General features: G+C 43.1%; 2 protein-coding genes across 2 annotated transcripts; one reads left to right on the top strand and one right to left on the bottom strand.

The window, feature by feature from the left end:
- Positions 1-1528: 1528 nt before the first annotated feature.
- On the bottom strand, positions 1529-33964 carry phkg2 (phosphorylase kinase, gamma 2 (testis)). Its single transcript, XM_084322440.1, has 10 exons — positions 33797-33964; positions 21912-22023; positions 20684-20859; positions 19704-19758; positions 19506-19571; positions 8897-9060; positions 8634-8724; positions 7452-7605; positions 4618-4743; positions 1529-4214 (listed from the first exon to the last, which is right to left on the bottom strand). The coding sequence occupies exons 2-10, from the start codon at positions 22004-22006 to the stop codon at positions 3969-3971; spliced, it is 1173 nt and encodes a 390-aa protein (XP_084178566.1). The 5' UTR covers positions 22007-22023; positions 33797-33964; the 3' UTR covers positions 1529-3968.
- Positions 33965-36678: 2714 nt separating this feature from the next.
- Positions 36679-95000, top strand: rnf40 (ring finger protein 40). Its single transcript, XM_084322449.1, has 20 exons — positions 36679-36715; positions 37348-37499; positions 37857-38024; positions 39151-39400; positions 48710-48904; positions 56321-56445; positions 57376-57522; positions 63531-63605; positions 68445-68564; positions 70568-70747; positions 71396-71531; positions 74601-74722; positions 76683-76942; positions 80066-80183; positions 82908-83057; positions 89887-90099; positions 90462-90587; positions 90775-90915; positions 92126-92227; positions 93232-95000. Exons 2-20 carry the CDS (start codon positions 37353-37355, stop codon positions 93406-93408), a joined length of 2952 nt encoding a protein of 983 aa, XP_084178575.1. The 5' UTR covers positions 36679-36715; positions 37348-37352; the 3' UTR covers positions 93409-95000.
- The last annotated feature ends 14698 nt before the right edge of the window (positions 95001-109698 follow it).

Genomic DNA, 109698 nt, shown 5'->3' with positions numbered 1-109698 from the left:
TCTCTGAATGGTGAAGAATGTATTACCGTACGCCCTTAGTATCAGTGAGATTAGTGACATCCTTATCAATATAGTGTGGCAGATATCACCCCCTCTCATGGATATGTGAAGGATGGGAGATATTATTGCCATGGAAGGAGTGGAAACAATTAGGTAGCTGATTAGTACTGATAGAACACACCTGTGCTGTGCATCATTAGTTCACCCACATCTCATGTGCACACACCCCAGGCACACACACTATAAAGTAAAGACACTAGGTTAGTCAGGAGTAAGTTGAGTGGAGGTGAGGTTGGAGTTGTGACAGAGAGAGAGATTGAGATATTGGGAGTTGTGTAAGGTGAGTTTTGTGTTTTTGACCATCGGACTGTATTACGACCATTCTCTTGCCTATCGAACTGAATTCTGCCCTTATTCAATACATATTCTTATTGATTGATATTGCTCTTGTGTGGACATTCGAATTTGTTTGTATTTGAACCGTGGCGAGTCTGAACCCCACCAGGCTCGTCACATTAGAATGTATTTTTGAACATGGAAAACATTTGTCAGTAGATATCATTTCTATTTTCTCCTAGATGAGACTTGATCTCTCTCTGGATTACTCTGGGATGCACGAGGAGGATGGGACGGACGTAGAGGACTCCGCCTCTACAGGTACTGACAGTGGCCCGCCGTCTGCATTGCAGTGCTAAAAAATAATCCTTATTTTATTTCTCTACATTGTAAGAGTGAACAGAGATGACCTCGGCCTTGTGACGCTTTTGAGAAACTGGGGCCACATTCTAAATACAGAATCTTTACAGGTAGAAATACAATGACTTTTATCTGTGCTTGCAGCAGATGAAGAAAAGGAAACGGTGATAGAATCAGGTGCACAAGAACAAGACCAGCCTGAAACACAGGAACCACTGAACACAGTGTTAGAAGTGCTCAACGACAATAACACTATGTAACACACCATCAACTACACTCACAGCACACATCCAACACGCACACACTCACTTTAAATAAACACTCACCGTAGCACTATACACACTATATTGATTGGTAAAGAGATTTGCACTACAATTCATACTTCATTGCACCTTACCCAAGTTGTACCTCAACCAATTTCTGCATTGTACTGTGACTCACTGTTACTCTTTTTTACTCTGTATTGTATATACCGTATGTATATTGACTGAACACTTTTTGCTTACGTACTTTTGACTTTCTATTTTATACTTCTTATCTATTTCTATCTAGCTAGCACACTCCCAGGAGCTCATAACAGAAAAAAGCATTTAATAGAAAATGATTCTGTATTTTTTTATGACAACTAATAAACTTGAACTTGCTAGAAGTAGCCACGCCCACACCAGGTATAAGTCGTAACTCTTTTGGGCCAATAACTACACAGGGAGAACTCTTTCCTAACCAGGAGCCTTGTCTCGTCTGTCGGGACCCAAATAGGAGCCGAGGAGAGCAATGACGGAGGAGGAAGTGAGAGGAGATGCCGCTGGTGTGTGACCAACAACAGCAGCGACTGAAACAGACTGGAGATCAGCTCAACAGCACTCTGGCTTCGCTACAGCATGGCAACAAGCAATAGCAAAAAAACATTATCGTCCAGACTTATTCAAAGCATTGTTTGATCGTTTTTCTCCCCCATTTATTATCTGTAACAAGGCTTATTTACTGCAGTATTATAAGCCACTCTGTCAATACTATACCAATATCACAGAAGAACGTGAGTCAGCTATATTAGCTTTATTGTCAATTAATAAAACATATATTCATATTGTTAGTATGCGTACCTGTATTGTACAGTTCTGGGGCATAGAGGCAGGTTTGTTAGGGAACAGGAGCGCATGGGAGGGGCACTCAACATTACTGTTCATTACAACATTAACTGGGTTCTAAATCCCTCCTACAACAAACTTGGGTCATAAAGGAAAACAGTCATTTTTTCTTCTTACTTCACAGTCGGTTCCCAAGTCAGGAATGTTAGCTGTCACACAACATACCATAAACAACAGCTGAGTAAAACAAACGGTAACAGGGGGAGCTCCCATAGCTCACCGCATATCTCGGCGCTATTTCTGCGTCGGGGAAAACCGTGCTCGTCACGGATCTGGGGGACACGAGTTTGATTCCCGGACCCGCCGTCATTTCTCAGAATGTCTTCCCCTGCTCTACATCCCATTTCAACCTGTTTCTGTCGGTCATGCTTGACCAGAAAAGCGATAAACGCTAAAAAATAAAGTTAAAAAAAAAAAACGGTAACAGGAAGATTCAGTCCACTCATACATTTCTTACCCATTACATAACAAGACTGTTCTCTCTCTCTCGACTTTAAGGAGGACGCAAATCTGTGTCTGAAACATAATTATCTAATATGTGACCCTATGTACTGTAATCAGTTGAACGTTTTCTGAAATGCATGGCATGTTGAAATACAAATTACAATAAAGTATAAAAAAGAAAAATTACACACTTTTTTGATCAGACATCTTTCTCATTTTGATTAATTCCACCGATTGATGGTACAGTAGCACTTAGTACACTAGCATGTAGTACAGTAGCATGTAGTACAGTAGTACTTAATACAGTAGTACTTAGTACAGCAGTACTTCACATTTGGTACAGAAAATATTCACCAACAGCACCTCAATAAAATCAACCGATAAAAAAAGAATTATTAGTGCTCGAGTGCATCGATAGTGATTGCAGCCACGCCATGCTTCTAGAGATCCACCTCAATAATAAATTATCTTGTTAATAAAATCCTGTGCCTTAAAATAAAGTGCCTTAATGCCTTGTGTTAGCAGCTGATTGTGCAATGCGCTCTGTACTGCGTTTAAGTGCATTGAATTATGTTTTCCTAAAAGACCACTATGTTTGCAGTCTCGACTAGCACCCCTCTTGGACCCACAGAGTCGCATGATCAAAAGGCAGATGTGGAATATTAAGATATGCGCACAACCCTCGTCTATAAATAACTGAGCTAGTGTGCGCATTAAAAGGGCACTTCGCCAAAAAAAAAAAACGCCGGTTTATTTTGCACGTAGTCACACACACGTCCAAAAACAGTTTCACACATTCATTTAGTTTGGCAGTTATTGAGAGTGAACGAGTTTGTCGACTATGGCCACTAGTGATGTCATCTGGGACATTGAATCCTTATGTTGTGTTTAATTACATTTCCATGAAATGATAAGGTAGCAGTCCCTATAAGACGAGGCATTGCTATTTTCTCATCTACACCATTTCACGGAGCTGTAATTAACACACAACACGAGGATTCCACGTCCCAGATGACATCACTGGTGGCCACATTCAAACTCAAATCTCAATCAACTGTCAAACTAAATGAATGTGGGCAGAACTGTGTGTGTGGGATTATGTGCAAAGTAAATAATAAATCGTTGTTTTTTTGGTGCCCCTCTAAGACATACAAGGGAGCGGCTACGTTGATTCATCGAGCCTGTCTGTCCACATCTGTTTTTAATGATTCCTTAACGAGGAGCATCCGTCGGTTGGACAGGGCTGACGCCGAGTCCGTCTCCAACGGGGACTTGTCTCCGCCTTGACGGACAGAGACGCTCAGAGAGGATGAACTGTTGGAACCGACTCATATGTCACCATCTGCTAGCGAAGTGGTATTTTTTTCCGCAAACACGCCATTACGTCAGGTTCCTACGTTACAAACAAACAAACCAGCGGACAGCGCTGCCCTCCGTCTGTTTCCTCTCTCCGCTTTGCGATGAATCAACGTAGCACGCGCCCCCTAAACGTCTACGGTCCCCGACTTCGCCGCCATGTGCATCGTCAGCAGTGAACACAAACACAGGACTCGACAAGACACGCACTACATTCATGTGGAACAATAAAACATGTTATTAACTGTAACACTAATTACACTAACAACAACGTAAAAACCACTGCAGTTATAAAAGAGGGTGACCTTTTTTCTTTTCTTTTTTTCAAGTCTCAAAGTCCTCCAGATCCAGAAGCATGATCTTAGCCGTGTTCTGGAAGAGGGCGGCCCGGTTCTGCTGCTCGCCCTTCTTCACCCAGTGCCCGTAGATGCGGAAGGCGCAGCCGTCGATCAGCTTGCGGACGCCGCGGATGGAATACGGGTCTCTGGTCAGGACGTCCCGGGTCAGCGGTCGGGTCCGACGGTAACGACTGTACATCCTGATGCAGGCCATTACAGTTACTATCAGGACCTGACGACATGAGATGAGATGAGATAAGATAAGCATTTAACTCACAACACACAGGTGACCCTATAAACCGATTGCATGTATGTACCAAGATAAGATACAATAAGATAAGATATTCCTTTATTGATCCCCTTGGGGAAATTCAGGCACCATAGCAGCATGTGGGGAGGGGAGGTACAGGTATGGGCAGGGTAATAGTAGAAAGACATAAATATAGGCAATAAAGTTAGATCAGAATATAAAAATATGAGAAGAAAACAAACGGTAAACAACATAATTAAATCAGGCAGATCCAGGACGTCTTGCCTCGCGAAAACACATGCTTTGAATGGAGCTGGTTAGAGCTTCCGCGGAGTACAGTCACACAGACCAGTGGGCCGAGAGAGAGACGCTGTGGCTGACTCACTCTGAAGCTCCTGCGGGGGCTAAAGACGTGCGCGTCCTCCTTCTGGTACAGCCTGAAGAAGGAGTGGGCCAGGGCCTGCTCAGCGGTCAGGCGGAGAGCCGGGTCCACCACCAGCAGCCTGGAGATCTGGACGGCAAAACACAAGATGCTAAAAATGGTGCATTTATAAATGTTACTTGTCCTTTCGGACAAGTTATGTTTTTGGAGGTTTTTATTGATTTTTGCTACCGGGCAGTCCGGTAGAGAGAGAGAGAGAGAGAGAGAGAGAGAAAGAGAGAGAGAGATAGAGAGGAGGAATGGGAGATAGACCGGGGAAGACATTTGGCAAAGATCTCCGGGTCCGGGAGTCGAACCCGGGTCGGCCGTGTTGCACCGTAGTGCTGTATGCGGTGCGCCACTCGGGCGCCCCTAAATGGTGCATTTATATAAACAGCTTTTATTCAAAGCGCTTTACAATTTTTGTATATATATATATATATATTTTTTTAAACCTTTATTTATAGCATTTTCAGCTTCTTCTGGCCATGCAGGACCGATAGAGGGAGAGAGGGAGAACGGGAGGAGAGGTAGGGAAGACATGCGGCAAACGGTCGCCGGGACTGGGAAACGAACCCAGGACGACCGCTTGGCGACTCAGCGCGCTATGTGGTGTGCTACTGGAGCGCCCCCTGTTCCTCACATTTTTAACCGTTCACTCACACGTTCACAGGACCGTGCAAGGAGCCGACCTGCTTGTCGTGGAACAGTTAGGGGTCAAGTGTCTTGCTCAAGGACACTTCCAGCCGGTACATGTATATGTAGATGACAGATGTAAATATAGGCAATGAAATTAACGTTAGATTTGGATATAAAGTTTTATGAGAAAGATAAACAGTGTAAAGTAAACAAAGGTGCAGATGAGGGTCTGTGTGCCCTATCGGTTCTATTATACAGTGCAATAAATATAGGCAATAAAGAATTTTTATCTGCGTATATACTATGAGTAAAGATTAAACAGTATACACAAGGTGCAGTATACACAAGGTACAGTATACACAAGGTACCCTAACTGGCATTATATACGTCATACGATGGAACGACAGGATTCAAGTAAAGAAAATCTGCAAAATTCACCTTTGAGTCCATCTTTTGTTTGGTGTCAACTAGGGTCAATATTAACACTTTCTCTGCCAGAGACGCCTAAACTCGTCATTCCCCGCCATGCTAATTCTGCCAATGACGCCGTAACACGTCATTGAGATCAATATTTCAAAAATCTGTGATCGCAATCATATTTCTCCCCCGAAGACTTGAGATCTACTGTTGATCCCCTCTCAACTCTCCAACGGTTCAAGAGCGCCATCTGGTGGCCGATCGGCGGATCGCCCAAACCGGAAACAGGAAACTGAAGCTGGTGCTCATTCCAATTCGGTCCGATCACTCGCTAATAGTCCCGGGACTCGAGCTAGACACAATGGATAGCAATCCGTTACCAATAACTTGATAAACAACATGATTTGGACGTATATACTATTATACAACCTGGAGATGGATCGCATATTTCTACATCCCATAATAGGAATATTTTTGCTCCACGCTCATCGCCCAACGGCCCGAGGAGACTGGGGTAAGATTCAGCGTTTTTTTTTACCGTGTTCGATATAAACTGCTCTAATGATCATATCACCCACACTACATGAATCATCTAACGTTGGCCACGGAATTATAAACGACCCCCCCCCCCATCCGGTCAACATCAGATGATAAGTAGTAACTTCTAGAAGCACGTCCATTTGAATTTTTTTATCTCGCGCAGATCGCTATCAAACTATTTGATCATCAATATAATGCATTTAGGGCTATAAATCACGTTCTGGAGAAAGCTGCAGAAAACAATAAAAATATATTTATACTTTAGACCGTATTTTAGTATGAATATGTGAATGAAAAAGTATAACGTTCCTACGCCCTGAACGATAGATAATTGACGTTGAATGGGCCATAGTAATGTCAATTTAGCAATACAATTTAAAAAGTTACAGCCCTGCAAAGAAGGGGAACTTCTCCATAGACAAATAGAGCTGGCAGAGAGGGGTATAATGATGTACATAAGCCTGGCGAAGAAAGTGTTAACATGTTCATTGTTTTGATTAATTTCAAAACCTATAAAGTAAACAGTATACACAAGTTGCAGGCGAGTCTGTGCCCTAACTGGCATGATATACTTCATATGTTGTAGTCCCAGGTTTTGGTGGTTAAGAGTCAGACACACTTAGTGGTCAGACATTCCTAGTAGTTCTCGAGTTCTGCAGCTGTTAGTTCTCCAGCTGCTGGTAACAGTCCATGCCCACGGTTGTGGACTAGGAACACTAGGAGCACTAGGAACACTAGGAGCACTAGGAACACTACCCTGTTAATTCTCCCAGTACAATAAACAGTAGAAGGAATGGTCCCAGTCAGTGGTGCGTCGGTGATCTCATACCTGGTTGCACTGTTTTAATGACGTTGCGTGCACGCGCGCATGTGCATAAATGTTCCCTTGCATGCGCACAGAATAAAGACGATGCCTACCTCTAGGAATGGAATGTAACACATTTCATTCACAAGTTGTGTGTGAATGTATCCGAGGGCGTATTTGAACACACCTGACGACCTGAGCTAGTGTTATGCAAAGTAGCCAGGTGTGTACTTGGCGAGTTGGCGCATGAGTTGAGTGCAGCGCATTCTTGTGTGCACGCGCGTGCACATCCGTGCATGTGTGTGCGCGTGCTCCTGCTCACAGACCTGGTTGAACGGCGTGCAACCCTGTCCCATGACCAACGCACCACTGGTCCCAGTGGAGCCTGTGAACTCACCAGGTCCTTGACGGTGTCGGAGCGGTCGTCCCACTCCGGGGAGCTGAGGTGGTAGCGACCCTCCATGATCATCCTCAGCATCAGCATCTGCTTGCGGTGCCAGAAGGGCGGGGAGCCGGCCAGCAGCGTGAAGAGGATGACGCCACACGACCAGCTGGGGAGAGGAGGGAACCATGAGGGAAGGACCGGGAACAGGTTGATTACACTAAGGCTATGTTTGCTATGTGTACTACTACTAGGGTCCGATCCGACTTTTTCAGTCCCGATACCGATACCTGGGTTTGAGTATCGGCCAATACCGATCCGATACCCAGTCAATTTTTTTCTTTTTTTTTTTTACAAAAAAGTAAAAAAAATCTTTTATTTAATCCACATATTTTTTTTTTACATTTTTTATTAAAATATATTTTGTTTTTAAGAATTGTAAAGGATCACAAGTGTGTTTTTGATTTGTTGTAAACAAAGACAGAAAATAAACTTCATTCATTCAATTAATAAACTGTATGCCTCACTGTCACTGTGTGGAAGAGACTGGGATCATTCTTTTGTGAAAGGCAACATCAGGCTTGACTTAAAACATTACTTTCCTAGGCGGTTAGGTGGCCGAGCGGAGATTGCGTTCGTCACCAGCCCCGGAGCTGAGCTGGATTTGCCTGTTCGAATCCAGCTCACAGCTCCGGGGTTGTCACCAGCTTGGCTGGCCGTCTGCACTGATACAATTGGCTGTATCAGAGGGTGGGAGAAGCTATATATATACAGATATAGATATAGTATCTACAGATATGTAGATATATAGTATCTACAGATATATAGTATGTACAGATATAGATATAGTATCTACAGATATGTAGATATATAGTATCTACAGATATATAGTACCTACAGATTATGTACAGATATAGATATAGTATCTACAGATATAGATAGATATGTACAGATATATAGTATCTAGATATGTACAGATATAGATATAGTATCTACAAATATGTATAGATATAGTATCTACAGATATAGATATAGTATCTACAGATATAGTATATAGTATCTACAGATATGTATAGATATAGTATCTACAGATATAGTATCTACAGATATAGTATATAGTATCTACAGATATGTAGAGACAGATTCTATTGACAAAAGGATCTCCAGCCGTAATGATTGACACAAAATAGAACTCACAGGTCGACTTCTTTCCCGTAGCCCGCGTGCAGCTCATCCATAGAACATCTCAGTATTTCAGGGGCCAGATATCCAGGCGTCCCACAAAGCTCTGATTTAATTTAAAAAAAAGAAGGGACAAATCAAAAGAGCTCATGACTTTCTTCTACAAAAGCAAGAAGCCACATGCTTTGCCCAATTAAATGGATTCAGAAAATGGCCATAAAAAAAGAAATTCTTTGTCTAAATATTGATTTACTGCGGTGGTCTCTGTGTGGAGTTACCTCGGAGGCTCTCTCCCGGCTGCAGCTGGACGGAGAAGCCAAAGTCGGACAGCTTGATGTGTCCCTGGTCGTCCAGGAGCACGTTCTCCGGCTTCAGGTCCCGGTGGACGATGTGCAGGGAGTGGAGGTACTGGACGGCCTCCAGGAGCGCTCGCATCATGTACCTGGAGGACGACAACAAGGGCTCAGTGAGAACCTGACGCTACCGTGTTCTGCACAGAGGAGAGCTCCCCGAGAAGTGTGGGATATAGTGGATATCCTGAAGAACGTTCTCAGTCAACCGAGATCCAGTTAATAACAAGGTTTATCAGGATATGGAAAGGATAACACACATGCTGAGGTTACAGGAAGAGAAATTTGGGGAAAGATGGGGAAAGTGGGAGGATTATAAAAGGAACGAGAACGACATCACAGAGGAAGAACCAAATGCAACACAAGAGAGCGAAGGGTAAAGGAGGAAAGATGTTCAAGCAGGGTCTATGAACCCATGTCACACACCTGTACTTTAGTTAATATTATCTATTTTGTTTTTGGGATATTACAAGTGCTGAATGCTTTTATACCTTATTATTTATGTCTGTTTAACGGTGTGATATTAAATATTCAGGGATGATGTGGTTTGTGTATGGGTGAAACAAAAGGCAAAGTGAAAGTTAATAAACAAGAGAAAAAAAAAGAAAGGAAGAAGGAGAAGGGAAGTAAGAAACTCAAGGAGGGTCTCTGGACCCAGATCACACATACAAACCTTAGTCAGCATTTATTGTCTTTGAGTAGGAATTACCTGTTTATGCCTGTTTAAGGGAGATACACAATCAGCCTTTGTATCAAATACCTAGAAAACAACAGTAGGGGAACCAGACAACTAACCATGTGATACCCATGTAAATATTTATGTGCACTGTTTTTTCTTTTTGTTTTTATTGTGATACTAGTCTCTTCATTTTTTATTATTTATTTTTTGTAAGTGCTGTCTGTCTAAATAAATGTTAATAAAAAATTTAAGTTTAAAAAAAATAAAAATAACAAGGTTTATTAGTCAGACAGATATAAATAGTATTTAGAGAGAATGGCTGAGGCTCTCGCCCAAGGTGATCAGCTGAAATTGCCCAGATAGAGAACCTAGATGGTTGTCGGGAGGAGCCCTATATAGTGAAACGGGGGGGGGGGGGGGGGGGGGGGCAGAACACTCACATGATAGGTCAAACGAGTTAGGGGGGACGGGACAGGATAGGGGACAAAGGAGAAGGGAGGGGGGTGTCTTTACATGAGAGTTGGGGAATCAATATATTATTCCACAGAAGCTACCGTACCACAGTCTTTACCCTACGACCTTACACCACATTCAGATGCCTTTATTGTCACGTCATTCAGTACCTTTTACAGCAAAAAAATTTTTTAAATAAAGAGTGAAATTCACTTTCTCTGGTGGTTTCTCGACCAAAGCAGCATCCGATATAATATAAATAAGATAAGATAACAGCAAGATGACTATATACAGTTCAAAAAAAATTGTGCAGTGTGCAGATAACAGGATGCAGATATTACACTATAATATATGACATTTTTTTGTCTACGTACTTCGACTTCTATTTTATACTTGCTATACTTATTTTATTATCTATTTTTGCCTAGCACAGTCTCTGGAGCGAAACAGAAAGAAGCATTTTGTATAAAAGTATTCTGTCCTTCTGTATGACAACTAATAACGAAACTTCAACTTGAAACTTGATAATATAAAATATAAATAACTAAATACACCACAACAAGGGCTTTGTGAAAATCAAACAAATTCTGCACCATACCAAGGAGAGCTCCGTGAGAGCACTAGTGTTGTTCCTACGTTACCACAACCTTTACCCTACGATCTTACACAAGACAAAAGCATCACAATACCCAGTAGTAGGGACGTCAAACTTTTTCTGGTAAAAATGTTTGGTGAAGGTGCCAGGTCATACATTTTTCTTTAAACCACATCAGTGTTAGAATACTATTATTTATGAGTATTGGAATCTTTCTTTTGGTGTTTTATTTAGATGCTTAAAATAAATCTATAATTTAATTCATAATACCTTGGATCTCGTTTTGGATTTTTTGGAATGTGCGTGTTAAAGACACTACCTGGTTGACCTACAAGAAGCCATTACATTAAAGTTTAAAGAAAAATTCTACCATGAATGGAATTCCACACAATGGAGTTGAACTTGGAACAATACAGACAACAATGAAAACAGTGAGTAAATCAAGGACAACAATGAAAACAGTGAGTAAATCAAGTTAATGAAGAACCAAAGATGCTCATCTACTGTCTACCATTCATCTGTTGTTGGAAGCAAGTGTTTTGAAGCTCAATGGAGATCATGATGTCACAACTGTGAATTAATTTACAAGTAAATCAAGTTAATGAAGAACCAAAGATGCTCATCTACTGTCTACCATTCATCTGTTGTTGGAAGCAAGTGTTTGAAGCTCAATGGAAATCATGATGTAATGAATTTACAAGTAAATCAAGTTAATGAAGAACCAAAGATGCTCATCTACTGTCTACAAGTAATCTGTTGTTGGAAGCAAATGTCACAAATGTCACAGAATCATGATGTCACAACTGTGAATGGATTTACAAGTAAAGCCTCACTGGAAATTAGGGATGCACCGAATGGAAAATTCTTGGCCGAAACAGATACCGAAAATAGGAAACAGTTGGCCGAAAACCGAATGCCGAAAGGCCGAAAATGATTAATATAAATATATATATAATGTTTTTTTTTTTTTTTTTTAGCTACCTGATTATGGCAAAAGACATGATTATGGCTAAACTTAACTTAAATAATATTAATAATCACTATTATGGGCCCATAAAACATTTATTCAGCACTTTTGAATGCATACATTAATTCCAGACTGTTAAGACTAAAAGACTACAACGATTGATGACGACTTCCTGTCCTCGCATTTCCATTTCCGGTTTAACGATATATTTTCAACAACAGATTGCTGCTAATTAAACACTTCATTTAAACGGAGTAACGTTAACGTTATGTCGAGTTCATACGTGTAGTGTAGTATGAACTTGTCATAATGTTAACATTACTCAGTGTCCACTGTTGCTGCCACCGTTGCGTCGCAGATGGATGGTACACTGTTAGCTCCGTAGCTAATCCGCTCCTAGACTACTGATAGCAGTACCGTTAACGTCGGAGCTGATCAATACTCCGGTTTTTTCTAATTTAGTTTAGAACCGGGTTTCGGGGGGCATCCCTACTCCCAAGAGAATAAGAACACCACTGGATGGCAAAGCAAGTTGGAATGGAAGTGAGCAAAATAATTTTCATGAATACAAACCATCGTTAACACAGAAACATCCTCCAGCATTACAGGATGTATCCAATGCCACTGAATACATGATTCCAAAAGGGAGACCAAGTCTTTGCAAATCAAGGCCCCATTCTCCTGCTCTGCATACAAGCTTGAGACAAACACCATTGACCAATACAGCAGGTGCCAATGTATTTGACTCTCAAAGAGCAGGTTACAGACAGGATGATGTGAACAATAACCAGAATGCTCTTGCTAATGCTATCCAAAGACAAAATGACATCACTCAATTCCTGATAAAGCAACAGCAGAGCTCTCTACTGCCAACAAGAGACATACCAGTGTTTAGTGGTGACCCACTTCATTATAGGTCATTCATTAAAGCCTTCCAACATGGGATTGAGAGTAAAACCGATAACATGCAAGACAGACTTTACTATTTGGAGCAGTACACAACAGGCCAACCGAGAGAACTCATTCGCAGCTGTTTACACATGGATCCTACAAGAGGATACAACAAAGCAAGACAACAGCTTCAGTTAAACTTTGGCAATGAGATGAAAATAACAACTGCCTATATGGATAAAGCCCTGAGCTGGCCAGTCCTTAGAGCAGAAGATGGTAATGGTTTGCGTTCCTATGCACTGTTTTTGAGAGGCTGTTGTAATACAATGCAGGATATGGAGCACATGATGGAGTTGGAAAATCCAACGCATCTCAGAACCATCGTCTCAAAGTTACCATTCAAGCTCTGTGATAAATGGAGATCAGCCGTGTGTGACTTTCAGGAAAGATACGAAAGAAGAGCCAGGTTTGGAGATCTAGTAAAGTTTGTGGAGAAGCAAGCCAGAATAGCATTGGACCCAGTCTTCGGGGACATTCAAGACTTTGCAACTCAAAAACCAGGTACAAAGCCTAAGTACCGTAATTCCTCTAATAGTAACCGGGTCTCAAATACAAGCCGGGTCTCTATTAATGGCCGGGTGCGCTCTTGAGCTAAGCAATTATAAGCCGGCCTCCTAATACAAGCCGGGTTACTAATATACTGAGCTGCATACTGAGCTAGTTACTTGATTTCACTTTGAAAACGTTGAAATGACCAGTGACCACCTGTAATTGCACTGTTTACTATTTCATACAGTACTTGGTTTCAATAAATGAACCCAGTACATTTTACTGGGTTCAAACTGACACAAAATGTTGATTTATTCATTATGATCCGTTTGAAAATTTGAAATATAGGCCTCCCTCTTATACAGGCCTCCTCCTAATACAAGCCTGGTACCCGCTACAGTTGAAACAAATACAAGCCGGGGTTACTATTAGAGGAATTACGGTATACAGACTCAACGCAAAAAGCTAAACCGTCCAGCAGAGGGAGCAGTTTTGCAACAAAGATAACTGCTATACCAGAAAAAGTTGTGGAGTCAAGCCTGACTAGAAACAAAGAACAGGACAACATAGTGGATGCTTCTAAAAAACGCTGCACTTTTTGTGATAATGGGCATGCATTGGAATTCTGTCAGAAGTTGAAACACAGACCAAACGAGGAGAAAGTTAAGTTTCTCAGAAGCAAAGGACTGTGTTTTGGAAGTCTCACAAGGGGACATATGAGCAAGAACTGTCAGAAGCGCATGACCTGTCAACAATGCCAGCGAAACCACCCCACTCTGTTGCACAGAGAAGTTGAAAATAAAGGAAGCATGCAAGCAGAGGTAAATGTTTCCAAAGAAGCCACCAAAGACAAAGCTCCAGTAACCAGTGCAATGGTCTCTCTAGATCTCAGCGGCTCTACTGGGGCCGGTAACAAAGAATGTGCGCTTGCCATTGTACCAGTTCAGGTAAAGCTCTCGAAAGGAAGCAAGATTGTGCACACATATGCCTTTCTGGACAATGGAAGCACCGGTACATTTTGTACTGAAAAGTTGATGACGAAGCTAAATGCTACAGGAAAAAAGGTGGAGATACTTCTGACAACAATGGGCCAAGATACCAGGCAGTCGAGGCTTGTTCCCAGTTTTAAAGTTTCTGGACTAGAAGTGGCTGCTCTTGAGAGTGATTCTTTCCTGCAATTGCCAGACTGCTATACTCAACAAAGCATTCCTGTCACAAAGGACAACATTCCTACAGAAGACGATATCCGACAGTGGCCATATCTAATGGATGTTGAGTTAATGCAAATTGATGCCGACGTTGAGCTACTGATTGGTGTCAACACACCTAAGGCTTTGGAACCATGGAGAATCGTCAGCAGTGAAGGTAATGGGCCTTACGCTATAAAGACTCTCCTTGGATGGGTGGTCAATGGACCACTCCATGATAACATCGGCCTGGATGAATGTGGTCATCCTAGCATTAGTGTCAACCGTATATCCATTGAAGGAGTGGAGGAACTGCTAATCAAGCAGTATAATCAAGACTTTCTAGAGCAGCATGATACAGACAAAAGCGAGATGTCCATGGAAGACCAAGAGTTCATGCAGATTGTGTCCAGGTCTGCTATGCTAAAAGATGGGCACTATCATTTGAAACTACCCTTTCGGAAGAAGGATGTAAAGATGCCTAATAATCGCCCATTGGCGGAGCAGCGAGCACTGCACCCCCTGAAAAAGTTCAAAAAGAATAACACATTCTTTGAGGAGTACAAAGGCTTTCTTCAGGATGTTATCGACAAAGGATATGCTGAAATGGTTCCCCAAGAGCAAGTAAAACGCGACGACGGGAAAGTGTGGTACATTCCACATCACAGAGTTTACCATCCAAGAAAGAAAATAATTCGTGTTGTGTTTGATTGTGCCTCATCTTTCCGGGGTGCATCCCTGAATCAAGAGCTTCTCCAAGGACCTGATTTAACAAACTCCCTCATCGTCGTGCTCCTCCGTTTTCGCCAGAGTCAAATTGCCCTCATGGCTGACGTGGAAGGAATGTTCCACCAGGTAAAGGTAGCAGATGAAGATGTTGACCTGCTGCGTTTCCTCTGGTGGCCTAATGGTGACATCAGCCAAGAGCTTGTTGAGTACAGAATGACTGTGCACCCGTTCGGTGCCGTATCATTTCCAAACTGTGCCACCTTCGCACTGAGGAAGACTGCGGATGACAATCAGGATGACTTTCCACAGGAGGTAATCAATACCATCAAAGAGAACTTTTATGTGGATGACTGTTTTTGGTAATTGCTGCTTATATTATATGGGCTCCATTTCTATTGATAATTGCCTTGCTTGGCAATTAGGGGCCGGTGTGTTGGAGCCATTCTATTATGTTCTTAGTGTATCTATCATTTGTTTACATTTTGTTTCTGCCCCTCTGTAGTCATCTACCCCACCTAGTATCCAAAGGCCGGTAGTGCATGTTGAGAGTGGGGGGCGGGGACTCTTGGAATCTCAGGTGGTTTAATGAGCAGGAAGAGAAGGCCTAGGCATGGTAAAAATGTTTGGTGAAGGTGCCAGGTCATACATTTTTCTTTAAACCACATCAGTGTTAGAATACTATTATTTATGAGTATTGGAATCTTTCTTTTGGTGTTTTATTTAGATGCTTAAAGGGGAACTATTTTACTATTTCTTTCACTATTTGGGCACTTTTACACAATTCCTGTGAGTCTATGGAACACCTCTGTAATATATATATTTTTTTTATTCATTGTTTTGTATTTCTAATCAAGTCCTCAAAAACAGCATTTTTCTACCTCAAGATCTTAAGCCGTTTTGAGCCTGGGCTCCAACCACAATGGTAATGGTTCTGGTTCGCCTGAACATTAACATGCAGCGGTGTCTCTCTGACATCACAAATCGCGCACATTTTCAAATGACTCAGTTCAGTGAGGGTGAATATTGTGAGAGGAGAATTGGAAGAATGCGCCAATATGAGAATTTTGAGACATAGATCATATTAATATAAGTTCACATAGCTAGGAAACAATGCTAAACACTCAAAAAGGCCATTTATAAGATAGTTCCCCTTTAAAATAAATCTATAATTTAATTCATAATACCTTGGATCTCGTTTTGGATTTTTTTGGAATGTGCGTGTTAAAGACACTACCTGGTTGACCTACAAGAAGCCATTAATTACAATACAAAACATGAAATATGACATATACCGTACATACACAACAACATGTGCTCCCGCTTTTCTATGCTAATGACCCTTTATAGGGGAACGTTTTCTAAAAGACCAGCTTTTATCTGCTGCTTAAAATACCTCAGATTGGTTGTCAGTTTGACACTGATGTCGAGATCGTTCCACTGTGTGGCACCTATATATGTAAATTAACCTTTTCCCACTTTACTGTTAAAAGCAGGATGGCTCACATCTGCTAGAATGGTTCTGGTGAAAAAATGGTGCACTTCGCTTACCTGAACATAAAACATCTCTTTAAAAATATGGGGACCACGCCATATCTGATTTTATGAACCATGGTCAATCTGGCCATGGTAACCCTGGATTCCACTGGTAGCCAGTTGATTTCTTTAAGTTGGTTCCTACCTATATGGTCTCTGGGCCCCAACCCTAATATGACCCTGATCAGTCTGTTCTGTGTCGACTGTAGTTTGTTTTTTTGGGACTTGATTAGGCCCTCGTACCAAGATGTACAATGCAAAATGGCACAAAATAAGCGAGTTGGCCACCACTATTTTTGTGTCCTTATCTAAATACCTTGCTGTCCGTGCCAAAAATGTTGTTAGTCCAGAGACCTTGTTCAGTACCTGACTGGCCATGTTTCGGCCATCTAAGTTACCTTTCAAGATACAACCTAGATATTTCACTGATGATTTTGCTGCTATGTAGTCAGAATTTAATTTGACCTTGAATTCCGTGCTCTTTCCTAATTTGTATTTGGAGCCAAACAGAATTTATTCTGTCTTCCCAGAGTGTAAAGATAGCTATCTATAAGCCAAGAATTAACATTTGCCAATTCCTCGCTCAGTGACAGATCTACAGAAACAAACAAACAAGAGTGGCTTGATCCTTATGTGCCATTAGCAGAGCAGAATCATCAGTGTACAGCAGTGGTGCCCAACCAGTCGATCGTGATCGACAGGTAGATCGCGGGCTGATTTCAAGTAGATCTTGATTAATAAAATTAGATAAAAAAATATATATTTTTTTTTTTGCAAAATCAACTCTGCCTCTCCTTGTTAACTACAACAAGCAATGCTGTTTGTTATTTAAGATGAGGTCGGACTCGGCACTGACAGATTTGTGTTCATTATGCTGCTTTTATAAAGCCTCAAATGACGGCTTACAATATACAATTTTGGCTGGTAGCTCTCGGCTAGGTGATAAATTAAAAAGTAGATCTTGGTTCAAAAAAGGTTGGGCACCCCTGGTGTACAGGAATAATTCACAGTTACAGGCATCCGTGTAACTGTGTATACTGTATACTAAAAATAGGGATAGACCTAGAATGCTTCCTTGAGGAACTCCACATTCCATGATGTTAGGGTCGGACAAAACACCATTTACCTCTACCCTCTGTTCGCGCCCTGACAGGTAGGATTCAAACCACTTGCATGATGCCATGTCTGCCCCCAGGGCCTCAAGCTTGCTCAGTAACCTATTTTGGTTCACTGTGTCGAATGCTCGCCGTAGATCGAGCAGCACCATACCACAGAGTTTCCCCATTGTCAACCTCTTTCCTTATTTGTTCTCTTAAATATAATAAACATGTGTCGGTTGAGTATGATTTTCTAAAACCTGATAGGAGTTTGTACATTAGATTGTTCCTATTAAAGTACTCGTTTAGTTGCTCATTAATTACTTTCTCAAAAACCTTTGACACAGAACCCAAAATTGACACTGGTCGATAATTACCAGGGTAATTTTTGGCTCCTTTTTTATACAGGGGGAGTATTTTGGCCTTTTTTAGGTCTTGGGGAAAAACACCCTGTTCAATGGATAGGTTGACGATGTGAGTGATACTGGGAGCTATCTGCATTGCAGCATCCCTTAAAAAGAGAGGAGCTATACCCTCCAGGCCTGTGGCCTTAGCGCAACTTATATCAGAAAGCATCTGGGAGACCACCCCCACCTCAACCCTCTGCAGGGAGAATGAGTTGGAACACACCCCCACCTCAACCCTCTGCAGGGAGAATGAGTTGGAACACACTCCTTGTTTCCCATACAAATCCCTGACCCTGGTGAGGTTGGCAATTTGGAGACCAGTTCTGCTGCCACATTTGTGAAGTAACTATTGAATTGGTTTGCCACCAATCAGACCATCTCTTCATTAATCCTAAGGCCTATCAAGTTTCAAGTTTCTTTATTAGTTGTCATACAGAAGTACAGAATACTTGTATACAAAATGCTTCTTTCTGTTACGCTCCAGAGACTGTGCTAGACAAAAATAGATAAGTATAAAATAAGTATAGCAAGTATAAAATAGAAGTCAAGTACGTAGACACAAGTGTTCAGTATGTACATATATACAATGTTCAATGCAGAGTAGAAGTAACTGAGTTACTTCTTGCTGCCTTTATTATTATTATTGACTTTATTGCCTGTGGCTAGTTCTTTTAATGTCTTCCAGAGCTTCTGTGTGTTGCTTTTATTCTCCATTATTTGATTTTTATAATGGGTCTGTTTTGTACTTATAATGAGCCTCTGAGTCTTGTTCCTCAGCTCCTTAAAAAGATCAAAATCTTCTACAGAGTCCGTTTTGCGATACTTCTGATGGGCTTTCTCTCTGAACCTGATTGACTCGAATATTTCGCTGTTAAACCAGCGGCTAGACTCCTTTTTTTTTTATCCACTTTTTCTCCCATTTTCTATATTTTCTCCCATCCCAATTTCGTATCATCCAATTCAACCCTCCCCTGTCACGGACACTGTTTCTTGCCTCCCACAAGCCGGCTGCAATGTGGACTAAGTCATACATAGCACAAGTCCCCTCCGGTACTTGAGGTAACAGCAGTCGCATCTTTTCACCTGCGCAGCTCGATCTCTCAGTGGCGAGGAGTAACGCGTGGGAGGCTCACGCTGCCCCCGACACTTCCTGATTCTACTGCGCAGGCGCACCAACCGACCTGTAAGAGTCGCTGTCCACAACGCCCGATCCCCACCCATCAGTTTCCCACCCCCTAATACGGCCAATGTGTATTAGTACGGACGACCAGCTAAACTGAAAGCAAATGTGGAGCGCTGGGCTCGAACTGATGAGCCCAGCGTCTCCAGCATTTCGTGGCGAGCGCCTTGCCCACTACGCCACGTAGCCGCCCACCAGCGGCTAGACTCCTAAACATTTTCTCTTCTGCCGCTGTGATTCGTTTGACCAGTTTGGCGTGTTGAAACTCACCTGGTTTCCTTCTCGCTCAGAGTGACCTTCTCTGTGAGGTAGTCGAACAGCTCTCCTCTTTTCATGCTAAAACGGAGGAGAACGAATGTGAATCACGACAAAGACTTCGCTGCCGACATTTCCTTTATCGGGGAAACGGGGGGGAAAGATTGACTCATTGTATTTCTGCATAATGTCGATTAGTATATTCATACTCACAGGTCAAACACTAAAAATATGAAGGTCGCGGACTCGTAGGAATCGATAAGAGTGACTGGAGGATAAAAGAGAGAAAACAGCTCTGTTAAAATACTGAATCCTCAGAGAGATTACGAAGAGTCTTGCCGTCCAACAGAGAGGAGTACAAACAAACACTTTCTCTTCTTTTTGTGTGTGTTCTTTCTATCTTTTCTCCCATCCCCCAATTTAGTCGTTATGACAAATGACCTGGACGTTACGCTGCCCTACTGTTAGTTTGGGGAGGGTATGTAGACTATCATATGCTGCCATACTGTCAGTCTGGGGAGGGTGTGTAGACTACCACATGCTGCCCTGTCGGTCTGGGGAGGGTGTAGACTACCACATGCTGCCCTACAGTCAGTCTGGGGAGGGTGTTGTAGACTATCACATGCTTCCCTACTGTCGGTCTGGGGAGGGTGTAGACTACCACATGCTGCCCTACAGTCAGTCTGGGGAGGGTGTTGTAGACTATCACATGCTGCCCTACTGTCGGTCTGGGGAGGGTGTAGACTACCACATGCTGCCCTACTGTCGGTCTAGGGAGGGTGTAGAGTAGACTATTACATGCTGCCCTACTGTCGGTCTGGGGAGGGTGTAGACTACCACATGCTGCCCTACAGTCAGTCTGGGGAGGGTGTAGACTACCAGATGCTGCCCTACAGTCAGTCTGGAGAGGGTGTAGTCTACCACATGCTGCCCTGTCGGTCTGGGGAGGGTGTAGACTACCACATGCTGCCCTACAGTCAGTCTGGGGAGGGTGTAGACTACCACATGCTGCCCTACTGTCGGTCTGGGGAGGGTATAGACTATGACATGCTGCCCTACTGTTGGTCTGGGGAGGGTGTAGACTACCACATGCTGCCCTACTGTCGGTCTGGGGAGGGTATAGACTATGACATGCTGCCCTACTGTTGGTCTGGGGAGGGTGTAGACTACCACATGCTGCCCTACAAACTCACTGATGGAGGGGTGTCCCTTCACCATGTTGAGGACCTGGATCTCCTTCAGGGTGGACGTCTTCACCTCGTCCAGCTGCTGGATGGTCATCTTCTCGGCTGCGATCTCGATGATTTTCACGGCCAGCTCCTGGCCCGTGTTCTTGCGCACACACCTGCGCACCACACTGCTCACACCCCTGCAAAGAGAACACTTGTTGGGATACAGAACGTAATATGAACGCGGTACATAGTACACACACCTAGCCTTGCACACTATGTACAGTACATAGTACACACACCTAGCCTTGCACACTATGTACATAGTACACACACCTAGCCTTGCACACTATGTACAGTACATAGTACACACACCTAGCCTTGCACACTATGTACATAGTACACACACCTAGCCTTGCACACTATGTACATACTATTACTACACACACCTAGCCTTGCACACTATGTACATACTACACACCTAGCCTTGCACACCATGTACATAGTACACACACCTACTGTAGCCTTGCACACTATGTACATTGTACACACACCTAGCCTTGCACACTATGTACACCATATGTGTAAATTTAGGGGGAGTTGCAGGGGACATGTCCCCCTCAATATTGAAAAAAGGTAAATTTGTCACTCTCAAAATATAGCTAATATGAAAGACACCCCCCCCCCCCCCCCCCCCCCCCCCCCCAAAAAAGAGATAGAAAATAAGGTAAAAACAATTATATATCCTTCTTAAAAGTTACTTGTCCTTTTGGACAAGTTATGTTTTTGTAGGTTTTTATTGATTTTTGCTACCGGGCAGTCCGGTAGAGAGAGAGAAAGAGAGGAGGAAATGGGAGATAGACCGGGGAAGACATTCGGCAAGGATCACCGGGTCCGAGAGTCGAACCCGGGTCGGCCGTGTTGCACCGTAGTGCTGTATGCGGTGCGCCACTCGGGCGCCCCTATATATATATCCTTCTTGTAACTATATATAACCGGCTGTAACTAATAACTATATATAATAATACAGGAGAATAAATATTTTAAAGTGATACAGAACGCCTGAGAGCCTTACTTCGTTATATTCCATTATATTTGTGTCAGCAGGGACCTGAATGTTGTCTTTTCCTTTACATAAAGAAAGACATTTCCACCATGCACTTAAAGTCCCCCCCCCCCCCCCCCCAATGTGGAAACCAAACCTACGCCCAAAGTGTATGATTATATCCAGGCGTCTTTAAAATAGACTCACCTTCCTATGACCTCCTTGGGGTCATACTTCTGGTAGAATTCCTTGGCCCCCACCCAGTCAGGCAGTTCATCTCCAACGATTATGTCTTTGGTCATGATGACGAACTAAAAACCTGGGGCAACAGACGGTGAGGACAGTCAATCACAAGCCAATCTCAGAAGATTTTTTTTTTTCGTTCTCAGAATATTACATTTATATTTCATGGTTTTCAGAGATTGATCACAGACATGTGTTCATAACAATATAATGATTTTTATTCTAGTCAGCATGAAGCCATGCGGATAACATTCTTGGATTTGCCGAGTTGTGTCACAATACCAAAACTTTGACTTTGATACCAGCCTAAGTATCACGATACCGGGTCTAAAAACATAAAACATCAGGAAAAGTAATGGAATATATATATACACAGTATACAGTATATAAGAGAGAGAGGGGGGAAATTTTACTTAACTCGGCCTAGACTCTGCTATGAGCAGCATATTCTAAAAGTATTGATACTAATGGAGTATTGGACTGCTTTCAACGGCTGGGTATTGCGATATTTTTCTAGTATCTGTGTATCATGCAACCCCATTTGCTGTTGATCTACATAGTAGACTACGGTCAGGTGCAGACACTGATCCACATCTGTTGCATGTGTGTAGCAAATGAAAAAAAAAATATATAATAATAAAATTATAAATAAATAAATATATATATTTTTTTAAATAAACACTAACCTTCTTAGTTCTTACTGTCTTATACTATCATGCACTCTTCCTACTATACTAATATGTCTCTACTACTATGCACTCAACACTGCAGCACCCAAGTTTCAGCACTGTTTGATGATAATTGCTACTCAACTGAAAGAGTTCCTTCGTGCTGACTTGTGACAGTGGCATTGTTCGTCAAAGTCCTGAAAATTAGCCCAGGACTCAGACTCGAGTCCGAGTCCTGGACTTGAGTACTACAACACACTGGTATAGACATATTAGCATGATAAGGAGTAGTATAAGTAAGTATAGTAGAAAGATAATAAGGTGCATAATAGTACAGACAGTAAGAAGGTTTGTTTTTAGTCGACAGTGGAAGAAAATAGAAAATACTAACCTTCTTACTGTCGTATACTACCATGCACTCCTACTATACTAATATGTCTTATGTCTATGCACTCAATACTGCAGCACCCAAGTTCCAACACTGTTTGAACATTGTTACTCAGCTAAAAGAGTTGTACCCTTCCTGCTGACTTGTCGTACAGAACTTGTAAGTCGCTTTGGATAAAGGCGTCAGCTAAATGACTAAATGTAAAAATTGGGTGGGTTTCAGCTGTCCCGACTGTGGTGGGGAGTTCATTATTCCACCATTGTGGAGCGAGGAACAAGAATAACCTGCTTCTCTTTGATGACTCCCCCCAGGAGCTTGGATAGGAGTGGGTCTCTGAGGCGGCCAGAAGATGTAGAACTTGAGGGTCTCTAGGGAGGGGTCAATAACCTGCTCATGGTGTTAGGGGTGGGGGGGGAAATCGATACGTAGTAGTATCGCGATACATGAGCTTCGAACATTAAAAAAAATCGAAGTGTAAAAAAAAAATATATATATTTTTTTTTCTCAAATGTATACACGACGGCGACGCCACACAAAACATTAATAAGGCTATGCCTATGCTGCTATGACTAATGTGTTACCAAGTTGGCTAATTTAATTGTAATCATCTGCTTTTGTAGCTGCATTGTCTGATATAATTATAAATTATAAATTAAATATAATATAATTGTTTGCTTGATAGACGAAGGTTGCAACATAATTTTTAGGGGTGGGACGATACATCGATCCAGATCGATATATCGATCTATTATCAATTATCAAATAGGATCGATGCAACGTAAAAAGATCGATTCATATTGCGATACTCTTATTTTGAAAATCCCCTGGTGAGCATATCTGCCCGGCCGCAACAACAACAGTAGCTCAGCGCAGCTCAGAGTGTGTGTAGACGTTAGACAGCATTGCTTCAGAGTCCGCCTATTTTGTGACCCGAAATAAGTGCCTGTTGTTTTTTTCCCCACAGCGGGACAAATGCATCTAACATGCTTTGCATCCTCGCCATTCCTTTATGCCCACGTCACGTTAAATACCTAAATTAACGTTGCGTTAGCGCAAGCTAACTAAGCTAAGCTGATCAGAGCCATATAGAGAGAACAGCAGAGGTCCATTAGGGACTGGGGAAGGGGGGGCATTCTCCCTGTGTGTGTCTGCGTTTGGAAAGAAGGGTTTTAGGTTGCTCAATTTATCAAAAACTTGGCACTTTACAGTGAACAGGTCTATTTGTATTAAAAAAACAATAAATCGTTTTTCATTTAAATGTCTGTAAGAGCTCAAAAATAAAAATGTCAAATGATATTTCCGTTGCCTTTTTTGAGTTGATCTAAATGTTACTGAATGGGCATATAATATCATCTCATATCGATCGCAGGAACCCGAATCGTATCGTGGCACACTTTGTGATATCGGCAAATATCGTATCGTTGTCCAAATAATCGATATTGTATCGTATCGTGATGAAACTGGTGATTCCCACCCCTAATAATTATGTAATGTCATGTCGTTGGCTGTGAGAGCAGCCCCACTGCACCCAGGCAGCGCAGCAGAGTGAAACCCTGTTGGCTGCGTCACAGTCACGAAAGGGGCTACTTAATTAATTAATCCAATCCACTTTATTTATAGAGCACATTTAAAAACAACAAAGTTTACAAGCCCCAAAAAAAATATTATAATTAGTATTTATTTATTTTTCCGAAGCTTCGAATTAAAATCGAAGCTCGGCCCCGAAGCTTCGATTGCCAAAAAAAGCTTTGAAGGTCAGCCCTACTGGCAGGTTGAATAAACTCGTCAGAAGGCCCAGCTCTGTTATCATGGCGGAGGAAAGGATGGTGACCAAGATTACTTCCAAAACTAAACAGAGCAATAACATTACACAGGTCAAAAATAGATGATATAGCACTGATAGTCAAATACAGAACTGAGGAACTATAGACTGTTGCTCTCAGGGAATGTTTTGATTTATTCAAAACAAAGAATAATGGGTGTCTTGTTGTTTATTTATATAAAAATATGTTTTTCTCTCTGTAGTAAGACAGTTTTATTTTAAATGTTATTGATATTGAGATTATTGATGATATTGTAAGAAAGGGGCAGGACTAGATAAGCTGTGCTTCCTTCTGCCTCTTTCTTTTCCAACTCATCCTTGTTTGTTTTTCTATGGACAAAGACGGACTCATTTGTTTATGTTTACATTTAGTCTTTACTGTGATTTGTATGTTTGCTCCGTTCAAGATAAATGAAGATCAAATCAAATCCATCACGAACAATGTCTCACACCCTTGTGTGTTGTTTACAAATAATTACCTGCACATATCGTTTGAATATTCGGTGCACCATGAGCGCCTTCTACACCAGAGTACACTTTGCTGCTCCCCGTGTTTACGTGTGTTCGACTGGCTTCCCCTTTTAGCGAACATGTACTTACTTAGTTTCCCCGATACGTAATCTCAACCTGTTTACATATTAATACTACAGCTCTGTACATACACCTGATTCTGGTTTCTGACAAGAACAAGTTACAGGTTGAAAAAACCCTCAGCTCAGAACTCGGCAGAATCTGCACCTGGCTCGCTGATAACAAACTATACAAACTATTACACCTGGGTAAAACAGAGTCCATTCTCTTCGGATCAAACAACAAACTCAGCAAAACCAACAGCTTCTCAGTTACAGTGGCTGTGGGTGACAATATTGTCACAAGGAAAGATGAAATTACATACCTGGGTTCCTTCCTAGAGGCAAACCTTTCCTGTGACAAAATGGCATCCAATGTAATCAGAAAAGTCAACCAACAAACTAGATTCTTGTACCGGATCTCCTCTGGTAAACAAGAATACCCTGAAGACTCTGGCAGGAGCACTCATTCAAGGGTACTACGACTATGCTTGCACCTCATGGTACTACCTCAAAGGCACTAAAAACAAGATTACAAACATCACAAAACAAACTGGTCAGACTACTGCTTGACCTTACTCCTAAAACCCACCCCACCCCCGCCCATTTTGACAACCTAGGGTGGCTTAGAGTAGACGACAGAGTACAGCAACTTGCAATGGGCCTGGTCTACAAGATACACTACACCACTAAGGTACCCATGTACATGTCGAAATACATCCCAAAGGTCAGTGAATACCATGACCACAACACCAGAGGGAGTTCCACGAATCATGTTCAAGTTCAACCCAGATTCGGCACAAACAAGGGTCTAAACACGTTTCGCAATTATGCCACATCAATGTGGAACGCCCTACCCACAGCCGTAAAAAAATGTGAATCCCTACCACCTTCAAAAAAGCTCTCAAAGAGCACCTATGGGAAGCTGCAATTCGAAACTGGCCTCCATAAATGTACAAACCCCCCCTCCTAATGTACAGTTTCCTCCCCCTCGTATGTATATTATCTGTTTAACAGTACTGTATATTTATTTGCATATCTTGTATGTCACAAATATAACAGTACTGTATACCTGTATGTCATGTAATGTCATAAATGTCATGATGATATATATCTGTATATCTGTATGGCCCCCGTAAATGTCCAAACCCCCCCTCCCACCCCCTCCTAATGTAGTTTCCTCCCCCTCGTATGTATATATTATCTGTTAGGATCTCTGTTTAACAGTACTGTATATTTATTTGCATATCTTGTATGTCACAAATATAACAGTACTGTATACCTGTATGTCATGTAATGTCATAAATGTCATGATGATATATATCTGTATGGCCCCCGTAAATGTCCAAACCCCCCCTCCCTCCCACCCACCCCCTCCTAATGTAGTTTCCTCCCCATCATCGTATGTTATAGTTTCTGTTTAGGATCTCTGTTTAACACATTCGGGACGGGCCGCGTATATATCCGTTATCCATGTTTCGAATCCATGCTTAACACTTTGAGTGCCACTCACAGCTTTTCTCGGGTTTACGCCCCGACCGTTGAATGCCACGGTCACGAGTATTCTCTGGTATTTTATTTTTTATTAGCGATCTGAAATCATATTGCATCACGCGAGCCTACCGTTGGAGATCCAGGGACCGCCGGCGCTCAGATGTGAAAAAAGCGCCCCCTATCGTCTCCCAGATGGTAAATCAACCTTTTGGAATGGACTCAATCAAAGTGAATGGGAGAACGGATTTTTGACTCCACATTTTACTTCTCACTGATGCAGCCGGGGTCTACCAGAGTTCATTCTGGAGCCTCTGAGCCGCGGATCATGTGTTATACTGTACACACGATGGATCAATACATTTATCGATTTTTTTCGAATGGCGATCGGAAATTGGAATAAACCATTTGGATACCATCTGACCTCAGGTAAGGAATCTATGTTATCAGTGTTAGGATAATCAGACTCGTTTTCACGGATATATAAGAGTTTATGTGATATGTGATATGGCTGTTTTGACTGTAAAAGCCATGAGGAAATAAGAGCAGTGATTATCAGCGCACGGCACGAGCGTGCGTGCGCACACATATACTATCGATCATCTAGCGTTTATTTGAAAACGATTCATAAATAGGCAGACAAATGACAACGTTCTGGAATATTCCAGTAAAAGGCGATTATCATAGGCATGGGTTATTTTTCCCCGGAAAACGGGTGATTTTCAAAATGCTATCAAACGGAAATGAAGCGATAAAAATACAATCTGCCTTGCCAATGTTGACTGGAAAATGAGTCTTTGATAAGCGACGGGCAGATTAGACACATAGCCATAATTTAAAACATAGATTAGGCAATATTAAAGTTAACATTGGCCGTGGATGGTGGCATTCAACGGGGTAAAAAGGAAAACACGGCCGGCACTGAAAGTGTTAAGGGACCAACCACGGATATCTCCGTGGCAAGGTTGTTTTGGCTTTTATTCCATTTTAATAACCTATTCAAGGTCGCCGAGCTGCACTGCAAATGTACCCTACTCTTTGAATTCGAAAAAGTGCATTACCGGCCAGATCCTCTTAGGGGCGCTGTAATGCAGTGTTCCCTGTGGCAGAAGTTGTCTTTTTTTTCTGGATTTCCAATGTAGTTTTCTACTCACCTGAAGCGATCGCTATTGCCTGTTGCACGGAATATGTTTTGGATCGCGGATTTCACGATGCAGTAAAGGAATTTATCATCAGCCAATGGACATATCGATCTACCAGATGGCGATAGATAACTGGGAAATGGTGTGGGGGATCCAACCGGCTCATGGTAAGATCTTTTTCACGTAAATTACATGCTGATCAGAGCTTGTTATGATACTCAACCAGCTGATCAGCGTATGTAGCTACTGAGACGAACACGGTTATTGGTAATCAATAATCAGAAACGACGTCCCCCGCCCCCCCCTTCCATGCATTCATGCTTGAGGATCGTACAGATCATATGCAGTTTGAGTTTTAACTGTAGCTTCTGTATAACCGAAATGCCATTGGAGTAGCTATTAGCCCTTTATCCAGCCTTCCAGGAAATATACTAGACCAAATCCCGTATAACGCTTATATTCACGGCGCTATAAAATGAGAACGTATTGATGAAAATTTTTTTTCTTTAAGCCATTTTGAAGGGACGGTTTATGGACTCAATTGACAATGAGAATGGACAGATAGCAATACTATAAAGTATAGATTTAGCTCTACAAACAGCCCCACGGACTGTGCAAGTCTGTTTACATATGCTGGCCGTCTACAGTGATTTTAGACGCATCCAAATGGCCGCCAATGTGTTAACACTAACAGTACTGTATATTTGCATATCTTGTATGTTACAAATGTAACAGTACTGTATACCTGTATGTATGTCAGAAATGTCATGATATATATCTGTATGTTGCGTCTTTATGTCTTTAATGTCATTATGAATTGAAAATGGGGGACCCTGATGTAAACAAGACGAAAGTCTTTCTCTGGGCCCTATTCCCTGTACCTGGTTCAACTAAGTCGATCAAAAGTCCCATTATCCAGATTCAATCAATCCGGGATTTTCCTGTTCCTCGAACGCTGATTCAGTCTCGTTCATTCGAACCAGACTTGAGATTCAGGATAATTGCGTGCGGCCGCCTCAGCTGAAAAGACAGGTGTCGATCGCAGAAATCCTGATTTTCTAACGGCATTGATTGATTGATTTAAAACTTTATTAACAGATTGCAGAATGGGTACAATGCAGTACGGCTCAATAGCCTCGCCGACAAGTTAAACGCATAATCTATAGGCTAATTTTAAGTCCCTCATTACCCCAATCAATCAGATTATATTTCTTTAAACGTGCCTGCTGGCAGTAGGCTTATGGAATGAATAATCAAATGAGATCTTGCTAGCGAAAATAATTAGTTCAACTCTTTCAGAATAAGGATAAAAACAAGCCCAAATAGTATATCTAATTGATACGAATTATATTATGAGGATATCTGTACTGTATGTGCTTAGGTATTATGTACTATATAAATACATGGTTTCCAAAGAGAGGCTTGGAGGGAGGCTTGCAGTTACACTATTAATCAGGTTTTAATCTGTTTCAGACCTAATCCATACATGCATTGAATTGATGATTACCCTTTGGTTTATACCAGTGACACCTCATGTTCATCATCAGATAACAGTGCTTGAAAAGATAAATGCATTTTCTCAAATTCATTCATCAAAAACATCAAAGGCTCATTCAATTTATCAAGTCACGTCACAAGAAAGGGGCAGGACTAGATAAGCTGTGCTTCCTTCTGCCTTTATCTTTTCCAACTCATCCTTGTTTGTTTTTCTATGGACAAAGACGGACTCATTTGTTTATGTTTACATTTAGTCTTTACTGTGATTTGTATGTTTGCTCCGTTCAAGATAAATTAAGATCAAATCAAATCCATCACGAACAATGTCTCACACCCTTGTGTGTGGTTTACAAATAATTACCTGCACATATTGTTTGAATATTCGGTGCATGAGCGCCTTCTACACCAGAGTACACTTTGCTGCTCCCCGTGTTTACGTGTGTTCGACTGGCTTCCCCTTTTAGCGAACATGTACTTACTTTCCCCGATACGTAATCTCAACCTGTTTACATATTAATACTACAGCTCTGTACATACACCTGATTCTGGTTTCTGACAAGAACAAGTTACAGGTTGAAAAAACCCTCAGCTCAGAACTCGGCAGAATCTGCACCTGGCTCGCTGATAAACTATCATTACACATGGGCAAAACAGAGTCCATTCTCTTCGGTTCAAATAACAAACTCAGCAAGACCGACGGCTTCTCAGTTACAGTGGGTGACAACTGACAATATTGTCACAAGAAAAGATGAAATTACCTACCTGGGTTCCATCCTAGAGGCTAATCTCTCCTGTGACAAAATGGCATCCAATGTAATAAAAAAAAGTCAACCAACGAACTCGATTCTTGTACCGGATCTCCTCTCTGGTAAACAAGAATACCCTGAAGACTCTGGCAGGAGCACTCATTCAGGGGTACTACGACTATGCTTGCACCTCATGGTACCAAAGCACCTCAAAGGCGCTAAAAACAAAATTACAAACATCTCAAAACAAACTGGTCAGACTACTGCTTGACCTTACTCCTAGAACCCACCTCACCCCTGCCCACTTTGACAACCTAGGATGGCTTAGAGTAGACGACAGAGTACAGCAACTTGCAATGGGCCTGGTCTACAAGATACACTACACGACCAAGGTACCCATGTACATGTCAAAATACTTCCCAAAGGTCAGTGAATACCACGATCACAACACCAGAGGGAGCTCCACAAATCATGTTAAACCCAGATTCGGCTCAAATAAGGGACTAAACACGTTTCGCAATTATGCCACATCAATGTGGAACGCCCTACCCAAAGCTGTAAAGGAATGTGGATCACTACCCACTTTCAAAACCTCTCTCAAGGGACACCTACGGGAGACTGCAATTCAACACTGGCCCCTGTAAATATCCTAACCCAACCCCCTCCAATGTACAGTCATTTACCTAGTATGGTTGTCAATAGTCCAATGTACAATTTTGTTTGTTTGTACAGTGTCTCCCCCCCCCCCTCAATGTACAGTTTTGCTTGTTTATACAGTGTGCCCCCCCCCCCCCCCAACCACCTCCAATGTAGTCATTAGTAGGGGTGGGAATCACCAGTTTCACCACGATACGATACGATATCAATTCTTTGGACAACGATACGATATTATCCGATATCACACAGTCTGCCACGATACGATACGATTCGATTCAGGTGCCTGCGATCGATATGAGCCGATATTATATGCCCATTTAACACAATCAGTAACATTTAAATCAACAAAAAAAAGGCAATGGAAATATCATTTGACATTTTTATTTTTGAGCTCTTCCAGACATTTAAATGAAAAACAATATTGTTTTTAATACAAATAGACCTCCTGTTCACTGTTTTTAGTTCGTTTTTTTTTTTTTTTTCTTCGATATTAATATCCTATTCACTGTCAGAGCTGTATTAAGGTGCAGTACCGGCCAGATCCTGTTAGTGGGGCTATCCCGAGAATGCACCCTCCTTCCCAATCCCCACTTCTCTCTGCCTATGGCTCTGGGTTAGCTTGTTAGCTTACGCTAACGTAACGTTATCTTCGATCTTTAACGCGACGTGGGCATAATGGAGTGGCGAGGATTACTAGTCTTGCTATAGTGACGCTCTAGACGCTACTGCTGTGTGCTGTTGATGTTAAACGGAGTTTCACAACACTGGGCGTGGGGCGATGACGTCGCCGGATTTTCAAAATAAGAGTATCGCAATATGAATCGATCTTTTTACGTTGCATCGATCCTATTTGATTATTGATAATAGATCGATATATCGATCTGGATCGATGTATTGTCCCACCCCTAGTCATTAGGGTGGACGGTATGGGCTAAAATTTATATCACGGTATAATTTGAAGCATAGACGGTAACGGTATATATCACGGTATCATCGTTTTTGATAAAAAAAAATTTTTATTTTATATATATTTTTTTTTTTTTTTATAAAATATATATATTATATAATTAGACTTGTACTTGTATTATCTGCGAGACATCGCCACCACGCAACAAGCTCCACTGTCTGTGTGTACTCTAGTAGCCTCCAGCTACGGCCAGGATTCTCCAGAGCTGCACCTGGACCTATACTCTAGTAGCCTCGAGCAGAGCTACGGCCAGGATTCTCCGGCGCTGCACCTGGACCCTATTGTATTGGTACTATAACGTTAGCAAGCCCTCAGCTCGAATACGCATAGAATCAGTGTTATAAGACATTGATATCAGGAGCTATCTGTAGCTACTGCTAGCCGGATATATAACGTTAATACAACGCCTCAGTGAATTATTTAGTTCAATGGGACATTTCGTTTTGAACGGTGAACTAATTTGCGTTAACGTGAGCTAACGGCTAACGGAGCTATCATACACGTCTACTCTACTAGACTTGATGGAGCGTTTGTTGATGTCAGGAGCTATCGGTAGCTGGCCGACTAGATACCGTTCGGTTAGACAATGCCTCATCATGTATTAAACTAAAAGTGAATAGTTGACTGGGTCATTTTGTAACGGTAGCTAAGCTAACGTTAGCTCAGGGAGACGTCCCGTCCCACTAGACTACTAGTAGACCCGTGTTTACATGCGTGCGGGAGGGGCTGGCACGCCCACTGCGCGAAGCCTCCTAAATAACTTTTTCTAGTTCGCACATATCTATTATCTATGACTAATTCTATCTATTTTTAGGGGCAAATGCGAGTGAAATAGTCGCGCTGTGGTTACATGACGTCATTGCTATTTTAGAGCTGCACTACCGGTTATACGGTATAGTCAAAATCCATACCGTAGAGCAAATTCATACCGTTTATACCGTATACCGTTTATACCGTCCACCCCGTATGGTTGTCAATATCCCAGTGTACCCAACCCCCCCCCCACCCAACCTCCTCCAATGTACAGTTTCTACGTCAAATGTATATACTCCCTTTTCCTGACTCCTTCTGGTATGTCATAAATGTATAGATGTAGCAGTACTGACTATCTGTATGTCATGTATGTCATATATGTCCTGATGAATTGAAAATGGGGTACCCTGATGTAAACAAGACGAAAGTCTTTCTCTGGTCTGCATCCCATTAACAATTGTGTGTATTGAGCTGTACTGTACTGTACCCATTCTGCAATCTGTTAATAAAGTTTTCAATCAATCAATCAATCAGGTACGGGGAATAGGGCCCTGGTCTGCACCTTGTGTGTATTGAGCAGTACTGTATTGTACCCATTCTGCAATCTGTTAATAAAGTTTTCAATCAATCAAGCACTATTACTCAGTAGTACTAATGTACCCGGTTTAATCACCAGTACCTACATTGTATATTACTATTATTGCACTTAACTGTTACATTTGCACTCTGGTTGGATGCCAAACCTATTTTCGTCGTACTGTATGATGACAATACATTTTAATTGAATTGATTAAAAATGTTTATTAACAGATTGCAGAATGGGTACAATACATTACAGCTCAATACACACATTGTTAAGGGGATGCAGACCAGAGAAAGACTTTCGTCTTGTTTACATCAGGGTCCCCCATTTTCAATTCATCATAGTTGAATCTAATCTAATGTCATCTAATCCTCCTCTCTCTTCTGGTCTCTAATTTACTTTATTATGTATTATATGAATTAATACTGTATTTAGCTTCCCTCTCTCCACTGACAAGTCAACAAAGTTGTAATTATTCCACTGTCTGACAAAGTTAGCTAGAGATGTCCTCTACTGTGGGGCCTTGACTCGTCGGGTTTGCGGTGTTCGTGTCGGAAATTACTCACCATTTGCAGTTATTAAATGATAAAAGTCACAAGAAAAGAAAGAAAATATCAAAAGAACCATCAGGCTGCCGATGCCGCGATGGAATCGTGTGGAAGCTGAGCCATAATTGCAGCTGCAGGAGTTAATAATATCTAATGTTGATGATAGCTCGCTGATACTAGCAGCAGTAATAACAACACCCGGAATGTTTACATTCTGCGCATATCCTGGATTCTTCTTGTCCCCGGTGCCCCCAGGCAGGCAGGCCCTGCAGCGCCACCGTGAGGACGGAGTGAAGCATACATGCACGCGGGATGCGTCTATTCGTTTCCTAACGCATTTATGCTTCCGCGTTCGCGTTTTGCGCTCTGATTGGCCACTGATGTTTCTGGTCGCACCAATCGTGTGACGGCAAGTTCTTTCGCCGGTTAAGCTAAGGCACTCTTTCGAAGTTGGTTACGGTTAGAGTTTGTCTTAGAGAATGGCGATAGAACACCAGCCCTGATTCCAAACTCTAACCTTAACCAACTTCGAAAGAGTCGCCTAAGCTTAACCAGGGGCGTCCATTTGGTATGGCAAGGTATGGCACTCGCCATACCTTGGCAAATAAAAATGTAAAAAAAAAAATAAAATAAAAAAAAAATTTACAATTTTTTATGTTGATTTAGAATTCGAATGTCAACATTATGAACGAAGCTTCGAACTATTCGGTACAGCCCTAGCATGTTTTGATATTGTCAATTATCTCACTTTTACTAGGTGACTTTTACTGTGACTAACTGAAATATGCAAAAAAAAAAAGGAAAATGGACATAGGGACGTTTTTTTTATCAAAGCCAAGGGCAGCAGAGACAAGTGATACAGGGACACAGGTAAGGTCTGGCTTAGTGATTATACTAGTGCAGTTCAGCATTCAGTAACCCATACTTTTTGTGAATGTGTTTTTGATACTACATTCTGTTGAACACACACCTCAAAACCGTACCTAAGGAAAATTGGCTCAATTGCAAGAAAAGTAATAGACAGTTATGATATTACATTCTGCATAATTCGTATACAAAATATTGTGGTTCCCTGCTTTAGTCTGTTGACACATTTCTATACTAAAAATGCTTGTGTAGTCCTGTGTCATACCTAAATGTCATATAACTGAATTGTATAGAAACAACTCACCAAAAGTGACTATTGCACAACTGATTTGACAAAAAAAAATCTACCAAGGGGGGAAACCCCCCCTTCACCCCCCCCCCCGCCCCCCCCCCCCCTCCTCGCCATACCTTGCCTTTTACTGAAAGGACGCCACTGAGCTTCACCAGTGATAAACTAGGCGTTAGGTAGTTTGCTGCTGGTCGAGGCGGAAATGGGCGCGTCACGTGATTGGGCGCACATGTCACATGACCAGAAACGTCAGTGGCCAATCAGATCGCACCAGAAACGGCAGTGGCCAATCAGATTCGCAAAACGCGAACGCGGAAGCATAAATGCGTTAGGAAACGAATACACGCATACATTTGTATATTGCATTTGTATATTAAAAAAATAATGATATATTCTTTTGCTGTTTTTTTTTCTTTTGTCTGATTGATTGAATTGATTGATTGATTGAAAATTGTATTAACAGATTGCAGAATGGGTACAATACAGTACAGCTCAATACACACAATTGTTAAGGGGATGCAGACCAGAGAAAGACTTTCGTCTTGTTTTTTACATCAGGGTCCCCCATTTTCAATTCATCATAACATATATGGCACACACGACATACAGATAGACAGTACTGCTACATCTATACATTTATGACATACCAGATTTGCAAATACATCATATGAATTGAATTGAAACTCATTGAATTGTCAATGAGTTTATGTCAGAAAAACACACACATATATATATATATATATATATATATATATATATATATATATATATATATATATATATATATATATATATATATATATATTAGGGCTGTCAAAATTAATGCTTTAACTCTGGAGATAAATTTAAATTTATTAAAGCATTAAAATAAATTAATCTAGATTAATCTATGGAGTGAAAAATCTTCAATTATAGCGCCGCTGATATAAGAAAGAGGTCTAGCTCAGTCAATGTTGATGGTTTTGTTGAACATTTGTAATAATTAATTTAGGACCTGCTCAGAGGTCATCAATCGGCACACATGCGATGCATGCATGCAATTCGTATCTGCGATTAACCCATCCCGTCGTCCTTCCCCCCCAAGGGCAGCCGGGAGCAGACAGGCGTCAACGTGAGCCACACCAGGGGACCAATCAAAGTGCTCCTGTCCGTCTTCGTCAAGGACGCCACAGCGTTAGAGATCTATTGTTGTGCATGTTTTTCCATTGGGTTTATCTTATCAGGGGGGAAACCCTTGCGAGCACGGGGAGAACATGCAAACTCCACACAGAAAGGCCTGGGAGATACCCCACCTGAGTACCTGGCATCATGGAAACCTGGTCCCCAAGCGGGAATCGAACCTGGCCTGGACCTTCTTGCTGTGAGGCGACAGTGTTAACCACTACACCACCGTGCCGCTGTATTTCACAGGAGAGAAACTGTATTCAAAGAAAGCTATTAAAATAGTCTTTGAATCTAAATATACTTTCTTTGTGTTGATTTTACATTAATTCCATGATTTTACTCAAGTAAATATCTGTTACAAGCTTCGGTCTTATGTAGAAAAATGCTATTTTTTATCTAGATTAATCTAGATTAATTACAGAAAATTGTGAGATTAATTAGTAAAAAAAATAATGTAATCAATTGACAGCACTAATATATAATATATAAATTGAACTGTTTATTGGAATGAAAAAGTATTGTACCGTGGAGTAATAGCCACCGGAAATAGAATGTCGTCACTTCCTGTAGCTTCTGCTACAGCTATGCCGTTACGAGTTCTGTAGCTGCCCGTGAAGGTTTGTGATATTTGTCAGAAAATACAGGGTTATTAACTTAATGCATGTACAGATCGACTTATTATATAACCATTTACGTTAAGCACGCATTTTTAGTGCCACTATATGAAATTGGCCAGCCTGTAATTCAACGCAACAATTCTGGAGCGATGTTTAGCTAGCAGCAGAATTAGCAGAGCTAGTTTAGCTTAGCATGCGGGCTAACGTTAAGCTCCAGATACCGAATGAAAGGTGATCGTTAGCTTCACTTGCCACATATATCGCCCCATCAAATGATCTCACCCCCAAAATCCAGCAGCAAATAACCACATATCGGCAAGAAGAAAATAGCATTTTGAGCCACCCAGAGAGCCTCTATTGATCAAAGTTGATTATTAGCCGAGGTTGCTTGGGTATAACTGTCACGATCAAACGAATAGATTCTCTGCAGGATCTCTCCACGGACGTTAAATGGGGGGACCCTGATGTAAACAAGACGAAAGTCTTTCTCTGGTCTGCGTCCCCTTAACAATTGTGTGTATTGAGCTGTACTGTATTGTACCAATTCTGCAATCTGTTAATAAAGTTTTCAATCAATCAATCAGACTTAACTCAATCATGTTAAACTGCCGTTGTTGCTCTTTTCATTGCAGAAGTAATGATGTCGAGTGCCGGGGGCGGGAAGCGGCCCTCAGGTGGGGGGGACAGCCCCCCTGGTCCACCTGAGAAGAAGGGCAAGAAGGAAGAGAACAAGACCACCACCACCCTGATCGAGCCCATACGCATCGGAGGAGTGTCCTCCACGGTTAGTTCCTCCAAGATACTCTGCCTGGATCTTCTCTCCAAGTCAACTTCAGTGGCACAACCACAGTTGTGCTCTCTTTTATCCCCCTACCTACTCTTACTAGTTATACTGCTGGCCAGTATGACTTACTACCATAGTGCCTTTACACCTGTATCACTGTACAATATTATTAATACTACAACTCTGTACATACAGCGGATTAGCACTGTTACTCAGCAGTACTCATTTATATATTTTATACCCAGTTTAATCACCTGTACATTGTATATTACTATTGCACACTTTACTGTTACATTCACACTCTGGTTTGATGCCAAACTAGTTATTTCCGTCCCCCGTCCTGTGTGTTTCCTGCAGGAGGAGATGGACATGAAGGTGATCCAGTTCAAGAACAAGAAGCTGTGCGAGAGGATGGAGCAGCGGCAGACGATGGAGGACGAGCTGCGGGAGAAGATCGAGAAGCTGGAGAAGAGACAGGCCACCGACGACACCACGCTGCTGATAGTCAACCGCTACTGGACCCAGGTACTGCTGATGGGCAACCGATAGTCGACCGACGATAGTTGTGGAGCCTGATGGCCGCTGGTACAATGGACTGGCCAAGGCGGCTAGTGTTGTGTCGGGGGGGGGGGGGGGGGGGGACTGAACGGGCTTCTCGTCTTGACCAGCTCATCGTAGAGGGGGTGGGAGGGATTCTCCAGGATAGCAGCCAGCTTCCTTCTCATCCTCCTCTCCGCCACCACCTCTAGTCTGACCAGCTCGACTCTCACCACGGAGCAAGCCTTGCTCACCAGCTTGTTCAGTTTGTTGGTGTCCCTTGAGTAACTTAATGTAGCGCCCCCCCCACCCCCCAGCATACCATTACCACAGCATAGAAGAGGGTGCTGGCTACTACAGGCTGGTAGAACGACTGCAGCAGTCTATTGCACACATTGAAGGACCGAAGTCTCCTCAGGAAGAACAGCCTGCTCTGTCTCTTCCTGAAGTGGGCTTCTGTGTTGTCCGACCAGTCAAATTTATTGTTTAGGTGTACTCCAAGGAACTTGTATGTCTCCAACATCTCCAACTCATCCCCTCGGATGGTGATGGGAATTGGGGGGGGGGGGGCTCTTCTTGCCTCTCCGGAAGTCCACCACCCATTCTTGGTCTTGCTGATGTTGAGTTGGAGGTTTTTGCTGTCGCTCCCTCCACCCCACAAAGCTCTCCACCAGGGCTCTATACTCGTCCTGTGCCTGTTGAGGTCTTGGTATTCAGTTTATAACATCCTGTAGGAAGAATTGCACAATCTTGAGTTAACACAGGCTGTACAAACAATACATTCAATAAATGCATTGTCCAAATATTATGCTGCTGGCCAGTATGACTTACTAACATAGTGTCTTTATACCTGTATCACTGTGTACATATTAATACTACAACTCTGTACATGCATCTGATTAGCACTAGTACTCAGTAGTACACTACACATTTATATATTTTATACCCAGTTTAATCACCTGTACATTGTCTATTCCTATTGCACTTTACTGTTACATTTGCACTCTGGTTGGATGCCAAACCTCTGTTTGTTGTACTTGTGCTGTATGATGACCATACGTTTTAATGTAATGTAATGTAATCTAATCCTCCTCTTCTGGTCTCTAATTTACAGTTGGATGAGAATGTTCACATCCTGCGTCAACGCATTGAGCCTAAAGATGCTCCAAAACCTGCCTCGTCCCACGCCCTCCTCCCTGACCCCACCCCGATGGAGCAGGACAGGATGCTGTCGCCTCCGCCAGTGCCTGGCGCGCCTCCTCCGCTCCCAGAGGAGGAGCAGTCGGGTCAGCAGCAGCCACGTCCTCCTGGCGGCCTGGAAGAAACGCCAACACCCAAAGAGCCTCCACACGTGTCGGCAACAGGTAAAACACTCACAGAGAGCCTCCACACACATCAGCACCAGGTAAAACACTCGCAGAGAGCCTCCACACACATCAGCACCAGGTAAAACACTCACAGAGAGCCTCCACACACATCAGCACCAGGTAAAACACTCACAGAGAGCCTCCACACACAACAGCACCAGGTAAAACACACACAGAGAGCCTCCACACACATCAGCACCAGGTAAAACACTCACAGAGAGCCTCCACACACATCAGCACCAGGTAAAACACTCACAGAGAGCCTTCACACACATCAGCACCAGGTAAAACACACACAGAGAGCCTCCACACACATCAGCACCAGGTAAAACACACACAGAGAGCCTCCACACACATCAGCACCAGGTAAAACACACACAGAGAGCCTCCACACACATCAGCACCAGGTAAAACACACACAGAGAGCCTCCACACACATCAGCACCAGGTAAAACACACACAGAGAGCCTCCACACACATCAGCACCAGGTAAAACACTCGCAGAGAGCCTCCACACACATCAGCACCAGGTAAAACACACACAGAGAGCCTCCACACACATCAGCACCAGGTAAAACACACACAGAGAGCCTCCACACACATCAGCACCAGGTAAAACACTCACAGAGAGCCTTCACACACATCAGCACCAGGTAAAACACTCACAGAGAGCCTTCACACACATCAGCACCAGGTAAAACACTCGCAGAGAGCCTCCACACACATCAGCACCAGGTAAAACACTCACAGAGAGCCTTCACACACATCAGCACCAGGTAAAACACTCACAGAGAGCCTTCACACACATCAGCACCAGGTAAAACACTCGCAGAGAGCCTCCACACACATCAGCACCAGGTAAAACACACACAGAGAGCCTCCACACACATCAGCACCAGGTAAAACACACACAGAGAGCCTCCACTCTTAACCCCTAATTGCTCCTGATGAGCAGGTTGGCACCTAGCATGGTTGCCTCTTCTGTCGGTGAATGGGTAAAATGTGAGGAACAAATTGTAAAGCGCTTTGGATAAAATCGCTATATAAATGCACCATTTACATCTCTGGCAGCTAAGGGTAAGTGGTATTGTCATCAAACCGTGTCGATCTTGAGTGTTACACTCTTGAGTGCATAGTAGTACAGACATATTGGCATGATGGGTAGTAGTATGAGTATAGTAGTAAGGTACCTAATAGTACAGACGGTAAGAAGATCTAGTTACTTTGAAGACGTGTGTCTTTCTCAGAGTGACTGGATTAATCCGTCTTGTTCTTGGAAGAGGTAGTTAGCGGCTGGCCACCCGTAGCTCGTCTGTTTTTAGCCCGGCTGCTAGGTGCCAGCGCTGCCACGAGTAACGTACCCGGACTGGCGGCTAGGTGCCAGCACTGCCACGAGTAACGTACCCGGACTGGCGGCTAGGTGCCAGCGCTGCCACGAGTAACATACCCGGACTGGCGGCTAGGTGCCAGCGCTGCCACAAGTAACGTACCCGGACTGGCGGCTAGGTGCCAGCGCTGCCACAAGTAACGTACCCGGACTGGCGGCTAGGTGCCAGCGCTGCCACAAGTAACGTACCCGGACTGGCGGCTAGGTGCCAGCGCTGCCACAAGTAACGTACCCGGACTGGCGGCTAGGTGCCAGCGCTGCCACAAGTAACGTACCCGGACTGGCGGCTAGCACGTCTGACTAAGAGACCCGTGAGGTTCCCCACAGGTTGTTAACACTTTCACTACCACACTACCAAAATGGTTAACCCTTTCACTGCGAGAATACAGAAGGTTAACCCTTTCACTGCCACGCGACAAAGGCTTAACCCTTTCACAACCACACTACAGAAGGTTAACCCTTCCTGGTAGTGAAAGGGTTAAGGGTATTTGTGGAGAGTGTTGAGGAGTAGCAGCATCTATCCTGTAATACGATAAGAACTTCTTGGGCGTGAACTCGCAAACCTCTCGTGAACCTCTACGCTGAGCACAAATTACACAAGATTCTTCGTGTTAAAGATTTAGCGGTTTATAGTTTTATTACTTGTTAAATGTGTTCGTTCTTAATTTCTTTTTCTTTTTCTAGGCTCTATTAAACCAGCACTGTAAGTTACTGTAACCTTTTCATGAACAAATCTTTTGTATACTTATTTGGCTAACGCTAACTCATGGAGACACTTGCTGTCTTTTACTATTATGTACTTTGCAACTATGTCTATACTACTATTTTACTATGTTTATACTACCGACTACTATGTACTATGCTACTATGCCTATACTACTACCTACTATGCTAATATGTCTACACACTACTATGCACTCAGTTCAAGTTCGACACTGTTTGATGAACAATATCACTGACCCTTAGCTGCCAGTTGTTCCCTTCCTGCTGACCTGTTGTACACAACTTGTAAGTCGCTTTGGATAAAAGCGTTCAGCTAAATGACTAAATGTAAACATGAGGATGTCACACTTTCAACCAGTCGTGCTGCCTCTGTTCTGTCTGTTCTATTAATACCTCCACGTTCTGTCCTTTATTTAATTTTTTCATATTTTTATTAGAAGTTAGGCACAATATCAGTGTCAGTTCACATCTGTATGTAGATCTCTAGCTTATTCAGGTGCCCAGCTGCCCCGCTTCCCACTCCGCCCCTCAGATTGTCCTCGCCTCCAAAATATTCACTGGCCTCTCATTGAAAATTAATTACCGCTCCCCGTGTGAAACGGCTGTTACATTTTTCAAACAGTCCAAGGTATTGAATAGCCCACTCTCACTGCCAAAAATAAACCCAGCGGAGTTGCGGAGTTATGCCTGTCGAGCACACCCTTCTCATTGATCTGGTGAGTCAATCGCACATTGTGTGAGCTGATGTGCAAATAACATATGCGAGAGGACTTTTACAAGGCTAAATAAAGAGCAAATGTATTGACAACTCTTGTTATATAATATATGCCTCTTTATTTATATATATGTAGCAGGCTTACAAACATGGCAAAACAAATGTGAGAGCGCGCTGTCCCTGGTGCTAGAGGGGGTACTCAGCTGTCCCTGGTGCTAGAGGGGGTACTCGGCTGTCCCTGGTGCTAGAGGGGGTACTCGGCTGTCCCTGGTGCTAGAGGGGGTACTCGGCTGTCCCTGGTGCTAGAGGGGGTACTCGGCTGGTCCTGGTGCTAGAGGGGGTACTCGGCTGGTCCTGGTGCTAGAGGGGGTACTCGGCTGGTCCTGGTGCTAGAGGGGGTACGGGACTTTAAAACGTTTGGGAACCACTGGTCTATAGATAGGAGACCATCGTATATCCTAGCTATTTGTGTTCTTTGGAATGGGTCATACTGGAGGAACCTCTCCCATATTTGAGTTGGAGGTAGCTGGGGAAAGTTTGAAAATAGTGATTGAACACAAATGTCTGACTTGGAAATACCGGAAGAGATGGGAGGTGGGGAGATTAAATGTAGCTGACAGATCGGCAAAACTACAGACGATATCATCGTGCCAGATTGAAAAACCTGATTCCGAGAGTGACGGTTTAAATAGGTGGTGGTTCCTCAATAACGGACTTGAGGTGGATGGAAGGGTACATTTAAAGTGACTTCTGAATTGGTACCAGATCTTTTGAGAGTGGAATGAACCACCGGGTTCCGTGTAAAGCCAGAGGGGTTGGTTGGCAATAGTGAAGGTAAGTAGAGCTGGCAGTGAAGATGGAAGTACAGGATTTTGATTCAAACTCACACCAAAGTGGAATTGCTGATGCATACCATACCAGTTAGGGGTGGGAATCACCAGAGGCCTCACGATACGATACTATCACACGATACTTGAGTCACGATACGATAGTATTGCGATACTAAATATATTGCGATATGCTGAGTATTGCGATATTAATATTGCGATTTATTACCTTTTTTCAACTACAAAGTAAAACTTTGTCAACATGTTTTATCTAATCAAATAAAGTTCAGTCTGTTCATCTCACTTCAATAATTTTTTATTTAAATTCTTTCTATTTCTAATTTCTCTGTTTTTCTCCCCGTCCCAATTTAGTCGTTGTGCCAATTCCCCCCCTCCCCTACCTGGCTGCTGTATGCATGTTCTCCTACGAGTCGGTACAAGGGCGTCCCGAGTCGATCGTACGCTTTCTCCGATACGTGCGGCGACAGCCAGTGACGTCTTTTTCACTTGGCAGCGAGGACTCTCATTTGGTGAAGTGTAACGCGTGGGAGGGCACGCTATCTCCACCAAGTCCTGCCCCCGCTGAGCAAGCGCCGAGACCTGACCTGTAGGCGTCGCTGTCCACAACGCCAGATTCCCACCCACCAGCTTCCCACCCCCTAATACTGCCAATTGTATTAGTATGAACGACCAGCCAAGCTGGTAGCAACGCCGAGAGCTGGGCTCGAACCCAGCATCTCCTGCGTTGGTGACGAGCGCAATCTCCGCTACGCCACCTGACCGCCCACTTCAATCATTTTTATTGCACAACATGGCATTTTCTCAAGCAGACAGATGTCAACACTGTAATCCGTGTTGCATGTACCTGACAAACTGAACTGTTTGTATTACAGTCATATTCCAACTTAACTGAATGCACACGTGTGTGAGGACTACTGTACTATTACAGGTATTGAAATGAACAATGCAACTTCCTTATACAAAAAAAATAAAAATACAAAAAACTTTTTTTTTAAATATATATTAAATAAACAAATAAATAATTAAATATCGATACTTGGCGTCCCTGTATCGATACAGTATCGCCACGCAAAGTATCGTGATACTACTACGTATAGATATTTCCCCCCACCACTGATACCAGTAGGACATCTTATGAATATGTGCAGCTCAATTATACCATTGAAAATATGGTAAGGACAACCCTCCACTTAACTTGCACCTTTGAGGTACAGATGTACGGACCCTGGGTGCTTGACCACTCCAAAGGAAAGCCAGAGATTGTTTGATAAATATTTTTGAAGAATCTTTTGGTCCGAAAAATGGGAAGACATTGAAATAGAAATAAAAACGTTCATTTTAATCGCGTTGATTCTTCCAAATTAATGATGAGGGTAAAACGTTCCCGTCTCTGAAGGTCAGCTTTAAGATTAGATACTAAGGGGGAGACATTGGCAGAAAAAATAGATGAGATAGTTGTGGTTACATTTATCCCTAGATATTTAAAGCCAGAACAGAAGGACTCATTTTAAAGGGAATATCAGATTGTGTCAATTTTAGTCCTGACTGATCGATAGGATAACATTTGCTCTTGGAGATATTCACTTTGTAGCCTGAAAATGAGCCAAATCATTTAAGGGAGGCTAGAATAAGAAGGAATCGATGTGCTTGGGTCGGAGACATGCAACAATATATCAAAGTGACCATTTAAATTCCATTCTGACCTCGTTATCCCGTTATATGTCGGGGAAGACCTCTGGTATATTGATAATGGCTCGATTGCGTGCAGACAGCGGACAGCCTTGACGATTACCACGCGACAATGAGAAGACATTTTATTGTATGACGTTGGTGCGAATACTAGCTTGTGGTGAAGTATAAAGAAGGCGTATCCATGAAATAAAAACGTTTCCTAGTCCAAATCTGCCCAACACCTCAAAACAAATAGTTAAACTCCACGTCCTTTCTCTCTGTGTCAGTGGTGGAGCTCATGCAGCTCTACAAACACGCACACACACACAATAGGGCTGCTCGATTATTATATAATCATGATTTCTTTTATTGATATTGACATCACGATTATTAAAGACGATTACTCACTGATTTGAGAACATCACACGATGACGACAGAATTAGTTTGACCATGCCTTCTTGACCAAAGGCTTCTACAAGTTACCAAAGATGTTTCAAAATAACTGGAGAAACGTGTCGTGGTTCCCCCCTCCCTCTCTGAAACTACTGTTAGAGGGTGGGGGGCAGCTGTGAAGGAAGGGTGCGCTGCGTTTACAACAAGACAAAAACGAGATGCGTCACAATAGTCGTTTTATTTTCTCGATTAATCTTGTTTTCATGATCGTGGGAAGACGACATCATAATTGAAATCGAAACTTGATTAATCGCCCAGACCACACACAGACAGACACACACACACACACAGTGATTGGGGGAGATAACGTGTGTTACTCCAGGGAGGCTGTTTTTCCCAAACGACTGCAGGATTCCAGCCAGAGAGTTTGGAAGAATAAATGGGACTTGGTTTCAAAGCCACATTCCGCAGCTCTGGTGTGGGAACATATTTGGGTTTGAGCTGAATGAGAGAGAGGAGGAGAGCCCGTTAACGTGGAGGAGAGCCGCTCCTCCTCCTCCATCATCATCATCCTTCAGTGGCTTCTCCCTCTGCTCCCCTCCTTCTGCTCTTCAAAATAATCCACTGTAGACTGTTGTAGACTGTGGTGTAGACCGTGGTGTAGACCAGGGGTTCTCGAGCTTTTTTATACCGCGACCCCATTTTATTTAGGATTGTTTTTGGGGACCCCAAATTTCAACATGGAAATGAACGCGTAATTTCAACATGGAATTAAGGAATATCAAAATAAAAGCACACGTTGTTGAACTCGATCATGTATATTTATTAGAAAAATGTATTACAGCACTGTTATCAATACACATTTATAAAACAAGGCATATTTAGCCAGAATTTGTTGCCAGAACATTAAAAAAAAAAAAAAAAATTACTTGCCGATGCATGGCCCCACTGTCACCTACCCACGACCCCAATTTGGGTCGCAACCCGTAGTTTGAGAACCACTGGTGTAGACCATGGTGTAGACTGTGGTGTGTAGACTGCTGTAGACTGCTGTATATATCCTCGACTGAGGATAACTCTTTTCTTAGACTACAAAGTTACCAGTTGCCTTCCAGTCGGAGAGGAACATTATTACATTAAATGGGGAATGGTGCATTTATAGAGCTTTTTATCCAAAGCGCTTTACAACTCATTCACTCACACATTCACACACAGACTGTGGAGGCGATCATGCAAGGTGCCAACCTGCATCGTGTCAAAGTGTCCTTGAGCGAGACACTTAATCCCTAATTGCTCCCGATGAGCAGGTTGGCACCTCGCATGGTCGCCGTCGGTGTGTGAACGTGTGAGTGAATGTGAGGCACAAGTTGTAAAGCGCTTTGGATACAAATAAAAGCTGTTAATATAATAAATGCAGTCCATTTACCATCCCGTCAGGGAGGCACAGAACATTATTAAATTAGTACAGTAGCATAGGGCTGGGCGATATGACCAAAAACGTTATCGCGATAAAATTATAAAATTATTTTCATATAATTCGATATCGATAATTATCGTCGATATAATGTCCGTCAAGTTTAATTAACTTCTTATGCTGCTGCGAATGTCTCAAGTCGAGTTGATGTCGTCATCAGTCTGCGCACGTTAGCCGACAAGCGGAGTATCTCATGACAATAAATATGACACTAAAATACTCTCTTCCGCCACAATATATTGAAACGACGTCCACTGTATATCCCACACTACCATAAACGTGGCCTCAGAATTCAAAACACACACATACTCGGCACGTAAATATATAAAACAGTGCCGTGCAAGCTAGTTATCCTAGCCAGCCTGTTGGTTCTAAGCGGAGTATTCCATGACAATGTGCTAAATATGACACTAAAATACTCTCTTCCGCCACAATATATTGAAACGACGTCCACTGTATATCCCACACTACCATAAACGTGGCCTCAGAATTCAAAACACACACATACTCGGCACGTAAATATATAAAACAATGCCGTGCAAGCTAATTAGCCTAGCAAGCCTTGTTGTTGAGTGAGTCCTACCTCCTTCCGGGTCTCGGCCATCTCCTTCACTGATTGGTTGTTAGCTGTTGTGCGTAAGCACGTCATCACGTAACGCTGGTTGTTGTTAGCGAGTGTGCTGAGCCGAGGCTGAACGGAGCCAAGCTTGGAAAATCGATATATCGAAACTTTGCGACCACGTTTCATGTTTATTTCGAGGAAATAATTTATCGCGATAGTTATCGTTATCGTTTTATCGCCCAGCCCTACAGTAGCATGTAGATATATGCCTGGCATGTTGGATGAACGATACCCCAATATGTCAAAATATTATTTTTTTTAAATAAATTACATGACTGCATCTTTGTTTTAATGAACCATTTGATTTCACGCCCACACTCACAAGTGCTGCTATGTCAGATATGAACTTCCTTTGGAGCTAAATGAAGTATGATGCTCACATTATAATTATGAGTGGCATACAAGGGTTTTACAATAACAATTATTTCATTTATTGCGATTATTTCCGGGACAATATATCGTCCAGACAAAATTAGTTATCAGTAGGGATGTTCGATATAGGCTTTTTTACCGATATCCGATATACCGATATTGTCCAACTCTTAATTCCCCCCCCCCCAAAACATTATGCATACTTTTCACAATAAATAAAATAAGAATTTGTTCTTACTTGCTTGCCTGGGTAAATAGAGGTTAAATAAATGTAAAAAAATATATATATATATATTTTTTGAAAACCGCTACAGATATTTTCCGATATTACATTTTAATGCCAATATCGGCCGATAATATCGGACATCCCTAGTTATCAGCACTTCTGATGAGGCATTTCAGGAAATATAATTGCGGTGCGACTATCTGATAGTGCAGTGGCCCCCCCACAAATAAACCTATTGGAAACCTATGGGAAACTAGACGTGGGATGTAAAATGTGCTGTATTCTCTCATTGGTGCTGATCAGGAAGAGTTCGTTGACGTTTTAATCGGCTCAAAATGCAAAGAAATCTCTCAGCTGGAACTGAAACTAGTTGAATTTCAGGGCTTTTCTCCAGGATTTACAAACACAATGCTGCTGAGTTGGTAGGAGGTGGTTTGATCGTTTGGAGGCAAAAAGATTTGCAATAAAGAAGCCGTTTACTGTAATTTCCTGCAATTTATAACATAATTTCGATAAAATATCAAACACAAGGGTACGTTCCGAACAAGTTATTTAAGTAAAGTGTGTATAAATTACATGCTTTTGTAGGGATTCATACAGAAGCTGGTGAAGTATAAACAGGTTGTCATAAACGGGTTGTTATAAATGGGTGATTATAAACAGGTGATTATAAACAGGTTATTAGAAACGGGTTATTATTAATGGTTTATTAGAAACAGGTTATTATTAATGGGTTATTAGAAACAGGTTATTATTAATGGGTTATTAGAAAACAGGTTATTATTAATGGTTTATTAGAAAACAGGTCTTATTAAGATCTTATCTCTTACCTTGTTTTTATCTCCATGGTAACCTGATCTCCCGCCCCCTGCAGGTGCCTCGCCCCCTCCGGCCAGCGACAACACCAAGGCCTTCCTGGCCACGCTGGACCACAGCAGCGAGGAGGAGCTCAGCCTGCAGCTGCAGGACCGCATGCTGTTCAGCAAGGAGGCCGTGGCGCGCATGGTGTGTGTGTTCGACCGGCTGCACGGACACATCCAGCACCTCTGCAGCCAGGTGCAGGCAGCAGGTAACCATGGAGACGCACGCTTCTCACTTCAAACCTTTATTTAACACATTGGGGCGCCAGAGGTCGCTGTGGGCGTATGGCCGTGTGTGCCAGCGCTGTAATGAACGGGGGGTACATGCCGGCGTTTGCAGTGCTAAAACTATATTATAGCTATGGATCTAATAATATAGTCGATTGTCATTGAGTTTCTTCCGGTCAACATGCAAAAAAACAGATCATTCTTTCATCAATACATTCCCGTTTTATACCGTGGTGAATATGAGTATAGTTTTAGAGTAATTCTGTGTAATCCCAGGAAACGCTGCTAAACAGCGTTTTTTTTATTTCATTTCATTAGGAAGCGTGCCATTCCTCGGTTGGATCAACAATCGATCTGAAATAAACGCTAGATTATCGGTATTATGTTTCATCATGCATGCATGAAATGGTGGGGGTGTGGGGGGGTTTAATGCTTCGATCTTCACCAACGGCATACGTTGTGGAGTAACGTTACAGGACACACGGATCACAGTAAAGGCATGCTCGGATCAACGCAAGATTGATAACATATAGCACTTACCTTGACTAGGATGTACTGCAAAAAGAATAATCCAATTATCTGATCGCCATTCCAAGTATTGATCTCGATCGTGTTGCCAAGATAATCCACGAAAATACATGAATCCACGGTGCTTGATTCTCCCCAATCCATGTGTTATAAAGGTTGCTACTGCCCGAGTAGGAAAACCCGGACTGGATTTGTTAGATCAACATACAGGCTGAGCCAGAGAGAATCCAATGATGTGCAATAGCGGCCGCAAGGCGTTAGGCGGCGGTATTGGACGTTTGCGATCTCAGACCCATTCAGGACAGCCTGCACAGGCCGCCCCAATGAATTATCAATGGCAATAGCTAATAAAAGAAATAACGATTCAGAAGCTGGTTAATCAGTGATTGGCACTCAACCGTCGGGCGCCAGAAACGTGTTTATCCGTGAACGGCACTGAAAGTGTTAAACTCCCTCGTTTACGGTCACGCTTGTTTTTCTCGGCTCCTCAACCATAGTAGATTTGTAAACATAATACACAACGTATATTCTTATACAAACTATAAACTAACTATAAACTAAACTATAAACTAGATATAATACACAACATATATTCTATATACAAACTATAACTATAGCTATAAATATAAACTAACTATAAACTAGATTAGCTATAAATAAACTATAAACTAGACATAATACACAACGTATATTCTTTCTATACAAACTATAACTTTAAACTATGACTATAAATATAAACTAACTATAAACTAGATGAGCTATAAATAAACTAAACGATAAATTAGACTTAATACAGAACGTATAGTCTTTCTATACAAACTATAACTATAAACTGACTATAAATATAAACTAACTATAAACTAGATTAGCTATAAATAAACTAAACTAGAAACTAGACATAATACACAACGTATATTATTTCTATACAAACTATAACTATAAACTATGACTATAAATATAAACTATAACTATAAACTAGATTAGCTATAAATAAACTATAAACTAGACATAAAACACAATGTATATTCTTCCTATACAAACTATAAACTATGACTATAAATATAAACTACTATAACTAGCTATAATATATGCTAAACTTGATTAGCTATAAATAAACGAGACATAATACACAATGTATTTTCTATTACAAACTATACAATACAAGGTAGGTATATGTTTTTTTTACAAGGTAAAAAAAACAGCGGATAAATAAAATGTATTCTACTGTGTGTGTGTGTGTGTGTGTAAAATAAGTGTGCTTGTGTGATGTTTAAGTCACTTAAGAGTCTGGCCGTCAGTAGTCTGTTTGCCCCGGTGGAAGTAGCTGTTCAGTGTCCTCTTGGATGTGGACCTGAGACTGTGGTACCGTCTGCCAGACGGCATGAGCTCAAACTGTTTGTGGTTTGGGTGGCTGGGGTCTTGCAGGATTCTGTGTGCCTTGCTGACGCACCGCTCTGAATTTATGGTCTTCTATGGTGGGTAGCTTGCACCCGCTGATTTTTTCGGCAGTCTGTACTACTCTCTCCAGTTGTTCGGCAGTTGTTCTGGTTGGCGTTTCCAAACCATGCGGTAGTGCATACAAAGATTAGCCAAATAAATATAATAAAATATATATATGTGTATGTATGTACAGTATATATAAAATGTAATGACCAGTATCATATATTTGCAAAGGTAATGAGCAATAGAGTTTACAGAATGAGACTAAACAAACGACACCCAAGCTTGACATGGAGCAGGCCAAAGTTAGATGTGATCTTGTCTGGCAGCTCTTATCAGGCCAGTATGTAACGGAGTGCAGGTTTCTGTTTTGCATTTGAATGGCTCCTTCTCTGCAGCAGGTTCCAGCGCGTACAGAACATGCATAAAAACTGACTTTTTCAAACCTTTTACAGTATTTAGACTCTAAAGGCAACTGAGACGCCGGTTCTTCACACATATCCGTGCCATGTTCTCCCACACCGCCTCACTGGAGACGGGAGAGGAAGGTGACATTCGCTTGAGTGTTCCGTTCAGCTCGCTGCGTCTGTGTGTTCATTTAATTTCATTATACATTATACATTTCAAACCTTTATTTAAACCTGAAAGGCAATTGAGGTTTCCCTCATTTACAGTCACGCACGTCGAGTGTACAAATGAGAGTTAAGCATATATATAAAATCACACAGCATATACAATCATAACAATAAAACAACAAGACGAGGCAAAGAGCAAGGATAACAATCAATTAAAACACGTACAACTTGATTATGGAGATCAAGGTTTTAAACTCTGCAACAGAGGGGAGAATCTCAAGCTTTAAGGACTGTTGGAGTTCATTCCATGAGCTAGAGGCATCATAGCAAAATGCAGATTTACCCTGTTCTGAGCAAAATCAGGGGACCTTAATGACACACACAATCATATATACGTGCGCAAATAAACTGGAAGGGAGAATGATGAGACCATAGTTGAGTCGTCAGCATAAAGGGATTCCGCTGCGTTATAGGAAGATAAGTGTCAGAAGTAATAATAATAATAAACTTTATTTGTATAGCACCTTTCATACAAGAAACGCAGCTCAAAGCGCTTCACAGCAGCAAAAAAAAGACATAAAGGCATAAAATGAGCAAAACAGACAAAGTCAAGGTGAGACATGGAACACCATGTCACAGTTCCCCACATTAGGATCCAACATCCCAACAGACCCTGTTCACGGCTTGATCATCACACATAAAACAGACCATTTTAAAACGATAAAAGGGTAGCAGAACCATGCAATAAAAGGGTTAGTCAAATAGAATAGACGGAGTAAAAGGTTCCGACCCGTTGTCTCGCTATCGTCATCCCGCTAGGACAACCCCAATAATATCTGGAGTCAAATTATGCAATTGTGCAGTTCTGAATTACAAAACCTGCCCATTTACAATCTGTAATAAAAGAGTAGAATAGACAATCAAGCAGCGGAGTGTATTAAAAGGCTACGGTGAAGAGGTCTTTAGCTTATTTCTTTTTTTATATATTTAGAGATCTAACCTCCCTAATGTCCATAGGTTAGGGGTTCCATATGACAGGAGTAGTGTTGGTCTCCTGGTGTCAAACAACTTCATTGAGAACGTTGGCACTGCGGCCCGTGGTCAGCTCACCATTCCTGGCTCAAAGCGGAGTCGCTGGCAGCGGCCTGCGAGGTTGGAGCGATGCGGAACACATGGCAGATTTATAGCTGCAGGGTGAGAGAATTGTGAAATCTGTCCATTGGGCCAAGGCATTAACACAATGCTACAATCTGACCATTAGGCCAAGGCATTAACACAATGCTACAATCTGACCATTAGGCCAAGGCATTAACACAATGCTACATTCTGTCCATTGGGCCAAGGCATTAACACAATGCTACATTCTGTCCATTGGGCCAAGGCATTAACACAATGCTACAATCTGTCCATTGGGCCAAGGCATTAACACAATGCTACAATCTGTCCATTGGGCCAAGGCATTAACACAATGCTACAATCTGTCCATTGGGCCAAGGCATTAACACAATGCTACAATCTGACCATTATGCCAAGGCATTAACACAATGCTACAATCTGACCATTAGGCCAAGGCATTAACACAATGCTACAATCTGTCCATTGGGCCAAGGCATTAACACAATGCTACATTCTGTCCATTGGGCCAAGGCATTAACACAATGCTACATTCTGTCCATTAGGCCAAAGCATTAACACAATGCTACAATCTGTCCATTGGGCCAAGGCATTAACACAATGCTACATTCTGTCCATTGGGCCAAGGCATTAACACAATGCTACAATCTGTCCATTAGGGCAAGGCATTAACACAATGCTACAATCTGTCCATTAGGCCAAGGCATTAGCACAATGCTACAATCTGTCCATTATGACTACATTAACACAATGCTACAATCTGTCCATTAGGCATTAAGGGCTGTTAGTGGTATTTCTTTTGTTAAAGTGTTATGTGTTAAAGTTAAATAGCTCTACATTCTGACAGCCATCACTGATATATAGTGTCTGGCCAGTAACATGGGTCTCCCAGTCCCTCCTGCTCTGCTGTAAACAGAACATACATTTTCTGGTATCACGTTCCCACTTTATCCAAATATTTTTACTTATTTCAAGAGGTCTTGCCAAGCCTAATTTGCTTACTGCACTGGCAGATTATTGTACATATAAGGAACATAATTGCTTAAAACTAGTTTTTTATTTCTTATTTTTGCAGTGTGGAGTTCTCTGTCCTGATTGGATAAAGTGGGAACAGGATACCAGAACATGTATTCTGTTTACTGCAGAGTGGAGGGACTGGGAGACCCATGTTACTGACCAAACACTCTATATCAGTGATGGCTGTCAGAGTGTAAAGCTATTATTTTAACATGTAGACCACTTCTTTTAACATGTAGCGCACTTATTTTAACAAAGGAAAAATACCACTTACAGCATCTTTAACACAATGCTACAATCTGAAAGTGAATTAAAAAACATGACCATATAATAAGAAAGCGAAGAAGGCGAAAGCTCGACTGGAGAGGAGCTCAGATGACCAGTCCAGACCAGCAGCAGTATGTTTGACTGGAGAGGAGCTCAGAGGACCAGTCCAGACCAGCAGCAGTATGTTTGACTGGAGAGGAGCTCAGAGGACCAGTCCAGACCAGCAACAGTATGTTTGACTGGAGAGGAGCTCAGAGGACCAGTCCAGACCAGCAACAGTATGTTTGACTGGAGAGGAGCTCTGAGGACCAGTCCAGACCAGCAGCAGTGTGTTTGACTGGAGAGGAGCTCTGAGGACCAGTCCAGACCAGCAACAGTATGTTTGACTGGAGAGGAGCTCAGAGGACCAGTCCAGACCAGCAACAGTATGTTTGACTGGAGAGGAGCTCAGAGGACCAGTCCAGACCAGCAGCAGTGTGTTTGACTGGAGAGGAGCTCAGAGGACCAGTCCAGACCAGCAGCAGTATGTTTGACTGGAGAGGAGCTCAGATGACCAGTCCAGATCAGCAACAGTATGTTTGACTGGAGAGGAGCTCAGAGGACCAGTCCAGACCAGCAGCAGTATGTTTGACTGGAGAGGAGCTCGGAGGACCAGTCCAGATCAGCAACAGTATGTTTGACTGGAGAGGAGCTCAGAGGACCAGTCCAGACCAGCAGCAGTATGTTTGACTGGAGAGGAGCTCGGAGGACCAGTCCAGACCAGCAACAGTATGTTTGACTGGAGAGGAGCTCAGATGACCAGACCAGACCAGCAACAGTATGTTTGACTGGAGAGGAGCTCAGAGGACCAGTCCAGACCAGCAGCAGTATGTTTGACTGGAGAGGAGCTCAGAGGACCAGTCCAGACCAGCAGCAGTGTGTTTGACTGGAGAGGAGCTCAGAGGACCAGTCCAGACCAGCAACAGTATGTTTGACTGGAGAGGAGCTCAGAGGACCAGTCCAGACCAGCAGCAGTATGTTTGACTGGAGAGGAGCTCAGAGGACCAGTCCAGACCAGCAGCAGTGTGTTTGACTGGAGAGGAGCTCAGAGGACCAGTCCAGACCAGCAGCAGTATGTTTGTGTGATGCGCTAAATAAGGCTGCAGCTACATTGATCCGTCAATGAACAGATGGAAGAGCTACGGAAGGTATTACTGTCCTTTGGTTTATTTTTTAATTAGAACATAACATCAACTCTGTCCAACAAATGGATGCTAATCTTTGAAAATGTATTAACAACAGACGTAGACGGACAGACACAGCGGATCAATGTAGCCGCATAACGTTAAATATCAACGTAAGCGTTAGGGGTGGGACGATACATCGATCCAGATCGATACATCGATGTAATTATCAACAATCGAATCGGATCGATGCGATGTAATAAGATCGATTCATATCGATACTCTTATTTTGAAAATCCTGTGGCGAGTCTCATATCCGCCCAAGAACAACAGCAGTAGCTCCGTGTGTGTAGATGTTACAGCATTCTCCCTTTCTGTGTGTGTGTGCGCGCGTCTTTGGAAAGACCAGATGAGGTCAGAGGAGTTTGATGTTTAAATGTTATTTAAACATAAACAATATAATACATAATAAATGTAGGCCTATACATGATCATGCAACATCAACAAATTGTTGTAGGAACGGTTTGGGAGAGGGAGGTTGTGAGTTTTGAGTTCCAAAAAATGTAGCTTAAAGTTTAAAGCTCAATATATAAAAACGTGGCACTTTACAGTGAACAGGAGGTCTATTTGTATTAAAAACAATAGATTGATTTTCCTTTAAATGTCTGGAAGAGCTCAAAAATACAAATGTCAAATGATATTTTCATTACCTTTTTTTTGTTGATCTAAATGTTACTGATTGTGTTAAATGGGCATATGATATCATCTCATATCGATCGCAGGCACCTGAATCTAATCGTATCGTATTGTATCGTGAGAGACTTTGTGATATCGGCAAATATCGTATCGTTGTCCAAAGAATCGATATCGTATCGTATCATGATGAAACTGGTGATTCCCACCCCTAGTAAGCGTAACGATATCCAGCGTCATTTTGTAAAATGTCCGGTGTCCAGGCCTCATCCGCTACCTGCTATTTATTTGACCACCGTCTGGGTCAGATAGGGGAGGATGGTGCACCAGGTGGCCCACCTGGCCTGCAGCGCACTGGGGGGGAAACCCTGCGTCGAGTCGGGGGCTGCGAGGGGAACGTTGCGGCCGCATCGCGTTGTTGTTTATCCCTCATTTTACACAACGCTTGACAGCTGTTTATACGCGGCATATTGGGTTTCACATGTGAATGTTGACGCGTCGGTGCCGGTGTACAGCAGGGGCTTTGAGAGACGCCTGTCAGTTAACCTTGCTGTTTGAATCTCTCCCTCCGCCTCGCCAGCGTGTGACGACGACGACAGCCGGGCAGACATCGTTAGTCTGAACCGGACGCTGCTGGAGGAGAACGGTCGGCTGCAGGACATGGCCTCCTTCCTGCAGGGCAGACACCACAAGATGTCCATGGAGGTAGGATGGGCCTCAGCGGTGGGCGCCGTGCCTCCACATGCTTTATAGATCGCTGTGAGAATGACTGAGAGAGGGACGGAGAGAGAGCAAATGAGAAACAAAAACGAACCTTCTTACCTTCTGTACCATTATGTAGATTACTACTATACTTATACTACTACCTATCATGCTAATATTTCTATGCTACTATACTTATACTACTACCTATCATGCTAATATTTCTATACTACTATGCTACTATACTTATACTACTACCTATCATGCTAGTATGTCTATACTACTATGCTACTATACTTATACCACTACCTATCATGCTAATATTTCTATACTACTATGCTACTATACTTGTACTACTACCTATCATGCTAGTATGTCTATACTACTATGCACTCAAGTTCAACACTATTTGACGAACAATGCCACTGACCCTTAGCTGCCAGTAGAGGTAGAGCGGTAATCGGAAGGTTCCCGGTTCGATTCCCGCTCCTCCCGGACAGCGCGTCGGGAGTGTCCTTGACCAAGACACTTAACCCCCAATTGCTCCCGATGAGCAGGTTGGCACCTTGCATGGTTGCCTCCGCCGTCGGTGTGTGAATGGGTGAGTGAATGAATGGGTAAAATGTGAGGAACAACATTGTAAAGCGCTTTGGATAAATGCACCATTTACCGTTTTTAGATGCTCCTACTGACTTGTTGTTCACCATTTAATAAGTCGCTTTGGATAAGAGCGTTCAGCCAGATGACTAAATATAAATGTTTTCCCTGTTCGCACTTCTTCCACACCGACCCAGCCGTCTGTCTGGCAGACTTCCTTGTTGTCTCATGTAGACGTGCTTGTGACCTACGCGTCAGTCTTTCTCCACTTGACTCTCGTCTCACCCCTCCTCCTCCTCCTCCTCCTCCTCCTCCTCCTCCTCCTTCTCCTCCCAGTACAACGAGCTGGTGGACAAGGTGACGAGCTCCGAGACCAAGGTGGTGGAGATGGAGACGACGGTGGAGGACCTCCAGTGGGACATCGAGAAGCTCCGCACCAGGGAACAGAAGCTCAACAAGCACCTGGCCGAGGCCCTGGAACAGGTGTGTGTGTGTGTGTGTGTATGTATGTATATGTGTGTATATGTATATGTGTGTGTGTCTGTGTTGAAAATTGGCTCCCTGTACAGAAATGGATCCAGCATTCCCTTGCACTTTTGGTGAATGTATTTGGTGGTAAACGAATAAAAGAAATTGTAATAAATAAGTAAAAATCTAGCACCCTTAAAATCCACTCTAGTTTAGTGAAAAACGGTGTAACTAATCGATTCCTCGCGCCCATCCCTAGTGTGTGTGTGTTTCTGCGCGTGCTGCTGATGCGTGCGCTGCTGATGCGTGCAGGAATGGGCCTTTAGTAGAAAGAGGATCGTTGAAGCTGTTTTCAATTTTGGACTATGGTGATGTGATTTATAGGCATGCAACACTTCAACACTTAAACCACTGGACTCTGTCTATCATTCTGCTCTCAGATTTATTGCTGGTGAGTGGTGACAGATATGAGATATATTTATTTAATATTATAATTGTAATTTTAATATAATTTTATATAGTATTCATGTATATGTAGGGTTGGGATTTCCCAGATCGAGCACTTGCATGAATTACTCGAGGAGGACTCTGGTAATTGTCTAGGGAAATCTATTTTTAGAACACATCTTAAAGCGCAGCAGCAATAATAAGATATTGTGAGGAGTCACACACCGATTTTTTTATGTCTCGCTCTGCGGACAGAACAACGCACAGCAATATAATATTAATGCGTATTGTTAGTTAAAACTTTATTGTTTCATTGACCATTTGTAATAATGACCTCCACTCTGTCTGCGGCAGGTCTCTACGCTCACGGAGCGGCATGTCTGTATCAATACTCTATGATCGCGACATGTTGGCACAATTTGGAAATGCACAAACCTAATGTTTTGGATAACGCTAAGCTAACAAAACATTTTGCGATAATGCATGTACTATCCATGCTCCAGCTTCCTGCAACGACTCGAGCCTTGCGGGATTTCATAGCGAGATTTTCAACGAGTTTTCTGTTTCAGTGGCACAAATCTTTCGGTGAACGTGGTAACCGGTGGTCAGGGGCGGACCTTCCTACAGGCGATATAGGCGGTCGCCTAGAGCGCCAACCAGAGGGGGGCGCAAAAAAAAAAAAAAAAAAAGTTTTAATTTTTTTTTAATCTTTTTTTTAATCTTTTTTTTTTTTTTTTTTAATTTTTTTTTCTCTGTGCAGTTTTGGCGCCCCCCTCTATATCTGCAACCATTATTTTTACATAAAAAAAATTCTAACATAAGGGAAAATGAGCCAAAAATCTAAAACGGTCGGTCGGTCTGAGCCTCAGCTTTAGGTGTTCACAGTCAGAACATGCTAGAGCGCTGTGCATTGATGGGTATCGGTCAAGTGTTTATAGAATTGATCGTTGAGGAAAGAAAGACTAACGTTAGAGAACTATGAAGAGGCAAAAGCCATAAAAAAAAAATACAAAAAAAAAAAATTACAAAAAAAAAAAAGAAATTTTTTCATATTTATTATGAATAAATATATCGAACACCCTCCAAATCCACTGGAGTTCAGTTGATACGGCGTCAGTAATGGATTCCTCACGCCCCTCCCGCGTGTGTGTGTGTGTGCGTGCATGCTCCTGAGGCGTGCAGGAACGCTCCTCTGTGGGCGGTGAGGCAGCTGAAAGGCATGTTTCTGTGTGGGCCGCCCTGTCGAATTCAGTTTTATTGTTGCCTCTTGTCACATTTACGTACGAAAAGAGCAAAGTTCTTGGGTCTTGCCCCCTCGACCTACAGCAGTCACTGAAATACACAATAGAATACATACGAAGGAAAACACAATAAAAACCAGCATAAAAATAATTTAAGAAAAAGTGAGTGCTGAGAGTGGTGATATAAAAAGTGCAACAGTAGAATAAAATGTACATACAGTACTAAAAAAGACTTAAAATACTATATATATATTTTTTTTAATCCTCTTTCTCCAATTTTTCTGTTTTCTCCCCGTCCCGATTTAGTCGTTGTGCCAATTCCCCCCCCTCCCCTACCTGGTTGTTGTGCGCATGTTCTCCTACTGGTCGGTACAAGGGAACCCTGAAGTCATCCGCACGCTTCCTCCGACACGTGCGGCGACAGCCAGTGACTCTCTTTTCACCTGGCGGCGAGGACTCTCATTGGTGAAGCGTAACGCGTGGGAGGTCACGCTGCCTTCATCAAGTCCTGCCTCCGCTGAGCAGGCGCCCAGACCTGACCTGTAGGCGTCGCTGTCCACAACGCCAGATTCCCACCCATGACTTGCCCTCCCCCCTAACTCAGCCAAACGGGTTAGTATAGCGATCAGCCCAAGCCTCGAGCAATGCTGACTCCGGGAGTCGAGACCGCAGCCTCTTGCATTGGTGACGAGCGCAATCTCCGCTACGCCACCTGACCGCCCAGGGTAAAATCATAATTGTTTAGGTATTGTTCATGAGTCTGATGGCTGGGGTCCTTTATAATCCTCCCGGCCTTGCTGATGCACCGGCCCTGCAGCTGTGTGTACGATGCTGCTCGTCTTCCTCAGTGTTGTCTGTTCTGTTGTGACTGTGTTCTGGAATTTGGATACCATTTTCGATACCACAGGGAAATTTTTTCAATCTTAACACTTTGATTACCAGCCATGCGTTGCGTTTTACCCCTGTTGAATGCCACCACCCACTTCAATGATAGCGTTGTGAACGCATAAACTATGTCTTAAATCATGTGTCTAATCTGGCCGTCGCTTATCAATGACTTGTTTGCAGTCAACATTGTCGAAACGGATTGTTTTTTTAATCGGTTCATTTCCGTTTTATACCATTTTGAAAAACCCTCGTTTTCTTGAAAGTTTCAGGAAAATATAAAGATTCTGTGATAAACACCCTTTACTGGAATATTCTGGAATGCACAAAAAAACGTTGTAATTTTTCTGCCTATTTATGAATCGTTTTCAAATAAACGCTAGATTATCGATAGTATGTGTACTTATGCACGCTAGAGAAGCGAGCATCTCATTTCCTGATCAGCGCACACACACACACACACATATGGCACACGCTGATATCTCTGTGAAAACAGCTCTGATTATCCTAAGACTGGTAAAATAGATTCCTTACCTCAGATCAGATGTTCTCCAAAAAGATTATTCCAATTCCTGATCGCCATTCCAAATATCGATCGCGTTTATTGATTCAGCGCTGGGTACTGGAAATATGTATTCCACGCTGTTTTGCGGCTCTGCAATGACTTGGATCTCTTCGGATGGCTTGCCGGAGAAGTAAAATGAGGAAACTGGATTCCCCCCCCCCCCCCATGTGTTTCATTCAGTCTAATCCAATGGGGTGCAGTACAACAGGGAGTGACGATAGGGGGCGGTATTTTCCCAATGGAGCTTAGAGAGAGTTTGCAGCACTAACGTGAGACTAGATTGATGAAATATGAATTCAATTCGCAACAAAAAAAACGACAAAACGCTATTTGTCGTCGCTGGCACTCGACGGTCGGTCGGCATGAACTAACGACATATAGCGTCGTTGGCACTCAAAGTGTTCAAATGTAAAAAAAAAATAATAATAATAATAATAAATAAACTAGATTTAGCTTTTGTTGCTGGTCGATTCTCCTCAGCTTCTCTCTGGTACTATAAGATAAAAGAAATATAACACTTTTAAAACTAGGGATGCTCGATGTTGGCTTTTTTACCGTTATACCGATATTGTCCAACTCTTAATTTCCGATACCGATATCAACCGATACCGATGTATGCAGGGTTCCCTCCCCCCCCAAAAACTGAATAATTTCAGGTGATTAACATTACATATCTCTTGTCGTGTAATTAACACAACATTATGCATACTTTGACAATACATAAAATAATAATTTGTTCTTACTTGCTTGCCTGGATAAATGAAGGTTAAATAAATGTAAAAATAAAATAAAAATGTATTTTTATTTTTTGAAACCCGATACAGATATTTTCCGATATCACATTTTTATGCCAATATCGGCCGATAATATTGGACATCCCTATTTAAAACCCTTTGTTTCTCTTTAGATCAGACATTTAAAAATAACTAAATTATCTAATCTAATCTTAGAAATTAAGTAAAGTGAATACTACTGGGTGTGGGTGTTAAGCATAACAGCATCTAAGTTCATTTACTTCTGACCATTATAGTCAAAGTATTTTCCTATGAACTGAAACTGATAAGATCACATAAGGCTAGCATCATTGGCGTTCAGTTACAGCTATATTGGCCAACGTTAGCCAGCTATCTAGCCAGCTACTGCACCACAAACTGCCAGCCAGCTAGCTGGCTACCCTTAACTCACAATACAACAGCTATCCAGCCAGCTACTGCACTATGAACTGCCAACTAGCCAGCTGGCCACCCCCAATCTACAACACAACAGTCAGCCAGCCAGTACACAATACGGTCTCAGCCAATCACATCGATTTGTACAGTTAGTCAGCTAGCCACTCCATTGCGAATTAAAAGGTAGCCAGCACAGCCCGTATTAGCTAGCTACAGTAGCTAGGTAGCTAACTATAACCAACGGAAGAACGATAGCTAGTTAGCCAACGCTAGCCAACAGCTGCGACAACGAATGCCAATGATGTTACTTATCACAGGGGTTCCCAAACTTTTCAGGCCGGGGCCCAGAAAATAAGGCGTCAGAGAGCCGCGGCCCAATGCACATCGTCTGGCTTTTTTTTTTTTTTGCTTTTTTGCCAGGCGACCGATTTTTTAAGCCAAATATCACTTCAATCCTATTAAGTTAGTTCAAGTTAGTTATTCATTTATATGTGCTATTTATGAGAGGGCTAACTTGTTGCAAAATAATAATGATAATAATAATAGCCTCATTAAAATACTATTGTTGCTTCGGTTGTTTTCAGCGTTTTATGTGCATAATCTGTTATTTAGTTTGAAATGTTCGTTGAAATAAGTAGATTTTTCGTTTTTGTTTATTTATTAAGTTAATATAAAACTATATAGTCACATTTTAGAATACAATAGAATAGAATTTTAGAATACAACTAGAAACACTGTCCTGGCCTGCTTCTAAGTTCAGTGGCCTGACAAAAAAAAGTAAAATAATTTTTTTTTTTTTTTTTTTTTTTTTTAAATCATCTCGCGGCCCATCCGTGGCTGCTCGCGGCCCACCTTTGGGTCGCGACCCCGACTTTGGGAACCACTGACTTATCAGACGTTGATATTATGAGCTATCAGTAGCTAGCCAGCTAGGTAACGTTAGACAACGCCTCATGTATTAAACTAAAGTGAATAATAATAATAATAATAATAATGCATTTTATTTATAAGGCGCCTTTCAAGGCACTCAAGGTCGCCGTACAACAATTTAAAAACAGTTAATTTACAATCACAATAGTTTACTGGGCCATTTTGTTTAATGCTTCAGTGATGTCGAAAGAGAAGCTGTCACGACAAGTTGCGGAGGCTCTTGCACTCTTGCTATCTTCGAAGCAAATGAGAGGATTTGTTGACAAGACAGGTCTGTGAGGGGGAGGGGCAATGCGTGCACTGCAGCGGCGTGTGTGTGTGTGTCAACAACTTTCTGTAGGAGAGAAGACGGTGAGAAAGTGCAAAAAATGGTATCGATAGTGCAGAAAATATCGATATTGCAGGAAATTAGTATTGAAACTGTTTTAAATATTCAGAATCGATATGTATCGAAAAATCGATATTTTTGACAACACTACTGTGTTCTAACTGTTGTCTTCAGTGTTGTCAAGATACAATACAAGATACAAGCGTTTTATTTGTCACGGCATACAGGTATACAGTGAAATGCGGGGGGTCTGTTGTGACTGTGTTCTAACTTGTCTTCTGTGTTGTCTGTTCTGTTGTGATTGTGTTCTAACTGTTGTCTTCAGTGTTGTCTGTTGTGACTGTGTTCTAACTTGTCTTCTGTGTTGTCTGTTCTGTTGTGACTGTGTTCTAACTGTTGTCTTCAGTGTGGTCTGTTGTGACTGTGTTCTAACTGTTGTCTTCTGTGTTGTCTTCCAGTTGAACTCTGGGTACAGCAGCAGTGGCAGCTCGGGGGCGCTGGCTGGAGGCCAGATCACACTCAATATCCAGAAGGTGAGTGTTCATTACCCATGTGACCTTCTTAACTCAATCAGCGCCGGACCCGATGATAGTCGGGTTAACTCGCCAACCGTTCAGCGCCAGACCAGAGTATAGTCAGGTTTTCGTCGTTATTTCTTTTATTTGATATTTCCATTCATTACAGGCACACGAACATCTGGGTTAACATGGGGAATCATCCTGAGAATGCCAAAGTGCAATACCGGCCGCATCCACCCAGGTGGCAGTATCGAGCACCCTTTGAAACATTATATCTTTGCCTGTGCGTCGATCAAAAGTCTCCGGTCAGATTTCTATTGGTCGGGCAAGGGGGGCGGTTATAACGGTCGGATTGAGAAGCGTGAATTGCTCCCGGTGCATGATGTGTGTCAGATTATGTTGGCGACACGATCAACACCAATACTGGGACTCGTGATCAGATAATATTGGAATATTCTTTTTGGGGTACATCCTAGTGAAGGTAAGGCCTATATGGTATCAATCCTGCTGTGATCCAAGCATGATTTCACTTCGATCACAATATGTGTGTAACGCTACTCCACAACGTGTGCCGTTGGTGACGATCAAAGCATCAAAAAACTACCCCCCCCCCCCCCCCACCCTTTCATGCATTCATGATGAAACATAATACCGATAATATAGATGTGATTTTGAAATAGTAGCGTGTACAGGCGAGAAACGGCAACGTTTCTAGTGAATTGCACGTATTGCTGAATAGCCTCGTTTTCTGGGATTAGACAGGATGTCTCTAAAACTATAGTCATATTCATCACGGTATAAAACGGGAATGTATGGATGAAAAAATTATTTCTTTAACTTTAGTTATAGCCCTTCAAACACTGCCACATATTCCTATATTTTAGAGTGTCTGCCTTTTAACAACACATCACACATATCGCTGTGGCGTCCATTGAGTTAACACATTCCCTGCCACGCAATTTGAGCATCTTATACCATTCTCTGCCAGCACTGTAAGTCTATGGAGATGTTCACCTTCTTTGCAGGGCTATAACTTTTTAAATTGTATTGCTAAATTGACATTACTATGGCCCATTCAACATCGATTATCTATCGTTCAGGATGTAGGAACGTTTTACTTTTTCATTCATACGAAAATACCGTCTAGAATATAAATATGTTTTTATCGTTTTCTGCAGTAATTCCTAGAACATGAGATATAGGCATAAACGCATATATAGATTATCAAATGCCGTTTGTTGCCGATCCACGCTATATAAAAAATTTCAACTGTACATGATCCTAAACGTTATGACTGATCATGCGTGGATGAACGGAGGGGGGGGGGGGGGGGGGGGGTGTTTATAATTCCGTGATCGTCGTTAAATGCTTTATGTAGTCTGGGTGATATATTGATCAGAGCAGTTTGCATGGATAATAATAAACAAACAGGCTGAAAGTAACGTCAGCGTCCTCTTACCGTTGGCCGGTGAGACTGGAGAAAAAATATCCCACTTATTTGACGGCGATCGCCTAAATCCATTTCCGGTTTGTATAATCATAATACACGGCCAAATCGTATAGATTATTGTGTTATGGCAGCGATCGCTACACACGGACGTGTGTCTACAGTCCCGCAACAATATGCGAGTGGCCGGACGCATTTCGGAGACGCACCGAGATCGACTCGGCCATTTCCGGTTTGGCAACTCGCCTATCATCCACCAGGGGGCAGTATTGAAGCGTTGCAGAGTTGTGCCGGCTCACACTGCATCAGACCAGGCTCCGTGAGGGAAATATGAATAACATGGCGAAAAAATGAAATATGATCTCAATAACGTCGTACGCCGTGGATTGGCAGAATTAGCATGAACTTGAAACACGTCGTACAACGTGAATGGCGCAGGATGTGTTAATGATGGAATCGTTTATTATGAACAACAATACAAATAATCAAGAGATAACAAATGATGATAATGAAAGAATTATAATAATAATTAAAGAAATACATGGATAATTTGCTGTGAAAAGAAGTAAGATAAAATAATAAACAAAACCGTATATTTTGTCCAAAAAGGAACAGGGAGAAGCAACATGCTGATCAGGTCCTGCCCCTTATTGCAATAAACCCTTAACAAGTTTTTCAAACGGCGTTTAATTGTTTTCCAACAGAATCATCTGCAAACTAAATCACTTGTCCATCAATCAAGTTTAATATAATCATTACTGTTTAATAAATAATAAGTTATTTTACAATCAATAGGCTACTGTCCATCCAGTATCTTTTAGAAAGCAAAAGGTCTCTGCTGACTAGATCAGAACAGGATCTGTAGCAAACAATACTGTCTTTAATGTCGATGTGTCTTTTCTAAGCATGCAATGTTTAGTTCTGCTCCTTTTTTTCTTCTCATCATGACTAGATTATATTCAAATGACGTTGGATGTATTGAGTCGTTTATACCTGTTGTGGTTCTGTGCAGAGTACATAACTGGGTGCATGTGTTGGTGGAGAGCTTTGAGTGCTTAATTGGAGCGAGTCCACGGTAGGTTTACAGTAGAGGCTTTTCCTCCTTCTATACCTGGAGATAAAAATCACACCAATTATGAGAGTTTCTGACTCTGGGGTCGGTTTTGAGAAACATGATTCTGGCTTCGGTGCCGCAGTTCAAAACATTTTTTTTTTTTTTTTTTTTGTCTTTTTCCCCCTCCATTTTCCTCCGATTTTCTCCCATCCCAATGTTAGTCGTATGCCAATTCCCAGTCCCTTCCTGGTCGCTGCGCACTTACCCCCCACAGTCAGATCATCTGGGAGAGTGGAGGCTACCACGTGCTTCCTCCGACACACGTCCAGCCAATCACCGCTTCTTTTCACCTGGCAGCACGGATTCTCATCGAGAGGGCGTAGCGTGTGGGAGGATCACACTATCCCCCTCAAGTCCTATCCGCGCTTAGCAGGCGCCCCGACCGAACTGTAGGAGTCGCTGTTTACAACGACCCGGACCCACCCCGCCAGCTTCTCCCACCCTCTAATACAGCCAATTGTATTAGTGCAGACGGCCAGCCAAGCTGGTGACAACCCCGGAGCTGTGAGCTGGATTCGAACAGGCGAATCCAGCTCACAGCTCCGGGGTTGGTGACGAACGCAATCTCCGCTCGGCCACCTAACCGCCCAGTTCAAAACATTCTTAAAAAAAATATATATATATTATGTTTGTAATTGTAGAGTACATGATACAACAAGATCTATACATCAAGGATAAAAACAGGATAATAAATAAAGTCCTGATTCCTTGAAGATTATTATTGCCACGCGAACTAGAACTAAACTGAACACTATTTTATCCTTTGAAGGCCACCCACTGTTCATTCTTTTTGATGCTCTGCGAAGCTCATTCAGTGATAGGTTGTTGATTCCTCAATGCTCTACTGATCGATTGAGAAGGTCCTTTGTTCCTGCTGCGGTTACATTTTTTAACGAACACCGTTAGCACTGTGTTGTATTGTATCATGTAATTGTTTCTTTCATGTTTGTATATTTGTATTCGCTTTGGTGGCAAACCGTGTTTCCCCTCTGGGATTAAGAAATAAACCATACAAGGGCGGCTACGTGGCGTAGTGGGCAAGGCGCTTGCCACGAAATCTGGAGACGCTGGGCTCGCCTGTTCGAGCCCAGCGCTCCACATTTGCTTTCAGTTTAGCTGGTCGTCCACAGTAATACACATTGGCCGTATTACGGGGAGGGAAACTGAAGGGTGGGGATCGGGCGTTGTGGACAGCGACTCCTACAGGTCGGTTGGTGCGCCTGCGCAGTAGAATCAGGAAGTGTCGGGGGCAGCGTGAGCCTCCCACGCGTTACTCCTCGACACTGAGAGATCGAGCTGCCTTAAAAGGTAAGGCCTTAAAAGGTATTTCATTTGCATAGGTATTATCAAGAAAATATTTTGATGTGCGGCGCTCGCCACTAACGCAGGAGATGCTGGGTCCGAGCCGGCGTTGCTTCCGGCATGGCTGGTCGTTCATACTAATACAATTGGCAGTATTAGGGGGTGGGAAAGCCGGTGGGTGGGGATCGGAACGTTGTGGACAGCGACTCCTACAGGTCGGTTGGTGCGCCTGTACAGCAGAATCAGGAAGCAACGGGGGCGGCGCGAGCCTCCCACGCGTTACTCCTCGCCACTGAGAGATCGAGCTGTACATGTGAAAAGATGCGACGGCTGCCTCCTCGTGTACCGGAGGGGACTTGTGCTATGTATGACTTAGTCCACATTGCAGCCGGCTTGTGGGAAGCAAGAAACAGCGTTCGTGACAGGGGAGGGTTGAATTGGATGATACGAAATTGGGATGGGAGAAAATATAGAAAATGGGAGAAAAAGTGGATAAAAAAAAAAGAAAAAAAAAACCATACAAGCGTACAAAATACAAATCTAAAGGAATTACTGAAACTGTTTTTAAAGAATTATAAAACAAACTTATTACCATAAATCGATATACAATTTGATAAAAGAACCAATCCTAAAAGATAATGAATAAAAGAAACAATCCTCAAAGAACTAAAACATTTGAAGTACTTTAAAAACAGAATCCTGCTTTACACAAATTCCCCCCGTCCTCCGCTGCCTCTGCCGCCCGCGCGCCGTGACGGCCGAGACCCGTCTTAATCTTTCGCCGTTGACTAAAGATCAATATCAATCAATATCTGAAATGAAAGAACCTTCTTACTGTCACACACCTAATTATACTAACCTACACTGTAGCACTCAACACTTTGATGAACACTGTTATTCAGCTGAGAGAGTTGTACCCTTCCTGCTGACCTGTCGTGCAAAACTTGTAAGTGGCTTTGGATGACCAAAATGTAAATGTGGTGTCCTCCAGTTCGAGAGTCTGAACGCGGAGCTGGAGCAGAACCAGGAGCTGGCGAACAGCCGCATGGCGGAGCTGGAGAAGCTGCAGCTTGAGCTCCAGGAGGCCGTGAGGGAGAGCGAGAAGCTCAAGGTAACCATTATTATTCTGATTGACATTGAAATCGCGATTATTAAACATGATTTCATTCATTCATTTGACAGGGCATCGGCGGGGTATTAAAAAGTGTTACATTTGTAATAGTCAATTTAAGGCCTTAAAAGGTATTTCATTTGCATAGGTATTATCAAGAAAATATTTTGATGTGCGGCGCTCGCCACTAACGCAGGAGATGCTGGGTCCGAGCCGGCGTTGCTTCCGGCATGGCTGGTCGTTCATACTAATACAATTGGCAGTATTAGGGGGTGGGAAAGCCGGTGGGTGGGGATCGGAACGTTGTGGACAGCGACTCCTACAGGTCGGTTGGTGCGCCTGTACAGCAGAATCAGGAAGCAACGGGGGCGGCGCGAGCCTCCCACGCGTTACTCCTCGCCACTGAGAGATCGAGCTGTACATGTGAAAAGATGCGACGGCTGCCTCCTCGTGTACCGGAGGGGACACGTGATGCAAGGCTTCGTCCACATTGCAGCCGACCAGTGGGAGGCATGGTCTAACAACGTTCGAAACGGGAGGGTAGAATTGGATAATACGAAAATTGGGATGGGAGAAAAATAGAAAAAATGGGGAGAAAAAGTAGATAAAAAAAAAATATATATAATTCGATATAGCAATTAGGGGTTAAGTGTCTTGCTCAAGGACACTTCGACACGCTGCTTATAGTCCCATTTCAAAGATTAAACCGTGATCAAAGCCTTCGTTTTTAATTGGACGCCTCCTATATTTTCGTCGTCTGCCAACAAAAATGAGATCCCTCGTTGCTTGGCAACAGAGACCTCCCTGCTTTGCCTTCATCCAAAACCCATCCAGCGGCGCAAGTGACCGTTTATTCCCGGCTTGCCAATGAAACGTAAACAAGCCGGGATGATACGGTTCGTGTTGCGAGGTAGAGGTTCCTATATACGGGGAGTTCTATAGAAACTCCTTCATTACGGTGCTGCTGTGTAGCAGCGATGCAGCGACTTCCTCCCAGGGATATCAGATTTCTGTTTCGTCTCATCGGCGCTCACAGGAAGGATGCCTCTCGTGCCCGTCATCACAACCCGTGTTTGGATAGAAACGCTGTGTAATTTCCATTCAGAATTGATTGATTGAAAATTATTTCAACCCCAGACTCCGCTTTAAAAGGCGTCATTTGTGCTTTTAAAAATTTATAACTTTTTTTGAAAAAGAGGTTTCCCTTTTCCGATTTTATTTTTTTATTTCTTTTTATTTCCCCTTTTCATCCACATGTACACACTCACTTTAAACAAACACTCACCTTACCACTCACTTTATTCACTTTTTGACACTTTAACACACTTTATATTTATCTATTATTAAAGAGATTTGCACCACATTCATACCTCATTTGCGCCCTACCCCACGTTTTGTACCTCTGCATTCTACCTCACTGTTACTCATTTTACTCTGTACTGTCTATTGTATGTGTATTGACTTTACCTACCGTACTTTTTACTTCTTAATTTTTTTTACTTACTTTCTTTTTACTGTATGTAGCACACTCAGGGGCTCATACAGAAACAAGCATTTCATCTTAAAGTATTCTTTATTTTGTTCTGACGAATAATAATAAAAAGTTAAACTTGAAACCTGAACTGTAGGGCTGCACGATTCTTGCTAAAATGTGAATCACGATTTTTCTCTAAGAATTGAGATCACAATTCTCACACGATTCTTATTTATTCAATAAAATCATTTATTGCACTCTTTCTTAAACAGACAACATAACATATATCAAAGTGCTTGCCTTAAACTTAAACATAACATATGAAAGTGTTTGACTTAAACTTAAAAGTCTCTTGTAACATACAAAATAACTCAAGTCAGAATCGTCATCATTTAAAAAAGTGAAGTACTATTATTATTTTTTGCCATCATTTAGAAATGAGATCGCATAGGTCTATGAATCGAGATCGCAAATGTTTTCCCGATTAATCGTGCAGCCCTACTGAACCGTCTGTCCCCCGTCCCCTCAGATGGACCTGCGGAACATCCCAGAGGATGTGGTGAAGGAGACCCCGGAGTACAAGTGCCTCCAGTCCCAGTTCTCCCTGCTCTACAACGAGTCGCTGGGGGTGAAGACCCAGCTGGACGAGGCGCGCGCCCTGCTGCTCACCGCCAAGAACGCCCACCTCCGGCAGATCGAGCACATGGAGGTGATTTTCTCCCCCCCGCCCCGCCGCGGCGCATCTGTGTACAGTACGCACGCACGGGCACACGCGTAAACAAATGCAAACACTCTGTGATTATGATTATTTCTGCTCCGAAAGGAGTTTCATCGTTCATCGGAGTCGCCATGCCGACGGGGTGTTTAGCTGCCAAAATAGACCGGGGGGGGGGGGGCTCGTTACGTTTGTTGTTATGGCGGGACTAATTAGAGAAAGATGTTTGGCGAGAGGTTTGGTGAACAGGGTGCACACACACACACACACATGTGCACACACCAGGGTTCGCACAACGTCCTTGAAGTGCTTAAAGTGCTTGATAAAAGAAAAAAAAGTCCTGGATTTCCTTGAAAACCGCAAAACATTTTTTAACAAGGGGCTTAAAAAGTCCTTGAAATTCAAATCAACCATTCGCATTGAGCCATGATCAAATTGTTCTGAATCAAGAAATAGTTTTTTTTTATTCCGTTTTAATCAAATCTGACGAGTCACTCCCAACGAGTGACATCCTTGAAAATGAAAAATAGTGCTTGGAAAAGTACTTAGAAGTCCTTGAATTTCATTTTGCAATGTCTGTGGGAACCCTGACACACGTGCACACACACAAACGTTTCCGCTTCTCCTCTGGTCTGGTGGCAGAGCGACGAGCTGTCCCTGCAGAAGAAGCTGAGGACGGAGGTGATCCAGCTGGAGGACACGCTGGCCCAGGTGCGCAAGGAGTACGAGATGCTGCGCATCGAGTTCGAGCAGAACCTGGCGGCCAACGAGCAAGCAGGTAGCGTCCTCGTGCCCCTCCCCCCACGGGGTAGATTTATCGTTCAAGTTATGTTTTATTTGTCACATGTAAGGTACATGTACATTACAGTGACATGCTTGGTTCTGTATGAGCCTCCTGGGATTGTGCTTCATACAGTAAAAAATAAATAAATAAAGACCAAACACTATGCAACATATACAATATACAAAACTAAAGTAAAAAATTCAACAAAACACAGAAATGAGGTAGTGCAAATCATTTATAATTTAGATAAAAACTTGTATTGTTAAAAAACGTGTTTAACACATTGTCCACCATGCATTGTACCCATCGTTGGGCCCAGTCTGCCAGTTCTGTAACCCTATGGAGATGTTTACCTTCTTTGCAGGGCTATAACTTTTTAAATATTATAGCTATATCGACATTACTATGGCCCATTCAACATCGGATATCTATCGTTCCGGATGTGGGAACGTTATTTTTTTTCATTCATACGTGTTAATACCGTCGTGAATATAAGTATGTTTTTAAGGTTTTCTGCAGTAATTCCTTTTTTTTTAATCTACTTTTTCTCCCCATTTTTCAATTTTTCTCCCATCCCAATTTCGTATTATCCAATTCTTCCCTCCCCTGTCTCGAACGTTGCTAGACCATGCCTCCCACTGGTCGGCTGCAATGTGGACGAAGCCTTGCATCACGTGTCCCCTCCGGTACACGAGGAGGCAGCCGTTGCATCTTTTCACCTGTACAGCGCGATCTCTCAGTGGCGAGGAGTAACGCGTGGGAGGCTCACGCTGCCCCCGATACTTCTTGATTCTGCTGTACAGGCGCACCAACCGACCTGTAGGAGTCGCTGTCCACAACGTCCGATCCCTACCCACCGGCTTTCCCACCCCCTAATACTGCCAATTGTATTAGTATGAACGACCAGCCAAGCCGGAAGCAACGCCAAGAGCTGGGCTCGAACCCAGCATCTCCTGCATTAGTGGCGAGCGCCTTGCCCACTGCGCCCCTTAGCCGCCTTTCTGCAGTAATTCCTAAAACGCGAGTTATAGGCCCTGACGCATATGATAGATTATCGATTGGCGTTTCTTTCCTATACACGCTATATTAAAAAAATTCAAATGTATATGATTGGTATACATTATGCTTCATCATGTGTGAAGGAAAGAGGGGGGGGGGTCGTTTATAATTCCTTGCTCGTCAGTAGCGTATTTTTTTTTTTACTATGGCTTGATACGTTGATCAGATGGATTGCCGTGAAATTAATAATCGGGCTGAAAATAACGTTAGATTCCTCTTACCGTTCGCCGATGAGACTGGAGGAAAAATATTCCAATTATTTGACGTCGATCTGCTAGATCCATTTCCCGTTTGTATGACGCAATAAACGGCGAAATCATATTGATTATTGCGTTTTGAAAGCGATCCCAATGCACTCAAGTGTGTATCTAGAATAGTGTAACTCGCCCGACATCCACCAGGCGACGGTATTGAGGCGTTGCAATCAGGGTTTCTGTTAGAATTTTCTTTTGCAGGTCTGAGTGTCCGGTAGATTTCAATCTACCGGACAAATGGGATAAATTCCGGTCAGAGTTTATTGAGCTTAAAAACAATTGATAGGCCTATATAAAGAATGACATCATCAAGGCATTTATAATATTTTAACTTAAAACTAGGCTACTTTTGCGTATATAGTCATTAATATATTCCAAATAAAATAAGTCCCTCGAGACTTGAGGTGTCTGTGGGCAGTCTGCCCGACCTTAATAAACAGCAGTCTGTTATAATCACATTTTTATGAGCTAACGAATTCCGTTATATTGGACATTTGTATTAATTATATCAAGCGAAGAACTGAGAAATTTGGCAGAGAGAGACGGCAACATTATCGTGGGTTTGCGCCGTGATGTATATCTCCACCTCCCAACGACTTGGTGCTGCTCATAATGTCCGGTGAAAATAAGTCCCTCTAAGCACAATTAGATTTGAATTGTATTAAAATAGGCTAAAATTAAATAGCCTATGCGATGAACGAAACAATCATTACATTTGTCGTTGCTTCACCAAGCAGCCGGTCTAATAATGACATCTGGCTGTTGTCAGCGCGAGCTGGCTGCTGATATAATGGAGCAGGCAGAGTGGTGTTTTTAGGTCCGGTCTGGAAACCGCTCAACAGCGCCCCCACCCAACAGCTGAATTGCCAATGGCTGAATTGGAGTACTGCACCCTGCCAAGCCATGCTTCACGTAAATATATCAGCAGCCAGCTCGCGCTGACAACAGCCAGATGTCATTATTAGACCGGCTGCTTGGTGAAGCAACGACAAATGTAATGATTGTTTCGTTCATCGCATAGGCTATTTAATTTTAGCCTATTTTAATACAATTAAAATAATCTAATTGTGTTTAGAGGGAATTATTTTCACCGGACATTATGACCGGAGAGATTAAATATGTCGGACTTCAACAGATTTTGCCGGTCAAATACCGGTAATTACCGGCTAACGGAAACGCTGGTTGCAATATCAGACAGGGTCCAGCTGCAGCAGCGGAGGGAGGCTGGATGAATTATGAATGCCATGGCGAAAAAATGAAATATTGATCCCAAAAACTAGTTAACTCGTTTCTGGCGCACAACGCATGGCGGGCAATAACGAGTATACTCGTTTTTGGCGCACAATGTGTTAAAGGTGAATGTTTAAAGTGTGTGCAATGAGTGTAGATGGATGGGTTAGTGTTTCATAGAGTCATTGAGCCTCCTGATGGCCTGGGGGGATAGAAGCTCCTTTTGAGTACCTCTGTACCGGCCATGAGACTCCGGTAGCTCTTGCAAAGAGGCAACCTTTCGCGTAAGAGAGAATCCCCCCCCCCCCCCCCCCAATCCAGGATGCAGTTGGGTTTCCAATATTCAATGCGCCAGTACACCATGAGCAATTGATTTTGATTTGATTTTATCTTTATTTATCTCAAACCCAACAAACACACAGATCACAGTAAAGACTAAATGTAAACATAAACAAACAAATCCGTCTTCATCCATAGAAAAACAAACAGACTCCTCTCTGTGTCCTCTGTTCGTCCTCAGGGCCCATTAACAGAGAGATGAGACATTTAATCAGCAGCCTTCAGAACCACAACCACCAGCTGAAGGGAGACGTGCAGCGATACAAGAGGAAGCTGAGGGAGACGCAGATGGAGATCAACAAGGTAGAGTGTGCGTGTGTCTGTGTGTGTCACTTGGGCTTTACATGAGTGTGTTAAATGGAGTGTTTGGACGAATGGAGTCTGGTATTACAGCTGAGTTGAAGTGAAGTTGAACCTCCTATTAGGAACGTCTGACCACTAAGTGTGTCTGACTCTAACCACCAAAACCTGCACGGACTACAACGTATGACGTGTATCGTGTCAGTCAGGGTATACTGCACCTTGTGTATACCGTTTACTCTTACTCTTTAGTATATATTCAGATGCCTATATTTATTGTAACTGATGGGGCATACAGACCCTCATCTGCACCTTTGTTTATCTTTCTCATATTTTTTATATTCAGATTTTATTATGTTGTTTACACTGTTTATTTTTCTCGTTTTTATATTCAGATCAAATTGTATTTTTATATATTTATGTCTTTCTACTATTACCCTGCCCATACCTGTACCCCCCCCTCCCCCATGCTGCTATGATGTCCGAGTTTCAATAAAGGAAAGTCTCATCTTTATCCCCTTGGGGGGGAAATCGGTCCTCTGCATGTGACCCATCCTAACTGGTTAGGAGCAGTGGTTCAGCCACACAGCGCCGGGAGACCAACTGCAGTTTGCAATAATGCCAGTAACTCGGTCGAGGACAATGGCAGGAAATCTTGCATGTCTTTCGGTGTGGGAGGAAACCAGAGCACCCGGAGGAAACCCACATGCAAACACAGGGGGGAGAACATGCAAAACTCTACACAGAAAGGCCCCCTGCTGGGGTTTGAACCCAGGACCTCCTCGCTGTGAGGCAACAGTGTTAACCACGGCGCCGCCCTGCCGCCCAGAGTAACGTGCCAGAGAGATTGGCAGCAAATGCTTTCAAATAGTGAACAGATTTAGACCTTGTTTCACATACGTTGTGCCAGTGTTGTAGTACTCGAGCCCAGGACTGATTCTCAGGACTCGTGACTTGACTTGGACTTGAGCATTGACTGCATTCGGACTCTTTGATAAATAGTTCTAAAAAAAACATTAAAAATAAAATAAAATAAAACTCCCTTTGAAAAGGTGACCGCTGTGTCATTTACCGGTAGGTTTAATGTAGACCTTTTTTTATTTGTATGTCAGCTCAGACTCAACCTTGATGACTAGGACTTGGACTCAGACTCGGACTAGGGTAATGGGGACTCGACTCGGGCTCTTCTTTGATCACTTGGACTTGGACTCGGACTCGAACACTGGGGATTCAAGACTCGACTCGGACATGAGATTTAGTGACTGGACTACAACACATACGTTGTGGCGTTGTGCAGAATAATCCTCAGCTGTAGAGCGATGTGGCCCAGTCCTCTGTTGCTCCGTCACTGTCGGCATAATCTGTCCGATCCAGACAAAAAGTGAAAGTCTAGGAAAAAGTCTGGATTTTTAAACTGGAAAATGGTGAAGCAACCCTGTTAGAATAATAGTGAACATGATCTGGCGTGTCCGTCGAGCCAGGGGAAAGATCAGTGGAGCACGTGGTTGTTGGTATGGGCAGGGTAATAGTGGAAAGACATATATATATATATATATAGGCAATAAAGTGTAAATCTGAATATGAAGATATGAGAACAGTGTAAACAATATAATTAACTGAATATAAAAATATGAAAAAAATATGGTGTAAACATAACCAACTCTGAATATAAAAGTATGAAGAATAAATAGTGTAAACAACATAATTAACTCTAAATAGAAACATATGCGAAGAATAAATAGTGTAAACAACATACCGGTAATTAACTCTTTAAAAAAATATGAGAAACAGTGTAAACAATGTAATTCACCCTGAATATATAAATAAACCGTGTAAACAACATAATTAACTTTAAATGTAAAAATATGAGAAATTATAAACGGTATATTTAAAGATCAGGAGTGTCGGATGCAGAGAGACTTGGTCTCAACTCCGTCTTTCTGTTTGTCGCCCCCCTCGACAGCTGCGGTGCCAGAGTGGAGACACCGGCGTCCTGCCCCTGGAGGACACGACGAGCGACGGCATGGACGTCAAGAAGGAGGAGGACGAGGACCAGGAGGAGGAGGAGGAGCGGCGGAAGGAGCTGGAGAGGCAGCGGGCGCGGGAGAGGGAGCGCGAGGCGGAGAGGGAGCGCGAGAGGGAGCGCGAGAGGGAGCGGCAGCGCAGCGAGGAGCTGAAGAGGAAGGACTCCGACACGCTGAAGCTGCTGAGGGCAGAACTCAAGTAGGGTCAAGGGTCATCTTAATTATTAACCCTTTCACTGTCACATTACCAAATTGTTAACCCTTTCACTGCGACAATACAGAAGGTTAACCCGTTCACTGCCACATGCCAAAGGGTTAACCCTTTCACTACCACACTACATAAGGTTAACCCTTTACTATCATACTACAGACTGTTAACCGTCTATAGTGTGATAGTAAAGGGTTAACCTAACAGTCTGTAGTGTGATAGTAAAGGGTTAACCTTCTGTAGTGTGGCAGTGAAAGGGTTAATAATAATACACTTTATTTGTATAGCAACTTTCATACAAGAATTGCAGCTCAAAGTGCTTCACAGCAGCAAGAAAGACGGGTATAAAATGAGCACAAAATTGGCCTAAAATGTGCACAACATTTACAAAAAAGTGCAGACATAAAATAAATATAAAATAGACGGGCAGCAAAACAGACGGAGTCAAGGTTAGGTAGAGCACATTAAATCACATAATTTTTCATACCAGGATCTAACATTCCAATAGGCCTCTTTGTTTACGGTTTGATTAATTCCCCGTTTTGTTCCAATTGCATGTTGGAGACTCGAGATTCAAGATGTTTATTTGTCATATTATGCACAGTTAAGACAGTTCCACGTACAATGAAAATCATACTTTGCTAGTCCCCCCCCTTCACACAGAATCACAAAATATAGACTTAAACTAAAATGTTAATATTAAGAAAATGTTTAATGCTAAAAAATATAAAGTAGAAAAATAAGTAAGTAACAGTATTGCACCTTCAGTTCACAGTTTAAGAATGAGTTATTTGCTTTTGGGTTTCCAAATAAATGGTTTGTATAGCTATTTCTGTTGGTTACAAATGTGAATAATTCTTTGTTTCTTTTTTGAAGGCTTCATTTGTTAAGAATATAGGACAGGCATGTATAAGCATTATGCTTCAGCCTGTACCTTTTCAGTCACTGCCAGAATCAAAGACCGTTGACAGGCTGGAATTATTCTGCATTATTGTGTGATGACTTAATAAAAAACTATTACTACTAGTAGAGCGACAGTGTTGACCACTATACCACTGTGCCTCTAAATTCTTATTCGCATTCCTAACAAAAGAACAAACAACTTATTTATTTATTTAACCAGGCAGGTCAATTAAGAACAAATTCGTGTTTGCAACGACGGCCTGGCGAGAGGACAGAAGGGCCTCTCGAAGGGTAACTGGGAAAGGGGACAAAAATATATAATTAAATAGAGAAGAGACAAATACATCACAGAGGTAAGGGGAAATAATCAAAACACACATCAAACAAACGACAAAATAAAATGATAGGGCTAGGGCTGACCTTTTTGGAATTCGAAGCTTCGGGGCCGAGATTCGATTTTAATTCGAAGCTTAGAGGGAAAAAAAATGTAAAAAAAAAAAAAAAAATGTATGTTGTGGGACTTGTACAGCACTTTGTTCAACTTTGTCAGTGCTGTAAAGTTTAAACCTTTTTAAATCTTAGACAAACTAAACACTTTGCTTTCATGAAATATTGTAAGCCGTCATTTGAGGCTTTATAAAAGCAGCACAATGAACACAAATCTGTCAGTGCCGAGTCCGACCTCATCTTAAATAATAAACAGCATTGCTTGTTGTAATTAACACTTTTGACTGCCGGGACCCGTCTTTAGACGTCTTTCCTGGCCATGCTAAAGTTGCCGGGGGACGCTGTACAGCGTCCTTATATCAATATTTCAAAAATCTGCGATCGGATTTATAATGTCCCTCCGCTGGCCTGAGATCCACCAGCAGGACCCACTGAGCTCTCTGGCGGTTCAGGAGCGCCATCTGGTGGCCGATCGGCGCAACCGCTTAACAGGAAGCGCAGTAGAGGTTTTGCTGGTCGGCCATATTACTTCCGGGCACTCGGTATAGGTTCCGGCACTCTAGCTTGTCACACTACATAGCGATCGATTGCCAATAACTCGATAAACAACATGATTTGGACGTATATACCATTATACAAGCTGGAGATGGACCGGGTAAAAATATATCCCATAATGATAAAATTTCTACTCGACGATGATCGCCCAACGGCGCGCGGAGACTGGGGTGAGTTTCAGCGTGTAACGTTACCATCTTCGATACTAACTGCTTTTATCAACATTTGACCCACATTAGATGATTGGTATAACGCTGCCCACGGAATTATAAACGCCCCCTCGCCCATCCGGTCAACATCAGATGACGTGTAGTAACTTCTAGAAGTACGTCTAGTTGGAATTTTTTATATCGCGCTGATTGCCATCAAACTGTATTTCATCATCAATATAATGCATTTGGGGCTATATATCACGTTCTGGAGAAAGCTGCAGAAAGAGATGAAAACATACTTATACATTAGACCATACTTTACTATGAATATGTGAATGAAAAAGTTTAACGTTGCTACACAATGAACAATACATATAGGACTTTGAATGGGCCCTAATAATGGCAATGTAGCAATAGAATTTAAAAAGTTATAGCCATGCAAAGAAGGGGACTTTCTCCATAGACAAATAGCGCTGGCAATCTATGGTATATCATTAATTTAACCCAAGGCAACCAAAGTGTTAACAAAGAGAGGCAGAGTTGATTTTACCAACAACAACAAAAAATCATATATATATATATTTTTTTTACATAATCGAATTTTATTTTCATATTCGATGCCCATCGAACGAAGCTTCGAAGTATTTAAGACAGCCCTACATGATACATACATAATAGTCAATTTACAGTTAAAAGGCTCGGTGACAGTGTGTAAACAATTCTATGATGGAGTCCTTAAAAGTAATGAGGGGGATCCATTTGTCTTTTGCATCTCGTTCCAACTGCTGGGAGCAGCATATTGGAAGGGGGATCGACTGAAGGACGTGTGAACACGGGGAACATCTAGCCAGAGATTCATTGAGAATTGCATTAATGACTGTCTTCTCGGCGTTACTTTTCTGCCATCATTACTGACTGGTCTCTCCTCCTCCTCCTGCTCCTTCTCTTCCTGCTCCTCCTCTTCCTCCTGCTCCTCCTCTTCCTGCTCCTCCTCTTCCTCCTCCACCTCCTCCTTTTCCTCTTCCTCCTCTTCTTCCTCCTCCTCTTCCTCCTCCAGGAAAGCCCAGGAGTCTCAGAAAGAGATGAAGCTGCTGCTGGACATGTACAAGTCCGCCCCCAAGGAGCAGCGGGACAAGGTCCAGCTCATGGCAGCCGAACGCAAATCCAAGGCAGAGGTCTGTCTGCTGTCCATCCTCACTCCTTGTGGCCTTTCATAGAATGTAACCCTAACCCTTTCATAGAATGCTTACAGATGCATCAGGTGCGACAGTGGCTCAGGAGGTAAAGCAGTCGTCTGGTAATCGGAAGGTTCCCGGTTCGATTAGTAATGAAAGTGTTAACCTTCTGTAGTGTGGTAGTGAAAGGGTTAACCTTCTGCAGTGTGGTAGTGAAAGGGTTAACCTTCTGTAGTGTGGTAGTGAAAGGGTTAACCGCCTGTAGTGTGGTAGTGAAAGGGTTAACCTTCTGTAGTGTGGTAGTGAACGGGTTAATCTTCTGTAGTGTGGTAGTGAAAGGTTAACCTGTAGTGGTAGTGGTAGTGAAAGGGTTAACCTTCTGTAGTGTGGTAGTGAAAGGTTAACCGTCTGTAGTGAAAGGGTTAACCTTCTGTAGTGTGGTAGTGAAAGGTTAACCTATAGTGTGGTAGTGAAAGGTTAACCTTCTGTAGTGTGGTAGTGAAAGGGTTAACCTTCTGTAGTGTGGTAGTGAAAGGGTTAACCTTCTGTAGTGTGGTATTTTTATTTTATTTAGCCTTTATTTAACCAGGTTTGTCCCAATTGAGATCCAAGATCTCTTTTACAAGGGAGACCTCAGTGGCCAAGAATAGCAGCAACACAAAGTTTCAACAAACACACATAGACATTACAGATAAAAGTAACGTTACAAAATGGTCAGATAAAACATTTTCACACAGAAAACATGGTTACAATAGGCTTCACCATAGCCTTAAATACATTCAGTTTTACCAAGCTTTGAATCTTCAGATCGGACTGGAGATTGTTCCATGCAGTAGGTGCGGAAAACCTAAAGGCTTTCTTTCCCATTTCTGTTCGGACATTGGGAACAGCAAAGTGCATAAAATCCTTCGAACGGAGATTGTAATTTCCACCATTCAACTTTAAAAGAGACGATAAATAAATCGGAACCATACCAAGAATGGCCTTGTAAATCAAAACATACCAATGACTGAGCCGACGTGCATATATACGTCCAGTTCACTTTTGAATATAATGCACAATGGCGAGTACGAGATCCACAGTTTGTAATAAATCTCAGAGAGAGCCCCATGATACACGCTATCCAGCATGTGGAGACGGACCTTCTGTAGTGTGGTAATGAAAGGTTTAACTTTCTGTAGTGTGGTAATGAAAGGTTTAACGTTCTGTAGTGTGGTAGTGAAAGGGTTAACCTGTAGTGTGGTAGTGAAAGGGTTAACCTTATGTAGTATGGTAGTGAAAGGGTTAACCTGTAGAGTGGTAGTGAAAGGGTTAACCTGTAGTGTGGTAGTGAAAGGGTTAACCTGTAGAGTGGTAGTGAAAGGGTTAACCTTCTGTAGTGTGGTAGTGAAAGGGCTAATGATGATGGGTTACAGTTACAGGGCTCTAGACTAACTTTTCCATTAGTGCCACCTCTGCGACCCACTTTCCCAGTAGCACCAGTTCAAGATCTGGTCGCTATTTCTCTCTGTTATGTTCTTTTCCGTTTCCGCAGCGGGAACTCATTTAGAAAAACAAATATACTGATGGATAAATAATACATGGGAGTTCCTCTCTCCGCGTTGAACTGGATGACGGTTACATTCTCCTCCATTGAGGCGTCATGATCCTCACACTGGTGCTGAGCGCCGGCCCGGGAGAGGTTCTGTGTTTGTGACCGCCGGGCTGCGTCACATCTCGGGTTAGTTGCCTAGTGACCGTCGCTACTATCTGTACAGCTGGTCCCTGGAGGAGGGGGAGGGGGAGGGATGAGGGGGACATCTGAATGGGAGTCCTGTGGCTTTTTGAGTTTTGTCTCGTGTGTGTTTGTTTAGACGTACGGACGGGAAAGGAGAGACACTTAATTCATTTTTGAGGATCGAGGCGAAGAGCCAGTATTAGTCACAGGACTGGGACCAGACAGGGGAGAATGACTCAGAGACTCATGAGGGAACGTGTGTATGTTCTCTCCCTCTCTATCTCTATCCCTATCCCTCCCTCCCTCTCTCCCTCTCTATCTCTATCCCTCCCTCTCTCTCTCCCTCTCTCTCTATCCCTCCCTCTCTCCCTCTCTATCTCTATCCCTCCCTCTCTCTCTCCCTCTCTCTCTATCCCCCCTCTCTTTCGCCATCTTTCTCTCCCTCTCGCCATCTCTCCCCCTCTTTCTCTCTCTCTCCATCTCTCTCTTCTCTCTCTACCTCTACCTCTCTCTCTCTCCCTCCATCTCTCTCTCTCCCTCTCCTCCCTCTCTCTCTCCCTCTCCTCCCTCTCTCTCTCTTCTCCTTATTTAGCTTTTTGCATTGATTGCTAGAATGGGTTAAGTAGGCCAAGTGAAGTCAATAGACTTTAATCCCAAAGTGCTTTACAGTGTATTCACTCACACATTCACACACCGATGGCAAAGGTGACCATGCGAGGTGCCGACCTGCTCATCGGGAGCAGTTGGGGGGTCAAGTGTCTTGCTCAAGGACACCTCAACACGCTGCCGGGGTGACCCGGAATCGAACCGGGAACCTTTTGATTACCAGGCCACTGCTCTACCTCCTGAGCCACTGTCACCTCCAGTTGTTTCAGCTCTGATCCACGCATTCTGTTTCCTCCAGATGACTGTTGTTATATTGCCCCAGCCCTATATAAGAAGTCTTTCAAACTCTAAATAGATTCCTCAAATTCAGTTTGTTACATATTGTGTGTGTGTGTGTCCAGGTGGAAGAGTTGAGGGTACGGGTTCGAGAGCTGGAGGAGAGGGAGAGGAAGGAGAGCAAGAAGCTGGCCGATGAAGATGCCCTGAGGAAGATCAGGGTGGCGGAGGAGACCATCGACCATCTACAGAAGAAGCTCACTGCCACGAAGCAGGTATGTGACCTGGCCGTCTAACTTGACAACATAAACATGCTAAACGCATTTCCTGTTTGCAATGTTTGTTAATACAGTTACTGACCGGAAACGACGGCAGCCAAAGCTGTTCAATGGAATAGCAACAGGCTACTCTATGACTCCTTCACACCAAGAGCCACGCAAGTCTGTTTTCTTATAGTTACTACTACTTTTATAGTTAAGACAATACTTTTATAGTTTAAGACGGTACTTTTATAGTACCTTTATGGTTAAAGACAGTACTTTTGTAGTTTACAATAGTACTTTCTTAGTTTCATATAGTACTTTCATAGTTTGGTACTTTTATGGTTTCAGCCAGTACTTTCATAGTTTCAGATAGTACTTTCATAGTTTGGGACATTACTTTTATGGTTTCAGCCAGTACTTTCATCGTTTGGGACAGTACTTTTATTGTTTCAGCCAGTACTTTCATAGTTTCATATAGTACTTTCATAGTTTGGTACTTTTATGGTTTCAGCCAGTACTTTCATCGTTTGGGACAGTACTTTTATGGTTTCAGCCAGTACTTTCATAGTTTCATATAGTACTTTCATAGTTTGGGACAGTACTTTTATGGTTTCAGCCAGTACTTTCATCGTTTGGGACAGTACTTTTATTGTTTCAGCCAGTACTTTCATAGTTTCATATAGTACTTTCATAGTTTGGGACAGTACTTTTATGGTTTCAGCCAGTACTTTCATAGTTTCATATAGTACTTTCATAGTTTGGGACAGTACTTTTATGGTTTCATATAGTACTTTTATGGTTTGAGACCTTACTTTTATAGTTTGAGACGGTGCTTTTATAGTTTAAGGCAGTGCTTTTATAGCTTATGATAGTACTTTTATAGTTTACGGCAGTACTTTTGTAGTTTCAGACAGTACTTTTATCATTTGCGACAGTACTTCTATAGTTTGAGACAATACTTTTATAGTTTAAGACTTATCTTTGCATACTCCCACGTGTTTTGTGTTGTTCAGAAAATACTGATATCTGTCATTATCATCACTGTTATCATATCATTATCATCACTGTTATCATGTCATTATCAAGTCATTATCACTGTTATCAAGTCATTATCACTGTTATCAAGTCATTATCACTGTTATCAAGTCATTATCACTGTTATCAAGTCATTATCATCACTGTTATGTCATTATCATCACTGTTATGTCATTATCATCACTGTTATGTCATTATCATCACTGTTATCATGTCATTATCACTGTTAGGTCATTATCATCACTGTTATCAAGTCATTATCACTGTTATCAAGTCATTATCATCACTGTTATGTCATTATCATCACTGGTATCATGTCATTATCACTGTTGGGTCATTATCATCACTGTTATCAAGTCATTATCATCACTGTTATCCTGTCATGATCATCACCCTTATGTCATTATCATCACTGTTATGATAACTGTTATGTCATTATCATCACTGTTATGTCATTATCATCTCTGTTATGATAACTGTTATGTCATTATCATCACTGTTATGTCATTATCATCACTGTTATGTCATTATCATCACTGTTATGTCATTATCATCTCTGTTATGATAACTGTTATGTCATTATCATCACTGTTATGTCATTATCATAACTGTTATGTCATTATCATCACTGTCATTGTAAAAGGAGACACCAGGTCTCAATCCGTTAATCCCATGATGTGCTTGCGTCACGTTAACACGTTAAAAGATACGTAGCAAAATGCGTCTGTAGGGGCTGCAGTCGTGAATAAACGCACGGGGAAATAATCACAAGTCCTTATTGGTCACAGGTGTCTCAAGTAACGTCGAATGGCGATCTAGTTTGTGAAGACATTTGTACTTTGATGTAACAACATCTTTGTTGGCAGACGACTCCTCCAGAGACGACCTCTGTTAACATCACTGCTACCAAACCTAATCAGCGAGCGTAGCTCCACCTGTGTGGCGTTACTTGCTGCTCCGCTGGGAAAGAGGTTTAATCAAAACTTGGGAGAGTTTGTTTAATGAAATAAGACGGGAGGGGACGTCTGGTCGTTCGTTGTCCTCCTGCACGTCGGAGCGACGCGGCACGGCAACACAAGCAGCCTCCGCGGCCGGGTGTTGTCCAAGCTATGGGCGGCGTCGGGGTCACAAAGGGTAATCCAATCAATTGACCTGTCTCAAAACCTGCCCTCTTTTCTTGATCCTCCAATCACAACTGTCGCTTACCTCGGACAAACTTGGTTTGTCCGAGGTAAGCGACAGTTGTGATTGGAGGATCAAGAAAAGAGGGCAGGGTTTGAGACAGGTCCATTGCGTAAAAAATATTTTCATAGCATAGGTTTTCAAATTAATCAAAACGATGTTAATATTGACACCCTAGTTGACACCAAACAAACGATTGACTCAAAGGGGGCATTTTGCAGATTTTTTTTTTCTTGAATCCTGTCGTTACATCGTATGATGTATATCATAGTATATCATCTTAGTAGTATATATTTAGATTCAAATTCTTTATTGCCTATATTTATTTTACCTTATAATATAACCGATGGGGCATATTTCCCTCTGCACCTTTGTTTACACTCGTATTCTTATATTCGGTTAATCAGTTAAAGTTAATTATATTGTTTACACCGTTTATTTCTCTCATATTTCTATATTCAGATCTAATTGTAATGATTGCCTATATGCATGTCTTTCTACTATTACTTTCTGCCCATATCTGTACCCCCCCCCCCCCCCCCCCCCCGTGCTGCTATGACGCCCGGATTTCCCCCAAGGGGATCAATCAAGGAATATCTTATCTATAATCAGATGTAAAACTGACCCACGTGTCCCGAGAGCTCCGCTCCGAGAAACTCTGACTGATGAGGTCATCCAGAGGGGAGCAGACCGCTAGTGAGGTCATCCAGAGGAGAGCAGACCGCTAGTGAACTACAGTTTCTTCAACTTTCCTCCAGTTGAGCCTCGACCACAGTTTCAAACGCTTAGGAAATTGCGTCTGCGGTTCTCCAGAGGTCAGCTCTCCTCCAGGCATGTCGTCCTGCGGGAGTCTCTCTGGCTGCAGAGCCGCGGAGCGCCACGGGGAGATTTACGTCCCGTTATCACGCGTCCTCCTCGCAAACCGAAATGACAGGATTCAGGTCGATAAAAATCAGCGAAACGCCTCTTTATCAACCGCCTAGAGTCTAGGAGGTGGTTGATAAAGAGGCGTTTAGCTGATTTTTATTGACCCGAATCCTGTCGTTTTGCTAGACCTTCTCTTATTGCCTCGTATATGTGTGACACGGGGTGATGTCTGTGCGTTTTTTTTATGGGTTTTCTGCATTTCCTGGTAATTTACAGGGCCTGAAGGGGCCTGGTTATCAGGAGACATAGCGGTATTAACGGCGCTGTCACCGCGTTGGCTCTGCGGCGACATGGCAGCGAGCTCGGACACTGGATACCCTCGCGCTGGATGTTTTAATACCCGCGTGTGTTCCGTGATAATATTCATCCAACTCTTGACACCGCTGTCATCCCGAATCTGATATCACTAAATAGTTTGGAGTGTTATTGTAAGGCCGGGGGGGGGGGGGGGGTTACGTCACAGTGCGCTGTCGTCGCGCGGCTTGGCTCCGGTGCAGCCTGGCTGGCTGGCTGAGCGGTACGTATAGATTCTGTTGTTTTGATCCCAAGAGAGCTTCTGCTTTTGTCACATTAATGGAGGAGAATGAATCAAATGCAATAGTTTAAGAATAATGCATGCAGGCTTAAGTTTAAGTTTATTTATTACCCAGGGACAATGCACATGAATCAACATCTTCAGTTTCCACATCAATGTAAATGTGCCAGAGTTTAGCTAATGAGCTAGTTTTCATCCGTAGTCCTATGGTGTGGGAGGAAACCAGAGTACCTGGAGGAAGCCCACGCAAACACGGGGAGAACATGCAAACTCCACACAGACAGGCCTCCACCGCCGGGGTTCGAACCCACGACCTTTGTGCTGTGAGGCAGCGGTGCTGACCACTGTGCCGCAATATAAGCACTATTTAACACAATCGGTTCTCTTTCAAAGAGCTTGAACTTTGAAGTTTGATTTGTCAAAAAAAACGAACTAAAATCATTATCCGTAAGTAACTGATCCTCACCACCAACAGTTAAATAGTAAGTATATGTAAATAATAATAATAACTTTATTTGTATAGCACTTTTCATGCAGAAATTGCAGTTCAAAGTGCTTCACAACAGTAAAAAATCCAGGCATAAGCGAGCATAAAAAATAAAATAAAAAGATAAGAGAGGTAGCAAGGTAAGGTAAATCAGTTTTTTTAGTAATACAAATAATAAAATAGAATAGATTAGATAGAGTAAAAAAGTGCGGTTTGATTCAGTTCAAATAGATTAAAGGCCCCTGGTAAATATCAAACCCAGACACTTGCCCTCCTTAAAGGCCCAATCCGTAATCCAAATAACAGTAGTTTACATTTGTTTAAATTTTCTAGATGATTGACTTGAACACTTGATACAATGATCAACACGAGACAACTGGTAAATATAATTGTATCCACTGTACTTTTTGGCTGTAAAGTTACGTTGGTAACCACTGGCGTGAAATAGACCTCTATTCTGATTTATGACTCATTAAAAGAAAGTTAAAAAAAATAATATTTTCCATCTCCCATTTCTTGAAGCCAAACTCTTCAAGAATCGTAAGGTGATATATACGCCACATTTCCATATGGTCAAAGACGGTCCTGGCTTTAAACTGACACTGGACACGCTGCAGAAAGATGATCCAAATGCTGGGGAGGGGTGCGAGTAATCCATGAATCGACCGTTTCAACTGAACTCCAGTGGTTTTGAGGCTGCGCGATTAAAGAATAAATTAAAGAATAAATGTATTTGTCAAGTCAGCTTTATTTTTATAGCACATTTACAAATGACTAAAGCCAAACCAAAGTGCTTCACAGGTACATGATAAAACCACATACAATGCAGTAATAAGTAAAAAATACACAAAGATTACTGAAAAAGGTATTGTACAATTAAGAAAACAAGAGCAGGGTGCGATATAAAAGAGACAAGAAATTAGATAAAGTCCAGAGTAACAGAAAATGTCATGTGCAAGTGGCAGGCTAACTCTGGTCAAAGGCCAGGGAAAAGAGGTGCGTTTTGAGCAGTGATTTAAAAGCCTCTAGGCTCTGGGAAGATCTTATGTGGGAGAGGCTGTTCCAGAGCCAAGGGGCAGCAGCAGCGAATTTGGATGCCACCAAAGACGTCACCAAAAAGTGTTTGTTTGTGCCACACGACGTGTAAGTTGTTGCAGGAAGCTGGAAGCATGGATAGTAAACTCAACATTACCGTGAAAGGTTTGTTCGCTTGGCGCCGTCTAAAAGATAAAAACAGCGGTTCTTGTTTGTTCATTTCCAAATTGTGCCAACAACATGTCGCACACTTTGCATAGACTAGTATTGATATATATATATATATATATATATATATATATATATATATATATATATATATACATGAGCGGAGAGACCTGCCGCAGACAAAGTGGAGGTAATGTAATTATTACAAATGGTAACTGACCGTTTTGACTGACAACACGCAATAAGCATCCGGTATATTGCTGTGCATCGTTATGTCAGCAGAGCTGGCCATAATAAAATTGGTAGCGTGTGAGTGACGCAATATCTCTTTTTTGCTCCTGCCGTGCGTTTGTAAGACGCATTCTAAAAACGGACTATTGCTGCAGCAACTACTGGATCTGGGGAAACGTCACCCCTGTCCACCCCTACTTTAACCCTTTCACTGCCACACTACAGAAGGTTAACCCTTTCACTGGTGTGGTAGTGAAATGGGTTAACCTTCTGCAGCGTGGTAGTGAAAGGGTTAACATTCTGTGGTGTGGTTGTGAAAGGGTTAACCTTATTTAGTGTGGTTGTGAAAGGGTTGACACTTTGTCGTGTGTGGCAGTGAAAGGGTTAACCTTCTGTAGTGTGGTTGTGAAAGGGTTAACCCTTTGTCGTGTGTCACAGTGAACCTTCTGTATTGTTGCTGTGAAAGGGTAAACCGTTTGGTGGTGTGGTAGTGAAAGGGTTAATCTTCTGTAGTGTGGTAGTGAAAGGGTTAACCTTCTGTAGTGTGGTAGTGAAAGGTTAACCGTATGTAGTGTGGTTGTGAAAGGGTTAACCTTCTGTAGTGTGGTAGTGAAAGGGTTGACCCTTTGTCGTGTGTGGTAGTGAAAGGGTTAACCTTCTGTATTGTCGGGGCGAAAGGGTTAACCCTTTGGTAGTGAAAGGGTTGACCTTCTGTATTGTAGTTGTGAAAGGGTTAAAAGTACTGTGGCAGTGAAAGGGTTAACCTTCTGTAGTGTGGTAGTGAAAGGGTTAAAAGTCTACAGTGTGACAGTGAAAGGGTTAATTATTTTATTTATTTTTTACCTTTTTTTTTTTTTTTTTGCGTTTATCGCTTTTCTGGTCAAGCATGACCGACAGAAACAGGTTGAAATAGGATGTAGAGCAGGGGAAGACACTCTGAGAAAATACGGCGGGTCCGGGAATCAAACTCGTTTACCCCAGATCCGTGACGAGCACGGTTTTCCCCGACGCAGAAATAGCGCCGAGATATGCGGTGAGCTACGGGAGCTCCCCTAGGGTTAACCTTCTTTAGTGTGGTTGTGAAAGGGTTAGCCTCCTGTAGTGTGGCAGTGAAAGGGTTAACCTTGTTTAGTGTGGTTGTGAAAGGGTTAACTCTTTGGCGGTGTGGTATTGAAAGGGTTAACCCTGCGCTCTGCGCGGGTGCAGGTAGCCGTCCCTGACGTCCCTCTCCCCTGGTGCAGGAGGAGGAGTCGTTGCTGAGCGAGATGGACGTGACGGGCCAGGCCTTCGAGGACATGCAGGAGCAGAACAGCCGCCTGCTGCAGCAGCTCCGGGAGAAGGACGACGCCAACTTCAAGCTGATGAGCGAGCGGATCAAGTCCAACCAGATCTACAAGCTGCTGAGGGAGGAGAAGGAGGAGCTGGCCGACCAGGTGCTCACCTTCAAGACCCAGGTGAGGGCAGGAGTCACGGGACCCGGGGCCCCGCCTCTGCTGCGGACACAGCGGCCAACGGTTTCCTTATTATTATTATTATTTATGTTATTATTCATGGTGGTGGCGTGCATTTGATAGTCGGCTGTAGAAAGACTACATATTCCACAACAAGCACCATTAACATGTTGTTCTACAACAAGCACCATTAACATGTTATTCTACAACAAGCACCATTAACATGTTAACCTGTCAGTTTTGTAAATCATAAGAATGTAAATCTATTCATGGTGGGCCGTCTATAATAATAATAATGGTAAATAAATAAATCTCTGCAGGGGAAACGTACCTGATTGCTCACCGTCCCTGTCTCTCTCTCGCAGGTGGAGCAACAGCTGCTGGTGGTGCAGAAGCTGGAGGAGAAGGAGGGCGTCCTGCAGAGCGCCCTGGCCGCGCTGGAGAAGGAGCTGGGCGTCCGGTCGCAGGCGCTGGAGCTCAACAAGAGGAAGGCGAGTTGGGGACGTTTTTGATTTGTAGCGAGCGAAATCTCGGAAGCTCGGAGGCCGCCGCTCTCTGGTCCGCGTCGTCCGGCTCCACGCGGGTCTCGTGTGAAACCAGCGGGGTGTTGCAGCATCGGGAGCCGATGGGCGGCTCCTCTTCTTTATTGACCGTGTCGTCTCGTCTCTCTGTTCGCAGGCCGTGGAGGCGGCCCAGCTGGCGGAGGACCTGAAGGTGCAGCTGGAGCACACGCAGGCCAAGCTGAAGGAGATCCAGGTCTCCGTCGCCGAGAACCGCACCGCCCGCGAGAGGGAGAGTGGGAACCTCAAGAGAGCGCAGGTACGTAACCCCCCCCCCCCCACCACGTCACGGCTCTCTCGGTCCGTCAGCCGGGACGCGTCTTGCTCAATGTTTGGAGCGCGCGGATACCGATGACTCCTCTCCTGCTTCCAGCTGCCGTGGGTCCAGGCTTAAGTAGAGTAGCAGATCAGGACATGTGTGAGTGCTTCTGGACGGGCCTCTGGCTATAGATGGAACAGAATAGTCTTTATTGTCATTATACGATGTTAGGGAACTTACGGTGCTGGTTCACACGAGTAATAAAAAAGAAACATAATATCACAGTACTATACAGATAAAAAAGAAACGATGTCACAATACTATACAAATAAAAGAAAGAAACAATGTCACAATTCTATACAGATAAAAAAGAAACGGTCACAATACTATACAAATAAAAGAAAGAAACAATGTCACAATTCTATACAGATCAAAAAGAAACAATGTCAGGGCGGCTGTGTGGCGCAGCGGATTGCGCTCGTCACCAACGCAAGAGACACCGGGTTCGAATCCGGCTGTCGGCGTTGCCTCCGGCTTCGGCCGGCCGTCATACTAACTCAATTGGCAGAGTCAGCGGGTGGAAGTCGATGGGTGGTAATCTGGACGTTGTGGACAGCGACTCCTACAGGTCGGTTGGGGGACGTCTGCACAGCAGAGACAGGAAATGGCGGGGGTAGTGTGAGCCTCCCACGCGTTACACCTCGCCAATTGGAGTCCGCGCTGGCAGGTGAAAAGATGTGACAGGCTGCCTCCTCGTGTATCGGAGGGGACACGTGATGCAAGGCTTCTATCCTCCCTACAACCGGCCAGTGGGGGGCATATGCGAGCAGCGTTCAAGACAGGGGAGGGGAGAATTGGCACCGCGAAATTGGGATGGGAGAAAAATAGGAGAAAAAGTGGGTACAAAAAAAAAACTGTCACAATACTATACAAATAAAAAAGAAACAATGTCACAATACTATACAAATAAAAGAGAGAAACAATGTCACAATTCTATACAGATAAAAAAGAAACCATAGTCACAATACTATACAATACAGAATATACAGCAATCGCAGTCGGACAGTAGTGGCGGTCTATATATTGCACAGTGTGGGCGGAGGGGGTGGTGTTGTTGGTGCATGTCGGAGGTCAAGGTGTCGATGGCTCTGGGTCTATCGGTTCTGGCTCTGATGCACCTGTAACACCTGTGTTGGTGTCTGTCTTCCAGGAGGACCTGTCCCGGCTGAGACGCAGGCTGGAGAAGCAGAAGAAGGTGGAGGTGTACACGGACGCCGACGAGATCCTGCAGGAGGAGATCAACCAGTACAAGGTGCGTCTGTCGACACGCCGTCTTCCAGGGTTCGATGTGGTTTATTCAGATATATACGGCCTCCCTTCATCTCCCCTGAAGGTTTCTAGGCATCCCCTCCTATCGTTTCCTTCCTTTTATATCCTGGGCCTGTTGTTCATCAAGTATCTGAAAGAGGATCTGAGACCAGATTGGCTCATAAGTCATAGTGAGGTGTATATGGCCATTGTAAACTTGAACACTGATCTCAGACGTGTGATGAATAAGATGAGATAACATAAGATATTCCTTTATTGATCCCCTTGGGGGAAATTAAAACGTCATAACAGCATGGGGGGGGGGGGGTTACAGGTATGGGCAGGGTAATAGTAGAAAGACATAAATATAGGCAATAAAATATGCTCTGAATATAAAAATATGAGACATATCCCTAATATTCCCTATTGGTTATATTTTATGTTACAATAAATATAGGCAATAAAGAATTTTAATCTGAAAGTATACTATGAGTAAAAGTAAACACAAGGTGCAGTATACACAAGGTCGGCACTCTCCTACCACCGCAGAGACTCGGGTTTGGATCCAGCGGTCAGCGGTACCTCTGGCTTGGTCAGTGTTCGCGGGTGGGAAGCCGGTGGGGTCTGAGTCCTGGCCTGTTCAGCAGGGAGGGGATCTGGGGGAGATGACGTGAACCTCCGCACGCGTTCTGTTCTCCCAGTGAAACTCCTCGCTGTAAGGTGAAAAGAAGCAGCTGGCGACTCCACATGAATCGGAGGAGACATGTGATGGTCTATACCCTCCCCAGACCAACAGAGGAGGCATGTGGTAGTCTACACCCTCCCCAGACCAACAGTAGGACAGCATGTGATAGTCTACAGTACACCCTCCCCAGACCAACAGAGGAGCCATGTGATAGTCTAAAAAGATAGAAAGGCTAAAAGACCTCGTAGTTAATAGTGATTAATTACATGTTTTGCCACTTGTATTCACTCCCTCTCCCTCCCCCTCTCCCTCCCCGTCTCCAGGCCAAGCTGCGCTGTCCGTGCTGCAACACGCGGGACAAGGAGACGGTCCTCACCAAGTGTTTCCACGTCTTCTGCTACGAGTGCCTGAAGACGCGCTACGACACACGGCAGAGGAAGTGCCCCAAGTGCAACTGCGCCTTCGGGGCGAACGACTTCCACCGCATCTACATCACCTAGAGGGAGCGAGAGGGTGGGGGGGAGAGAGACCACCACGACACAGGAGGGAGAGAGACGGAGAGATTGAGAGAGAGCGAGAGAGTGAGAGTGAGAGAGCGAGTGAGTGCGTGAAAGAGTGAGAACGGAGAGAAAGAGAGAGAGAGAACAGAGAGAGAGGGAGAACAGTTGGACAGAACCAAAGGAGAGGCGGAAAAACGGGAGAAACGACAAAGAACTGAAGGAATCTTCCGAGGCATTCCGGTCATATCAGAACACTTGTGTTCTCCATGTTTAACACCCCCCCCCCCCCCACACACACACACACACACACTCCCTCCACCCACTCCCCCCGGAAAGACTTATTTTTATCACACCATCGCCAGTCTGTGCTGAAAGTTGGAGACCAAACGAGATAGTGAGTTTTTTTTCTTTGTGACTGAGAGAAGTTGAACGTGCTGTCGTCAATAAACACAGTTGCTTTGTACATACGGTGACGTCCTGTCCAGCTCTGCCGACTCTGCACTTGGCAGATCTGTCTGTCCAACCTCTTCACTTTTAACTTATTGGCCCGGGTTTTCTTTTCTTTTTAAACGTTTATCGAAAGTTTTAACCGATTTTGGCCATGAAAAAAAAATAATGGAACCTAATCCTAAGAAATCTTGATCTTCACGTAGTACTTTTTTGTACGTCACTCTGCTGTTGTGTTTTTTTTTCTTTTTGTAATTCTGTGAACTCCGTGCAGCTGAAGGTGCTCTCAGAAAACTCCCAGGCGTCCATGTTTTTCACATTTCGAGAGGCCCTGCAGAGCAACACATGAATCTAGATGTTTTTATCCTTATAGAAGTAAAAGAAAACAAACGTCACTGTTCTACTAACGTAATCCCCCCCCCCCTCAAGAAGTCCTGCAGCCCGTCGCAGCCGCCTGGCCCAGAGTCGGCGGCGCATGCAGCACTGTGTGGATCACCTTGGGCCCCGTGCCGCGCTCTGTGTTCATCCCGTCGCCACGGAGACGCCTGACACAACATCTGCAGCTTATAGTGCCTCATTACTGATGAAATCACTCCGGTGGAAAGTCGGCTCACATGGGTGTCCTCAGCCCCCCTGCCCAGCGTCCCCCCGCTAGGCTGCTTTTCCTGCGAAAAGGTTAACCGTGACATTCGAAAGTATAAAAACATCTGCTTAACAACAAGGTCCTCTTAATTGAACCAGCGAAGCCCTCCTCCCCCCCCCCCCTCCACCCACCCCTCCTCCTCCCGTTCTGACGATGTGAACTGTTTAACGAGAGTTGGGCTCACGTCTGTTTGACGTTAGCTCTTGTGGGAACGGCAGTGCAGCCGGAGAGCCCTGTAACATGCCTACATAACGGGTTCCAGGCCTCCCAGCGGAAGGGGGGGAAAAAGAGGGGGAAAAAAGAAACGTACTTTGGTGAAAAGTAAGAGGTCCTTCGCAAACCTTTTGATGTAATTTTAAAGAGCTGTGAGAATATCTGGATCGATGATGACGATGATGATGATGATGATGATGATGAGTGTGGGCAGTGTTGACTGTGATTGTTTTTTTTGTCATATGAAAATGCATAACATGTCATAAATAAATTAGAACAGTTTTTTGGATTTTGTAGCCTGCCTAGTGGTGATTTTGTACGTCACTTGGCACGTGCAGTGGATTTTATTTTATTTGTTTGACCTTTATTTAACCAGTCTGGTCAATTAAGAACAAATTCTTATTTTCAATGACTGCCTGGTGAGGGGACAACAGGGGCTCTCTTGGGAAAGGGGAAAAATAGAAAAGAGACGGATGACACATCACAGAAGTAAGGGTAATTAAAACACATCAAACAAACGAGTAAATAAAATGACACTGTATGTAATACATGAAGCAGAACAGACAAATTACAGTCAAAACGCTGGGTGGCAGTAGCAGGTGTGTGTAAACAATACACACTGATAAGGTGTGTGTGTAAACAATACACACCTGATAGTTCTTAACTCATTGGACGCCACTCACGAATAAAGTCGGGGTAAACTCGCCGACGCTTGAGCGCCAAACCCGAGAAAAGTCGGGTTTTCTATCGTTATTTCTTTTATTCGATATTCCCATTCATAATCCATCGAGGGAGCCTGTGTTATCATTGGGAATGAGTCTGAGATCGCAAACGTCCAATACTGCCGCCTTGCGGCCGGTATTGCACATCCTTTGAAACTCTCTGGCTTGGGCTGTGTGTCGATCTAAAAAGTCCGGTCCGGGTTTTCCTTGTCTGGCAGCGTTTATAACACATGGATTGAGGAGAATCAAGCACTCCCGGTTCATGTCCTTTGGTGGATTATGTTGGCAACACGATCGACATCAATACTTGGAACGGCGATCAGATAATTGGAATATTCTTTTTGGACTACATCCTAGTCAAGGTAAGGGCTATATGCTATCAATCTTCGTTGATCCAAGAATCCTTTCACTGCGATCAGAGCCTATGTGTCTAATGTGTGTGTGTGTGTGTAACGTATTCCGTTGGTGACGATCGAAGCATAGAAACCCCCCCCCCCCCCCCCACCCTTTCATGCATTCATGATGAAACATAATACTGATAATATAGCGTTGATTTCAGGCGAGAAACACCACGTTTTTTAGGGAAATGCACGTATTGCTGCATAGCGTAGTTTTCTGGGATTAGACAGGATTACTCTAAAACTATACTCCTATTCGCCACGGGAATGTATGGATGAAATTTTTCTTTTTCACAAATTGAACGATAGATACTCTATGTCAAATGGGCAATAGTATTATATCCATAGCTATGATATATAATATAGTTTGAGCCCTGCAAACACTGCCATGTATTCCTATTCTTTAAAGCGGTGGCCTTCTTACCACACGGTAAACAGCGACCTCTGGCGCTGATTGAGTTAATAGTAGTGAGGGGGATCAATTTGTCCATTTTCAAAGTCTTCCCGTTCCAACTGCTGGCATCAGCAAATTGGGAGGAGAATTGAATCCAGTGTTAACACGGGGAACATCTAGAGAGGAGGCTTGACCAAAGGAAGTGTTAACACACGGAACATCTAGAGCAGGATTGACCAAAGGAAGTGTTAACACGGAACATCTAGAGAGGAGGATTGACCAAAGGAAGTGTTAACACGGGTAACATCTAGAGGAGGATTGACCAAAGGAAGTATTAACACACGGAACATCTAGAGCAGGATTGACCAAAGGAAGTGTTAACACGGGGAACATCTAGAGGAGGATTGACCAAAGGAAGTGTTAACACACAGAACATCTAGAGCAGGATTGACCAAAGGAAGTGTTAACACGGAACATCTAGAGAGGAGAATTGACCAAAGGAAGTGTTAACACGGGGAACATCTAGAGGAGGATTGACCAAAGGAAGTGTTAACAGGGAACATCTAGAGAGATGTGGTGAGCAGCTATGGTGTTAAAGGGATGTCATTAGTAGCCCATGCTGTAATCTACTTTTTTTTTTAATTTATTTTAATTTATTTATTTTTTTCACATTATAACATAACATATAACAAGACATACCATGACATACCATAACACAATAATAAATGTAAGGAATAAATAAATATATAGTAATAATTAACAGATCATCAACTAATAATAACATTTGAGGTCACAAGACAGATTAAAAAAAAAGTATAAAAGATTATATATAATATATAAAAGGATTATAAAAATAATGAACCATCACTAAAGCTAAAGGACACAACTTCCCCTAAACCCAGTAATCTACATCGTTGAAGGGTTCAACCTGACTCCACGGAGGGCATGTGTTCATTAGGTTATCGTTGTTGTTCTGTATTGGGCTCCACCCCTGACCCAGGCGATAATAACTGGACTCTGCGTCAGGGACGTTTAGATATTCAAATGCGTGGTCTAAATATTATCAAATTGCGCAAGGCACCAGCTGCAGAGAGCACTGGAGTGATCCCAGATAACAGTTATGGGAAATTACTTTCTAATTGCCATAAAACATCCGTTTGTCGGGAGGAAATGCAAATAGCTAGTATATACTTACAATTATATGTAGGAAAGCGCTATATATGTGCAGTCCATTTCCCATTCCCAAAGTACCACATATTTTCAAAACAAATGTTTATTTTTATATATTATAATCTCCAAATGTAATAACATCTGTATTGAACACTGAACAAACAGTATAAAAGATTTTAACAAATTCCAGTAATGATGGAAGAAAGGAGACAACAGTGACATGACAACATAGCAGGACATTCTAACTCATCTTAAAAAATATATTAAAACATTTTTTATGGGAAATGTGCACATTTTAGTTTTTCATTTTGGGGATATACTTTGAGGTTCTCTGGGGGTATTTTGTGGTATTTTAGGGTATATTTGGGGGTACTTTGTGGTATATTTCCAGGCACTTTGGGGTATTTTGTGTTTTTTTTTGGGTATACTTTGTGGTTCTTTGTGGTACTTTATGGTGATTAGTAGGACCCCACTTGGGTGTTCTGCTGAGGAGAGCAGCAATAAGGAAGTGCAGTCGGTGTTTGCTGCTATTTGACCAGATGTTGGCGCTATAACAACAACAAACTTGACTCATATCTCGAACCATTCAGCCAATCAATTTCACACTTGGTGGGTGCATTGCTTAGGACCCTAGGGAGTGACATGTCTAATGTGGTGCCATTTGGCCAGATGGTGTCACTATAACAACTAACTTTACATTCTGTCATGTTACTTAAGGAAAGGGGTTTTTTTGCCTAGAGGGGGGGTGGCAGGGAAGAAAGAGCAGCACTTCCAGGGGCCAAGCAACCTGTTCAATATTTTAATTAAATTAAATTTCATACCTTTATTTTTAACTCGAAAGGCATCTGAGGTTTCCCTTATTTACAGTCACGACGAGTGAACATACAGAATTAAGCAAAAAATGCATATAAAATCATAATAAGACAAGTAAGGATAACTATCAATTAAAACACGTACAACCTGATTGACAAAGGTTGGAGATCAAGGTTTTAAACTCTGCAACAGAGGGGAGAATCTCGAGCTTTAAGGACTGTTGGAGTTCATTCCATGAGCTAGAGGGGCATCATAGAGAAATGCAGATTTACCCTGTTCAGAGCAAACTGGACCAGCAGCCAGTCATTAGAAACGGTTCCATAGGTTCCAAAATTCCATTCCAATAATGATAATAATAATGGCTTGGATTTATATAGCGCTCTTCATGACACCCAGAGCGCTTCAGAGTCCATTATTCGTTCATACACAGTCATACCGGTGGTGGTAAGCTACAATTGCAGCCAGAGCTGCCCTGAGGCAGACTCACGGAAGCGTGGCGAATAATCATCGCCTACGGCCCCTCCGACCACCACCAACATTCATTCACATGCATACACATTCATACGAGGCAAGTAGGTTAAGTGTCTTGCCCAAGGACACAACGGCAATGGGATGGACATGGGCTTGAGCGGGATTCGAACCACCAACCCTTCGATCATTGGACGACCCGCTCTACCCCTGAGCCAAAGCCGCCCCACATGATGTAGTATAAGGAGGTAGCTTACCAACAATGATGTAGTATTGACACAGCACAGGGAAGCTACACTAACCTGAGTTCCAGTGACCGAGAGTAAGTAGAAATGTGGGAACCTAATTGTTGTGTATAATCTTAAATCTACAATTCAGTTTAGTTTCACCCAGTGACAGTGTGGGCGTGTCTCAAGCTGCCTGGGTCAGTCCTGCTAATATGAGCTATCACCAAGCAGAGGCCAGGATCCCACAGGTGTGGGGCATTAGCCACAAATATACCTGTCACTGTACGTGGAGGCTTATGGAATTGTCAATCAGCCGTCGGGAAAGCTGACTTCATTACTGCATACGCCCATAGTCAAAACCTCCAGCTTCTGGCTCTCACTGAGACCTGGATAACACCAGATAACTCAAAACTCAACAACACCTGCAGCCTTATCTACAAACTATAACTTCACTCACACACCACAACCTTCCAGATGTGGTGGAGGCACTGGTCTCTTGACCTCTCCCTCATGGTCTACAAATGTATTATCACTCCCAGCGCTGTCACTCTCCTCTGTTGAATACCACGCAGTATCTGTCTCTAATAATCCATTCAATCTCACCATTGTTACTCTATCGCCCCCCAAGTCCCCTCGAAAACTTCCCAGACGAGCTGGACATGCTTCTAAGCTCTTTGCCAGAAGATGGTACCCCCTTCCTCCTAATGGGGCGATTTCAATCTGCCTGACTCGTCTCAGTCAGACACGGTGGTCTCTCTCCTACAATCCTTCGACCTGACTCCCACGGTCATGCTTCCCACTCACAAAGCAGGCAGCTCCTTGGATCTCATATTCTCCCGTAACTCCAGCATCATTAACACCACTAACTCCCCTTCATGTATCTGACATTGGACAACTATCGTCCTGTCTCTCTTCTCTCCTTCCTCTAAATCTCTTGAACGTGCTGTACAGTGTCTCTCCCCCCCCCCCCCCCAATGTACAGTTTTGCTTGTTTATACAGTGTTTCTCCCCCCCCCCCAACCACCTCCAATGTAAATTACCCAGTATGGTTGTCAATATCCCAATGTACCCAACCCCCCCCACCCAACCTCCTCCAATGTACAGTTTCTACGTCAAATGTATATACTCCCTTTTCTTGACTCCTTTTGTATCACAAACAGTACTGTATTTGCAAATCTGGTATGTCATAAATGTATAGATGTAGCAGTACTGTCTATCTGTATGTCATGTATGTCATATATGTCCTGATGAATTGAAAATGGGGGACCCTGATGTAAACAAGACGAAAGTCTTTCTCTGGTCTGCATCCCCTTAACAATTGTGTGTATTGAGCTGTACTGTACTGTACCCATTCTGCAATATGTTAATAAAGTTTTCAATCAATCAATCAATCAATCCAACCAACTTACTGATTATCTCTTACAGAATGACCTCCTACCTAGACCCTAATCACTCAGGCTTCAGGACTGGTCACTCCACAGAGACAGCCCTCATAGCAGTGACAGAGGCTCTTCACTTAGCAAAAGCGAATAGCCTCTCCTCTGTCCTGATTCTCCTGGACCTGTCTGCAGCCTTCGACACAGTCAACCACCAGATCCTCCTCGCATCCCTCACAGGAATGGGAGTGGCTGGCTCTGCGCTGGCATAGCTGACGTCCTATACCTCGATGACCGAGTATCATGGAGAGGGACCCTGTCGGCCCCCTTCGGATCGGGTGTTCCCCAGGGCTCGGTCATTGGACCCCTCCTCTTCTCCCTCTACACTAAAATGTCTGGGTAACATTATCACGTCTCATGACTTCTCGTATCATTGCTATGCCGATGATACTCAACTTTTCCTCTCCTTTCCTCCCTCCGATATCCATGTCTCTGAGTGGATCTTGGCCTGTCTGTCCGACATCTTCGCCTGGATGACGACCAACCACCTCAAACTGAACCTAAGCAAAACGGAATTGCTTCACCTGCCCCCCCCTGACCGACCTATCCATCACAGTGGAGAATGTAGCTATGGCCGCGTCCCCGACCACCAAGAACCTTGGCGTTGGCCTCGACGATCGGCCACAACAACCAGAACCTGCAGATTCCTCCTGAGCAACGTCAGAAGGATCCGCTCCTTCCTGACAAAAGAAGCTACCCAACTCCTCGTCCAATCAACGGTCATCTCTCGCCTCGACTACTGCAATGCACTGCTTGCTGGTCTACCGACCACCGCCATCAAGCCTCTTCAACTAATTTAGAACGCAGATCTCCAACCTACCAAAGTCAGCCCATGTTACCCCGCTTCTTAGGGACCTGCACTGGCTCCCCGCCACACGAATCCGCTTCAAGGCCCTCGACCTGGCATATTGCGCAGATGTAGTATAAGGATGTAGCTTACCAGTAATGATGTAGTATAAGGAGGTAGCTTACCAGTAATGGTGTAGTATAAGGAGGTAGCTTACCACCAGTAATGGTGTAGTATAAGGAGGTAGCTTACCAATAATGATGTAGTATAAGGAGGTAGCTTACCAATAATGATGTAGTATAAGGAGGTAGCTTACCAGTAATGGTGTAGTATAAGGGGGTAGCTTACCAGTAATGATTGATTGATTGATTGAAAACTTTATTAACAGATTACATCAGGGTCCCCCATTTTCAATTCATCAGGACATATATGACATACATGATATACAGATAGACAGTACTGCTACATCTATACATTTATGACATGTATATAAGGAGGTAGTGATGTAGTATAAGGAGGTAGCTTACCAATAATGATGTAGTATAAGGAGGTAGCTTACCAATAATTATGTAGTATAATGGGGTAGCTTACCAGTAATGATGTAGTATAAGGAGGTAGCTTACCAATAATGATGTAGTATAAGGAGGTAGCTTACCAATAATGGTGTAGCTTACCAATAATGATGTAGTATAAGGAGGTAGCTTACCAATAATGGTGTAGCTTACCAATAATGATGTAGTATAAGGGGGTAGCTTACCAATTGTAGCAGGTTGGATTATCCCTGCTTCGTGGGAACTGTGGTGCACGGTCACTAGGTAGCGAGACACAGTAGAACTCTGGCTAGCTGCACCTCCGTCTTTGGGGTCAGGAGCGTCAACTGGAGGCTGGCAGTGGGAGTGTATGGGGCCCAGGATTTACAAACCTAGACCGGTACTCTGGTCTTCCTCTCTCTTCCAGGGCAGTCAGCAGTACTCCCCAACACGCCCTCACTCTCCCCAATTGTCCCCATAGCACCCCCCCACACCTAGTGACTGGATGGTAAATAAATAACTTGGTTCCCCCCGCAAACAGTACCCTCCCTCATTAACACCAGAAACCTTACAGTGGGAAAGGGAAGGTTAAATAGGAAGGGGTTAATAATATATATGTTACCCGCATCAAAAGGGTTAGGATTAGGCTCAATAAAAGACACACACACCGTGCTCCCATTCAGTCTGATTATTATTGCACCATTGTTCTCGTTACACAATAGTTACGGTCTGGTGATTATTGCACCATGGTTATCGTTACACAATAGTTACAGTCTGGTAATTATTGCACCATGGTCATCGTTACACAATAGTTAGTCTGGTAATTATTGCACCATGGTTATCGTTACACGATAGTTACAGTCTAGTAACTATGTAATTACGCCCTAGGCACCAAGTGCTCTCGCTGTACCCAGACAGTATCAATACCTTCCCTAAGGGTTTACATATACTGCTCTAGTACTCCGTAATATGGGGAAAGAAGGGAGGACATAGGGGAGGAATAGAAGGGTTCACTGAATGGGAAAATATTATTACACCAACACGGTATCACACTCAAAAGAAATAAACAGAAAGCAAAAGAGTGGGCCCACAAAATACCAGTAAAAGTCCTATCTTAATGCCGGCATGTATTGTTTGGGGTACCCCTATGGAACGGTAGTAGCAACGTTACTTTCGCCCGCAGGCTGCACCACACTGTATACTGTATAATAGCTGGGGAGCATCAATGCCCATTTGTACTCATCCGAAATGGCCGCCTCGCCGTGCCACTGTTGTCCGGAAAGCAAGATGGCGTCGAACGCTCTCGGTGAGGATGCTAGCAGGCGGAGCTGGGGCAGAGAGGCAGCGCCGGCTGAGAGCGTGTGCTGAGTGATGACGACCCCTGCTGGACGGGACGAACTCCCGTAGGCTGCAGGCAGCCGGGTGCAGATCTGGTCGCAGGTAACCGGGGCAGACTGATTGCAGGCAGCCGGAGCAGACTGATTGAAGGCAGCCGGAGCAGACCGGTTGTAGGCCCACGCGCGTCTCGGGGCTCGCACTCTATACCGCACACAGTAATTACTATAACCCGATTGTTAAGGACTTTGATATGTTGTTAGCCGCACGTTACTTATACCGCACACAGTAACTATTATAACCCGATTGTTAGTGCTTGGCTCTGCACTGTTTGCTCACACACTATCGTTGGTACTGCTAGGATATTGTGTCCACTAGCAAGTACTTCCTATTAGGGCTGGGCGATATGACCAAAAACGTTATCGCGATAAAATTATAAAATTATTTTCATATAATTCTATATCGATAATTATCGTCGATATAATGTCTGTCAAGTTTAATTAACTTCTTATGCTGCTGCGAATGTCTCGAGTCGAGTTGATGTCGTCATCAGTCCGCGCACGTTAGCAGTTAGCCGACAAGCGGAATATCTCATGACAATGTAATAAATATGACACTAAAATACTCTCTTCCGCCACAATATATTGAAACGACGTCCACTGTATACCCCACACTACTATAAACGTGGCCTCAGAATTCACGCCACACACATACTCGGCACGTAAATATGTAAAACATCGCTGTGCAAGCTAGTTATCCTAGCCAGCCTGTTGTTTCTAAGCGAATGTCTCGAGTCGAGTTGATGTCGTCATCAGTCCGCGCACGTTAGCAGTTAGCCGACAAGCGGAATATCTCATGACAATGTAATAAATATGACACTAAAATACTCTCTTCCGCCACAATATATTGAAACGACGTCCACTGTATACCCCACACTACTATAAACGTGGCCTCAGAATTCACGCCACACACATACTCGCCACGTAAATATATAAAACATCGCCGTGCAAGCTAGTTATCCTAGCCAGCCTGTTGCTTCTAAGCGGTGTATTCCATGACAATGTGCTAAATATGACACTAAAATACTCTCTTCCGCCACAATACATTGCAACGACGTCCACTGTATACCCCACACTACTATAAACGTGGCCTCAGAATTCACGCCACACACATACTCTGCACGTAAATATATAAAACATCGCCGTGCAAGCTAATTAGCCTAGCAAGCCTTGTTGTTGAGTGAGTCCTACCTCTGGGTCTCCTTCCAGGTCTCCTTCGCTCTCGGCCATCTCCTTCACTGATTGGTCGTTAGTGCGTGCTCATATCCAAGCTTGGAAAATCGATATATCGAAACTTTGCGACCACGTTTCATGTTTATTTCGAGGAAATAATTTATCGCGATAGTTATCGTTATCGTTTTATCGCCCAGCCCTACTTCCTATCACCCGTCGCTATCCCACGGGGCCCTCCAACATAACTTCTGCAACAGGGCTCTCCCGAGCCCCCGTCCGTTGCGACTGTTCGTGTTCAAGTTCACTGCCGAAGAGAGCGTCTCTCTCCTTCCGCTTCCATATATCTCCTTGCATCTCCCTCCGACACTCTCTGCCTGCCACCGCCCCCTGCTGGTCGCCTACTAGCTCCACAGGGAAAGATGTCGAATATGGTCCAGCGATACTGTGTATGGTCCATACTCCAGCCGATAGAAGGAAGAGAAACTCATATCATTGCTCGTGGGAATATCAATGATGTCTTTGTGTACAAAGGGGATTGATTGATTGATTGATTGATTGATTGAAAACTTTATTAACAGATTGCAGAATGGCTAACTCTATTGGATGTGATTTATCTTGAGATATCCACGGCTCGGGTGATTGGGGTAGGGCAGGCTGGCATTGACCTGTGGTTCGCAGCAGCTGAGAAGGTAAAGACCGCCGTGTGCGGCTGAGCGGGGTTGGGGCGCTTGATCGGGGGGGTCCGGCGGTCTCTGGGGAGGGGGAGGAGGAAATGTCTTGTCTGTCTTGGTTTTTGTCTTGTCCTTCTTAACTTTGGCTGGGGGGATTTTAGGGGGGGTTGGTATTTAGCTATTCTGCGCTATATGTCAATTCACATGCCATTTCCCCAAGGGACTAATATTGGCAGACTGATTGACCTGTCAACCAACTTGGAAGAGGAATTTCTTTCTTCTTACACTTTACCGTCTGCGAGTTTGGCAGTCTTGAACATGTGTAAGGGACCTAGGCTATCTACAGTAAATCTGCGACAACACTCTCATAAACAATCTTTTAAGTCACTCCACTTTGTAAAGGTGGGGAAAGGTTGCCATGTCTTGAAGACCCCTTTTTGTTATTGAAGTAGCCACCTATATTTGATAGGTTGGACGCTGTTTCTTTTTCTTTTTGTCTTATAATTTATTATTCTGTATTATTGTTGTTATTCTCCTGTGAAGTTATGTTTTTTGTTACTGTGGTTATTGTGTTGTCCTGTTTCATGTAATTAATAATAAAAAAAATTTGATCAAAAAAAAAAACAGATTGCAGAATGGGTACAATACAGTACAGCTCAATACACACAATTGTTAAGGGGATGCAGACCAGAGAAAGACTTTCGTCTTGTTTACATCAGGGTCCCCCATTTTCAATTCATCAGGACATATATGACATACATGACATACAGATAGTCAGTACTGCTACATCTATACATTTATGACATACCAGATTTGCAAATACAGTACTGTTTGTGATAGTTCAAGTTCAAGTTCTTTAATAGTTGTCATACAGAAGTACAGAATACTTTCATACAAAATGCTTCTTACTGTTACGCTCCAGAGACTGTGCTAGACAAGATAGTATCAAATAACATAATAACATAATATAGCATGAATTTAGAAGAAGAAAATGAGGTCACAGTGTTCGGTATAGACATATGTACAATGTTCTGAGTTACCATATAATATACAATACACAATACTATGCAGTGTACTAATGTACAGTACTATCTAGTGCAAAGCAGAAATGGGATGAGGTACAATTTTAGGTACAATTTACAGTAAGGTGTACGAGTTGTAGTGCAATCCTTCATCCATAAATATAAAGTGTGGGGAGTGGGTGCTACAGTGTGTTTGTTTAAAGTGGGTGTGTGCTATAAGTGTGTGGAGTGGGTGCTACAGTGTGTTTGTTTAAAGTGAGTGTGTGCGTGTGGATGTGTGTGCTATGTGCGTTTGGTGGTTGTTGTTGTGTAGTGTTCATTCATTGTTCGTTTAGCAGCCTGATGGCCTGGGGATAGAAGCTTCTTCTGAGTCTTTCTGTGCTCGCCTTGAGACTCCTGTATCGCTTGCCTGACCGCAGCAGTTCAAAGAGGCAGTTGTTCGGGTGACTGGAGTCTTTAATGATTCTCTTAGCCTTGCCCTTGCAACGCTTGTAGTAAATGTTCTGGAGGGTGGGGAGCCCCCCTCCAATTGTGCGTTCGGCTGAACGTGTCACTCTTTGTAGTCTGCTTTGGTCTTGTGCAGTGCTATTCCCAAACCAGGAGGTGATGTTGCCGGTCAAGATGCTCTCTATTGTACATGAGTAGAAGTTCTTAAGGATCTTCTGTCTGACTTGGAACTTCCTTAGGCGCCTGAGGAAGTAGAGGCGTTGTCGTGCCTTCTTCACAACACTGTTAATGTGTGTGGTCCATGTCAAGTCCTCGGATATGTAGGCTCCGAGGATACAGAAGGAGTCAGGAAAAGGGAGTATATACATTTGACGTAGAAACTGTACATTGGAGGAGGTTGGGTGGGGGGGGGGTGGGTACACTGTGATATTGACAACCATACTGGGTAATCTACATTGGAGGTGGTTGGGGGGCACACTGTATATACAAGCAAAACTGTACATTGAGGGGGGGGGGGGGGGGGAGACACTGTACAAACAAACAAAATTGTACATTGGACTATTGACAAAACCATACTAGGTAAATGACTGTACATTGGAGGGGGTTGGGTTAGGATATTTACAGGGGCCAGTGTTGAATTGCAGTCTCCCGTAGGTGTCCCTTGAGAGAGGTTTTGAAAGTGGGTAGTGATCCACATTCCTTTACAGCTTTGGGTAGGGCGTTCCACATTGATGTGGCATAATTGCGAAACGTGTTTAGTCCCTTATTTGAGCCGAATCTGGGTTTAACATGATTTGTGGAGCTCCCTCTGGTGTTGTGATCGTGGTATTCACTGACCTTTGGGAAGTATTTTGACATGTACATGGGTACCTTGGTCGTGTAGTGTATCTTGTAGACCAGGCCCATTGCAAGTTGCTGTACTCTGTCGTCTACTCTAAGCCATCCTAGGTTGTCAAAGTGGGCAGGGGTGAGGTGGGTTCTAGGAGTAAGGTCAAGCAGTAGTCTGACCAGTTTGTTTTGAGATGTTTGTAATTTTGTTTTTAGCGCCTTTGAGGTGCTTTGGTACCATGAGGTGCAAGCATAGTCGTAGTACCCCTGAATGAGTGCTCCTGCCAGAGTCTTCAGGGTATTCTTGTTTACCAGAGAGGAGATCCGGTACAAGAATCGAGTTCGTTGGTTGACTTTTTTTATTACATTGGATGCCATTTTGTCACAGGAGAGATTAGCCTCTAGGATGGAACCCAGGTAGGTAATTTCATCTTTCCTTGTGACAATATTGTCACCCACTGTAACTGAGAAGCCGTCGGTCTTGCTGAGTTTGTTATTTGAACCGAAGAGAATGGACTCTGTTTTGCCCATGTGTAATGATAGTTTGTTATCAGCGAGCCATATGCAGATTCTGCCTAGTTCCGAGCTGAGGGTTTTTTCAACCTGTAACTTGTTCTTGTCAGAGACCAGCAGGGCTGAGTCGTCCGCAAACAGGAACAAGTTGCAGTCACAAGCTGACGACATGTCATTTGCATAAATTAGGAACAGTAGCGGTCCTAGTATGCTTCCTTGTGGAACACCACAGCTCACTGTGAGGGGGGGGGGATAGGGTACCGTTTACCTCCACCATCTGTTCCCTCCCCTCAAGGTAGGATTGCATCCAGCTCACTGATAGACTATCAAAACCAATTGCTTTTAGCTTGTCAATCAGAATGGAGTGATTGACCGTGTCAAAGGCCTTTTGTAGGTCCAGCATGACCATGCCGCAGTATTTGCCTGCGTCCACCTCTTGTTTGATGTGGTCATTCAAATAGATATTGTAACTGAGGGGTACAATTCCCTGACTGTATTACTAGATATGATACTTACTACCACTACCTTTGTACTTAATATTCGGCCACCCAGTACACGGCATAAATATATTATCATAAACACTCTCACGTAGATGAAACGGATCCAACACAAATGTACGAAGTCGAAGTATGCGTTTATTACTACACAGCAATGGTGTGTAGAGCAAGCACGTAATCACTTAATTACATTTATGAATTGAAATAGTATGCACTTTTATGGCAAAGAGTATTCGTCGGTATATCAATAGAGAATGTCCAATCTCTGATGGCGCAGGTGGTAAATATACGACCTGGAATAGTTAAGGAATAACAGCAATGATACTTTAATGATTATATACTAGATACACTAAGGGGGGGTTAATCCGGTCGCTTGTAAGCCGACAGGAGTAGGAGGGGGGGGGGGGTAGAATCCGGCTGCCTCGTCCGGCCAAGGGTATCCCAGGTGAACCCACTGTAGTGCCGTTCAATGCGCCGGCGATCCTTGGACCACAGATGAAAGCAGGTGGACTCTTTGTGGGCCGGCTCTCTCCGGTCCACGGGGGAGAGACGTGAAGCGACCTCGTCTTGCAGAGCGTCTCCTCACCTTGCGTCCTCTCCAGGGGGGGGGGTTCCAACACACGGTAGTGTCGGGGGTCTTTATCCATGGAATAATCAAAGTATACAAAGCATAATCCGTGCCTGGGAAGGCGGGCTGTCGTCGGTAGAATAATCCGGTATACAGGTCCACTCGCTCGTCGGCTCTGGGGCTCCTCGGGTGCAGCTTCACATGGGGTCAACCACCCTGGGTAAGCAGCCAGTTCTCTGCCCGAAACGATGGGGTACTGACTACGGTAGTATTCTCACCGCACGAAGCACTATATATTAACAGACTATTATTAGCTTAATAGACTACGTCCAACTCGACGATATAGTGCCAAATATGACTATTCAAATATTAATATACACGATGTCTCAATACCGATGGTAGGCGAACTTGGCCTTACTCCCACACGTGGCGTCGCGGGGAGGCTTTACGTCTGTGACTCTATTGGAGGGTAAGAAACTGGACTGAAAAGAAAGTCCTACTTTAGTAGCGCAGTATATATACGCACTATGAACAAATAGTCCCATTAGTGGTGCGGTAGCCAGATTCCTACGCGGAACTAGGACTTGTTCGTACATGTGGAGCGGTACGTTTGAACTGGGTCTGAGGGGTATGGCAGCCTGGCACCAAGGTCTCGACCAATAGTAGAATGGAGACTATTATGGGATGTTCAGTAGGCTAGAATGGATATTCAATGCATATTGTACAAGGAATATACAAGGGATATCAGAGAATATACAAATACAATTAAATATATATATATAAATAAATATATATATTCGGTTTAATCTGGCCCTTCACAACAGATATAATACATAAAACACAAGTCAGCAGTTCTGAATAATAGACAATATTTTCAGACTGCTACACAATAATGATGTAGTATAAGGAGATAGCTTACCAATAAGGGC

This window comes from Notolepis coatsorum (genome assembly GCF_963971535.1).
Source record: "Notolepis coatsorum genome assembly, chromosome: 10".
NCBI lineage: Eukaryota > Metazoa > Chordata > Actinopteri > Aulopiformes > Paralepididae > Notolepis > Notolepis coatsorum.
Note: the sequence above shows the minus strand (reverse complement) of the source record. Positions and strands in the feature narration are given on the sequence as shown.

Coding starts and splice junctions, on each gene's coding strand:
- phkg2 (XM_084322440.1), bottom strand. CDS start 22,006: ATGACCAAAGACATAATCGTTGGAGATGAACTGCCTGACTGGGTGGGG. Junction 7,606..8,633: donor TACGGGAAAGAAGTCGACCT/GTGAGTTCTATT, acceptor TCCTCTCCCCAG/CTGGTCGTGTGGCGTCATCC. Junction 4,744..7,451: donor CCGACACCGTCAAGGACCTG/GTGAGTTCACAG, acceptor TTTGCCGTCCAG/ATCTCCAGGCTGCTGGTGGT.
- rnf40 (XM_084322449.1), top strand. CDS start 37,353: ATGATGTCGAGTGCCGGGGGCGGGAAGCGGCCCTCAGGTGGGGGGGAC. Junction 57,523..63,530: donor TGGCCGAGGCCCTGGAACAG/GTGTGTGTGTGT, acceptor GTTGTCTTCCAG/TTGAACTCTGGGTACAGCAG. Junction 80,184..82,907: donor AACGCAAATCCAAGGCAGAG/GTCTGTCTGCTG, acceptor GTGTGTGTCCAG/GTGGAAGAGTTGAGGGTACG.